General features: G+C 45.2%; 1 long non-coding RNA gene and 1 pseudogene across 1 annotated transcript; both read left to right on the forward strand.

The window, feature by feature from the left end:
- Nucleotides 1-19,903: 19,903 nt before the first annotated feature.
- On the forward strand, nt 19,904-119,674 carry LOC147456851 (uncharacterized). Its single transcript, XR_015188273.1, has 2 exons — nt 19,904-20,227; nt 119,248-119,674. It is a non-coding gene; the product is annotated as an uncharacterized LOC147456851 (long non-coding RNA).
- LOC147456852 (diacylglycerol O-acyltransferase 2D-like) lies at nt 29,425-89,976 on the forward strand (annotated as a pseudogene).
- Nucleotides 119,675-144,179: the final 24,505 nt, after the last annotated feature.

The raw sequence follows: 144,179 nt of genomic DNA on the forward strand, positions 1-144,179 counted from the left end.
TTGCTAATTGCTCTTGCTCTTTTTTTTTTTCTTTTTTTTTTTGTGAGTATAAAGCTTTATATGTACATTCCCTAAGATTGGAATTGAGAGGTCAGGGAAAAAGGTTGAGAGGGAAACAAGTGAATAATGAATGTCAGCAAACACTCCCCCCTTCCTTGGGTAGATCATACCGTTTGAAATGAGCTTGTCACCCTTTGAAACCAATTGTTCCAGTTGGTAATAGGTGAGGATTTTTGCCAGTAGTTTTCTATTACCCTAGGTGCCTCGTCAAGTTGCAAGGGTGGTAAGGTACTCTCCCAGGATCGAACTTGAAGTGGTTCATCAGGTGATTCTTGAACACTGGGAGGTGTGGATTCTTTTGTAGCTTCATGGAGGTCCACTACTATAGATGGAGGCTGTGTAGAAGCTTTTACCTCTATGGATGTATTACATGAGGAGCTAGAATCTTCATGGGACTCCCCCCTTCCTGAGCTAGGTGGAACAAATCGTTCTTTCTTTGGTACCCAAACTAGCTCTAGAACGGGTGTGTAACATTCCATGATGTTTTTCTTTCCACGATCATTGATTCGTTTTGGAGCTACGGGATTGGGTTTACATGGGCCAGGTGACAGGTAAGAGTACACTTTACGTTTGGGCACCCAGATTTGATCATTTCCTTGATAGTAGCCTTGGGCTTCCAATAGTCGTTTAGGGATCCATCGCAACATTTTCTTACTTTTCTTGGAGCGAGTGGTACGGTTCTTGCTAGGTTTCCGTTTTTTTGCATCAACCATGCTCACTACAGAGGTTTTAGGGACCCAATTATATGTTTTCTCTGTTATATTAGGATGGTTCTTGTGTGTCTCAAGCTTTCTTTCAACTACATTAGTTGAAGCTCTAGAGAGTTGGGCTATGGGGACGTATGGTTCAACCTCCTGGACATGCAATGTCTTGGGTTTTATTTCCTTGGGCAATATCTGAGGGACTATGGATTGAGTGGTAGGGCTAAGAGTTGGTTTTTGCGTTGTAACACCCCCAGTCCCCCAATCAATAGTGCATTTGGTGGCTATCATCCACGTGCGGCCTAGGTTTATATTACCCTCCATAGTTCCAGTAGGCATGACCAAAAAGTCTTGAGCTACCACCCCATTGTCATAACTGACAGAAGTGTGCCAGATTCCAAAAACCGCAGTTTTTTTCTTGTTGACACCCTTGACTTGGATAATACTCTCAGATAGAGGTGGCTTCCCTAACTGACACCACACCCCATAGGATAGCAGATTGTATTTAGCACCCGTGTCCAATAAGGCGTTATATAGCACTTTTCCATAGGCACTATTTAACTCAATGGGGTATCGTAGAGGTGTGTCAGAGTCCAACCCATCCTCTTCGTGTGCTTCATTTGCATCAGGTTCCGAGCGAGTAGCTCTACCTAATGTTTCCATGAAACGGCTAAACATACTAGTACTAGGCTGTGGAGCTTCGGGAGGTGCATGGCCTTCTCTCTCAGTGTTTTGGGTAGGGTATGCTTCCATGATTTCTGAGTCGGAGGAGGAATCACTAGCGGCTATTTTAGGGTCTTGGGTGGTGCTACCTTGTGTCCCCGCTGAGGGTCTAGAGCTTATCGTGGATGGGTAATGGGTGTCCGTATGAACAGAGGCACTCTCAATATGCTCGTGTTCTAGCACCCGCCCAGAGCGTAAGTGCATGTGCTTTTGATACCCTAAGGTGTCAAAAAGCTGCTCTAGGAGGCCTTGTGACTAGTTTTTAGCGTGTTTTTTGTTTGTTTTTTTGCTAGATTTTTTTGAGCGTGTCGTGGAATGGGCCGTGTGATAGCTCGAAACGAGCGTATCGGTCAGAGGGTCGTGCCGTGCTTTACAGCCCTTCGTTTGGTCACTCTATGCCCTCAGAATCCCTAAAACTGTCAATTTCCAGTAGGGAACTAGGCCCAAACTAGAAAGTCTAAGGGTGCAAGTGGGAAGAGAAAGGAGGAGAGTGGAGGACTTGTCCCACATGCTCTCATTCTCTTTTGAGGGAGTAGGGTATATATATAAGAGTGAGTCTAGTATATATCAGAGGACTGAGGACTGAGGCCTGGGCCTGGGCCTGGGCTTGGGCCTGGGCCTGGGCTTGGGCTTGGGAAAATGATCCCGATCCCGATCTACCTTTTATACAAACCAACCCGTACGTTTTAAGAGTCGTGTTTTTTATTTTCGAAAAATATCGCCGTCCACTCGCTCGCGTTTTTAATTTCCGAAATTTTTAACTTTTTTTTTTTTTTTTTCCAAAAATTTTTTTTTTCCTTTTTTTTTTTCTACAGAAAAACGCAGAAATTGAAAAACGCAGAAAATGCAGAAATGCAGAAAAAACGCAGAAAATACAGAAATTGCAGAAAAAACACAGAAATTGCAGAAAAAGCACAGAAATTGCTGAAAATGCAGAAAATGCAGGAAAAACGCAGAAAATGCAGAAAAAACGCGGAAATTGCAGAACTTGACAGAAATTGAAAACGCCGAACTTGAAATTGCAGAAATTGAAAAACGCAGACAATAGCAGAAATTGAAACTTGACAGCAAATGTAGAAAACGCAAAAAACAGAAATCTCCACACACCCCTTCCCTGCCTTTCCTATGATACAAATTGCACCACAAGGAAGCGTAAAGTGCTAACCGAGCTTAGTGTAGGGCATATCCCCGGCAGCGGCGCCAAAAATGTGCGCTCCTTGCCGCACTGTCGAAGCAAGGGACTTGCCAATACACCGTATGCGAGCCACAAACGGCTCCAAGCACACAACAAGCCTAAACTAGCAAGCTCAAGAAAACAAAGGGTGTGTCACTCACCGCTCTACGCTCGCCTTCGTGGTGGATTCCTCGCCGCGATGAAGAAGAAGCTGCAGTCATGCCGCGCTCAACCGCTTCGCCGCCGTCGTGCCTTCGTAATGCTCGATCGCACACACACTCTCCCTCTCTCTCTCTCTCTCACACACACACACACAAGGAGGTGAAGAAGAAGAAGAAGATGGAGATGGAGCAAGAGCACTCTTCAATTGCACAAATGAGAGAATGAGTAAAAATTAGGTTTAGTTGGCTTTTATAGGAGCTCACCCCATTCACACTTGGGCGCCCATGCTTAACCAACTAATCCCTTGAATGTCCAAGTTAAAGTGCGCCTCTCATCGACGATCACTCTACCTTTCCCTATTGGTCCGACAAGCCCGGTACCTGACTCTACCAAATACATAATACGCGTCCATCGTAGGTGATGGGGTGTCCGTGTGCCGTGAGGGTTAACACTCTCTCTCTCTCTCTCTCTCTCTAAATATTTATGAAACCCCACCTAAATCTAAAGCGACATTTAGGCGCAGGTTTAGGAGAGCACACTATCGCCAAGTTATGTGAGAGCAGAGAAAATTTCTAGAGTGAAAGATGACTTAATTTATGATAAGGTACATGTGATGATTAAGGCAAAGCTGAGCCTTTTGAGGTGTGACATTGAGAAAGAGATGTATGCAAATGTGGAGACTTACAAAAAGGCTCTATGTAGGAAAGAGTTGGACAAAGAGATGCTTGGTAAACGTGATGAGATATACGCATCATTGAAGGTTGAAATGCAGACTATAGTGAGAGCAAAAGTGAATGTAATGGAATGTGTGATGCAATAAGATTAGAGGATGCGCTTGCTACTTTTAAATCCTAGAAATAAAAAATGAAAGAACGGATGAATGAAAAGGATGCATTGATCAATGCACTCAAGGGAATATACCCCTGCAAAGGAGGGAGAAAACCAACCTACAATGATAAAGGAGTTCAAAAGCATGAAGAAGTAGGTGAAAACTCTACATGAAGAGGAAGAGAAAAAGGCACGAATGACCTCTTCGTGGGTAGAGCACTTATTCCAAACACAAGAGAAGGTGGATAAAGCTGAAAAGTGGATCGAGGATGCAAAAAAGGGAAAAGATAAGATGCCTAAAGCCACAACGACATCCACTATCATCAATATGACAATTGAGCAAGAGAAAAAGAGAAAGACTAGAGCCCTTCATGTGTATGCTATAAGCCTCAAAGACACTGGAAAAGTAGAAGAAGAGGTGCAAGAGCTCTTGAAGCGCATGGGTAGTTTTGAACCCACACACACAGGTGCTTGGAGAGTTGGCAAGAAGGGAAGTGATGAGAAGAAAAATACCAAGGAAAGAGAACTCATTAAACATTTCCCTATGTTGGAAGCTAGGAAGGAATTCCTGAAGAAGAGACCAACACTCAAGCAAACCGGGATATTTTTGGGTGATGACCTCACTCTTAACACATGTAGCACATATGCAAGATCTGATGCCAGATATCAAAGCACCTGTGGATATCCATTTTTCCATGGAATTTTGTTTCCCAAACAGAATGAGGACCCAGATAGTAGGTGTCATGTTTTCAAAATGTCAACCACTGAGCCGAGCTCTTGAATTGAGCTAGTGAATAGAATGTCCCAACATGGATGTGGTGATCTTTGAAGGAGTTGGGTTTGCTTTGATCATGTTCAACATGTGTCTAGTTGGACAACCATGGCATCACGTGTATGATTCAACATAAATCAGTGTTCATACAAGATGTTACGTCATAGCTACACGAAATAAATTTACTTTCATGTGTGTTACAAGGTTCAAGAAATGCAAACTAGCGATATGCGAGATGAAAGAGGAGGATACAAAGACCTCGGTCATGTTTTGGAAGATGACAAATGTAGTCATGTTAAATAATTTCCATCCTCTAGCATACTTTTGAGGGTTCATCAAATCTACTACAAACGAGAGAGCAATTTGAACCATTTCTAATGAGGGCTGTTAAATGTTATGGATGGAAGAGAGCGTTCATGTTTGTTTTTATTGGGAACAAAACCTTAATATTCATAATAACCAATTTGTAACCAAAAAATTTCAAGAAGAACAAATGGCTCTATGCAATGTGGCATTTTGTTCAAAAGAAGCCACAACCATATATGGATGTGTTCGTAAACGAATATTGGCCACTGGAAAGGTGTTAGATGCAAATATTCCACAAATGGACTATCGGATGAGTTGGTGACATGTCCGCTATCCACACTAGCGAAAGCATCTTGTAGCAGTTAGTAGATGTTAAGTTTATATTATCAGTGGCCAATTTTCAAAACCTTATATACATGATGGTAAAGTAGAGATATTATCAAAAGATCTAGATGAAATGTAACTTAAATTTTGTAAAGGAATAGAAAATATACATCTGAGGCATCACCAATAATCCTGGAGGAAGACAAAAACTATCATATTGTTACTAAAGAATCTGAGATTCACAAAACAAAGAGTCCCTAGAGGTCGTAGAGGATGATGTCAAAGATGGTTGGGTAGCCAAGCTGAAAAGGAAAAAAGAATATTATAAATTACAGGAATGGGAAATGTAGCACCATCATTTTTTGGAATTAGAACTTGGGGTAATGGAAATGAGGGAGGGTAGGGACAAGGGACAAATCTTAATACATGTGGCTTTGCAATGACAACATGGACCACATATGAAAAATCTACAATACAATTATCCAATGTTTGAAGAGAGTGCCAAACACATGGCCCGTGGAGAAAGGGACAAATTTTATTCCAACTGAAATAAAGATGTTGGAGAAAGGACGATTTAAGGTTCAAAAAGCAGTTGGTGAGTGAGCCGACAAGCATGTGGTATCATCCAAGTATCTCTGCCAATGTTGCTAAACAAATTAACTTTGCAATATCTATGGAGGTTAGGATTGAGGTACATGTTGTGATAAATGAATGTGTACTTGCAAAGATTTTGGTGATCAAGCAACACAAAGACAACCATATCTTGCATGCAAACACATCTACTACATCTTTTCGTATATCTTTGGACCACAACATGTTTATCCATCAATATAAGCTAACAAACAATAATGCTGCATGAATGTTCAATGTTCTTTATACATTATAGGTTGTAGAAAAATCGGGAAATTAAAAAGGACATATCAAGAGAGATGAATGCTCTTTGAAAATTGCAACTAAATTGATTATTGTAAGTGTTTTGGGATTTCTCGTTGGTATATAGAGATATTCATACACACAGCCACTGAAATGCGCTTCCTACTTTCTTGCCTTTGAGAGTGTGAAGAAAATGGATTCCCTCCTGATTTTTGAGAGTTATGCAAGAAATTGTGGTACCAGTAAATTGGTTGTTAAAATCATCTAAATTCCTTGTAGCATTTAGTCAAGTTCATATTGTAATGCTTTGTAGAAATGTTAAGAAAGTAACGGAAATTGTTTGTAGAGTGAAGTTGTGGCAATGATTGCCACAATGTTCATATTATTTCCATGTAATGATTTTCATAAATGATATCTTGTAGAGGCTAGTATGTAACCCATCCTTTGGATGGAGAAGAGAAACATTTAAAGATGTGTTTTTCCTTCATGTGAAACTCATGGGAATTCTCTACTAGCGCTGTGTTGTTGAGTACTCCAGTGGATTCTTGGAAACATAAGCCTTTTTCATGATTTTTCACCATTCCAGCGGTAGTATGTTGATGTTCTTGGCTCTTAGACCCCTCTTAGAGTAGCGAGATCATTTCTTTTGTGTGTGTGTGTGTGTGTATGTGTGGTTTGTCTTGATGTTCTCTAGCCCTTAAAGAGCCTCAAAACACGTGATTTGGTTCTAGTTCCTAGCTTTCACTCACAAAAGTGTCTCAATCGGATTCTATCCAAACCCTTTGAGTCCAAAAGAGCCCTTGTAGCCTAGTCATGGAGCTTAAGGGATTGTGTGTAGTCAAAAGGCAAAACTATATCCAAAATCGTGAGTATCGTCCCAATACTTCCAAGGAAGCAATTTTAGACACCCCTAACTCCATTGCCTTTTTAAAACCTTGGTCTTAAGCCCTAGCCTAGCTAAAGAAATATTTATCCCTAAAGCTTGTGGGATTGCTCGCGCTCTTTGTTTAGTTTTTGTATTGTGCAATCATAATGTTGCTACAAACACTCATCCTGGTGGGTAGTGAGGATGTCTAAGAAGCCTATGAGTACAAAGACTAGTGGTCTATGACTCCAATGAATTATAACCTAGATAATTATTAAAAAATTTGCCATTTTTTACCAAGTTTGAAATGGCAGTGCCAATGAGGGTTGAAGGTGCTTCTTGGAATTGAAAATGAGCTAAAATCGCTCTTGGTTTAGAAACAACCTATGCTAAAAAAAAAGTTAATAAAATGTTCTTGGTTTTTATTAGTTGTTCTAGAGCATCCTTGAGGCTCCCGGACAAAAAAAACCAATGAGAAATTTAAGGTTTTTCTCCCTAAAATGTCTTTTCAATTTTACATGACCCCTGAATCCAAGTGGTCTTAGAATTTCTAATTTCCTCTCCACTCATCTAATGTGGGCTCAAGTCTCTAAATGATTAGTCATTTTGCAGATATATTTGCAAAGCTATGTGTTCCTAGATCCTCTAGGAGTCCTTGACCCACCATAGATTGAAAATTGAGGTTTTTTTTTGTAAATTGATTGAGCTTAGATCATTTTTCTGTCGCTCTCTTCGTCTCTCTCTCAAAAATTCAAAAATAAAGGTCAAAGTCTGTCATAATAACTAATATCTAATTCTCCTAAATGATTTTCTCATGTTAAACTGATCATTTAATATGGAGAAGTACCAGGGGAGAAAAATCTAGAATATTGGTTAAGCTGGGACCGGCCACAATAGGGATCCAAAGGGAGGGCCATCTGCAAAAGAGCAATGTGAAACAATGGGCTTCAAAGACCCTAAGGTTCAGCCCAAGACTTCCAAAATGGTAAGGTTCCAAAATTCAAAGGCTATGTCCAATGGTCAAACTCTCGGTAAAATTGGATGCTTTGTAATTGTACACAAAGTATTCTAGATCCCTACATGGGAGGGGGCAAGCCCTAAAGGTAGGGGATGAGAGAGAAACACACACACACACACACACACACACACACTCATAGGCTCTCTTTACACAAAGGGAATAGGGGACACATGTCAGCTCCCTAGCCCAGTTGCTCACAAGGTGCATTAATTCAAATCCTATTGGATGGCCATAGAGGTGGACCAATGAGAATTAGGCTAAAGTAAATCTAGTTTAGTTCATTTAAAAACACTTAATAAAAGAACCAATAAAAATTAAGCTCTCTAGAAGACTATTGGCTAGTCTCCCAAGGGGTCCAATGAGCATTCAGCAGCCCAATGGCTTGCCTGATTCCTATTGGCCAGAAGACTAAGGGGTCCAATGAGAGTTTAATAGCATTAATTAATTACCTAAAGCTCTCACAAAAGGGGAAAGGGGGACACATGTCACAAGGCTTTCACTTATGCTTCTTAATTATCATTGGCTAGGCTTTGCAGGGTCCAATGGGGTGTCAGCATGAGTAAAAAGCATGAGGGGTCGACCAAGACAGAGAGAGGGCTGATTTTGTCAAGGCATTATCACACACACACTCACACAATCTCATGTGTGAAGCAAAGAAGACTCTCTCTCCTTCAAGCTTTAATGGAAAGCTCATCACTTACTCCAAGCTTGTGAGAAGGGAGGCCTACACCAACACCTCTTGGCTTTGTGATGCAAATCCAACCAAGAGCCAAGCTCCAATGCATGCTCATCTCCTCTAGCATGCTAATTACTAGGCTAGTCTAGGTTATTATGAGTGATTAGGTGAGGAGATATACTTCTTTCTCAAAAGACTACTCCTTCTTCCTCTCAATCTACTCTCATACCCCGCTAGCTCTCACCATCTTCGAAGGTGTGTGAGGTCTTGGGTCTGAGACCGTGAGGGAATTGATGTTGTGTTTTATAAGTGTGTGCATGGTGCTTGAAGCTTCCATGTTCATTGCACTAGCAAGTTATTGAAGGAACACAAAGTATTGTATTGTAAAATGTCTCCTTTGATGGGGGAAACCTATAATACAAATCCTTTTGAAGGGGGGACCGGCTCCATGTAAATCCGGTTCTCAACTGTTGTCAATAGCTTAATTTCTCTCTCTTTTGAAGTATTGTTCATACCTATCTAACTAGGTGTTATGATTTTTATTGCTCTCTCCATCCAAGCACTCTTGGTATGCTCATTAGGAATCTATTCTAATGAAATGCTCACTATGTTTATGCTATTTTCCACTACACACAAGTTACTAGGCCATTAAATGTTACAAAGTCAATTATGACATACTCAACACGCAAATAAAATTCCTCTTCTTATGTCAAACATAGGAAGAACAAAAGAGCCACCTCAAGGAGGTGGCGACCATGAGGAGGAGCGAGATTTTGGAGTGAGATTTTTTGGGGAGAACATGCCACATGGCATAAAAAAGTAAAATCACACTCCAAATCTCACTTGCTATACTCGCTCCAAACCTACACTCCAGACACGAACTAGTTCTTCAATAGAATTTATTGCCATGTTTGGATTCTGTCCATGAATTTTGCCCAAAAAAGGGGACCTTGAGCCCATGACCTTGTCTCCAAGGCTAAATATAGTCAACTAAGGTAGCCAAGTGCCCCAATAGGCTTCCACATGTAGGAGAGGTTAAAAAAGTGTTTTTTTGCTTAGGTTAGTGGTGAATTCGCATACAAACTCATGCATACACCTAAACAAAAGGAAACATTTTGGAGCATGAGATGAGGAATCTAATGAAACTCACAAAGTGCAGGCTTAGAGTCTTGTTGGAAAGCTCTAAAGAGAATTATCATCACACACTAATAGTGTATTAAGATGAAGAACAAGGAAGGATTAACTGGGCAAAAAGGAAAAAAATAACACTATTTACACACAAAGGTAGGTGCTAATTACCCAATGATGCAACCAATTAATCAAGCCATCGATTGATCACTTCAAAGTGATTTGGATGGGATCAATTGAGTTTAAATCATGATATTAATCAAGGGAATTTTATTGGCAAATAGAATCATGCAAAATACACTCACTAGCTAGGCCTAGTTCCTAATTCATCAAAAGTTTGGATTTTTGTGAAGATTAGTCTCAATGAAAGTTAAATGCAAGAGCATAATCAAGCATAGATTCTATTCAATTGATCAATATGAACTCTAAATTAATAGGCTCGAGAAGGCTAGCAAAGCACTAATCCTCTATGGCTCTAATGCCAGTTGTTGAAGTTAGAGTGGATTAGCGAGTGTAGCATTCATAGTGATAATCAGAGCAAGAATCAATGGCATAATACACACAATGTATCAAGATGAAAATGAATCAAATCATTGACCATAAAATTGACATTAGAAGTGTGTACAAGTTAGGCTACTTAAGTAGAAGTAGCAAGTTCTAGTACCAATATATCTAGCCCTAGGAGGCACCAAGAGCCACCCCGAATCAACAATACAAAAGTGGATTTGACCCATGAATCTAGAAGAGTGTTTTGGACCTTTGCACAACTCATTTAAATGATATTAAGCCTAATACACCTCACATGGAAGTCACATAACAAGTGCCACACATGCTAGTGGCTGGACTACAGAAGATACATACTGTATGTTGGTGCATAAGCCAAAGTCCATATACCCAACATGGAATTCTAGCTCGGGGAAATATGCAATGCTAATGAATAGTGATACAAAGGTACTACTAGTAAGAGGACCCTAGACATGTAATTACTCTAAACTACATTTAATCTACTTAACCACAATTTGGGTACTTTAAGGGAGGGTGAAATTTCTCATCACTAACTTGTATTAGTGATGTTACTAAAATTTAAGGGAGGGTGAAAATTCTGATCACTAACTTATATTAGTAGTGTTAGTAAAATTTGGAAATCATCCATAAAGTTGATCAGGTATTTAAATAATCCATAGAGCTCTTGATCGCGTAGAGTTGTATCTCATCCATAGCTGTTTGTTGGTTCCTCTCTTGTATCATCACAAGGGATGGAGTTTTGCTTGCCATGCATAAACTTAAGACGAAATGTTAAGTGATCGTCTTTAGCCATCCCCATATATCTAATCCGTAGTAATTAAGTCCTTATGTGTCTATTTACTTTGATTAAGTCCCTGAAGTTATAGCCATAGAGCATGTACTAGAGTGTTTGTTGATTTCTTAGTCGTCAATTATAGTCAAGTAGAGATTGCCACCGAGGGAGCTAAGTAAGTAGTTTCTGCCACTATAATAAGAACAACAAATTACATATCATGGCTACATTTCATGGGTTTAAGTAGGGGAACTTCGTATTAGAGGCCCTTGTAAGGTAATATGGTGAGACCATTTCATACTGAATGAATGTGGCTACTATAGGCATTATATGTATTTGATTACTATTAATTCTTTAAAAAAACTTGTAGCTTTGGTGATAATCCATCTCAAAACTAGAGATTTGAAGCAAGCTAACTTACTATCTTAGGGTGAATCTAATGAGTTGTGGTCAGTAATTGGGATACTCATTGTGAGTACGCACCAACTTTTGATGGCAAATTCATGTGTAGCTACATATAGATGCAAAACCACAAATATGATGCTCAAACTAACTATGAATATCTACCAAAAATAGTTTGTGGACATTTGTAACTTCTCATTGTGAGAGATCAAGGTTCTTGAAGGATACTTGAAATTGACACGCTCTTATGTTAGCTTGGTTGAAGATTTTAATCATGGACACATGACACTAGCCCATAGATCGCTAGGGTCAAGGGTGTTTGTGGAACAAAAATCTTCTTGAAAGAGAGGAAAAACACATAAAGATACCTTGTTAACTCATCTATACACCTACAATGGTGTAAGCATCTTTATCCATAGTGGTGGCAGATCTTCATTAAGCATCTCTATATGCCACATGGTCTAATAATAGATGTAGCAGATGATATCAAGGTATTGCATAATTTCATACGATGCTTTTAAAGATCATCGTAGTATGATGGTCAGTGTTGAGTTATGATGCTTTGATACCATGTAGTACTTTGGCATGAATATGTAAAATAGAATTTCTTCATAGCCATAGAGCTAAACAAAAAGGTGAAAGGAAAGATGAAAGGTGCACAAGCTCATGCAAGAAAAAATAAATTTCCGCTACAAAAGTTACATTATTTCTCCAAGCTCCTTTGTAGTCTAGATATGCAAGGTAGAATATGCCTAAATATAGGACCCCTTACAATCTAAGTAGCCAAAGAGCCCTCAAGTACATCATAATGTTTTGTATTAATAAGTTGAGAAATGTCTTCTTCATGAGAAGAACATAGTTTTTTCATTGGTAGAGCTCGTTGCCCACCCATGGTCCACATAAAATCATAAAAGACCCTTGAGTATAGGGGCCATCATACTAAGCATTAGGCACTAGGTACCATCATGTTATTGCCAAGAAGTGTCACTATATGTTTGCGAGAACGAAAACTTCTTTTGGAGTGGGGGGAGGTGGGGATTTCATGTAGCCCACGAAGGCTTCTCGTGGACCACTTGTTGTGGCAGTAGAGTTTGATTGAGATTCGAGAGCAAGCTATCAAAGAGCTGATGCTAAGTGTGTCTGAGGTTCATAGATGAGGGCATCCAAGGTCAAAGTGACTGTGGGTTGGGCTAGTGTGAACTGGTAGGCCACCTCTTTATAGCGTGGCCTTCCTCATATTGCATTATGCATACAGTGTGTAGCACTTTCTTAGAGCACTCTCTAGCTAGGTAAACCCAAGCTCCTTACCTCCTCCTCCATCAAACATGTCTTAGACCTTGGTGGCATTATAGGCACATAATAACAGGTCCCCAATTACTCATCTTCATGTGGGGTTTCCCTCATTGTGAGTTTTCTTGCTAAGAGCATTTGTCCATGCAAGCGCTCAAGGTGCATGCTACTAAGTAGCCCTCTAGAACTAGAGGGCCCTTCAAAGGTGACATCGTAATCCATACACAAGATCCCTTTGCTTCCACTCCATGCATTGTTCAAGTTGGCACATTTGACGTTGTTGCAGAGGCCTAGTTGAAGGAGATACGGAGTCAAGAGGCAAATCTTCCTCTTTGGTGGGTGGTTCAATTGCCGCTAGTTCAAGGACAAAACAATTTCCTAAACATTTGAGGAGGCTTTTTCACATCAATATGGAAAGACATCTTGGTTTTGGAGGGCTCTCAAAAGCCATTGTTAACATGCGCATGTACATTAAGGCTTTGTTCATGTGAGTAGACAATAGAGTTCACAAGACAATTATGCATTGTGCTTGGAGCACACTTATTCAGCCTCAAAGAATATGCCTCCTTGAGAGAAAGGATGAGCAACAACCCCCCCAGAATGGAGAGATTTCCATTGGTGTGTTAACTAGAAGTGTGGACAAAATAGCAAGAGTTGTCCCAATCCCTCACAAATTGTCTCCAACGTGATTTTTCAAATTGGAGAGTACATTGTACGTCTTAGAGAGCCTTGCCACAGTACTACAAATGTGTTTTAAATTATGAAAGCCATCTTGATGGATGTTCTTGATTGTATTGAAAAGCAAGGAGCAGGTTTTGTGTGTGTGTGTGTGAGTGAGAGAGAGAGAGAGAGAGAGAGAGAGAGAGAGTGATAGACTCAGGGAAAGTTTGCCAAAATTGATCGACTTGGATTGATGGCCATTGGGGCCATCGTTGTCGGGGCTTGTGAAAAACAATTCTCCAAAGTGAAGAAATAAGTTCATACTCAAAACTCTTTTGATTTGAAGGTCAAAATTTGAAGCATTTGCCCTTGGGAATTACACTAAAACATGTAAAATTTTGCAGGGCAAGCTTGGAATTTAGCTGGGATTTTGTAATTCTAGTCGGTTAAGAATACAATAAGGCTAGGTTTAGACCCATACAACAACCATCCATCTCTCATCTGCCTTGATGCCTCAAAGCGATACCATATGGGCTATGCTGAGTGGTTGTTGAGAGGCTGGGCAAGTAAGCCTGATGTGTGCAACCAAGTAGGTCTATAAGGGAAGTATGTGCCACTTCCCCCAACTTGCGAGCCCCGTTTTCATGTGATTACTTGCGTCCCTTGTATTCGGCACTTTCTTATGATATTGATCATTCGTTCGCGTCCCTCACTCTCGTGTTCCTCTTGCGTTCAGTTTTCAAGTTGCGTTCTTGTGTATGCGTTTGCTTGCCTGCAGGTCCCGTTTGCATCGCAGGTGAGCCGGCGCAGCCCCTTTTCCGCGACGCCCCGAACGAGGGCGTCACACTTGGTATCAGAGCTTCGGCTCGAGTCCCCGCCGACTCGACGTCGGCCCGTGGCCCATGGTTGTCACCACGTTTTCGTCCCGTCTGCCTCGTTTTCCCACGTTTTCTCCGCGTTCTCGGCCCGTGTTGCCCCGTTTCACCACGTCCCTTGCGTGATTGCCCCATTCCTTGCGTTTTCTCCACGTTCCCCACAGTTTTTCACCGTTTTGCCTCGTTTGACCCGCGTTTCGTCCCGTTTTGACGCGTTTCTCCACGTTCCCCATCGTTTTTCAACGTTTTGCCTCGTTTTTGCCCCGCCTTACAACGTTTGGGACCGGTTTTCACCGTTTTTGAGCCGTTTTTCGCGGTTTTCATCGTTTTGGACCCCGTTTTGCGCTGTTTCACAGTTTTCCAACGTTTTCAAGCCGTTTTCGCGCAATTTTCTAGTTTTTCGATATTTTTGAATTTCCCTCGGCTCCGGCCACCAAGAGCACCCCAAAGGCGGGAAATCAAGAAGATGAAGAAGGATACAGGACTGAACCGGAACCGCATAGAGCCCCCAAGAAGAACAAAGAGAAGAAGTCGCGACAAGACCACCAAGACTCAATGGAAGAAAGACTGGAGGCACGCATCCTGGCCTCCGTAGAACACCAAATCAATGTGATGTCCACTAATCTGAGCGATCTACTGCAAACACAGCTAGGCCAGCGACACGAAGACAGCCCGGGGCCTAGTAATGTCAACGCGCAGCGAAACAAACAAAGAGGACCGCGGCCCAGAAGATTAGAGACAGTCGACGAAGATGAAGACTACCGAGATGACCGAAGTGAAGGGCGCTACTACAGCCCTGAGAGAATTCTAGAAGATGAAAACAGACTGGGAAAATTCAAACCCATTCCCCCAGAGAAATACAAAGGCCATCGCACCTCACTGGAACTCAACAAGTGGTTCAGAGAGGTAGAAGACTACATGCAGTGGAACAACATAGGCAGACGTAGATGGGTGCAAGTGGCCAAAACCTTCCTGGCCGACGACTCCTATGTATGGTTCCTCACTGAACAGCCATCAAAGCACTGGGAAGACTTACAAAGAGACATGCTCAGCTATTTTGTCCCAGAGAATGAAGGCAACAAAGTCAAGGATTCGTGGCGCGATCTACGCCAAGATGGCCACATATCAGATTACGTTGTCAAGTACCGGCGACTGACGTTTCAACTTTCACTGATGCACACAACAGACAGGCTACATGGCTTCCTATACGGCCTTAAGCCCTGGGCCCGTCGCGAGGTAGAGAAGCAGAACCCCAACACTTGGGAAGTGGCCGCCAATATGGCCGAAAAACTATGTGATACAAACTCAACCCCAGGTTTTCCCCCGAATAACCCTCGCCCCAACAATTTTGCCCCCAACAACTGGACTAACCCAACCGCCAGGCGAGGGCGCGGATTTGTACCCAATAACAAAAGCAACGAACCCCGCTCACCACCGCGCAGCTCTTTTGCGAGCAATTCCTATAGCACCACGTCCAGCAGTTCTGTCCCCAATACTTACAAGGGCAACAATAACAACCCGCACCCCGATCGCATCTGGTGCAGTGACTGCAGGATTTCTCATGGCCCCTACTACGCGTGTGTACGCAAGCGCAATCAAGCAGCTTCCTCATCTAGCAGGGTCAACACCCTCCAAATAGAAGAACCACCCTCCCCCCCCCCCGAATAAGAGTCAAAGGACTCGCTAGCCCTGTTGCTAACCAGCAACCCCGGATTGGAGCAGTATCCCTCCACCCGCAATGCATGGCAGCAGCGATAACGGACATTCAGAACTTATATGTCCAGGCAACAATTGGATCCGAGCAGCAATGGATCATGGTAGACTCAGGCGCCACACACAATTTTCTATCACCACAATGCGTTGCGCGCCTGGGCCTACGTCTCACCACCGTCAATGAAACGACAATCAAGTTTGCCCAAGGAAAGGATAACAATGTCAAGGCAGCTCGTCAAGTCAGGATTGAGATGGGCGAATTCACATGCCGACTTGATTTCATAGTGGTCCCAATGGACGACTTCGAGGCAATTATCGGTCTCTACTTCAACGATAAGTATCTCATTGCACTCCTAGACATGAAGGTGGATCAATTACTGTTGAATAATCAAGGCAAAGCAGTGACAGTACAAGGCTCCAGACTCACAACAAAGCAAGCTGTCACCCGTCAGGCGCATCTTCGAACCAACCCCCCTCCCATCAACTGCCAAGACCCTGCTCAGTTAGCAGCGATGAAAGGCAAACAGAAAGTCCCAGAGCACTCGCCCACCAAACTCAATCTCATGAGTGCAAAGCAAGCAGAGCGGGCTCTCAAGAAAGGAGCTCAGGTTCACCTCTGCATCATGCAAGCAAAGGAACAGCCCACAGCAAGGCTCAACTCCATCACCATCGAGCAGGCCAAAGTGGGTGACCCCTCCCTTACCCCCATCCTCCAGAAGTACAAGGATGTCATGCCTCCAGAACTTCCCCCCGGCCTACCCCCTCCCCGTCAAATTCAACATGAAATTGACCTCATCCCAGGAAGCACACCCCGGCGAAGGCCCCCTACCGCATGAACGACACCGAGCTCAAAGAGCTCAAGAAGCAACTCCAAGAATTAGAGGATCAAGGTTTCATCCGGCCCAGCAGCTCTCCTTTTGGGGCCCCAGTCCTGTTTGTCAAGAAGAAAGACGGGTCGATGCGACTATGCGTGGATTATCGGGCCCTCAACAAGATAACTATCAAGAACAGGTACCCAGTCCCCCTCATGGAAGATCTTCTGGACAGACTACAGGGTGCCCAATACTTCACTCGCATCGACCTCCGCTCAGGCTATCACCAAGTCCGCATCGCCTCTAAAGACATCCCGAAGACCGCCTTCCGCACACGCTACGGCTCCTGGGAATGGATGGTCCTGGGGTTCGGTCTCACCGACGATCCGGGCACTTTCTGCAGAATAATCCATGACAGTTTCCGCGACATGATTGACGACTACCTAATCACCTACATCGATGATTTGCTCATTTACAACAAAACCTTAGAAGAGCACTAGAAGCATGTCGCCGCAGTACTCTAGCGCCTCCGGGAACACCAGCTGTATGCCAAGCTGGAGAAGTGTGAGTTTGCTGTCCAGAAAATTGAGTTCCTGGGCTTCATCATCACGTCAGAAGGTATTATGGTGGATCCCAAGAAAGTCGACGCTGTCATCAAGTGGGCTCCACCGACATCCATCAAAGAAGTCTGAGAGTTTGTGGGCTTCTGTCAGTACACATGTCGCTTCATCCACGACTTCAGCAAGATCGCTGCACCACTCACAGAGATAACAAAAGGCCACAAACCCTTTCAGTGGACCCATAAAGAAGAAGAAGCCTTTGAGAACCTGAAGATAGCCATGTGTAGCACCCCCGTCCTCCGACTACCTGACTTCAACAAACCCTTTGAAGTCCACACTGATGCCTCCGATGGTGCTTTTGGTGGAGTCCTCCTGCAAGAGAATCAACCCATCGCCTACGAGTCCCACAAGTTCACAGATGTTGAGACCAGATGGACCACCCATGAGAAGGAAATGCTCGCTGTCGTTCACTGCCTCCGAAAGTGGCGACACTATGTCCAAGACAAACACACCAAGGTATACACAGACAACATATCCCTCAAGTACTTCCAAACACAGCCCAAAATAACCCCCGAGCAAGCCCGGTGGCAGGATACACTGGCAGAATATGATATCGAGATCATCCACAAACCGGGCACCGCAAATGTCATGCCCGATGCCCTCAGCCGAATGCCCACCCTCACTGCTATCTCCACAGCAACCAACACTCTACGCCAACGCATCCTCGACGCTCAAAAAGCTGATCCTGCTGTCCTCCGCATGCTCAACGACCACATCTCTGGTAAAGCTGCAGTGGGTCTCTTTGAAGTCAAAGATAACCTCTTCTACGCGCATGGGAAAATCTACATCCCCAATGATCCAGAGCTAAAGAAAGACCTCATGTGGGAGGCTCATGACTGCAAGCTAGCTGGACATGGTGGCCAGAAGAGATCTTATGACAAACTCCATCAACACTACATGTGGCCCAAAATGAGGAAGACGTAATCGACTACGTGCGCACCTGCCCAACCTGTCAAATGTTCAAAGCTCAAAGAGTCAAGCTTGCTGGCCTCCTCCACCCCATGCCAACACCCTCCCTGCCTTGGGACATGGTAAGTATGGACTTCATCATCGACTTCCCCCCCTCCCACGGCCACACTACCATCATGGTGGTCATCGACTACTTCACCAAACAAGCCCACTTCATACCAGCAAAGCCTCCCGTCACCGACTACCAAGTCGCCAAACACTTCTTCGCCAAAGTCTTCAAATACCACGGCCTCCCCTTAGCCATAGTTTCAGATCGCGACACCTGTTTCCTCAGTGACCTCTGGCGCGAGCTCTTTAAGCTACTAGGCACCCAACTCCGCTTCTCCTCCGTCTACCACCCTGAAATCGACGGCCAAACTGAAAGAGTCAAACAAGGCATCGAAGACTACATCCGCAGCTACGTCAAGGCCGATCAGAAGGACTGGTCCGAATACATGGACGTCGTGGAATTCCACTACAACAACTCCATCCACAGCAGCACTGGCTACACCCCCTTCGAGCTCTCCACAGGTAAAGAAGTCATCACACCTCTTGCATTGGCAACCGGCGATGTGCATGCCCAGGATCTTGAATGTGAAGAGTTTCTTCAACAATGGCAAACCCGCATGCAAAGTGCAAAGAAGAGTCTCGAGCAAAGCAAGGTACGCATCGCCAAATACGCCAACCAAAAGCGAAGGCTTGCCGAACTCTTCCAAGAAGGTGACTTAGTCCTCATCAGCTCTCAGAATATCACCCTCCCGCAAGGGCCTCTCCCCGAAGTTCAACCACCGCTACTACAAAGTGCTCAAGTCCTACAACGACATCACCTACAAGCTGGACCTCCCATCACACATCAACATCCACAACGCCTTCCATGTAAGTCTACTCAAAAGATTTGTGCCGGATAACACCTATGGTAGAAGCCTCCCCGAATATGTAAAGGATGGCCCGCCACATGAGCCGGAGGCCATCCTAAAGTCACGTTTTGGACGCCGGGGACAACTTTTCTATGTCAAATGGCGCAATCGCCCCATGACGGAATGCACTTGGGTACCTGAAGAAATCATGCTTCGACTTGGAAGACCCCTTGTGCTGCGCTTCTACAACATGCCCACTGAAGAGGAGGACAACACACTACATGACAACAACATAGAGTAGTCCTCCCCCCCACTTGTAACTAGCATCACCCTAGGTAGCTAGACATTTTTGGCAACACTTCACTCCCCCCCTTGTAAATATCCGCCCCAAAACCTCGGCATCAACTTTTGTATCGGCACCTCTCAAAACCCCGGCTTGACGTGGGCGTCAAGCTCTCTCAACCCGGGGGTGTATATAAGGGAAGTATGTGCCACTTTCCCCAACTTGCGAGCCTCGTTTTCATGTGATTACTCGCGTCCCTTGTATTCGGCAGTTTCTTATGATATTGATCATTCGTTCGTGTCCCTCACTCTCGTGTTCCTCTTGCGTTCACTTTTCAAATTGCGTTCTTGTGTATGCGTTTGCTTGCCTGCAGGTCCCGTTTGCATCGCAGGTGAGCCGACGCGGCCCCTTTTCCACGACGCCCCGAACGAGGACGTCACAAGGTCTTTTCTTACCTCGTCCGGCGACCTCATGTGTGCATAAGTGAGGTCAGGATGGCGTTATAAAATGCAATTACAAAGTTGGAAACTTCTAGCCCCCCCCTCTCTCTCTCTCTTTGGCGACTTGCATGCAACGATTTCTTGCTTGCTTGCTTGCGTTGAGCTCAGTGTAGTAAGCTTCATTCTACGGACACGCGCGCACTGAGATAGCGGCAACTTACACAGAATAGGATTGAAGAGCGATGCAACAGCTGGGTTCGTCGGGGTGTGCAAGGTGATTGACTGTCATGATTTATAATTTTGGTTTTGAAGGCCTTTCAGCTGCTGCCTAAACTCTTCATCCGCCATTAGCAAGCTGTAGCGATCAAATCCTTGATGGATGCATCACAATGGCACCCATAGCTCAAACATGCATGAAAGGTGAGGTCTCTCCCCTCACTCACTCAGGATTGACTACATTTTGCATTGGCTACTATGATTGCATTTTGCTTTAATCTCTGTAAAGTGGGTTGAACTGGATCATTTTGCATGGGCATCTCTTTTACTTAGATCCTATGTTGGGGAAAAAAGTGTTTCAGCTTGACATTGAGAGAGAGTTAGAAATTCAAAACAGCTGGTTAAGAGGAGCGAGGGAAGTAAATTATCTACTTTGAATTTGAGTGAAACTGGTGCAAATATGTAAAATTATATAGCCTATTTGCAAAAGTTCTTGTTGGGTTTGCCTTGAAGTGATTTGTATATGTCTCAAAAAAAGGTTTTCCCCACAGATGGCTTCAATGTATGATCACTTGCCATTCATGATGAAATTCTGTCCTAAGATAATTTTAACTCAAACCGATTATTGCAACCCAACTTAAGTGTGTCTCAATTTAATTTGAAAGCTAAAATTGCTACAAAAGGGCATAAGAGACTCCCATCCCTTCAAAATAGTTTAAAACAATCTTAGGCTAAGAAAGTAAATTGGAGCGAAGGTGGAATTTCTTAGTTTTAAACCAGAGAAGAGAAAATAAAGCCGCGTGTGGAAATTTAAAGAATAGCGACCTTCATTGGAAGGTTGAAATGCCATTAAAAGGTTGAAATGGGCTCGAAGCCTTTCACACTAGTTTGGTGCCAAGGACACTTCGGTGCTTTATTTTTCACGAATTTAAATAAATGGTACACAAAAAATATAGAAAACATCTCAAAAAATGCTTTTTCAAACTTCAAACTTTCTCAAACTTATTTGTGAATTCAATTATAGACCACATAAAACATTTAGTTCATCTAAATTTGCATTGTCTTATATGACATATATACTAGATCTATATACTAAATCATTTAGTTCATCTAAATTTGCATTACTTAGGGTGATACTATTTGATGGGTATGCAAGCCATATTTGGTGATTTATGTTATATCCTAAACATTGCGTATATTGAATTTATTTAATTTATCAAAGATTAGTCTTAAAATAATGTCTACTTTCACTGATGCCTCTACCGGTGTCTTGGGGTGGCACCCCGATTAGCCGATGTATGTGGACAGCTAGGAGAAATCATGGCTCGCTGACTAGAATTTGTAATTTATTGGTTTCGATAATATAATCCACTCACCATTGTGAGTTTTGCAATAACTAAATAAATAAATAAAGTCCACTTTTGGATTTGTTCATCATCTCATTTATTTGTATAAAAATACCTCATATTTGTACAATTGGAAAATCTATAAGCACACTTTCATTGGTTTTTCGTAGCAATTTGTTTTGTAAGAACTTTCTTAAATGAGCTTAAATTACGAGATGCTTTCTATTATGAATAGAGAAAGTATGCAAATAAACCATGAAGTTGTCAAGATCATTGGTAATTACCGTGCTGTTCAAAGACTTAGAACATCACTAAACGGAAAATTAAAAGCTTTGTTTTGTCCCTATAATATTGGCCTCCCTCTCATAAGAACCCGGTTACGCAAATTGGGTAATCCTTTGGAGAGGGAGAGAGGCAAGAATTGGAAAATAAATAACTAATTATGCTTTCTATTATGAATAGAGAAAGTATGCAAATAAACCATGAATTTGTCAAGATCATTGGTAATTACCGTGCTGTTCAAAGACTTAGAACATCACTAAACGGAAAATTAAAAGCTTTGTTTTGCCCCTATAATATTGGCCTCCCTCTCATAAGAACCCGGTTACGCAAATTGGGTAATCCTTTGGAGAGGGAGAGAGGCAAGAATTGGAAAATAAATAACTAATTATGCTTACACCTCTTACACGAGAAGCTTCTAGTATTAAGAGAATCCCTTCCCTACCATGCCGTAATAGATCACTTGGTAAATACTGATAGAGAAGAGAAGAAAAGGCGGCTCAAGAAAAGATTTTTGATGAGCCTAAGCAATCTTCATAGCTCCCACCAGGCTTTGTCTACACTGTACACACAAACTCCCATACAAAGAGAGGGCACCTATAAAGGTAAGGTTTGTGCTATTTTTAGCTGATGGCTTTTTTTTTCTTCCGAGAAAGAGATCCTTCTATTAGTTAATGAAAGCTGCCCATAGGGCTACATCCACCTCTGCAAGAGAGGGCTACAACAAACATGATGGGGAGACTCTCCCAATGAAAAAACAGCATATATACAATGGGGCTAAATCAAGAGATGGGAGGAGGGAAAAGCCACACAGGTGGACAGTAGTGCCATCTGAGCACCCCCTGGACCATGGAGTAAAATGGCCCAGGGCGCCAGAGACGAAGGAAAGCCTCGCGGCGCTCCCGCATGCGGTCGGAGCTGCCCTGTAGTCCCTCAAGCTGTCCTCTGAGAGTATGGATCAGCTCTAGCCAAAAGTCACGAACAGTCTCTGCTGGTGGTACAAGGCGAGCCTCAAAGATGCGGAAACAACGGGCCCGCCAGATGAACCAGAGAGCAAGGCCGCTGATGAGCTCCCAACACTCCGCTCTCTCATAGCTGATGGCTTATCCACCAAGCTTTTGCACTTGCTTTTAGCTGTCGCCTCTACTTATTTGGGTCGACCCCTCTTTCCCATGCTGATTTGGAGGTGATCAACCTATCGTAGGCAACGGGTGCATATATCACAAGCCCATTTCAACGTGTTGCATTCCTGTGTAGTTCTCGTACTGTTCACGAAATACTGAAACCGACGTTCGGAGGCCATTTTAAATCCGATTTGCTCTCAAAAAATTATGCTAGATTCCTTTTATAATTTCCCACAGCATAGTGGCCATTCCTTGACATTTTGACATCCTCATGTCTATTCCTTTATTTACCAGGGGCTTTTCGAACATTAAAATTACTGTCTCGAGATTAATTTTATATTGTTATGTTCTCTCAAAATCCTTTAGCCAAATCTTAGTGGCTTGTGAATGTTTTAACACTATTTTATCACTTTAGCTTTGGACTTGTCATTCTTGCACACTTCGTAACCTGTTTTAAGTCGAACTCTACAAATATTTTCTAATTCAAGCTTGTCAAGATTTAAATTTGATGATATATCATAATCCTGCATAATGTTCCAAATGCCTTTTGCAACAAGGACATGTTGCATCACGTATGTCCTACGTGGGTGATTGTTCCGATCCACTTTGTCCTTGGTAGTCATTTTGCGGAAAACATCACTGTTGCCAGTGACTGTACTTGATGCAGAAACTGCTCGTTTTGAAGAAACATTGCACAAAATCAACGTGTGCTATATAGTATATTCCAGAAAAGACTACAAAGTGCCTTTTTAGCAGAAATTTGCACGACTAGAAAATTTGCATCAAAGAACTAAATTGCATACGCAGTATTGCCAATAGTGGAAAGGGGAATCAAAATTGTAATAGCCCAAAGATCAAAGAATTGACTCAAAGGTTATGTTGCCCTATGAGTGTTCGCTCACCAAAAATCACCTCAATTGGAGATTGTGATATGAATTGTTACAGGTGCACAAATGTACACAAAGATGGAGAAGATGAAGGAGAGCTCAAGAGCACACAACATAGGAAGTTTTAGTATCAATTATCAACAATACAAACATAAGGCTTGACCCTATTCAGTATGCAAGGGCAAGCTTTATCATCCGAGAGATATCAACAAGATGGCTAATAAGATCCATCTTGAGCCCAAGCTAGCATCACCAACAACCCTCCGGCTCGAGATATGTGGCTTGTGTGAGTCCAGGTGGAATGCATACTACTTTGCACTTCATGCGGCGGCTTATGTGCTTGACCTCCAGTTTCAGGGAAGGCGTCAAGAGACCGACAAGGAGGTGAGCAACGGATGGCGGCTTGCATTGGAGTGTCTTGAGCCTAGCAGTGACATTAGGCGCAAGATTAGAGATGAGCTACTCAACTATAGGCAAAAGAAGGGCTCCTATGGATGTGTAGATGCACAGGTTGATCGCAACAAGATTGGCTCGGTTTTGTGGTGGGAGGACTATGGAGGTGTCACGTGACACATCCAACCCTATGTGTCCGTGGACAAGATACAGCATGACCAGGGTTGAGTCAGTCAAGTCAGTCTAGAATAGGAAGTGATCTGGCACTTTTGTGAGTCTATTCGCAGACCGTGCATGACGAGTCATTTAGATTAGATGCATATCCTCCGGTTGCACAGCATGATCATCGGCATTCCCATCAGAATTCATCAGGGGAATTTTCCAGCGCATTAAACCTATTTTCCCTATTTTTGACATTTTTCACTTATTTATTAAGTGACTTTTGTTGGGAACCAGGTAGGGCAATTTTGCTAAGAGAATATATAAGCAAACCAGAGTTAGCACTTTCTGGCAGAAGAGGCAGCAGAAACAGTTTGTTCAACAGGCAACTTCGCAGCAAGACTCCCCCCGTGACAACTCTGGCGTTTTCTCTCACCAGAAGGCCTAGCGTTTTTGCATCAGATAAGCCAACGTTTTTGCACTTGCAGATTCCCGGCGATAGTAGACAGCAGATCAACCCTAGCGTTAGTAGATTCCCAAGAAGACAACAGATTCCCAGTGTTAGCAGATTTCCACCGCAGGAGATGGCCCACATTTGCAACACTTGGCTCTTCGTGTCCTTAGCCAAGCATGCACCACTAGTTGCTTGGAGTAACTGTGGAGTGTGCACAACCACATTGCCTCTTAAGAAGAGGAATTGCCTTGGGGTCAAGAGGGCCAATGATTTGGTGTTTGTGAGCGCTAACTTGCGCATGCTTTGCAAGAGCGTCACACACAAGGCAGATCCCTTGAATGAGTGGGAGATGGCACAAGAGAATCCATCTACGGCCGAGACACTTTTGGAGGGGCTAGAGGAGGACCACGAGGCCTCATATGTCGCTGATGCCCTCGACTATGACGATGATGTGGAGATTCAGCAAGCGAGCACTTCCGGAGTTTGATGATCGTTGATCACTCTAGAGTCTAGAGTCTACTCCTCTACCTAGCCCTTTACACTTTTTGTGCTGAAGAAAGAAAGAAAGAAAGAAAGAAAGAAAGAAAGAAAGAAAGAGAGAGAGAGAGAGAGAGAGAGAGAGAGAGAGAGAGAGAGAGAGAGAGAGAGAGAGAGAGAGAGAGAGAGAGAGAGAGATCAAAACGCCATGTGTAGGAAGAGGGGGCGATCAGCCCCCCATGACTACCATGAGCAGAAGATCCTCAGTACAATCAGTATGATCTCTGTGAGATGGGGTACCCCCTTGGCCCTATAAATAGGTGCCCAAGGAGAGGTAGGGCAAAGGCCTTATAAAAATCCCCATGACCCAACAGAAAAATGATATATGGAAATATATGAGGGCGCCCGAACAAAGTGGGCGGCCGGTCCCATACTCGGGCGGCCGGACCAGGAGCAACCTAGACTATGGGTGGCCAGCCGGAGGCATACTAGCCGTACAAGTATGCCCTACACCTGTGAAGCAGCAAAGTGGTGTAAATCTAACACCCCCTCTCAGCACCGAATGCTGAACAAACTGCATGAAGCCGAAGATGTGAGGCAAATGATGAAGATGTCTAGCGATGTCCACTGAAGGACAATACTCCGGCGAACTTTGCGAGTGTAGCAACGATCTGAGGTGTCTGGACCACCAAGAAATCTCCATGGTAAAGTGTCGTCACGAGCAGTGTAGTAAACTGTTGTACTCCGTTGATACAGGGTAAAGATCCTGCATGAAGGTCCCGAACTGAGTGTAAAAACAACTCCTTGTCGTAAAAGAAGTGCCAATAGACCTTCAAGTGTCCTGCCCAATAGCATCTGGGGTGTCTGTAGTCAAACCAGTTTGGAGAAAAGGGGGAAGCCCAGGAACCATCGTGAGAATGACCGGAAGCCTCTCAATACATGAACCTGTAACCCAGTGTGGCCAGGTGGCTAAGCTGTGTAAAAGTCCAGGAAGGCCAGATGTAGCAATCTGCGTCGTAAACATCCTCCAAAACAAGGAAAGCCAGACTAAGCAGTCTGCACTGTAGAAACTACCATAAGCTGCAGCAGTCACGATAGACTGCACGGACCACCACCAGATGGTGTCTTGTCAGTAGGTAGGGTAATCCAAGATGAGGGGAAAGCCAAATTCAACAGTCTGCGCTGCGAAGAGCCTCTGAGAAGAGGTGTGGTCAGACCAAGTTTGCACCGTAATCATCGTGTAGAAGTAGGGAAGCCAGATTGAGCAGTTTGCGTTGTGAAGATCCTCTGAGGAGAGGAAAGGTCAGACCAATCTGTCTGCGCCGTCTTGCCTGTATCTCCTGCCTCCAATCCTCTGGTGTCAACCAAAACAAAATCCGCGCCAACAACGCCACCAAACAGCAACTCGGTGTGGCTCTCAATGTAAATGAGTTGGGAGTGACCTACTGCCCAGGTCGGGGGATAAGTCTGGTATAAGGTTAGTGAGGGTGTGTAAGCAACTTTGAAGTATAGAAGAGCAACTGCACTACCATCCAAGCCAAGCTCCAAGTGACTCCGGATGTAGTCGCAGGATGCCTGATCTCCTGCATCTTGCGGGTAAACTCTCCAAGAGAGTCCAAAGCACTAAAGTCCCACTCTAGTCTGTAGATCCAAGCAATGAACCTGTGTAAGCAAGTGATCTGACATGTCGAGGTCAAGTGGTGTCTGTCCACCCAAGATGGTGTTGTCCTCTTTGGGAATGTCAAAATCCCGTATGCCATGAGCATGGCCATATCTCGTGTGAACTCCTCTGATGAGTGCATAGGTGTGTCCATAGCAAATCACAAGTCACCACCCGTCTGGAGTGCGCAACCGTCGAATGATGGTTGGAACGGATGGATCTCCCAAGGATCGTACGCCCATAGATGATCAAGCCGATGTTGAAGATACTGTGTACTGCATGTAGTCACTGAGAGACCACACGGACCACCACCGGATGGTGTCGTGGCAGGAGGTAACTTCATCCTCTGTTAAAAACACAAGCCAGGTGGCTGCTATCCACCCAAAAACACAATGGCGAGGTGATGAAAACGCTGCTGTCCAGCGGTCGTGCTCGTACGCTCCAAGCATGGCTCGAGAGCGGTGCAGAGGCTCTGGGGAGTGTCACAAACTGCTGACGTCTCAAAGCCCTGAAGAATGGAGCCAAATTGCAGATGCTGGCCGAGGGGCCTAAACCCTAATAAGAAGAGCAAGTAACAGAAGAAGGCGTCCTACCAACTTATGGGGACCCCATCTGATGGGGCCTCAAGTGACAAAGTATTAAAATAAAGCAGGACCCGCACACATACGTAGCAGCTGATGATGTGGTAGTTTTCGGATTTTTCGCTGACAGTACTGACGTGGTAGTTGTACGGAATTCCGTGATTTACGCTTGCAGCTTTTTGGCATTGCTTTTGGACCAAAAGCTTTTGAGTTTGAAGGCTTTTCATGTAAAGTGCTTTTCATAGGCCAAGGGCCTTTAAATATGTGCAAAGGGCTCATTCTCTGGCATGCTTCCTCGAGAAGGTGCAGAGTCTACAGTACCGGCTTGTACTGTGTTGATGCAATATAAAGAAATACCGAAAGGGGCGCCAAGGTTTGGGGCCAATACTCTCTGGGGTGGAATTCCGCCACTCCGTGTCGCATGTCATCTCTCTCTCTCTCTCTCTCTCTCTCTCATAGTTCCGTTGTTATTGAAGTGCTAAAAGTTTGTTCAGTCTGTTCTTTTCCTGTTGGCAGGTGGTCCCCTTCTTGGGACAGGGAGGGTGTGTAATCAAAGTCACAACCCGAGGTGGGCTGAAAACAGAGAAAAAACAGCAGCTGTATGGCAAAAATCTGGTGGAAACGGAGAGGATACAAGGAACCGGATGTAAGCTCTCAATGTGAATGAGCTGGGAGTGACCTACTGCCCAGGTCGGGGGATAAGTTTGCTGTAAGGTTACCGAGGGTGAGTGTAAGCAACTCTGAAGGTAGCAATCCAAATGATCAGGAGTGTAGCAGAGCAACTGCACTACCATCCAAGCCAAGCTCTGGGTGACTCCGGATGTAGGTGCATAATGATGCCGGATCTCCCGCATCTCACGGGTAAGCTCTCCAAGAGAGTCCAAAGTAGTGAAGTCCCACTCCAGCCTGTAGATCCAAGCAATGAACCTATCCAAGAAAGATCCAAGATCCTCTCTCTAAGTCCATGTAGATGCTGTTGTGTAAGCAAGTGATATGACGTGTCGAGGTCAAGTGGTAAGTGTCTGCCCACCAAAGATGGTGGTGTCTTCTCTGGGAATGTCGGAATCCCATATGCCATGAGCATATGGCCATATCTCGTGTGAACTCCTCTGATGAGTGCATAGGTGTATCTATAGCTAATCACAAGTCACCACCCCTTTGGAATGCTGTTGTGTAAGCAAGTGATCTGACGTGTCGAGGTCAAGTGGTAAGTGTATGACCACCAAAGATGGTGGTGTCTTCTCTGGGAATGTCGGAATCCCATATGCCATGAGCATGGCCATATCTTGTGTGAACTCCTTTGATGAGTGCATAGGTTTGTCCATAGCAAACCACAAGTCACCACCCCCTCTGGAGTGTGCAACTGCCGAATGATGGCTGGAATGAATGGATCTCCCAAGGATCATACGCCCGCAGATGATCAAGCTGATGTCCAAGATACCGTGTACTGCAGAAGTCACTGAGAGACCGCATGGACCACCACCGGATGGTGTCCTGGTAGGGGGTAACTTCATCTACTGTGAAAAACACAAGCCAAGAGGCTGCTGTCCACCCAAAAAACGCAACTGCGAGGTGATGAAAACGCTGCTGTCCAGTGATTTTCAGCGTGCTCGTACGCTCCCCGCAGGGTCCGGAGCGGTGCAGGGGGTTTGGGGAGGGTGAATCCCTGGCACAACCCCAAGTGGGCTGAAAACAGAGAAAGAAACAGCAGGTATGTATGGCTGAAATCTGAATATCTGAAGAGGAACTTCGCCGGCAAGGCACCGGATGCCAAGGCCGGGTGGGAGGCTAGATCTAGGGTGTCCTTCGTGCCACAAGCAGCTCCATGCCCCGAAAATGCAGCTTCGTCCAAAAAAGCAGGCCCCCCCAAAAACGCAGGTGGCTGCCTTGAAAAATGCAGATGGAGGAAGTGTTGTTCCGGCGAGGGAAAAAGGCTAGAGGCCAGCGCTGGCAGCCTGCAGCAAAAACGCAAACCATGGTGATGAGATCTTGCAAAACGCAAGTAGCAGGGCATTCCTTCGCGAGAAACGTTGTCCATATGATGGCGCCACCCCCTCTTGCAGAGATCGTTGGCTGTTTTGCAGAAACGCTGGCTGTTGTGATCGCTTGGGAAGAGGAACCTCATGCTGAAATGCGCCTTGGAACACGGCAAAGCCTGAAGTTGCTGATACCCTGTGAGAGTGCGCGTGGGCAGAGAGAGAGAGAGAGAGAGAGAGAGAGAGACCAAAACGCTATGTGTAGGAAGAGGGGGCGATCAGCCCCCCATGACTACCATGAGCAGAAGATCCTCAGTACAATCAATATGATCTGTGTGACGTGGAAGTGGGTACCCCCCTACCCTATAAATTACCCAAGGAGAGGTAGGGCAAGGCCTGATACAAATCCCCACGACCCAACAGAAAAATGATATATGGAAATATATGAGGGCGCCCGGACAAAGTGGGCGGTCAGCCCCAAGCTCGGGCGGCCAAGAGCAACCTAGACTATGGGTGGCTAGCCCAGAGACATACTAGCCGTACAAGTATGCCCTAGACTTGTGAAGCAGCAAAGTGGTGTAAATCTAACATTGAGACTTGTCCTTTTTGAGCCCTTGTGGCATGTACTTTTCATTTTGTATCCATCGATGTTTTATTAGCACATTTACGTCTATATGACTCATATTTAGTGTAAATTTGTGGTCAAAGTGATGCTCTATGTGTGTGGCATGTGTGTAGGTCAAAAAATGCCAAAAAAACATTTTGATTTTTGCCGTTCCGACCCCTGTCCTGGTTCCCTAACTTTTGCTGTCCCGTCCCCGTTCCTGACCCCGACCCCGACCCCGACCCGCCGTTCCATGTAACTATGCTTTTCGGACTAGCGAGAGAAAGGGTAAGTTGGAATGAAGAGATTTCTGTCGGTAGAAGCGCGGAAAAAAATTGTAAGAGCTTGCAAGAATCTCTCAAGAAATTGTCTCGAATGTGAACTTGAGAGTGGAATTATGGAAGCACATTATATCATACATATTAGAGAGCTTTTTCAAATTGCTACAAAAGTGTTTTGAATGACAAAATCCATCTTAACGGATGTTCTTGATTATAGTGACAGCAAGGAGCAAGATGAGAGAGAGAGAGAGAGAGAGAGAGAGAGAGAGAGAGAGAGAGAGAGAGAGAGAGAGAAACTTTTTCCAATTTGACCAACTTGGATTGCTCGGCATCGGGGATCGCGGCAGTGTCGATAGGGCTTGCAAAAAAACGAAAAAGCAAAGCAAATAAGGGCATACTTAAAACTCTTCCAATTTTTAGGTAAAAAATGCGAAGCATTTGCTGGTAGTTACACTAGAACTTGTAATTGCGGGCAGGGCGACCTTTCGGGGTTGAACAAGGAGGAACTAAAAGGACGCAAGGCGTAGATAGAGAAAGAATTGGCCGAGATTTTTGGCGCTCTATCCTTGAATAAAAGAACTCTGGAGGAAGTAGAGGCTCCTCCAGGCCTATGGATGTTGCCAAGGGAGATAGAGCCTATCAACATTTTAAAAAAACGCTCTTGTTGAAGGGGATCGGGGAGCACCACAGACGGAGAGTGAGAGAGAGAGAAGGAGACACACACAATGTGGGTGGGGAGACTCAAAAGAGTGAGCAGCCCCCTATACACTTATGCTATGTATAAGGTATACAAGTCAGTGGGCGCCCAGACTCTGGGCGGCCGGGCAAGGCACAGACGCCTATACCCCAACAACCTCCCACTTAAAGGCGATTGTGCCTTTAAGCAAGGGAACCTAGTCTAAAGACTACAAAAGGTGAGAGAAAACCGCTCTCAACCGATGCCCACTGGTTGGCTGTGATCGTGTGCATCCGACTGTCCTGCTCCCGTGTAAGTCCATACACCACTAGACGTACCGCACACGTACTGCAAGTATGTATGCAATACCTGCATATCTCCCTCATGCACTATGCCATCATCAGTCAACAAACGACTGACAACCCCAACTGCAAATGCTCCCACTGCAGCTGCGATCCGGTCTCAAGATCAGCATCTCATACATGAGACCACCGAATGCCGATGCAATGCTAGCGGGCCCTGCTAGCTCTACGGAGCATGCATCAACATATATATCCCTGGAAATAGGCATCTCTGACTGACAAGGCGTGTCAGCCACATGCATCTCCTGACTGTCCGCAAAAGACGCATCAACATGTCGTGCAACCTCAGAGCAAACTAGTTGCTCTAGGTGTCTGCTGGAAGACATATCCTGCACAACTATATCCCCATGCTCACTGTCGAGCATAGAAAGGAATGACTGCATAATCGCTGACATCTCAGCCTCCTCTGCAATCATCCACTGCAAACATGACCACTCAATCTGTTGTGACTCACTAGAGCTCTCATGCTCTAACTCCGTATGCATAGACTCTTGCACAACGTCCTCCTGTCGTGACTCACTAGAGCAAGACCGCTCTACCTGTCTATCCTGCATAGAAGTATCTTGCACAACTGACTCTCTGCTTTGCTCAGTCACTAGCAAAGCATGCATGTCTGACTCTGTCACCTCTCTGTGTGACTGCTCAAGTCGTGCCCCAACTGTGTGCACAACGAGCTCACTACTCTGCACTCCATGCAAAGCATCCTGCAACCCACAAGCAAAAGAGACTCGCTTGCTCTCTCGCTCTCTACCTGGCTGCGTAATCACAGAGACAGCACCGTCTCTCGCGTGATCCACATGCAATGGGTAACCTGTACCACTCCCGGCACCTCTCGCAATCACTAGCGAATCCAAATGCATCACAAAATCTCGCTCTCGTAGCGAAATCTGACATCCACAATCTCTAAGCTGACCAATCGAGATCAAACTCACTGTCAAATCTGGTACATAGCGCACATGTCGTAACAAGTAAGATGCACCACTCGGTAATGACAGTCTCACATCTCCTGCACCTGCTATCGCATGCACCGATCCATCGGTCAAACGTACACTGCCAAGCATCCCGTTAGAATAGCTACAAAACCATGCACGATGCGGCGTGACATGAAACATAGCATCTGCGTCTAGCAACCACTGCGAAGGGAGTGCACTATCCACATGTATAGCATCTCGTGCATAGCTCGAGGTAAAAGTGACATCCCCGTCACTAGTATACTTCGACACTACATCTGCCTCAACTGTCAAAGCAACTGAGTCCATGGCATCACTACATACATCTCTGAGACTGCCATGTCTCCTACGATGTCGCATACGACGAAAACAACGCCGTCTAACGTGTCCAGAATGACCACAATACCAACATGTCACCTGTCGGCGTGCTCGTGAATGTACATGTCTCACACGAGTCCGTGATGACTCAGATCTATCATACATATCATGTAATCTGCGCCAAAGTGCTCTCGAAGTAGTCTCATACATAACAAGAGCATATACAGATTCCGCAAGGTGCAAAGAGAGCGTAGATAGTGCTATCTCCTCTAGCTCCTTTCGCTGATCGTCAGACATGTTTGAAGGTCTACCTACATCACCACTCAATGGTCAATGCAACCCTCGCTGTGTCAATGCATCAAGCATACACTCTCTCCATGCCGCAAAGTCTGACCCATCAAACACGCGCATCTGTGAGTGGTCACAATCTGATCGATCACCTGTCTTTGCCATGAGCACAAGTAGCAAGCTAGATAGCAAAACCACCTCACCAACAACACCTGGAAATTGTCTACCAATATGGCCAGAAACACAATGTAAAACCTTTGAGACACACTCCAAAATAGAGCTCGCGCAATGTCAATACAAGCCTCGCATACTCTAGTATCACACTGTAATCTGTGAGCTAATCACGAAGCCCACACTGTGCGGTATCGATGCATACACACGCACAAATCTCCCACCTGCAGAGAACACCGCACGCAAATGCTGAGTGCAACCTGCAATCTCTACCTAGATCGCATAAATGATACGCATAAAACTCCTGGGAAAATTTCGCCAGAGTTTCGACGCACAATGGCTATCAACACAAAATAACCATTGTCCTGCAAGCTCAATACAATGAGCAATCAATGCGCATCAAACTACACTCAACATACATGGATAAGCTCTGCAAAACTATGGCAAACAATGCTCGAGATCACAAGACTCTCCCACCTGAGAGCAAACCACTGTCTCAAGCAAAGAAAGATACACAACTCCTCACTCTTGTGAGAGTGGATACAAAACACAAAACTGTGTCCAAACTGACAAAACCTATCAAAGTGAGAGTAAACACTCGATCACAAACTATGGCGAGAATCTGGGAAAAATCCGACAGAATTTTCCCTAAAAACTGAGCAAAAAACTCAAGTACAATCTCTACCATAAACCATAACACTACTCAATGCCAATGAGTAGAAATGCCAAAATGGCTCCACATTTTCACATACAATGGCAATCCGCACTCAACGTACATCAACGGAGTGACAGCGCATAAGCAAGCGCCAAAAGATTTGCAATCCGGAAACTTGATCAATGCGAAAACAATGCTCTCAAGAGAGCTCACCGGCACTTGAAAGTGCTCGCCAAAATGCATGTATGATGGGCATCAACCATGCGCCATAACCATATGCAAACCATTCGCATAGACCATGAATCCAAGCACAAAATCACTGCCAAAGTATTTTGTGAAAACCAGTGAAAGAAGCTCCACCTGTGTGCTCCAAAAACCTGCGTCTCTCAAGAGACCGCTTCGGTGGTGTGTAAACGCCTCCGTACTTCGTTGCCCAAGTCTACCAAAAAACCCTCAAACCACAAGCTTAACACAAGCTGCAATTGCATCTTTAGCTCAGAATTTATGCACTCAACTTCAAGCATCTCCCGTGCTTCCAAAAGTGCATCAAACTCGCACACAATGCGACAACAGAAAATCTGGAATTTCTGTATAGAGTCAGTCTGAGCTGAATATCAGCAAAACGGTGAGGAATTTGCAAAAAGTTTCTTCTGCAAAGTTGTAGACCACGTCGAAACGGATGGGCATCGTAGACAGAATTCTCAGATCTGCATTCTACAAGGAGAAAAACGAATCTGAAAACTGTGCTGCTGCGCACACAGTTTTAGGGCAGCACGTTCACTTACACACAATCTTCCACACTCCTTACTGAGCTTCCACAAGAGCATACATCACTCTCAACTGAGCTCACAAGCTCCCATTGCATTCTCACAGCAAGTCTTCTGCTTTCTTAATCTCTCTACCGTCGAGAGAGAGCGAGCTATCGCCTCGAAGCTCTCAAAGCCGTCGTGCTCTCCGCGGTCACCATAGCTCTGATACCAATTGAAGGGGATCGGGGAGCACCACAGACGGAGAGTGAGAGAGAGAGAAGGAGACACACACACAATGTGGGTGGGGAGACTCAAAAGAGTGAGCAGCCCCCTATACACTTATGCTATGTATAAGGTATACAAGTCAAGTGGGCGCCCAGACTCTGGGCGGCTGGGCAAGGCACAGACGCCTATACCCCAACACCTGCAAAGAGTCAAAGATGAGGACGCTATCACCATTGCAGTCCCGCTTGCTCTGATCAATAGACAACTTGCTGAGCTTGCTAAATCTATGCTAGTCTTCGGTTTTATGGGTATGGTGCTTGCCAAAGCTGAACTGGTTAATTCGCTTCAGAGCTCCAACATCCTGAATCAGGTAGGTTCTGTATCTAACGCTCAATACCTTGCAAAAGGCTTTTTCTCAGTGTAATTTAGCGACGAGGCGACAATGTCCTAAGTCTTGGCCAAAGGCCCGTTGTTCATCAACCGGTCGCCTATGTGCATGCTCCCATGGGATCACACATTTGAATCCCCTCTGGTATTCCAGGATATGTGTCCGGTATGGGTTGAATAATAGAATTTGTTAACCTCCCGTTGCGGTTGAGAAGCAACTTGAAAGACCTAGCAATATCCCTTTATTTGTACCGTCAAGCAAAGCAGCAGGCACCGCCGCCAATAAGGTGTGTATTTGGTGGGATCTCAGAAAGCCCCAGCCCAAGAATATAGTCGTAAATGTGGGGGCCGGTCTGAAGGTAATTCCTCTAAACTTTGGCACCTTCTCTGGTGCGTGCTTTAAGTGTAACAAATTTGGGCACTTTGCCAGGTCGTGCCGAACTGCATTACCCACGGCCCTAGGCCCTACCCCCCTTGAGGAAGGAGTTAGAGGACTGGTTTCCGGTGAAAAATTTATACCTGCTACACTCCAGATGGACTTTGAAACGGAGACTCCTACACCGAATACTAATGAAAAGGTAAGAGATGACGGTCAGCCTAATACAAGCAAGGGAACCCTAGAGAATTCGGAGAAACCCGTCAAAGCCCACCATTGCATTGAAAAGGCCACCCCTATATACCGCTTTACATCGTCGCCCAGAGGAAAACAACATCCCCTGTCACCCGTGTTCAGAAAGAAAGATGAAGGATGGCAGCAAATCTCCAACATCTCATACAAGCGGTTTAAATCCTAGGCACGGGTGGCTGGGCGGATGAAAGAAGACCTACCAAAATTCCCAACACCCCCTTCCTCTATGATAATATCTTTGAGGCTCTTTGGGTGGCCAACCCGGAAAACCTCATGGTAACTTAGGAAAATAGGAAAGTTCCAAGGAGGACAACAAGAAAGACAGCACGGAAGAAGAGGTATTGGTCCAAATAGGTGCTCGCAATGTAGAACGGCCAGTGAGGAGTGCCTGGCTATCTGTGGCCTGGCAGGTTCAAAAGTCCTGGAAGATAAAAGTTCTCTAAGAATGATCTCTTCGTGGGTGGGAAGATTTTTAAGAGTCCGGTGTTATTTATTGGAATGCAAATTGTTAGATATTGCTACTTCAAACACGTGTGGAAGGCCAAAAACTGTCGGATCTTCGAGAACGCCATGAACATAGCTAGATTCCCAGAGATTATACAAGAAATTAGGGAAGCGATCGTGGCCATTGGGAAACAAATAAACTCGATGAATGGAACAGGATGATTGGTGCAACAACGACTGGTTAGTTGACTAGTCCTTGTTCAGGTCGAGGTGTGGGTAGCTAAGACTCTCTATGAAGCCCTTATGAGTGTCTTGGGGTGGCCCCCTGGTCAGCCGATGTATCTGTGGTTGCTGGGAGACGTCATGGCTCGTCACAAGCATGACTAGAATTTGTAATTTTTTGGATTTGCTAATATATTTCACTCACCATTGTGAGTTTTGGGGAAAAAAAAAAAGGTTTTCTGAAAGGCAAGCTTGGAATCTAGCCAAGATATTGTAATTTTCGGTTAAAAGTACACTAAACCTTGATTTTTAACGAACTATGAGCAACAAGGAGGTGATGGATGGTGGCATTTTGCTGACATAGCCATGTGTGAAACCTACCTTGTGCAAAAAAGAAATAAAGTGAGCTCAACACAAGCCTTAGTACTATATCACATGGGGTCTTTAATGAAGATTGAGTGGTGGGATCGACGACAAAGAAATAGGGCACGTTTCTCGTGACGTTCATGATCCGTTTGATGGGTTCAAGTTTACTTTTGCCTGTGCCGGTTTACCTTATTTGAAAGTGAAATGGCTATGCACATGGGTGCGTGGTTAAGGCATTTGGCTCTCAATGTGGAGGTCTTTCGAAACTCAATCCCGATAGGGGGGCGCGGGAGCGGGGTGTCCATGCCTTGCCTTTTTGTGCACCCTCCAGTTACCTCAAGATTCAGGTGAGCCTTTGATTGCTGATCACACTGCCCATGGTCATTAAAGACCCCATGCCACTTAGTGGTCCTCGACACTAGGTCCCACGGGGTTTTTAATGAAGACCTCGTCATGGGATCGATGGTGGAGAGCTAAGCGTGCGGATCTCAAGGAGATCAAATGGCAAACAAAAAATCTGCATGGAAGGTTCCTTAGACTTGAACCCAGACGGACGCTGTGATAGCCCAATGTCTTCACCGAGCGCGTTCATATAGTTCTCTGAAATGCATGTGTGTTTACTTATGCTTATGCTCGTCTGAGTTTACTCTCTCAATGTCCGAGTTTACTTTTTCCAGAGGGGACGCGATACGTGTCTCTGCTTTTGTGCCTAGACCTCCCCTTCGTGGATCCCTTCACATGGGGTTCATTTGAGACTGCGTGCTCTTTAGTGCAGAGGGTTAGTGGAGAGGTAGCGCACGTGCATGTTAAATTAGATGTTATAAATTCAGGTGATCATTGCAATGCATGCAATGTGGGGAAACTTCTAGCCTGACTTGTATACCACATGGAGTTGCAGAAGGAGGGGGGAGTACAGTCGACTATATTCTGGGACCCAGGGAGGCTACACACCTTATCACATCCTTCACCATTCCACCCATACCCATCGGAGCCGACCACACATACCTCTCTTTCTCCATCACCGGAGATACCATCACACACAGCCCCACTACACACACTCCACACACCACCATCCATTTCACACATGAGCTAGCCTCTATTTACTCGGCCAAGGTCGAACATGGCCTATGTCTCCTCCACCCATCCACACCACTCTCAGTTCTCACATCACATATCTCTTCCGTTCTCCACACTTCAGCTATTAGCTCTTTTCCACACACCACTCACACAGGACGCACTCCCCCCCCCGGGGCTATGCCTCAGAACCGCTAGTATGATGATGAGTGCAGAGAGCTATACCGACGCCTCCATGCACGGCGAGCCTTAGGAGAGATCACAGAGAGAGAGGCCAGACGGCATATGAAGACGCTGACACGCCAAAAGCGGCGAGCATTCGAAGAGGCACAGGAGCTTGAGCTATACCGCCTATTCATGAGCATGGATAGCGCGACGGCATGGCGCACCCTGCGCAAGCCACGTCCGACTACAGCTATTGAGGATCCACAGATATGGCATGATTATGCAGAGCGACTTTATGAAGTGCCAGGGCAGCCTCCTATTCCACAACCACACGAGCCTCGCCCCACGTGCTCCTCCTTCTTTACAGCAGAGATGGTAGAGAGGGCCATACGCCGCATGCAGCACAGACGATCAGTTGACCATACTGGATTACAGAGTGAGCACATCATTTATGCGGCCTCCACTATAGCCCCGTTGATTGCACATGTCTTCAACCGGGCTATAGGGGAGGGCTTCCCAGAGGAGTGGACACAGCACACCATAGTGCCTATCCACAAATCTGGCGACACCCTGGACCCAGGGAACTACAGGACTATCATGATTGGCCACACGATGGCCAAGCTATATGGAGCAGTACTTGAGGCACAGCTCAGCTGCTACGCAGAGATCGAGGGCTTACGAGCTCCAAGCCAGGCAGGTTTCAGACGAGCTTTCTCCACCATTGACCACATCTTCGTTCTGCGTTGCCTCATTGATGGGGCAAAGGCGCGGAAGAAGAGGCTTTACTGCTGCTTTGTGGACTTCCGCAAGGCCTTTGACACAGTCCCACGCGAGAGACTCTTCCAGCGCCTTCACAGCATTGGGGTACCAACAGAGATGATTTGGGCCATATATGCTCTCTATGAGAGGGTGACGGGTCGGGTTCGTTGCCCAGGCGGTTTTTCAGAGACCATTGCTAGCACCATTGGTGTTAAGCAAGGATGCCCACTCTCCTCGACACTCTTTGGGCTATACATCGACGAGATCTCCGATTACATACTGCGAGCAGGGGGAGAGGGGAGCGACTTGGCAGGTACTCCGGTCCACATCATGTTATATGCTGATGATATTGTGTTGATTTCAGAGTCACCCGAGGGCTTGCAACGCCATCTTGAGGCCTTGGACGAATTCAACACACACAGGGGGTTGACTGTGAACCTTGGCAAAACCAAGGTTATGATCTTTCACACATCCAGTGCAGTGAGGAGCGTCGCCACCTTCACAGCAGCAGGAGGACAGGTTGATGTAGTCACCTCCTATGTCTACCTTGGCATCACATTCACCAGCCTACCAGGACCCTTCACTATGAGGCAGGCTGCTGTTGACAGGCTCACCCGAGGATATGCAGCTCTGGCCATGCTAGAGCGGAGGTGCCACCAGGCACACTTTCGGGAGCCCCGCACGAAGGGGTGGCTTTTCGACACCTTAGTCACCCCGGCCTTGATGTACTCGGCAGCAGTATGGGCACCAGGATTGACGGCTGACCAGTGGACACAACTTGAGAGACCACAGGTATATATGATCTCACGCTTGCTCCGCAGCAAGAAGACAGTGCCACATGACATTATTAGAGCCGAGCTCGCCACACCACCTATGGTTGTAGAGGCACTATTCCAGACAGTTTGCTTCATCCAGAGGATGAGAGAGCTACCTCCTGACAGACTTACCCGTAGAGCATTTGAGGCAGCTATACAGCTATCAGAGAGTGGGCATGAGAGAGCATGGTACTCACAGGTCAGAGCATGGTTTGAGGGACACGGTCTTGACATGGAGAGCCTACCACCATTCCAGTACGACCCCCACTCACCATATGTTCACCTCTCTCGCAGTGAGAGGAACTTGGTATTGAGACAGGATCTGTGGCAGCTATACACTAGGAGAGTCTGGGAGGCACCTAGCTTGGGGACGAGGATGTCAGATTACAGAGACCAGTTTCTCACCATACTGTCTGGGGGGTTCATACAGAGACCACGCTACATGGACACATATATGCCACATAGCTCACGGGTGGCGATTGGTCAGCTGAGAGTGGCTTCACACAGGTTAGAGATTGAGATCGGGAGACATACTGGTGTTCCCAGGGAGGAGCGAATCTGCAGAGCCTGCACAGAGGAGGTGGAGAGTGAGGAGCACTTTGTATGTAGATGCAGAGCATACACTGAGATCAAAGGCAGGTATGAGGCCCTATTTAGTGGCAGGTATGAGGCCCTATTGTATGTAGATGCAGAGCATACACTGAGATCAGAGGCAGGTATGAGGCCCTATTTAGAGGACAGCCCACTCTCCGAGAGATCATGGAATCTCGAGATCAGAGACAGCTCGGACGTTTCTTACTAGAGATACAGAGCCACCGGGACACACTACTACAGCCACACACAGGTACACAGACAGAGGGGAGACAGTCGCAGCTCACAGACTTCTTTCAGAGGATTTCCGCCCCCCCCTCACCAGACACTCAGAGGGGAGTGACACTCCCACAGGCGGAGGTGAACCGAGCTAGACGACGACCACGAGTCACAGGCTACAGGGGCGCGAGCTCCCACCACCGACAGATCGAGGAGATCCGAGCCCGGGAGCGCCGTGCCATTGAGGAGCGAGTGGCTCAGATGAGGGCTGACCCGACAGCTTTCATCCGGGTAGCCTTGGCACCAGACCCACCCATGTACCACATCTTACATCCCCCCATTAGTACAGGATGGAGCTAGATAGCTTGATGCATTCTCATGATTGTATTACCTTGAGCATACAGACATGCATATACCCCTAGAGATAGAGCTCCATCCCTCCTCAAATACTCCACTACCTACATTCAGTTCGGTTTTGTATCAATTTTGTTTCATTTGTCTTTCCGATAGACGGATGACATACACACAATGTACATTTGATTTGTCTCATAGGCCGATTTCGGCCTGACATAGACGTTAAAAATCTTTCTTTCTTTCTTTCTTTTCTCTCTCTCTCTCTCTCTCTCTCTCTTTGGCCACTCGCGGTTTAGTAAGCTCAATGTCTCACTCGTAGACAGGCGCACGTGTACACACACACATCAAAGTCTTGTACCTTTTTTGTTTTCTTTCATTTCACAAAGGTAGCGGCAACTTACATTGACTAGGATTGAAGAGGGACGCGTTAGCTGGGTCCGGAGTCTTTTAACATGCATGGAATGTGCTGCTTAAGCTCTTGATTTGCCAATGGCAAGCGGTAGCTGTCAATTCTGTGATGTATCGCAACAACATCATAGTTCAAAACATTCATCAAAGGTGAGGAATCTCTTTCACCACTCAGGATTGACTACATTTTGCATTGGCTACTATGAATAAATTTTGCATTAATCATGTAATGTAAGTTGGACGGGATCGCTAAAATTTCTACATCAGAGCAAAGGGAGACTCCCATCCCTTGAAAATAGCAATAAGAAATCTTAGGCTAAGAGCTTCAATTGAAACAAAGGTAGGATTTCTTAGTTTTAAACAAGAGTACATAATATAATGGTGCGTATGGAAATTGAAATAATAGTGACTCTCATTGGAAGGTTGAATGGCATTAAAAGGGACTTGAAGCCTTTAACACCAGTATGGTGCCAAGAAGGACATTTCCCTGCTTTCTTTTCATGAATATAAATAAAATGGTACACAAAATTGAGAAAACATCTCAAAGAATGCCTTTGCAAACTTTTAAAAAGTTAGCCACAGTATTGATAAACATTATAATTCCTCACTTTTGTACGCACCCTCAATAGTAACTAAACTCATGAAAAGAACCTATGCAAAAGAAGAGTTGATGTTTCACTAAAACTCATACCCTAGTCTAAGAAAAAAATGTGTAGGGTATTAGATGCAGCGGAATGATTGTTGCGCTTTGCTCAAGATGAAAAACGCCAGGGTTCAGAGGGAGGTGTGGGCGATGAGGGAAATCTGCAAACGCTAGGGTCAGGGGGAGGTAGTGACGAAGTCCAAAAACGCTAGCTTGAAGGTTTATTGGAAAAACGCCAAGTCTGATGGGTCCTTGATGGTTCTTGCTGAGAAGGTGCCTGTTGAGCGGGGAGCTCCTGTTGCCTCTTCTGCCATTGAGTGCTAACTTGGGTTTGCTTATATATTAACTTAGCAAAATTGCCCTACCTACTTTTGTTGGAAAGTCACTTAAAAATAATAAGTGAAAATGTCAAAAATAGGGAAAATAGGCTAAATGCATTGAAAAATTCCCCTGACTGAATCTGATGGATTCTGAAGGGAATACTGATGATCATGCTGTGTGCAGCCAGAGGATATGCATCTATACTAAGTGATTGGGCATGCACGGTCTATGAATAGACTCACAAAAAGTGCTAGATCACTTCTAATTCTAGACTGACTGGACTGGGTGAACCCTGATCATGCTGTAGCTTGTCCACGGACACATAGGGTTGGATGTGTCATGTGATATCCCCTCCTTTTCAACGTGAGGTACTGGTACAAACTGTGTGGCGTCGAGAGAGATCGCCAATAGCATCCGGAATCTTGGAAGGGACTCTTCGCGGTCCCACTCTGATGTGTGGGTCGTGCGGTACTTGAACTTCATAAACGCTTGCTTCTTTGGGCCGCGCCGAAAGCGACGCAAAGTCTTCTGTGGCTCCTTCGATGCTTCAACTTCGTCTAGAGTCGTGCGTCTGTCTTCTTCAAGAATCTCCATGGCTGAAAATTCTTGAAACCATTTCCAACACAAAACCATGAACATACCCATTCCATGTAAAGTGAAGGGAAAAAATCTTGTCTTTCTCAAAGACTGTGCATGCAATGTAGATGAACCAATAGACGGAGTGCCAAACCGTTCACCACATACACACAAACAATGAGATTGAATCTTTCTCTTTTGATCTAGAGCAATCAACTGTGGTTTTTCACAACGGAAATGCCCATGCTTGGTGCTCATACTTTCATGTGCTCTTTCTACAACTATGTCGTGCCAAGGAAGAGACATGGAATGTGACTTCCTTACATACATACTTTTCAGCTTTTCATGAACAATCCGCATACATTCGTGCTCATCCATGAGAGAAACGTGCTCAACGTACAATATGTCATGCCTAGGAAAAGGGATCACATAATGATGTTGACTAAAATACAGGAAACGATCACGAATGAAACATTCGAACAATGCGTGCGTGTCAATCATGCGAACACATAATACTTCCTGTGAGGGTTCTTTAGACCTAGGCTCGAGAGCCAAGGTCGATCCTTCGTGATTGATTGAATCTGCAACGAGGTTAGCTTCACTAGAGAAAGCATCCACTAACACATCATCCTGGTGAACAATCACAGCTTCTTCATGCAACTCATCATGCTTGTGAGAAATCACATCTTGATCATGCAAATCATCATGCTTATCTTTGTCATCCAAACCATCATGTAAATCATTATCATTCAAACCATCATACTTCTCATAATCATGCAAATTCTGTGTGTCATGCTGTGGAGAAAAAGAGACTGAGAGAGTCTCCTTCTCCTGAATCCTTTCAATCTTGTCCTGCATATTAGCAATGAGAGATGGAGAATGAACAATGTCCTCTCCATGAATGACAATAGGAGAATCACTTTCGGCATCGAGAGTTAAAGTGTTAGCCGCAAAATCAATGAGAGCGTTAGTATCACGAAACCATCGAATGCCCAAAATCATATCACATCCTGAGAGAAGAGAAACAACAAATCGTCGAGTGAAGGCAGCTTGTCGAATTCCAAACAACACATCAAGGCACTCCTCCGTGAGGAGAGCTTCCATTCCGGGAACAAAGCCAGAGACCTCGATAGGAGATCTCAGACTAACTTCGAGGCGGGCTCTCTCAACAAGAGAGGGACTGATCACATCATGCATACTACCTGGGTCAAACAATATGACAATACGCTGCTCCGACGTACGACCATAACATTTAATGAGAGAATCATCATCGGGAGGGTCAGGAGAAACATGGGGCACACTCGTGTTATCATTAATTGCATTGATAGAGGAAGTGGGTTCTGTGGATTCTTTAGATTCATTCGATTCAAGCTTCGGACATGTTCTTTTTATATGACCCTTAATGTGACAATGAAAACAACGACCTTCGATAGAATAAATGCTTTGCTCTTCCGACGTGATGTATCCTCCTACAATTCCTTGTGCTACCTTTTCATCTGGAGTAAGCTTAGGTTTAGAAATTGTGTTAGCCTTACCCTTAGATTCATTGGAAGAATTCTTTTCTGAGAGACTGTTGGAAGATTGGTTAGAAGAGTTACCATTCTTACCGTTCTTACTGTTCTTACCGTTCTGAGAAGTCTGCGAGGTACTTGTGGAAGTCTTGTTCTCCTTAGGCTTTCCCTTGTTGTGCTTCATCTCCTGTGCGAGAGCAATCGCTACCGCCTTGTTGAGATCGATTGGATCGAAGACTTCTACATCAAACTTGATATGGTTGTCTAATCCAAAAAGGAATGCCTCTTTGCGTTCATCATCCGACTTGCGTAATTGGGTACCTAGTTGCAAAACACGATTAGAAAAAGACATGACTGGCATACCATTTTGCTTGAGAGCGCGCCAATCGTCCTTCAATCGTGCGAGGTACTGAGGTGGCATAAACCGTGCCTTGAGCTTGTCTTGGAAATCAACCCAATCGAAGGAAAGGGGCGTGAATTCGCCGGCTTCCTCTAGGTGCGCGGCTAGCTGTGCCTCTTGCCATGCGTGGTACCAATTGATGGCATGACCGGCAAGGTTCATTGCTGCAGTCAAAACTTTGCTATTTCCTGTCTTCTTAGTTATCGCAAAATAAGCATTAAATTGATGCAACCAAGAATGAATAACTGTAGCATCCATCTTACCATCATACTTAATGAAAGTCAACTTCTTTGTGATTGGATGGTTGGAATCCGCGTCGTGGCTTGCGCCGCTTGATGAACTCCCACGATCTTTGGGTGGTTCGGTCTTCGAGGCTAGCACTTGTCGAAGCAATCCTTGAGTGCGTAGCTCTCTTTGAGCTTCACGCTCGATCTCCAAAGCCACTCTTTGAGCTGCACGCTCGGCCTCAAGGAATGCGCTTCTTGCTGCCTCTTCCGTCTTTCTTTGTTGTTTTCGTTCTTTGCGTTCGTTGTGCTCGCGTTCTAAAGCAAGGCGATTGTCTTCTTGTTGAGCGGCAAGTCTTGCGTTTCTTTCATCGCGCTCACGGTCCTTAGCTGCTTGCTCACGGTCCTTAGCTTCTTGTTGTTCTGCTTTGCTTGCGAGTTGTGCCAACGCAACTCGATTCGTTTCTTGTTGTTGTGCCATCATGTCCAACATCGACTTGACCATCATCTCCATAGGAGTTAGTACAACTCGTGGCGTAGATGGCGAAGGGGGAGGGTCGAAAAAATCTCCTGGTGGGGAAAAATCTTCACTGCCTCTCTCATGCTCATCACTTGTATGCGAAGTATCCATTCCGCTTCAGGTGACGACCATGCACTATGATCTTTGGTTCTTAAGTTCACGAGGAACTTGGGTTCTTGAGGGTCTTGGGTTCTTGAGTTCTTGAGGGTCTTGAGGTTCTTGAGGTTTTCTTTTGCGTGCAAATCGCGTTTGAGAAGGATCTTCTCTTCACCCGAGTTCTACTCTTTTCCGCGGGCGCACCTCTTGGCGGCCTTGCGCTCACACCAAGGTTGCTTTTTCCCACCTCACGTCGATTGGCCGGCCGCTAAGTGCACGGTCCGCTCTCAATGAGTGAAAAGAGACACAAGGGGAGGTTGGACAAGTCCTTTCTTGGGATTCCCGTCACTTTTCAACAAAATACGATTAGGAATCGACACGCCCAAGCAAACTTGGGTTCGTGCGACCTCAACAAGCAAAAAAAATCTTGTGATTCTTGTGGTTCTTTCCTTGAGTGATACATAACACTGTCAAAGTTCTGATACCAATGTTAGGTGCACCGGAATGATTGTTGCGCTTTGCTCAAGATGAAAAACGCCAGGGTTCAGGGGGAGGTGTGGGCGATGAGGGAAATCTACAAACGCTAGGGTCAAGGGGAGGTAGTGACGAAGTCCAAAAACGCTAGCTTGAAGGTTTGTTGGAAAAACTCCAAGTCTGATGGGTCCTTGATGGTTCTTGCTGAGAAGGTGCCTGTTGAGCGGGGACCTCCTGCTGCCTATTCTGCCATTGAGTGCTAACTTGGATTTGCTTATATATTAACTTAGCAAAATTGCCCTACCTACTTTTGTTGGAAAGTCACTTAAAAATAATAAGTGAAAATGTCAAAAATAGGGAAAATAGGCTAAATGCATTGGAAAATTCCCCTGACTGAATCTGATGGATTCTGAAGGGAATACTGATGATCAAGCTGTGTCTAACCAGAGGATATGCATCTACACTAAGTGACTGGGCATGCACGGTCTACGAATAGACTCACAACAAGTGCCAGATCACTTCTAATTCTAGACTGATTGGACTGATTGAACCCTGATCATGCTGTAGCTTGTCCACGGACACATAGGGTTGGATGTGTCACGTGACATAGGGTGCATGCAATAATCCATGGTAACTATTTATATATGTGCTTGATATTTTTGCAACTCTCATGTGAAAAAAAATTTCATTGTGACTACAATTAAATATAGAAAGTCATTTGGGTCAAATATGCAACATTTGTAAATTGAAATAACGACCACATACAATATTTAGCTCATCAAAATTTGCATTGTTGTATGCAACATATATAATAGATTGAACACCTCACTAGGATCTCGTCGAGAAAGTGTGTTGCAAGCAAATAGACTCAAGTAGTTGGAAACATCTGGAAGGCCAAATGCGAAGAGAGAGACGAAGTTTTTCTTTGAAAAGGTCTTTTTGGATTTGTGCCAACCGTAGATAAGGCAAAAGCAAGAGGTCTAGCCGAAGGTACCTGTGTCAGATGCAAGCACCCGAATAAAACCCTCACGCACCTATTCTGGGGATGTCCTGAAATCAAAGTCTTCACGGGCACACTTTGCAGGTCGGTGTGCACATATCCGGAAACTCCCTTATTTAGACGCGATCTTGCTATGGGCTCTAGACCCATTGACAATGAGGATCTTTTGACTGACATATGCATAGTAAGAGCTACAGTATTGACAGCAGTTTGGCAATCTAGAAATGCGTACATCTTTCAAAAGAAGTGTGAGCCCCTGGACACAAATTTTGTTCAAGAAACATGCTGGTGGAAACTCCTTTGTAGAAGAAGTAAGAATTGCAAGCTTCACAAGAAAGAGTAGTTGTGGAGGTCTGTCCCCTTTGATGTATTTTTTTATGGAGATCCTTGTGCAAAGAATATGCAAGGGTTGTTTGTAACCTTCTGTGATTGATGCAATTCAAGCTCAATTGAGCACTTTTTATAAAAAAAAATTGCATTGTCTTATGCAACATATATAATAGATCTATCACTCCATTACTGAGGGTGATACTATTTGATGGGTATGTAAGTCACAATTGGTGATTTATATTATATCCTACAAATTGTGCGTGTTGAAATTCTTATTATTTAGATAAGTTTATTCATCTCATGTATAAGGATACCTCATATGGGAACAATTGGGAAATCTATAAGCACACTTTCATTGGTTTTTCATATCCATGTTTGTTTTGTAAGAATTACTATAAATTTTCTTAAATGAGCTTAAATTACGAGATGCCTGTGATGTTGAAACCTTGAAAAATGCTTAGTTGATGGATGCTTGCCTATAGATACATTATAGACCTTAAGGTCGAATTCTTGTTATAGTAAGTTTTTACAATCCATAAACTTTGAAATCTATGCAAATTCTTATTTTGACGAGAAGTTATATTCAATTTATGGAGATTTTGTTAGAATTGCACTCGATTGTTTTGATTTTTTTATCTTAAATCTTATCATTATTATCTTAATGTGGTATTATTTTGTCATGATTTATGCTGCTATAATTTTGGTTTTCCCTTGGAATTATTCGTTGAAGGCCTTTCAGTTTTTGCTTAAACTCTTGTTCAGCTGCCAATAGCAAGCAATAGTGGTCAAATTTGCGATGAATGCATCGCAACAGTACCCATAGCTCAAACATGCATGAAACATGAGGAATCTCTTTCCTCACTCAGGACTGACTACATTTTGCATTGGCTACTATGACTACATTTGCATTAATCTTTGTAAAGTAAGTTGGACTGGATCATTTTGATATATATATATATATATATATATAATCGTTGGTCAATGATGTTGCTTATAAGCTTCTCTTTCACTTTGATGCAATGTTGGGGAAAAAGGTGTCCGAGCTTAACCTTGAGCTAGTCAGAAATTCAAAGCAGCTGGTTGAGAGGAGCGAGAGAAGGAAAATATCCAAAGCTTTCCTTGAGCTAGTCAAAAATTCAAAGCTGTTGGCTGAGAGGAGCGAGAGAAGGAAAATATCCAAAGCTTTCCTTGAGCTATTCAGAAATTCAAAGCCGTTGGTTGAGAGGAGCGCGAGAAGGAAAATATCCAAAGCTTTCCTTGGCTAGCCCTTGCTTGCGTATCTATTTGTTAGTGCAGTCCAAAAGAACATTTCTCCAGAGAAGTCTAGGCCCTAGAGCTTTTTGGTCCCATCCTATTGGACCTATCTTGTGATGATGGTCACAAACTTAAGTACCCCACATATTAATCAAAGCATTGCCAAGCATGAGTTTTTTTTCTCCGAGAGTCCTTGATTAACAATCTCATAGTGAATTTATTTGCTCACGTGCATAACGCCACATGCCCAAAAAGTGCACGCATAGGTGATTGTGTTTTGGGGTAGCCCTTAGTACTCATTGATTGAAAACAAACCAGAGCTTCTTGGCACTACCCGACATCAATTCATTTTAGAAGAGTACATTAGGAGTGGAAAGTTCATCAAACATTCTTCGTGCTTTCAAATGAAAACCACAGTTAATATTACTGTTAACCAAATTTGTGCAAAGCACGGCTTGCTTCAACATCTTTTGACTTTCAATCTCATCATGAACCTCTTGGCTTTAATCAAAATCTTGCATAATGCTACATGCCTTCAAAATGCAAGCATAAGTGATTGCAGTTGGAGAGAAGTCCGGTGCTTCTTGTTACTTTGTTAGCGATAGGGCCGTTCGAATCCTCAAGCTCTCAAGTGTCCATGTGGATATGAACGCTTGTTGATTTTTAAACATGCTGATTTTTAAACATGCTGGGTTTTCAGCCTTTTTTTTTCTATGCTGTGATCTTGGCTGCACATCAATTTTTGTGCTCGGTGAAGATTGTGTAACCCGGTTTTGTGTTCATGAAGCAGCAGCAAATCCTCTGTCAAATTGAGGGAAGATGCAACGTTTGCTACACAAGTCTAGCGTAAACGAGAAGAGTATGATGAGTCAAAAGCAATTAGTTTTTCTTTTTTGACCTGACTAGTAGGTGTGACAAATTTTGGGCTCAATTGTATCAGACGGAATCTTGGGAGATCCCTTGGAAGGGAAAAGGAAAGTTAGGTTTTGGTTGGACCAGGGCTCGGGAAACATTTTTGTGGACCCAACTTTGGAACCTTTTCACACGCATATAAGTAGGCTAACTCTAAATTTGAGAGGGATAATCACACTAAAATCTCATATTTTAACTAAAAATTCCATAATTTGAACCGGCTTGAGAACCTTCTTGTCCAAATTTGAGCCGACCATTTTTCATTTTGAACAGGCTTTGTATAAAGCGAACCTATCTTTTCTCGAGCCCTAGGTTGGACATCGAATTGAGAGAGAAAGGGGAAGGTGATATAAAATGGGTTTCAAAGGAAAATGTAGGTCTTGCTTATTTTGAAATGGGTCCAGTTAGTTGGGATGAAGGAAGATCACAAGGAAAATGAAAGGAGCTAACTTGGTTGGTTGAGTTTTCGACCTCTGTGACCTCGGCCAGGCGACCCGGTAGCGCTCACGACGTGTTTGTGATACCTCTCAAGGTAATGTGCGATCTGCAACATGAAGATCACAAGGAAAATGAAAGGGTAAAAGCGAAGGGATTTTTGATGCACTTTTTACTAAGGAGTCGTTGATGGGCTTTTTTCTTGCAATCTCATCACTTGGAACTCCTTGATTGCAGGATATGCTCAGCATGGCTGTGGCAAGTATACCAGATGCGAAGGGACGGAGTATCTTTTAGTCTCCATGCTTTCCAGACAGAGTGGCCTTTAGTCTCTATGATTTCTCGATTGATTCAAGCTAAGGCTTTAATGCCACATGAGATTATTCAATCCGAGCTAGCTGCCCCTCCCCTTGTCGTCGAGGCAATTACTAGATCAATCTCCTTTATGCACAGCTTATGAGATCTCCCAAGAGACAGATATGCTCTGCTAGCCCTTGAGTGCTCTTGAGAGCTAACGTTGCAGGGTGATACAACATGTTGGTATGGGAAGATGACATCATGGTTTCAGCATGGACAAATTGCTTCATTCAAGTACTCCCTCGATGCACCCTCCCTATCTCTCATATGGACAAAGATCACCAGACTAATACGTCAAGATTTGATTCAACTAGATACCAAGAGGACATCGATACAACCACGAAGATGGCCTTCTATAGAGAGCATCTTCTCCATCTCGCGGAGGACGGCTTTGTGACCAGGCCCAAATACATGGATACACACTTATCTCATGGGATACGGTGTGCTATTGGACATATACGCACATCCTCAGATCGAGTGGCAAATTTTGAGGAGTACTTGTCACCAGCGTGTGACTACTATCTATCCTTTTTGTTGATTTCTTTCTTATTATCTATTTACTTTCACTTTTTGGAAACACCCCTCGGGAAATCTAACTGCCCTGCATTGCATAGCTAGTGTGGAATTGTCCAGAGGGAGTCCAGGCCTGAGGGCAAGAGAGCACTAAGGTTGGACAAGGACTATGGTTAGCCAAGTGGGGTCATTGACTAGCCAAAGTGGAATCCTTTGCTACAGAGGCTACATTTCAGTTCTGGATGTGGCTGCAGTGTACAAAGAGGGTCGGATGACCTAGAAAGATACAATGGCAGCATCTCCTAAAATTTAGGGAACTGCTATTTTGGGACCTGAAAATGTGTTGACGTCATTACCTCTGGAATGACAAGGAGAACATTTTCTTACTCTGCCGTGAAGTCAACTGGGCAACCGGTTGGGAGATTTTTAGGCGGCAACCCCGAAACGGGAAAATGCTTATAAATGTGCCAAGTGGCACCTTCTGGTGCACTTTCCTCATGCAACAAGAAGTGGCGCTGAATTTGAAGGAGGGAGAGGCTCATTTTCAGATTTGGTCACAGGTTAAGAGCTATGGAGTGCTTGCTTTCCCTCTTATGCACAGTGCGGTGCCAGGAGTGATGCCCTGCACGCTACGCACTGCCCTCTCTCTCCCCTTTGGCAGTATGTTATGCCCCTCTAGTGGGCTCTTCATTTGACCAATGTACAGTTGTGTGGGTTCATGCGCGATTGCTGAGGCAAGAGCTTCTTGCACAGGTACTGAATTAGCTAGCGGCTAATCCCCCCGTAGGTACAGGTGAATTCGGAGAGGTTTCACGCCAGAAATCTCGTCCGATTCAAAGGGCAAGTAGCCCTACAGGTGCGGGAGCTCGAGGACTTGCTACGGATGCGACCGGCATGCGAAACGGAGCCCGAAACAGTAAATTACAGCCTGCTGTGTATTTTTGCAGGTTTAGGGTTTTGGCCCTAAACGGACCCTAATACCCCCAGGAGGTTCGGGGATGCAAGGGGACCGCTGTACATGTGATCTGGTGCATTTTCAGGGCTGAAAACAGAGAATTCAGCGTGCTGCAGATTCTCGCCAGGTTTTGCAAAGTGCCCGTATGCGTCGGGAAAGTCAGTCAATGCGTGGGAATACTGATTGTGAAGGGTCCTAGTACAGTTATGCTACCGAAATCAGGCCGGAACAGTTGAAATTCAGCCGAGTTTGTGCGGGGCAGCTTGTAGGGATCCACAGCATTTATTCCCTCTCTTAAAGAATAAAGAAATACCGAAAGGGGCGCCTAAGTTAGGGGCCAATCTGGTGTCGGTCTTCTCATACAGGTGCATTCTAGCATCTGTATCCCATTCCCCTCTCTTGTGTCACTATAGCGCAGGTAAAATAGACGACTAATAATGGGTGAAAGCTAAATCAAGGTTTGAAGTAAAGTCTACCGCCCTTTTTGGATTGAACAGGCCGGTTTCATGGTTCCATCGACGGGATTAAATCACTTTTTCCCATAGAAGTGAGCCTTGGTCAGATTGGGCTTGAAGACATAGGGGATCATAGACCAGACACAGGGAATTGCAATTATGGCTGACAGACCAGATGATGTGACTGAAGAGGTTTGCTCTTCACAGGGTCAACAGACACATGAAGTGGGTGAGTCCTCAAGACCACCTAGACAGATGACGATATATTCAGGACCCAGTTGGCTACTGCTGTGGCTATGTTCACACAAGTAATGCAAAACCCAAGGTTTTTAGCCTTTCTGCAACCTCCTGTTCCGTCTCAGCAAGTTGGGTCACTGGATCATATTCAAAAGCCTGTTAAGGCTCGAACACAGGTGATTCATACCGCACAGTCAATGGAAACACGTGTACACTTGACGGAGAACATGCAGTCTCCACAACCTATGCCTAAGGTGCAAGAACAGGTGGTCGAGATGCAGTCTTTCAAGCTGTACCAGTTCAGCCCGCCACCTTTCAAGAGCCTATAGCTGGTTTTAATGGGCAGGGAAGCAACTTACAGGCTATGCAACAAGTCTTCCCACCACCTTCAGTACACCCTGGCTATTTTGGAGGTGGATCGGTATTCCTGAGCATGGCTGGTCATGCACCTGGAAATCAGTTTTATACGCCAGGAATAGTGTTTGGGGGTGCTCAAACGATGATGCCTAACCCCATGTACAGTGTCATGGGTATGCAACCAGGTTTCAGAGCACTCAAGGCCAATTTGGGATGCCACAGGCAAATTTTGGTATGGCTGGAATTACAAATCAGCAGCTAAATATGGCATTTCCAGGTCAAGTTAATAGCGGCCAAGGAACACAGATGAACCCTAATAGTGTTCCCATGTTTCAGTCACTTCCATATGACAATTTAACGCCGCTGGAGAGGCCAACTCCGTACAAAGAAGGTGGCAAAGGTGTGTCTTTCACGACCTTTACAGGGTTTGATGACAGGAAGAAGGCTCTCTCATTCCTCCAGCAGTTTGACAAGGCCTATGCAGGGGGAAACTTTACAGAGGCTTCAAAGGTCCGCAAGGCAGCCACTTTCTTGACAGGGAATGCGGGACAATGGTGGACAACTTTATTGCTTCAAGGGCAAGCTCCGTCCACATGGATTTACTTCAAGCAGATTTTTGCAGCAGCATGGTTATCTGATGACTTTGAAGCAGATGTCATGACAGAATGGCACCGGCTTAATGATGCCACTTGCAGAAATCTGGATGATTACAATCGGAAGTTTTGGAAAGCTCTACTTCCAGTAACTTCCTATAGGTTTGTGCCATTGACAGAGTAGATTGAAAAATACTGTTGTGGCCTACCGAAAGGATTGAGAAAGTACTGCACGAAGACAAAAGTCACTACTTTGACGCAGCTCATTGAGGTAGCAAACACTGGCAATGGTTTGCTCAAGGGAGAAGATTGTGAATTTTACACTGGCGTCAAGGTAGGATCAAGCAAGAAAAATTCAGCCAAGAAGCACGTTCCCAATGAGGCTCCTAAAGGGACTCAGGAGTCAGCCAACGCAGGGAAAGACAAAGCTACGGCTGAATCAGAAAAGGGGCCAGCAAAGAAATGGAAAAGACGTTTTCCTCGCAAGTCAGAAGTGCAAAAGGTCCTGAGGACAGAGAACAAATGCTTTATATGTGAGCAGCCTGGCCACATTGCTTACAATTGTCCTACAAAGAAAAGGCCAGCTGATTCTGATGACAAGGAAGACAAGAAAGGAAAGAAGCCCATGGCTGGTCTAGTGCCAGATATGGTGGGCGACAAGCCAAATTCAGATGCAAGTGAGCTTTGCAGAGCATGGGGAAAGGTCAGGGATCAAACAGTGCTTATCTTCTTTGATCCAGGTGCCAAAGCCAACTTCATTTCCCCAGAATTGGCTTCAAAGTTGGGAATCAGACCTGAAGAGATGGGGTATACAGCAGAGGCAGGTTTGGCATGTCCTGGCCATACAGAGGCTGTGACACCCATCATCGGAAAGTTGCGCCTACATATCCAGTCCTATGTAGATGCTGAAGAATTTTACATCATGCCACTGGACGGATGTGATGTGTTGTTAGGTATTCCTTGGTTGTTTCGTGTACAGAGAATCATGGATGCCTACAACAAAAAGATCACTGTACAGAGCAGGGGAAAGACTCACATTCTGGATGTAAAGCTTAAAGGGGAGTCTATTCCTACTGTATCAGCTTCTGCTATTACTTCTGTAATGAAATCTCTGCCGTGAAGTCAACTGGGCAACCGGTTGGGAGATTTTTAGGCGGCAACCCCGAAACGGGAAAATGCTTATAAATGTGCCAAGTGGCACCTTCTGGTGCACTTTCCTCATGCAACAAGAAGTGGCGCTGAATTTGAAGGAGGGAGAGGCTCATTTTCAGATTTGGTCACAGGTTAAGAGCTATGGAGTGCTTGCTTTCCCTCTTATGCACAGTGCGGTGCCAGGAGTGATGCCTTGCACGCTACGCACTGCCCTCTCTCTCCCCTTTGGCAGTATGTTATGCCCCTCTAGTGGGCTCTTCATTTGACCAATGTACAGTTGTGTGGGTTCATGCGCGATTGCCGAGGCAAGAGCCTCTTGCACAGGTACTGAATTAGCTAGCGGCTAATCCCCCCGTAGGTACAGGTGAATTCGGAGAGGTTTCACGCCAGAAATCTCGTCCGATTCAAAGGGCAAGTAGCCCTACAGGTGCGGGAGCTCGAGGACTTGCTACGGATGCGACCGGCATGCGAAACGGATCCCGAAACAGTAAATTACAGCCTGCTGTGTATTTTTGCAGGTTTAGGGTTTTGGCCCTAAACGGACCCTAATACCCCCAGGAGGTTCGGGGACGCAAGGGGACCGCTGTACAGGTGATCTGGCGCATTTTCAGGGCTGAAAACAGAGAATTCAGCGTGCTGCAGATTCTCGCCAGGTTTTGCAAAGTGCCCGTATGCGTCGGGAAAGTCAGTCAATGCCTGGGAATACTGATTGTGAAGGGTCCTAGTACAGTTATGCTGCCGAAATCAGGCCGGAACAGTTGAAATTCAGCCGAGTTTGTGCGGGGCAGCTTGTAGGGATCCACAGCATTTATTCCCTCTCTTAAAGAATAAAGAAATACCGAAAGGGGCGCCTAAGTTAGGGGCCAATCTGGTGTCGGTCTTCTCATACAGGTGCATTCTAGCATCTGTATCCCATTCCCCTCTCTTGTGTCACTATAGCGCAGGTAAAATAGACGACTAATAATGGGTGAAAGCTAAATCAAGGTTTGAAGTAAAGTCTACCGCCCTTTTTGGATTGAACAGGCCGGTTTCAGTACCAGCAGAGGCCAGGATATGTCACGCCATATAGAGCCAAAGACATATCCTGATCATGTAGCTCGACATGTGAGATGCCCAGTTAGAGTATTGACCATGCAGGATGTTTATGAGATTCGCCAATGAGACCGATGAGGGATCTATTTGATTTTTGATCCACTTACCTATGCTGATTTGTATCACTAATTGTATCAGCTCACCCATTGTATTAGCAGTGACCTCCCCCCCCCCCGCCCCCCACCCACCAAAGTCCTTTTGTACTCTTTTTGGTACTTAGACATTGTATCTGATTCACCACTTATAACTTTTTGGTCTCATAGGTCACTTTGGCCTTCTGAAGACGTCAATATATCATTTCATCTCTCTCTCTCTCTCTCTCTCTCTCTCTCTCTCTCTCATCATGGAGATTTGTATCAGCTTTATCAATCAGTTTTTTTCAGCACTTTTGTCTTTTCGATTGATGGAAGACACACCCATGTACATTGATTTGTGTCATAGGTCGATTTCGGCCTTCTAATAGACGTAAAAAATATCTCTCTCTCTCTCTCTCTCTCTCTCTCTCTCTCTCTCAGCTAGACACCAGGAGGACATGGATACAGCTAGCACAGGAGTTGGGCACGAAGATGGCTTTCTACAGAGAGCATCTTCTCTAGCTTACGGAGGACGGTTTTGTGACGAGGCCCAGATACATGGACACCCACTTTTCTCATGGGATACGATGTGCTATTGGCCAGATACGCACATCTTCACACCAGTTGCGGATCGAGACCGGGAGATACAGTGGAGTACTAGCAGAGGCCAGGACATGCCCCGCCCCCTATGTGACATGGAGACTGAGACAAAGTTGCACTACACATGCCACTGTCCCGTCTACTACGAGATACGAGGCTGCTTCCATTGCTTGTTGAGAGATGGCTTTGGACCACTCTCCAAAGTCATGAGGTACGAGGATCAGAGATGCCTGGGTTTGTTTTTGCCATAGTTACCCAGAATGGGAAATTGGAACGGGGAATAGGGAATGGCAACATGCATGAAATGCCATTTCTTGTTTCAGATACTCACGTTTGAAATACACAACAGGGATCCGAAACGCGAAATTGGGATGGAAACGGGGAACGGGGACCTGAAAATGGCCATTCCTTGTAACTATGGTTTCTGCTCGAGCTGCGCAGACACAAAGAGAGCCTGATGAGAGGAGAGGCTAGCCAATCTCAGAGACACATCACAGACTTCTTTAGAGAAGACATTGGACACCCGGAGGTGCTACTACCATAGCAGAGCTTGTCGCTCACACCAGAGGCATACTGATCGACCGAGCGATTGAGCTGGGGAGATCCAGACACCCACGAATGCGGAGGACTACCCAGCATCGATGAAGGCTACATCAGAGGATTTGGATCACTTTGGCTTGACATGCATGACGCCCGGTCAGACTGCTGACCATGGAGGAGATTGATGAGATCCGCCAACGATCGATGTTGGATCTCTTATGATTTACCTATCCCAGCTAGCTGCTTAATTCACACCTACTGGTTTAGGATTCCATAGTATTTTTATGTTGTCATTTTGTCATTTTGTTACTCTAACTTGGTATCAGATCCACCACATTGTAACGTTCTCGTCTCATAGGTCACTTTGGCCTTTTGAAGACGTTAATATAACATTTCATTTCTCTCTCTCTCTCTCTCTCTCTCTCTCTCAAAGTGATGATGAGGCATGGCCAACTGGAAGAGAAGTATACCTAGATGAATCCAATATAAGCCCAGATTCACCCTTGAAGGAAAGTGCAAGGTATAGACCCATGGTAGTCACCCACAAGACAATATAACCATCAGCTCCATCATGCATAGTATTGACTAAATACCACGACATCCCCACTAACGTCGTCAGTGCCCAATAGTGGGTGTAGAACTAGGTACTAACATATGCTCCTTAACACAACACACGCCACACGCGCACACACACATGAGCATACATCAACACAAAGTTCAACGTACTGAGTTTCTGTCATGACTCCGGAGATCAAGGGCAGACTCAGCCATACTGAAGCCTAGCACTAAAAGAAGCATTAAATCGAAAAAATTAGCACAAAATGAGGTAGTTGATAGGGCATCGCACCACAAAAGATAGAAATAATTAGCAGAATATCAACTGGTCGTAACTCGGACGAAAACTTCACAATGTGAAGTCTGCATGTCCGCTATACGACTAAACTGGAAGAGAAGTGGCCGAGTGGACGAGAAACACTAAACGGACCAACTTAAAGAACTTATGGAGCACCGGTTGAGAGGCCTAAACCCTAAAGACCAAAAGCTTGAACTTTGGGAGAGAATTCTGTAAAATGCACTGACATGCTGATGTGGTAGATTGGAGACTCTAATTATTGCCGGATTGGGACTCCACCTATGAGCCGATGCCCAAGTTGGGTATCACAATTTCTTTGGAAAACCCGCTGGGGTAATTCAAGGTTTTGGCGGGTGAGGGAAACTAAGTCCAGCAGTCTCTGGGGCCCTACGGGACTCTTGGGCACTGTCACGTCCCCAACGGGGTCCGCTAGGGATCACTTGGATAAACTAACAAGGGTGCAAATTCAACCAGATTGAACGGGCTCTCCATCCCCAAGGCGGTGTCTAAGGTCTCAGCTTGGGACTGAAATCAATGACAAAAGCTTCACCTTGCGAGAGTAGGCTGTAGCAAGCTACAGTGTCACTTTCACTTGGACACACAGTTAGTACTGTTGGTCTGGTCTGGTCTGGTTCACATTGGACGGACTCTCTGGGTTGGGCAGTGACACGTGGCAAGAATATGGACGATGGTCTAGTGGACATGGTGGCCCCGTCAGCACCACCACTCAGTTTGGAGATAGACTTAGATGGCTGACATTTATGAGCCGTTGGTGGCCCTTTATGCTTGGACATATGAGTAGTAGCTGTTGGGTTATCATGATCATCTTCTTCATATATGGTCCAACGTCGTCGTGTAGAGAGAGAGTCTATACACACAGCATGTTTGCACCATCCCTGCACATCTGAGCCTCGACACCCCCATTGTACCCGTGAGTTCTGGGCTGGAGTTGAGTGTGCTGCTACGCTAGAGTTTGTACTGGTTCCTTTGAGATAGTCGAGTCCATATGTTCTGGTTTGCTGCTGTGTCTCTGTGTTGATTTGCTGTTATCTATTGTTTCTTGTGTTTTCATTCTGTTTTGAGTGAGATGTCATGCACATTGCACTGAGGAGCACCCACTGTAGAGAGCATGACACACTATCCGCGCTACAGGTTCTCTCATTTTGGGATGCCCGGTGGGACCTCAATTGAAGTCTCACTCTCTGTTGAGGTACAAATCGAGGAGCTAGCTGGTTTTTACCTAGCCTTGCCTACTTCGCCTTGCACAGTGCAGCCTGCTGGTCTGGTCCACTTTCACCCTAGACAGCTTAGTCTAGCTGACCTAGTCCCTCGCCCTGTTTGTCTGGTCCTCTCTCGCCTTGGTCCAACCAGCTCTTGTCATGGTCTAGTCCTTGCTCGTCCCTGGTCTAGTCCTTCCTCGTCCCTGGTCCAGCCATGTGGTCTAGTCACTCGCCCCGGTCTAGTAGAGTCTAGACCGGTGTTCGGCTAGTTAAAGGTCTTCTTGCCCAAAGCTTTGTTGGGTTTGTGGTTACTGCACGACACATACAACGCGGTCATTAGAGTGTCAAAGCGCACTATTGAGTCCTTTGAAGTACTACCACAGAAGGCGTCGACCCTTGGTACCTAGTAGAAGTCCACCAACCCTATCACCCATACCTCCACATACGGCATCATCCATTCCTCCATCTGGTTCTACGCTTTCCAGGTCACCTTCCCCAGTAAAACTCTCTCATTTTGTTACAGCAAGCTACTGAGCAACAGGCTCCAGAGCAAGAGGCCATGGAGGAGTTGACCAATGTTTTGGCCAAGGTAAACATCAAGTTTCCTACTTTCAAGGGACTCTCCTCAGAAGATGCAGATGACCATGCAAGGAGGTTTGTATTTCTCTGTAGAGGTCGTGGTCTTAATAGAGAATTTGCTTATTTGGTTTTGTTTCCATTAACCTTGGATGGTTTAGCAGACAAGTGGTACAATTAGTTTGCAGAGAATCACTTTCCCAACTTGGGCAGCTTTAAGACAACAGTTTTGTGTAGTATTCAGGCCAGGTGACTTCCAGGAAAAGGTTTTGGATGAGTTGGCCAACATGGTGCTCCAGCCAGAGGAGACTTTTGTTGGGGTATAAAGCCCAATGTGGTCGCCCAGGTAAGTGGGCGGGCCGCCAGGTATGTACACATATTCTTTTGTAAAAATCTAATAAGAACTCACTATGCTCTACACATTACAGTAGAGCGAGTTCACCATATCGTCGTGCTCTTCTTCTCGTACTCTCTCTCGCGTCACACTTCCGTTCGTACTCCTTGAACTGGTATCAGAGCTCAGATCGAGGCTCGGGGCAGCATTTGCAGGTAGCTAGAGTCACCTGCTTAGATTGGAGTGAGATTTGATAGGCGAAGACACGGCTCCAAATCTTGTGGGAGAACTCGAAGGGCTTGGTGTTCTCAGAATTTCATTCTGAGGTCATCTCGACCACCGTTCGGCTTCGACAAAGTTCTGCGCAGGCCATTTTCGACTACGTGGTCTCAGCGGGTGCAGATCCGACTCTGCAAATTTGGGGTTTCGGCCTACGACTGCAGGTGCTGAGGATATCGGCACTCCCAGAGTGTTGATTTGTGGCTGTCTACACATCGAAGGACGGCTCACAGTTCTTGGAGGCGTGTCACATACGACACGGGCGCATCTACACACAGACTGTAGGCGACATCCACTAGTTCATCAGGTAGCTTGTGTTTGCTGCTTGATATTCCAGATTTCATCCTGACATTGCAGGTGCTTCCACATGGGATGTATTGTCAGAGATGATGTATGTTTGTTGAGGGTTTGCTAGCTCTGAGTCACGCAGCAAACAACCGCCGCAGCGGTTACAGCATATAGTGGGAAATTTGTGGATGTATGACTTTGTGGGAAGTCTATGTACTGTCAGATTTACTGCAGCCTTTGTTGAGGGTCGAGTGAGGTTTTATTGAGCTAGGGGATTCTCGAATGTTGAGATCCTTTCGGTGATACAGGTCTTGGAGCGATCCCTCGAGCACCCTTAGATAGGCAGCTAGGATGTATTGACTGTGAGTTAGACAATTGGGATTGCATCTTTGCTTTACTGCCGTTGAGGCATTGTCACAGTTTATGCTTACAGGACAGTGAGAGACAGTACAGGTGCAGGACAGGTTTACCCGCAGCTTACAGTGTTAAAGAGACAGTGTTCTTTGAGCTGTTTTTGGTCTGTTTTTTGAGTACACCAGAGCCATTTTACAAAGGAGACTCTGCCGAAATTTATGCAGAATCTGAAGCTTTCTTGGCTCATTTGACAGGTTGATATTGGTTCAGAGGTCAGTTTACAGGGGAAACTCTGCCGAATTTTTCCCAGGAAAGTAAACCACTGTGAAGCGTAGCTATGGTTGGATCACAGGACACTGCTCTTTACAATATCAAGAAGCTGGATGGAACCAATTTCCCATTGTGGAAGAAGCAGATTTGGCACGTGTTGGTACAAAAGAAGCAGATAAAACCTATAAAGCTCAAGGGGATAAAACCAGAAGATATGAACGAAGATGAATGGAGCGAAATGGATGAATTGGCACTTTCTACCATTATGCTGAGTTTGGCAGAAAGCGTTTACTTCAATGTAGCAGACGAGATGTCGGCTTATCAAGCATGGTTAAAGCTGAGTGATCTTTATGAGAAGCAGAGTGCAGCTTCACAATTATATTGGCTTAAGAAGCTTGTTGACTTGAATATGAAAGAAGGGACACCTATGTCCAATCATCTGAATGAATTCAACACAATCTATAGTCAGTTGTCAGCTCAAGGTGTCAAGTTTGATGAACCTGTTAGAGCTATGTTCCTGTTGATCACATTGCTAGAAAGTTGAGACACTTTTCGCACAGCATTGAGTAATTCTGCACCTCCAGATGGTTTGAACATAGCAGGTGTAGAAGGAAGTCTGCTTATTGAAGAAACCAATAGAAAGACAATGGACAAAGGCAAAAGAACAGCCTTAGTTGTCAGGGGAAGGACCAAAGAAAAGTACAAAGGTGGAAAGAGGAATCAGTCTCGTAGCAAGTCCCGCAGTGCTAAAGGCAAGAGTGACATAGAATGCTACCATTGTGGCAAGAAGGGTCACATGAAAAGAGACTGCAGAGAATGGAAAGCAGAAAAAGGCAAAGAGAAAGCTGAAGACCATGGTGAGAAGAACAAGTCCTCAGTGAAGATTCAAGAAATAAATGTGACAAACACTGTTGCAGAGGATGACAGTCTAGTGTCAGGAGATATCTACTTCTTGAAAAATACAATGGACTCAACTCTTCTTACAACATCTGATGGAAATGCACTGAGTGACTGGATTATAGACTCAGGGGCATCACTTCATGTGTCTCCAAACAAGGAGTGATTTACCTCTTATGTGACCACTAAAGATCATGTTCGGCTAGGCAATGGGCAGACATGTGAGATCTTAGGTGTTGGAGATGTTCAATTGAAGTTTCAGAATGGATCTTCTTTCACGTTGAAGAATGTGAAACATGTTCCTGCAATTACAAAAAGCTTGATCAGCACAGGTTTACTTGATGATGCTGGCTACGTCACCACTTTTGGACAGAACATGTGGAAGATATCCAAGGGTTCTATGACAGTAGCACATGGAGTAAAGCCTGGAGGACTTTACATGATTTATGTATCAAATGTCTCTAATAATGTAATCAATGTAACCGAGTAGCCGAACGTTTCTTTGTGGCATAGCCGGTTAGGACATATGTCCAAGAAGGGAATGGAAATCTTGTCTCGTTCTGGTTATTTGCCTTGCTTTTCATTTAATGATTTTGAATTCTGTGAACATTGTCTGTATGGTAAGCAAACACAGCAGCCACATAAGCATAGAAGCAGTAGAAGAGATACACAGTTGGCACTTGTTCATAGTGATTTGTGTGGACCTATGCCTAACCTATCTCTAGGGGGAGCTTCTTACTTTATGACATTTATAGATGATTACTCGAGGAAAGTATGGGTTTACTTTCTCAAGCACAAGGATGAAGCGTTTAGTGTTTTCAAAACGTTTGTGACACTTGTGGAGAATCAGAGTGGCAAGAAGCTTAAATGTGCTTACGCACTGACAATGGTGGAGAGTATGTTTCAAAGGCCTTTCAGGACTTTTGTGAGTCAAAAGGTATAAAACGTGAACTAACTGCTCCTTACAATCCTCCTCAAAATGGTGTTGCTGAGAGGATGAATAGGACCATACAAGAGAAGGTCAGAAGTATGTTGTCTAATGCACAGTTGCCAAATGGGTTTTGGGCTGAAGCTGTATCAACAGGTGTTCATCTTGTAAATAGATCTCCTAGCAAGGTTTTGCAGAAGGATTCAGTGCCAGAGATGGTATGGTCAGGAAAAATGCCGTCATACAAGCATCTCAAAGTCTTTGGCTGTGAGGCATATACTCACGTTCCAAAGGAATTTAGGAACAAATTTGAGCCAAAGAGTAGAAAGTGCATCTTTGTAGGTTATGGTAATTATGGTGAGATGGGGTACAGACTTTGGGATCCCGAATCCAGAAAGGTTGTCCGCAGCAATGATGTTGACTTTAATGAATCCAAATATCATTCTAAACCAGAGAGGGTTGAGGAGATTAGAAGAGTTGTCTTCCAAGAAGATGGACCTGCACGTGCAAGACAAAATGTCAGGGCTCAAGAGGAGCAAGGACAGGATAGATTGGAACCACAAGCGTAGATCTAGACGTATCACGCGACCTTCTGATAGGTTTGTTCCATCTATGAACTATGTCATGTTGACTGATTGCAATGAGCCTTCATGTTACAAGGAAGCAATGCAAATGAAGGACTCCGGGAATTGGCAATTGGCCATGCAGTCAGAGATGACAGCTCTGCATAAAAACCAGACATGGAAGCTAGTTAAATTACCACAGGGCAAAAAGGCTCTACCTTGTAAATGGGTTTACAGGTATAAGATCACCGCTCATGATAGTCAGCCAAAGTACAAAGCAAGGCTTGTTGCCAAGGGCTTTAAGCAAGAACAAGGCATTGATTTTGATGAAGTCTTCTCTCCGGTGGTCAAGATGACTACATTGAGATGCTTTCTTGCATTGGTTGCCATATTAGATTTGGTGTTGCACCAAATGGATGGCAAGACAGCGTTCTTGCATGGTGATTTAGATGTGGAAATTTACATGCAGCAGCCATAAGGGTTTGTTGAGAAAGGCAAGGAAGATTTGGTATGCCAGTTGTTAAAGAGTCTTTATGGCTTAAAACAATCACCGAGGGCATGGTACCATAAGTTCCACAAGTTTATCCTTTCTCAAGGCTACAAACGTAGTGAGTTCGATCACTGTCTATATACAAAGAAGGCTAAGGATGGTAGTTGGCTGATCCTTATTTTGTATGTGGATGACATGTTTATTGCTGGCAAGCACTTGGAAGAAATTTTAGCTTTGAAGTCAAAGATGGAAAAATCGTTTGACATGAAAGACATGGGTGAGGCAAGTCATATACTTGGTATGCGCATTGAGAGAGACAGATCAAAGAAGTTGATTTGGTTATCTCAAACAGAGTATATTGACAAGGTTTTGCAACGTTTCAATATGGAGAAGGAAAAGGCATTGAGTGTTCCATTGCCACCATATGTGAAACTTAGCAAACAAGATTGTCCTGTGTCTGAGGAAGAACAGGCTGAAATGTATAAGATTCCATATGCGTCTGCAGTGGGTAGTTTAATGTATGCAATGATTGCTACTCGCCCAGACATTGCATTTGCAGTGGGAGTAGTAAGTCGATACATGTCAAACCGAGGCAAGAAACATTGGGAGGCAGTGAAAGGAATATTGAGATACCTGAAAGCTACAAAGAGTATGCGTATATGCTATGGGAGTCAGGAGCTAAGTGTAAAGGGTTTTACAGACTCAGATTATGCAGGTGACTTAGACAACCGAAGGTCTACGTCAGGGTATGTCTTTACATTGGCTGGTGGAGCAGTATCATGGCGTTCTAGATTACAAGATTGTGTTACTCAGTCTACTACAGAGGCTGAATATGTTGCAGCATCATAGGCATGCAAAAAATCAATTTGGCTTAATCGACTAGTAACAGATTTGGGAATCAAAGAAGAGATGCCTGTGTTATATTGTGATAGTCAAAGTGCTATACAATTGGCTCGCAATCCAGTTTATCACTCAAAGACAAAGCATGTGGATGTGAAGTATCATTTCATCAGGGAAATGCTCGAGGATAAGCAACTTTAGCTTGTCAAAGTTCACACCACAGAAAATCCTGCTGATCTACTTACAAAAGGACTTCCCTCAGAGAGCTTTGCGCATTTTCGCAAGCAGTTAGGTGTAGGGTAGTACATCACTTCTCTACATCTCTTGTATATTAGCTTGTATAGTAGCTTCTCTCACACTTAAAGTACCACATTGGACTTTAAGTGGGAGGTTGTTGGGGTATAAAGCCCAATGTGGTTGCCCAGGTAAGTGGACGGGCCGTCAGGTATGTACACATATTCTTTTGTAAAAACCTAATAAGAACTCACTATGCTCTACACATTACAGTAGAGCGAGTTCACCATATCGTCGTGCTCTTCTTCTCGCACTCTCTCTCGCGTCACACTTCCGCTCGTACTCCTTCAACTTTTGCAGAACTCATGACTAAAACCAAGTCTCTGGTTGCCAAGCTTCCTCAGCAACCAGGGGAATTCATGGTCAAGAAGTGGGCAGAGAAAGCTCTTCGAAAGACGTCTCAGCAGAAACTACGCGAAAGTCTTCGACCTGAAGCATCTCTGGAGGAGTTTATAGCAACCGCTACAAGGATAGAAGGAGCAAGGAGGCTATTCAAGGACCCCCTTTAGGTGGAGATTGCCCCAGCACTCACGAAAAATCCCTCTGACCCCTTACTTTCTTTACGCAGGGAGTTAAAGAGTACTTCAAGAGCAGAGGTCCTCTCTTAGACCGGGAAAATCTCCACAGCAAGAGGCTTTAGAACAAATCAAGCGGGAGCTAGAAGAGCTCCGGGCACAGCAGGACACTAAGCCGTCGATGGTGTGGTTTTCCTCTTGTCGCTCTCCAAGGCATCCTCCTCAGGACTGCCCACTTCCAGCTTACTGCTATTTCTGCAAGAAACCTGTCTGTCACAAACGGGAGCGCATAACAATATAAAATACATTCGGATAAATAGTATTTATCACTTATTACTGAAGCCAGAGGATATAGAGAGAAATAAATAGAGAGAGAGAGAGAGAGAGAGAGAGAGAGAGAGAGAGAGAGAGAGAGAGAGAGAGAAGATCGACCCAGTACTGGGGACCAGAAGATGGGCTGGTCCCCCCCCGTAATAGTATCTTTATTACTGAGGAGAAGTCTATACAAGCACTTGAACCGAACGTATTACCACGTTCGTTCTAGAATAAGACTTGATGGTTCCCGAAAGCCTCAGCTTCCGATTCCTAGGGAAAAACCCTATTCCAAAGAACTTCCGTTCCTTATTCCAATTCCTCGAGAGTCAAGGTTCTCGCCTCTGGATCTCACCTTCCAGACTCAGGGCATGTGTGCGCTCCTTGCCGCACTGTCGAAGCAAGGGACTTGCCGTTACACCGTGTGCGAGCCATAGACGGCTCCAAGCACACAACTAGCTTAACTAGTAAGCTCAAAAGAGGGCAATGGTGTGTCACTCACCGCTCTATGCTCCTGCCGTGGAGGATTCCTCGCCGCGAAGAAGAAGGAGACGCCGCTACGTCGCACTCAACCGCTTCACCGCCGTCGTGCCGCCGCAATGCTCGATCGCACTCTCTCTCTCTCTCTCTCTCACACACACACACACACACATACACACACACACACAAGGAGGTGAAGAAGAAGAAGATGGAGATGGAGATGGTGCAAGAGCACTCTTCTATTGCACAAATGAGAGAATGAGTGAATTTTAGGTTTAGTTGGCTTTTATATGAGCTCACCCCATTCACACTTGGGTGCCCATGCTTAGCCAACTAATCCCTTGAATGTCCCGGTTAGAGTGCGCCTCTCATCGGCGATCACTCTTACCCTTTTCCTATTGGTCCGACAAGCCCGGTACCTGACTCTACCAAATACATAATACACGTCCGTCGTAGGTGATGGGGTGTCCGTGAGCCGAGAGGGTTAACATGCCCCCCTTCCTGATGTAGATTCCGTCCTCGGAAGCTATTGAGTTGAAGCTCGTTCGTCGAGGTGGAAGAGCATTTGAGATGAATGTAGTCTTCTTCAATCACTGCAAAATCAAACAACATTGGCACAGTAATTGCATTCTCATAAGTGATTAAAAAGCATATGCAGTTTTAGGTAGACAAATTGATTGGTAAAAGAATTTCAAACAATTTGTCAGCAATGAACATTAAATTGCAATGTAATCAAATGCATAAACAGATGTAAAGGTAAAAATTAAACAAGTATGGGGTCGCTAATTTGACGGTCGAAAGGCACTAGAGATCGAATATTAATACCATGGATAAGCTTCTTAATTTTCTGTGGTCAATTAAGTTGTTTAATCGCGAGAGTGAAGTATTCATGTTCGAGGGCTGACTAGAGGCTATATCTAGAAGACCTTGTAGTTAAGCTACCATAAAAGGAATTTCTCATGAAATCATCGCCTGACTGATTACGTTTTCTTTGACCCCCCAAAGTCTTTTTCACAGTGATTCAATTTTGATGTGTGTGCTTATTTTGTATGCCTTGGGTTTTTTGCTTTTCAAGTAAAAGCGCCCATACTGGGAACCTCTAGGGCTCTAGTACCATAGGCAATACATGTGAGTGAAGTACCAAATCAAGCTGAGATTTCTCTTCCAGCTTAAGATTTTACAGTGTGGCACTTTGATTTTTTGTTTGTTCATTTTCAGCATTTTAATTTTGTAACTTTGGGGGGTTATATAACACTGATACACCTCCCCAGGCTCATCACACTAGTAAACTCCCTTTATAATACTTAAGCTAAAGGTCAATAGGGTCAAGCCCACTAGAAAGCCCTAGTACATTTCACACAATGCTGCCTAAATCGGATTAAGAACCTAAGTAACCATTAATTATTAGGAAGACATTCCCCATGGTATTAAGAGAAGACTCTAACACCTAACTTGGTCAAACTAGTTTGTCGGACTGCTTGATTTTTAAACTTAGACAAGTGATTATGACAAAAAATTACATTGAATTAAATGTTTGATACTAAGCAAATGCGGTGAATATTAGGCTACTAATCACAATTAAAGCTGACAATCATAGATGCAAAAAAGATAAGGGGCAATGCTAATGGACAAGAAACACCTGTTTGTGTCGATGGTCGCGCTTGATTTGAAGAGTGAGTTGAGATAAATATTCCATGAAGGTTTAAATCCTACCAATAGCAACACGCTCCTGTACACACTAGGAAACAAAAGGAATACCTCCAAGAGGCACATTAGTGGGAAAAGGTACCAACACTTATTGAACACAACAAAAAACATAAGGAACCCTAACCTAATTATTTGTACTCCCCTAGAGAGTCAAGGGAATAGGATATTGTAGAGGTTGGGGGGAAACCCTAAGGCTAAACCCCTATCCTCGTTGTCGAGATAAACAAAGTCATCATCCATGAGACCATATGTGCCATCCGTGTAGTCGTGTAAATTTTCTTCTTCATCATAGGTGCCCATGTTTACTATGAAGGTCACTAGACGCCTATAGTCATCTTGGTCAAAAGGGTAGGCTTGTGTAATGGGAGAAACGCTCTCTACTAAGTATGGATCAGACGTGGTCAAGAGACGTATCAGACATTCTAACTCCTCAAAATTTCTCCACATGCTAGCGTACCTATCAAATCCCATTCACATGCAAGCATTGGAAAGAGCATGTGAAATATTTGTGAAAAGTAACGAGGGTACTTCTCACCCAAGGCAGGAGTGGATGACTCTAGCGTACTAGCCATATCTGTACACGCAAATAGATGATGGTTAGAGTGCAAATATTACAAGGGTCGTGTTCTTGTGCATAATTTGTTTTTATGATTTGTGTTATGGCTCTTGCTCTTTTACTTTTTTATCTTGTTTTTGTAAGTATAAGGCTTTATATATACATTCCCTAAGATTGGAGATTAAGAGGTCAGGGAGAAAGGTTGAGAGGGAAGCAAGTGAATGATGGATGTCCACAAACACTCCCCCCTTCCTTGGGTAGATCATACCGTTTGAAATGATGTCGTCACCCTTTGAAACCAATTGTTCCAGTTGGTAATAGGTGAGGATTTTTGCCAGTAGTTTTCTATTACCCTAGGTGCCTCGTCAAGTTGTAAGGGTGGTAAGGTACTCTCCCAGGATCGAACTTGAAGTGGTTCATCAGGTGATTCTTGAACAGTGGGAGGTGTGGATTCTTTTGTAGCTTCATGGAGGTCCACTACTATAAATGGAGGCTGTGTAGAAGCTTTTACCTCTATGGATGTATTACATGAGGAGCTAGAAGCTTCAGGGAACTCCCCCCTTCTTGAGCTAGGTGGAATAAATTGGTTTTGCCTTGGAGCCCAAACTAGCTCTGGACTAGGTGTGTAGCATTCTGTGATCTTTCCCTTCCCACGGTCTGCCATTGGCTTTAGCGTTACACTGTTTGACTCATATGGGTTTGTTGTCGATAGGGAAGGACACATTTTACGTTTAGGTACCCAAATTTGCTCATTTCCATCACAGTAGCCTTGGGCTTGTAATAGTCGTTTTGGAATCCATCGTAATTTGGTCTTGAATCTCCTAGAGCGCGCTCTTGGTTCTCCAGGGAAATTTTTTCTTGAAATGGATGGGAGGGTTGAGGTAGTTGGAAGTAAGGCCTTGGGGACCCATTGATATTTACTCTTAGGTCGTGCAGGTTGAGTACTTGCACTATTACTGCTTGCTGCAACTACAAGTGTTGAAGTGCTAGGTTCATGGGTAGCCGGCAAAGACGAGTTAACCACCTTGGCTTGTGAATGTTGGCTATCCTTCAACTTTGCTAGAGTTTGCAACGTAGGTGACTTTGCTTGAATGATAGGGGTAAGAGTCGATGGTCGCGTCGTGACACTACCAGTATCCCAATCAATAGTACATTTGGTTGCCAACATCCACGTGCGTCCCAGGTTTACGTTGCCTTTCATAGCTCCCGCGGGCATGACTAGAAACCTCTGCACTATGCTTCCATTGTCATAGACAATAGGGGTCTGAAGGACTCCAAGAATAGCAGTTTTCTTTTTATTAATGCCCTTGACTTGCATCGTACTCGGGGATAGGGTCGGTTTCCCTAATTGACACCAAACTCCATAGGATAACAAATTGTGTTTAGCTCCTGTATCTAATAAGGCATTGTATAGTACTTTCCCATAGGGGCTATTTAGCTCAATTGGGTATCGTAGGGGTGGCTCAGATTCTAATGAGTCGTCATCTGTGTCCTAGAAAAATGCTTGCGTGATTCCCAGATTAGCCTCTCGTTGGCGTCTAAGACGTTGTTGTCGTTCTCGAGCCTCAACTCTTGCTTGGATTTTTTTAAGCTCTGCTTGTTCCTTGGCAGCCTTCTTTTGATGGATGGCTTGCAACTCTTCCTGGCTTAGAGGATCATAATATCTTTTGAATTTACTCCCATTAAGGAATCCAATGGTTTCAACTCCATCTAGAGTCTCCACACAAATGGTACCTTGCGGGGTAATTTCACACACTCGATATGGTCCCTTACCAGCGTATTTCAATTTCTTCTTTTCATTACGTACCCCGTACATAAGAACTTTATCACCAACCTTGATGTCTTTATGCTTTAAATGGCTATCAAACCACTTCTTTCTCCTATCCTTCTCCACTAGAGCATTTCGCACAGCTAATTGCCTCTCTTCATCTAGCCTTTTCAGGATATATAATCGCTCCACTAAGGGGTTACCATCCCAACCTTCTTGAGAAGCTACTCGAAGACTAGGAATGACAAACTCCCATGGCATAACTACTTCTTGGCCGTACACCATCTTAAACGGCGTGCAATTAATAGCAACTTTATACGCAGTACGATAAGCCCATAAAGCTGATGTAAGCTTTAGGTCCCAATCAGTGCGATGAGCCTCGACTGTCTTTGTCAAAATGGAGATGAGAGTTTTGTTGGTACTCTCAGCTTGGCCATTTGCTTGGGGATAATAGGGTGTAGACTTGTGGTGAGATATCATGAAGTTTGATGTGAGTTCTTTTATTACTTCATTTATAAAATGAGTTTCATTGTCACTCACAAGTTCAAAGGGGCATCCAAAACGTGCGATAATGTTCTCAAAGAGGAACTTAGCTGTTGTTTTTGCATCCACCTTACGTGTTGCTTTTGCTTCAGCCCATTTGGTTACATAGTCGGTAGCCACAATGATATATCGTGATTGCGTGTTACGTGCAGTCGGACTAATCGGTCCTACAAAGTCTAAGCCCCACTTTTCAAATGGTTGGGTTACCTTGATGGGATGTAGAGGCATCCTATCCCTTCTTTGTGGCTTGTTGAAGCGTTGGCATTCATCACATCCCTTTGCAAAAAGTGATGCATCCTTAAACAAAGTGGGCCACCAATAGCCTGAGTGTAAGATCTTTCGGGCAGTCAACTTTCCTGAAAAGTGACCACCAGCTACGTCCATGTGTGCCTCTTGTAGAATATATAAATACTCATCCTCGCGGGCACAGCGTCTAAGAACATCATCTTTTCCTCTCTTATAGAGTTCCAGCCAGTAAGCAATAGGGTTCGCATTCCTTGATTAATTTTCGAGCTATATCTTTTCGCAGTTCTTTGGGTGGAAAACCATTAACAAAGAAGTTAACAATCTTTTCACTCCATTCAGGCATTGTCTCAACAATGAACAAAGGAGTATCAGGCAATTCATCATCAACCCCCATAGGAGCTTCGCCATTAGGGATACGAGATAAATGATCCGCCATGACGTGTTTCCTCCCAGGCCTTACAACAATGGTGAAGTCAAACTCAAGAAGAATTAACAACCATCGTGTAATTCGACCTGTGGAACACGGCTTGTTTACCAAATATAGCAATGCTTGATGATCAACATAAAACACAAACTTGGTAGCAAGAAGGTAATAGCGAAATTTCTTTACTGCGTAAATCATAGCTAGACCTTCGTGCTCTGTAGTAGTGTAGTTCATCTCGGCATCATTTAATTGGCGACTTGCAAAGCTAATAGGGTAGTCCAATTTATGTTCTCCTGGTTGAGTTAGAACACACCCAATAGCAAAATTTGATGCATCAATATGCACATGAAAAGGTACATTCCAATCAGGTGTTCGCAGGATTGGAGCACTTGTTAGGGCCTTCTTTAATAACTCATAAGATTGATGACATTCTTCCGTCCAGTGAAACTCGATAAGAAGCTTGTACAATGGACGCGCTATCTCGGCAAAGTTTAAAATAAATCTTCGATAATAACCAACATGGCCCATAAATCTTTGAACTCCTATATAGTTCGTAGGTGGTGGCAAATCGGCAATGGCTTTAATCTTACTCTCATCTGTGGATATCCCGTTCTTGGACACTATATGCCCTAGAATGACTCCATGCTTAACCCAAAATTGGCATTGGAAAGGGTTCAATGAGATGCGATAAAATCTGCACCTTTCAAATATTTTTCGTAGATATAACAAATGCTTCTCCCAAGAAGAATAAACACAAAGGTCGTCTAGGACAGCTTCACAAAACTCCCTTAGAAATTCTTTAAACGCAGTGTTTATTAATTGTTGGAATGTAGCAGGGGCATTCGTTAAGCCAAAAGCCATAACACGAAATGCAAACACTCCAAACTCTGTGATAAAAGCAGTTTTAGCTTGGTCCTCTAATGCAATTGTGATTTGATTGTAACCAGAGTATCCATCTAAAAAGCTATAAGCTTCCTTGCCCGCAACTCTTTCAAGCACATGTTTTGAATATGGCAAGGGATAATGATCTCTCCGTAGCTGCATTAACTTTCTTGAGGTCCACGCACACTCTTAGTTTCCCATTTTTTTTTGGCACAATGACTATTGGAGAAACCCATTCTGAGTGCTCAATAGGGTATATGAATCCACATTGGATAAGTTTTTCAATCTCCTCTTGTACAATTTTGGCATACTTAGGATTCATTGGATAGGGTCGTTGCTGGACGGGTTTAGCAGTGTTGATCATGGGAATTGTATGTTGCACCACAGAAGGTGGAACGCCCTTCATGTCATGATATGTCCAAGCAAAGATATCCTTGTATTTCTTGAGGAGCTCCTTAAGTACAGCCTCTTCAGTTTCGGTAAGGTCTTGAGCAATAAAGTATGGTTTAGACTCCTCACCTGGTTCTGCTAATTTTATCTCTTTAACTACCGCTGGACCATCATAGAGTCCACTGCTTTCATTGGTAGGTATTCGTTGGGCCTTGGCATACACAACCTTTCGCTCCCCCGTGGTATAAGATTTAAAATGTTCAGGAGCCGTATGTAAGTCAGCAGGCTCTTGTCCTGACGGAGACCTTTCTTTTAGTTCTGCCTCCTTTTGTTGTTGTGCTAACTCTCGGTTTTGACGTCTTCTTATAGTTCGACTCAATTTCGGCTCTGTAACCTCCAATTGAGCGAGGTCAATGGGTCGCGGGCTGCACCACATGACACTCTGGAGATGTTCACCCCAATTGTCTACTAGCTTTCGATGAGCATCACATGCCCCTAGATAGCTAAGCCATTCTGCAGTAGATCTTTCCTTGTTTATCCTAGCTCTCACATTTGCTCGATATCGTCGTCTCTTATATGACCTTTGTTTCTTCTTAAGGTTTTGATTTTGGTAAATGTTTGAACTCGACTTGCTTGATAGGTCTTTGCTTGTATCTTCTTCACTCTCATATAAATTACCATAGATGGTCGTACTAGACCTTGAGTGTTCAGTTTCTACACTTGGCTCACTCGATGTTTCCTCAGGTTCTGAATCCATTTCTTCCTGAGATTCCGTTTCCGATGTGTATTGGCCTGAAGCCTTTGAGGAATCATCAGTTTCACTCTCAGGTAGGTGTGCCTCTTTCTTATCATCGGATGTTACCTGCGCTACACCTAACATGTTTACTGGTGCAATGTGTGGTATCTCTTCCCCATCTGGTGTTACCCAGGTTGTTCCTCTAGCTCCCCATGTATCTATAGTTGCCGCTAGGTGTACTCAATCGACATTGTCTGACTCAGCCATTCCGGGTAGGATATCCATATAAGGAGAGTTCTCCCCAATATCCGTGTCTTCGTTACACGTGTAACAATACTGTAATGGAGCTGAGTGAATTGTTGTGTCTGATCGATTATCAATGATGAATTTATTTCCTAGAGGATGCGTTCGACCACTTAAAAGATCAACTCGAATGACAGAGTCTTGGAACTGTAAGTAGACGTGGTTTTTGGACCAATCATGCACCATTTTTGCTTCCCTCATGAATGGACGCCCTAAGATCATCTCAAATGACATAGGATGCTTGGAAAAATCCATAACAATGAAAGTTTGCCTTACCTTGTGTCCCAAGACCTTGATTCTGAGATCCTTTAGCATTCCAATAGGCGTAACAATAGATCCATTAGCCATTTTTACCACTACGCTTGTGGCTTCAAGGTGAGGTCGCCCCATAGACTCCCAACAACTCTTTGTCACCATGCTGACTCCCGCACCACCGTCAAGGACTCCCTTTACAGTTAATCCTTTAGTAGTGATTGGCAGAGTAGCATTAGATTCATCACCTTCAAAGTATTGCCCCAACTTGTTAACGGGTACTTCAGTTACAGATTCATGTCCCACTAGGTCAGATGGTGGTGCTAAATGTTCCTCATCATTCATTACTGAGTCAAGTTTGTTCATATGTGCAAACTGTGGTAATCCGGCCTGTAATTCTCCATTGAGGAAGGCCCGAAGAGCTGAGACTAGCTCGGGGTCTTTATATAGTTTGGACATGATGGTGGTTCTAACTTCTGAAGACATGAAATCTATCAATTTGGCAACATTTAATGGCATCTTGTGGGACGTAGGACCCTGACAAGAGAATGGTGAAGATGGAATCTCTACTTCCTCAAGGGGGTCGGGCATTCCCTCACCAAACATTCTCTCTAGTAGGAAAGGTGTGTTTCCACTTTCAGATGTCCTACCCTCACTCTCTTCCCGAATGATATTGGGTATAGCTAACGGCCTGTAGTTCTTGTGAGGTTGAACTTGTGTGGGAAACACTGTGTCCGACATCTGCATATGTTTGGGTTCAGGTTCTAATGTTCGTTGAGTTTCTTCCACCAAACCCCTCAGTTGTTGGACTCGTTCAATTTCCACTGTTGGGTTTGGATAGCTTCCAATCTTTCTCTTGCAATCCTCATTTTTCGTCTCTCGTGGCTTATCTTGGGGGTTCGCAACTGGGTGATTTAACTTTGAATACTCTTTTGGTGTTCGTCGTAATTCCCTCTCGTGATCCTCCTCACTGGCTTTTTCCTTTGTAGTAATAGTTTTGGTCTCTGTGGTCTCTATCGAATTTGAGTCATCCTCAGGGTCATTCATATACACGGGATCCTCTCCTGTCCCTATGTTAGTCTTTGAACTAGGTTTTGAGCTGGAAGCATTAAAGGATTTCTTTCTTCGTGTTTTCTTCTTTCTCGCTCGGCCAATGGATGCAGCATCTCTCTCTTCGAGGATGTAATTTTGCTTTTGGAGCATCGACCGTGTGAGTGCATTCACTGGTGCTATGTTTATAGTTGGTGGTGTCCCATCAACAATCTCTATTATGTTCAATGGTGTGATTTTCGGTGCGTTTGGATTGTTAGGACACTGTGCGATCAAATGATCTATGCCATAACGATTACAAGTGAGTATTGGCATTGCCAATGCATTCCCTTGACTTGTTTGCATTAGTGCAGCATTCTTTTGCATTCTAATGGGGCACTCAGCTACTCGATGTGGTCCACCACATTCGTAGCACTGAAGAGGTGGTCTCCTGGCAAAACTATTAATGTTTTGGCCTCTTGCTGCTAGCGTAGTAGCTTGATATACCGGTTTGATTTGTCCCCAATGGTCTTCCATATAGTACATGGGACACTCCTCAAGCATGTCGACTCCATAGGTGATACTAGAGTCTATGTCCTCTTCGCAATCTACATAAGTATTAGATGACTCGCAACCTATTTGGTTCATAGGTGTAACTCTTGGATGAGGGGGTTGCGGTCCTAGCACTGGAGGTGGCAACGGTGTGGTTTGGACCACATTTTGGGTTCTAGGGACCATGTGCCGTAATGGCAACTGTTGCTCCATGGGTGGGGTAGGCATCAATGCAGGAACTCGAGGTGAGTCTGCCCAAGCTATAAGCGGTCTATTTTCCATGATGCATTTAAGCATTAGGCAATCCTTCGCTTGATGGCCATACCTACCACACGCGTTACAAGTCCCGTTAAACTTTACTCTCAAAGTAGGGCATTCACTCGTAGTATGTGGGCCCAAGCAAAATGAGCACCATTGTTGCTCCCTTCTTGGATACATATGAGTGTTTTGTGGAGCACGATTACCTTTAAGGCTTTTTTGGATGGCCTTTGTGAGATCTGCCAAAGTCATCTCAGATATCGTTTGCTCTTTCACGATTGGCTTTATCTTCATTGGCTCATGCCCTGATGCTTGCGAGCTACTTGACTTCGGCTCGGCAGACACTCTTTCTCCTGCAATCATTAAATTATCCTCCAATTGGATTGCATTCATGGTGACTGCTTCCCAAGTAGTGATACCTCTAATGACTAGGCCATTATAGATACTTTCATGTCGTAGTCCCCTAATGAATCTATCGAGCAATTGGTTGTTGTTGAATCGCTCGTTTGGATTGCATCGAGAATTCAAATTCTTTAGGCGACTAATGAAGTCTCTCACGGATTCACCTTCTTCTCGTTGGGCTTTCTGGAGCTGAGAGGCTACACCCCAAAGTACTCCCTCTCGTATGTATTCTTTTAAGAACAGTCTCCTAAGAGTAGAGTAGATCGTTTTCTCTTCTACTCTTAAGGTTCTATACCAATCTCCAGCCTTTCCGCTTAGGGTCAAACTCAAAGCCTTACACTTATGTAGCTCATTGTGCTCTTCCAAGGAATCGCACACATGTTAAAAGACTTCCATATGCTTTCTAGCATCTCCGTCTCCACTGAATTTCTGTGTGAGCTTAGCTACTTGAATTGCCTTGCTCCTAGGCTCTCTATCAGGTGCACTACGCATGTTTTCCGCAATAGAGCGACCGATAGTTTGAGCAAATGCTGCCAAATCTCCTATTTGAGCAGGTATAATGGGTGTATGTGCTCCTGGAACTGCATGTGAGATGGGAGTTGGCCTTGGCCTTGGCATACGCGCGGCTCTTGGGTCCCAAATTTCGTATGGTGGTGTACCAAACGGTGGTCCAAAGTTTACAGGCGTGGCCCTAGGCATAGGGGGTGCCTGATATGGCATGTTATTATTAAATGGCATGGCTCCACTTGTATAAGAGCTTGGATAATTCCATTGTGGATTGTAAGCTCTTGGAATAATCGGAGGTGTAGGAGCTACATGAGGCTGAGGTACGACAGGTGCACATGATTAATACATACATGTAGGTATAGTTGGGGGCACTGTGCTACTAGGCATCGGCGCCGTGTTAACAAATGAACTCCATGGTGTACTTCTTGTCATGCTCACCATTGGGATATGCATGGTAGCCGTAGTGTCATTAAGAGAAAGATGAGCTAGATCTGGGAAGGTAAAGCTGCCACTTGTGGGCTCAGATTGTACTGAGGCTCCTGGCGAAACAACATATGGAGGATCAATGGGGCTCATTGAGGGAGTCTCCATTTGTGACAGGGTTGGTTGGTTGGCCTTTCCCGTATCCAAGAATCTCATTAGGCCTGTTGAAGGCATGTTGATCCCTGTGTTCTGTCTTTCTAACTCGACAATCCTATGGAGGACATCACAGACTTTCTGTTGTTGCTCATCTATGCTAGTAGCATCCGATGTGGATTGTAGAACATCTAACTAACCCACATGATAGGTGTGTCCTGTGTACCGATCAGTTAAAGCTTCTGCTTGTAGGTCATACTCCCAATTTTCGTTTAGGAATATCCCATCTAGGCCTGGCGTGTTGGAGGTTTTCCTTGAAGTGGAAGCATTATTGCTCCCCATAGCTTGCCCCTCCGTGACTGCTACCTTGGGAGCACTCGGTTGCTCGGCTGGCATGATTGTTGTCATAGGAGCCTTTGCTTTCAGGGCTCAACTTTGTTCTAGCCCTCGTAGGTTCTCAATTTCCCTCTCCCTTGTTGCTTGCATATAGCGTTCGATCTCTTGCACTTCGGCAAGACTCCTACCATCGGGTAGTAAAACCTCAGAGGGAGATAGTCCTAAAGGATCAGGAGGTGCAGTGGATGGAACATTCACATGCACACTCTCAAGAATCATAGGGTCCATTTTAGGCATGAATGACGAATTTACTTCCCCACTCCCCTTCATTTATTTCATTAACCGCATGTTCTGAGCGAGTAGCTCTACTAAGGGTCTCTTTTAAGCGGCTAAACACGCTGGACCCGGGCCCGGCCCATGGCATGCATGTCTTGACTTGAACTATCAGGGTTTGGTGTAGGATACCCCTCCATGACTTCGTAGTCAGAGGAAGAATCACTAGACGCGATATGAGGATCTTGGGTCGCGCTACCTTGAGTCCCGGCCGAAGGTCCAGAACCTAGGGTGGAGGAATAATGGGTGCCCGCGTAAATGGAGGCACTACCAATATGCTCGTGCTCTAACACTCGTCCAGAGCGTAGGTTCATATGACTTGGATCCCCTAGAAGTGTTAGTGAGGGCCCGTGAAGGCTGCTCACCTAGTAATTTTGGGTGTTTTGCAACCCAAGTCTTTTTTTATTTATTTATTTTTTGATTTTTTGGTCCTTTTTTTCTGACCCAGCTATAGAATAGAACGTATGACAGGTCAAAACGAGCGTCTCGGTTAGAGGGACATGTCGTGCTTTACAGCCCTCCGTTTGGTCACTTTATGCCCTCGGAATCCCTAAAACCGTCAATTTCTAGTAGCGAACTAGACCCAAATTAGAAAGTCTAAGGGTGCAAGTGGGAAGAGAAGGGAGGAGAGTGGAGGACTTGCCCCACATGCTCTCATTCCCTCTTGAGGGGGTAGGGTATATATATAAGAGTGAGTCTAGTATATATCATAAGACTGAGGACTGAGGCCTGGGCTTGGGCTTGGGCTTGGGGAAATGATCCTTCAAAATTTTAGTGTAGCCCCCTAGTCACTCACGCTTAAATATTTTCGGTTTTTTTTTTTGGGCGACGACCGCGCGCGGTTTTGGTGACCCTTTCTTGGCCACACACTGTCACCTACCTAACCTCCCAGTCAACACACACACTGTCACCTACCTAACCTCCCAGTCAACAACTCACAGCTCCCAAACAGCTCACTACCTTATCTACTTACTAACAGTGCTGCTAACCACTAACTAATCTACTAACTAATCTGTTAACTGCTTACTGACAGTGAGCTAACTATCCACCTACTTCCTCTCTCACTACCTTACTGTGCAAAGACTGTGTGCAGGCAAACCTTGACAGAAAATTGTGTACAGACTGTGTGCAAGCAGAAATTGCTAACTGCCTTCCTACTTATTCATTCACTGCAAACAAGCTAACGACTACTAATTGTGCAAAGACTGTGTGCAAACAGAAAACACAACATTATGCAGAAATCACAGAACTTGCAGTCAATACAGAAATTAACAACTTGCAGAAAAACAACTCATTCCTCTTCCTCTTCCTCTTCTTTCCTACTACAAACAACTCATAGGAGAAGCACAAAGTGCCTCTTGGGCTTAGTGCAAGGCGATTCCCCGGCAACGGTGCCAAAAATGTGCGCTCCTTGCCGCACTGTCGAAGCAAGGGACTTGCCGTTACACCGTGTGCGAGCCATAGATGGCTCCAAGCACACAACTAGCTTAACTAGTAAGCTCAAAAGAGGGCAATGGTGTGTCACTCACCGCTCTATGCTCCTGCCGTGGAGGATTCCTCGCCGCGAAGAAGAAGGAGACGCCGCTACGTCGCGCTCAACCGCTTCACCGCCGTCGTGCAATGCTCGATCGCTCTCTCTCTCTCTCACACACACATACACACACACACACACACACACATACACACACACAAGGAGGTGAAGAAGAAGAAGATGGAGATGGAGATGGAGCAATAGCACTCTTCTATTGCACAAATGAGAGAATGAGTGAATTTTAGGTTTAGTTGGCTTTTATATGAGCTCACCCCTTCCACACTTGGGCGCCCATGCTTAGCCAACTAATCCCTTGAATGTCCCGGTTAGAGTGCGCCTCTCATCGGCGATCACTCTTACCCTTTTCCTATTCATCCGACAAGCCCGGTACCTGACTCTACCAAATACATAATACACGTCCGTCGTAGGTGATGGGGTGTCCGTGAGCCGTGAGGGTTAACAGCATGGCATCCCTGCAACTCTTTTCCAACTCTCTTTTCTCGCAGAACAACTCTGCTTTCCCGGACACGAAGTGCTTACTTCGGAATCCCAACTTCCGGATCACAACTTGAGAGACAACCTCTCTCCGATCCGTGGATCTACTTCCCAAACTCGGGTACGAAACCCTTGGGCTGATCTGGCTCTAGTTCCTCAGAGCGCTTTTCTCCTGCAGAGGCTCATACCTTCCTCTGCTCCTACTCCCTCACTAAGAGGAAGTACACATTCATAACATGAAATCGTTACCTTCAAAGTCTCGACGCTCGAAACGCAACTCCGTTCTCGAAAAGCAATTCCCCGGAAGAGATCTTTGCATAGAAAATCCTCTCTTCCAATCCTACACACAAAAGAGGTGTGTTCTCGGGTTCCTTCTCGTAAATCAGTCCCGTCTACGACGTTTATGGGCTAAAAACAGAGAAAAACAGAAGCTTGTCGCGATGGAAACACGCTCCGTAGGCACTTCTTCGTGAGGGAACTCGCGCATTGGGTCTTGGCGACATCTGGTACACTTGGGGCAGCCATGGGCATCACCGGCAAACGTCTTCTTTGCGGTTGAACTCTGTAGTAGCATCTCCTTCTTGCAAAAACTGATCCTCCCCTCTGAGTGAGGGCATGTGATGCTTTTATAGCTCCTAGCCACGGGCACGAATAGCTGCTCACATAGAGATCGCGGCCGGTTTTTTTTTAAATTTTATTTTTTTTTCCATTTTTGTTTTCGCTGTTCTGCCAAAAAAAGAGAGAGAGAAAACGCTGGCTGATATGTTGCCTTATTTATCAGATGGCTGCCCACTTATTTAAGTGGGCGGTCGGCGTATTTTAAAAAATAGTCTGAACCTGCTCAAAAACTCAATAAAACCTTATAAGTTAAAAACAATGCTTTCACAGCACTTCCCAGGCGTCCCTGGATGCAATCACATGCAGAATTGCAATGCAGACATAGACTTCCTCGCGAGAAAGCATCTGCTTTCCTGAAAGGCATTCCCGCTTTCTCAAAAAGCATCTGTTTTTCCTCAAAGTTTCCGCTGAACCCATCTTCATTCAAGTGCTTGCTTTTCCTTGCACAATTCTAACACAGTTCGGAATTTCCTCTCGACTATGGATATCCCCTTGCTGATGCACCCGTCACCCACCTTGTGACGCATCAGGAATATCCATCACCTAGTCCTTTCCTACCGAACTTACGGTACAATCTCCTCCACGATCCTCTATGTCACCCATCCTATGACGCATCAGAGATGTCCGTTCCCGGATGGTCGGATACTTCTTCTCGATGCTCCGTGTCACCCATCCGATGTGACGCGTTAGAAGTACCCGTTCTTGGTGGCCTTACAGATATTCCCGTTCTCAGTGTTCCCGTCATTACTTTGAACGACACACTAGGAATACTTTGTACTCGGATGTCTCCAGTGAGAAAAAATCTTTCACTTAAAATTCCAATAATTCATTTACAATTATTTTTCTTTTTGTTCCAAGCGAGAAAACCCTCTCACTTATAGATCCAATAATTCATTTAGAATTATTTTCTTGTCAAATAAAGCCAGTTTAGCAACATCCCTCTCACTTATAAACAAATGTCCTCAACTGTGGAGGTCCAACTCAATTGCCGGGGAGAAACCGGAAAGTTTCCAAATCTTGCTCAATAGTGAGTTGAGCTAGTCCTTTCTCAAAAGAGAACTTAAAAATTTAATTAAACAATAATTCAATACTTACCTTACTGGTTCATGTCTTTCCTCTAGGACCTCGAGGATATCCTTCAGCTTTCATTAAACTTACGAACCGTGTAAGAACTCGTCATTCGCGTCTTTCCAACAGATCGAACGTTTCCTCATTCGAGAGTCTGTTAACTCAATTCCACCTTCTCAATCCGAGAAGAATAATCCTCCTAGAAATCAATCTAGGTATCTGTCCTTGCGCATAATCCTACGCTGTTAGTCTAGAGGGTATTAAACCTCTTGTGTCCTCCCACATAGGGAATGCTGAAGTCATAGAGCATTCAGCTCGATGTCTTTCTTTCACAAACAAAGTTTGCGATCACCTTAAAGAAGGTTCTTGTTTCGGGCCGTCGCTCAACGTAGGCGGATGGTTCCAATCCGAAGATTCCTTGTGCACGGCGGCACTTCCTTCCAATCTTATTCTCCTGCGAGTTATTACCACTAGCAGTGTTTTCTCGACGCCCATTAGCGTCTCTTTCTTGAAAAATCATAAAAAATGATTCACCTTGCAAGCATCAATGACAACTTGCAAAATCTCAGGCAGATAGGATTCTAGCCATAGCATTTTCTGAACGTATGTTCAAACCCAGTTCACAATAGAGCGAACCCTCTTTGATTCTCAGGGATGTTCTCCCATATGTAATTCTTACCATTTTGAAACGGTTGGCGAATTATATTCTTACGAACAGAATAGTTCGAATTTATTCCAGCAACGTGCAAATGCTACTTGACCTGCTCATGGAGAAACATATACTGCAACCAAAAGTTGCTATTGTAATGGTAAAAGCACATAGCGTACTCAATGATCAACGATCATCAGAAAACCTCTTCTCCGTAGAGAAACTCAAATTCCTTCTACCGAACACATCTCAAATAGAGATTCTCGTGTCGGAGTATCCTTGCGCACAAAAAGGCGCTCAAGAGAGTATAACAAACTCTCGTCCAGTTCCTTGGCATAGGTCTGCATCTTCGTGTGTTATCCATGTACCCAAAGGTGTACATAAGGTTCAGTGAGCCTGGGAAGTTACCTTCCCTTCGTAAGATCCTTAGAGCGAAGACGCTCACCCTGACGATCCCTTGGCTCAATCTTAGAGCAAAACCTGCTCATCAAATAAACTAGGATTTCAATCCTTGGAGTCCTCGAACACAGGCCGTAGCCGTCACTTGTTCCTTCCCTTGTTAAGAGAGTGTTCATTCACTTGTGTGAAAAACACTACCATGTCTTCCCTGACCGGGTAGGGGGTGTGGGCTTAAAGAGTATTCAAGCTTAATGAAAGCTTTTCTTTGCTTGGAAAGCTCAGAATGGTTCCTTCATAATTTTCCTACCCGCAGTAGCAGGTAATCTGTTCGAGAATTACCGGATACCAGATCAATAGTTGACCTTCCGGCTAGTTAAGCAAGCCAATTCATCTCAGAAAACAATGTTTCAGTTTGATCCTGCTCTCATAAACACTCGAGAGTGGTAGTCCCGGTTAGACATAACCATATCTTGTGCAAAAGAGCAAACAAGCACAATGCACTTTATGATTTCCTCAAAGATGTAACTTTGATTGAAAACCTGCCCTCTCACTTAAAGGTCGAGGGTCTTCTATTCAAGAACTCAGGAGTTAGATTGAATTCCCTTACTCCAAACTTTCTGTGTTCAATGATTCCTGTCCCACTACGGGGATTGGATTCTATGTACACTTTCAACTTTTATTGCTGACTCTACCATCTGCTGCAAAGTATTTTGCAGATGCGTCTACAAAATTTGGGCAAAAGTCCTTTGTTGAATTTCTTCATCTTTCCTTCCTCAGAGAGGATCAAGAGTGGAGCTACCTTGGCAAGAGTGAACCACTACTTGCTTTGACTCACTCGTGTTCCTATTGGGCAAACCCATCCCAATCTTCTTGGATGCCTTCCTCAAAGTGTAGAGGAAAAAAAAATTTGTCCAAAAATTCAGCCTTGAATTGAATCCAAGTCTTGTTGTAAGTTCCTTGCAGAGCTTTGGTATACCACCAAGTACTTGCAATCCCCTTGAGGTGTTTGGTCACAATACCTCACCTTCGACGCTTCTCAAAAATTGCCGTTTGCAAAGGCAACTTCAAACTGTCGAATGAAAGCAGTAGCTTTCAGGACATCTTCCCTTCCGTCAAAAGTATCAAACTTGATTGGAAGTGTTCCTAGGTCTAGAGACCTTCTTCATATCCTTCCCAGAATGACTGGATTTCATGTAAGGATTCTAGGTACTAATCCTTAATTAAGTACTTAAACTCATGATTAAGACTAAAGAAACTTGAACTGTACTCGAGACAAGACTTAGAAGACTCTGTGTTTGATTGATTGACTTGTTCAAAACTGAGTACAATAGGCTCCTTATAGGAGACGAAGAGACATAAATGAAGAGACACGTCTCTTGGTGAAGAGACACGACTTTAGACGTAAAGACACATCCTTTCGGCGAAGAGCTGCAACCATTGGGCGAAGAGTCGCACCCGTAGAGCGAAGGGGTGTGACCAGTCGTCGAAGGAGTGTGGCTTTTGGCGAAGAGACACGTCCTTTGGGCGAAGGGGTGTGACCATCCAAGCGCAGGGGTCCTCCTTGGCATGGCACTTCGCGTATCTGCAACTAGGAAGAGATGTAGTATTGCAACATAGTCACAATCGTGACATTTCATGGCTATAGTTCTGGATTGACGTTCATCGATATTTTCTGGATTCTGAAGAATCTCGAGCATTCCGCTCCTTGGATTCTCTAGGTTCTTGAGCATCATGCTCTTGTCGCCTTCTCATAGAATCCCAAGCCTTGTGTCGACTTCTTGCAGAGAGAAAAAAAAATTTCCAACTCTGCGAGCTTTTCCTTGTAGGACTTAGGGTTCCGCCTGCTTACTTCTCTCTTGGCTTGTCATGGCTTCTTCCCGTATCTTCCCAGAGTCGTCCTCCTTTACAGAGAAAGAGAGGAGACCATGCTCTGATACCACTGTCACAAACGGGAGCGCATAACAATATAAAATACATTCATATAAATAGGATTTATCACTTATTACTGAAGCCAGAGGATATAGAGAGAAATAAATAGAGAGAGAGATAGAGAGTGAGAAGATCGACCCAGTACTGGGGACCAGAAGATTGGCTGGTCCCCCCTCGTAATAGTATCTTTATTACTGAGGAGAAGTCTATACAAGCACTTGAACCGAACGTATTACCACGTTCGTTCTAGAATAAGACTTGATGGTTCCCGGAAGCCTCAGCTTCCGATTCCTAGGGCAAAACCCTATTCCAAAGAACTTCCGTTCCTTATTCCAATTCCTCGAGAATCAAGGTTCTCGCCTCTTGATCTCACCTTCCAGACTCAGGGCATGGCATCCCTGCAACTCTTTTCCAACTCTCTTTCCAGAGTCCTCTTCCCGCAGAACAACTCTGCTTTCCCGGACACGAAGTCCTTCCTTGGGAATCCCAACTTCCGGATCACAACTTGAGAGACTACCTCTCTCCGATCCGTGGATCTACTTCCCAAACTCGGGTACGAAACCCTTGGGCTGATCTGGCTCTAATTCCTCAGAGCGCTTTTCTCCTGCAGAGGCTCATACCTTCCTCTGCTCCTACTCCCTCACTAAGAGGAAGTACACCTGCAAACAAATAGTCAGAGTTCATAACATGAAAATCGTTACCTTCAAAGTCTCGACGCTCGAAACGCAACTCCGTTCTCGAAAAGCAATTCCCCGGAAGAGATCTCTGCATAGAAAATCCTCTCTTCCAATCCTACACACAAAAGAGGTGTGTTCTCGGGTTCCTTCTTGTAAATCAGCCCCGTCTACGATGTTTATGGGCTGAAAACAGAGAAAAACAGCAGCTTGTCGCGATGGAAACACGCTCCGTAGGCACTTCTTCGCGAGGGAACTCGCGCATTGGGTCTTGGCGACATCTGGTACACTTGGGGCAGCCATGGGCATCACCGGCAAACGTCTTCTTTGCGGTTGAACTCTGTAGCAGCATCTCCTTCTTGCAAAAACTGATCCTCCCCTCTGAGTGAGGGCATGTGATGCTTTTATAGCTCCTAGCCACGGGCACGAATAGCTGCTCGCGTAGAGATCGCGGCCGGTTTTTTTTAAAATTTTAAATTTTTTTTTTTTGCCATTTTTTTTTCCGCTGTTCTGCTAGAAAAAGAGAGAGAGAAAACGTTGGTTGATCTGTTGCCTTATTTATCAGATGGCTGCCCACTTATTTAAGTGGGCGGCCGGCGTATTTTAAAAAATAGTCTGAACCTGCCCAAAAACTCAATAAAACCTTATAAGTTAAAAACAATGCTTGCACAGCACTTCCCAGGCGTCCCTGGATGCAATCACATGCACAATTGCAATGCAGACATAGACTTCCTCACGAGAAAGCATCTGCTTTCCCGAAAGGCATTCCCGCTTTCTCAAAAAGCATCTGTTTTTCCTCAAAGTTTCCTTTGAACCCATCTTCATTCAAGTGATTGCTTTTCCTTGTGCACAATTCTAACACAGTTCGGAATTTCCTCTCGACTATGGATATCCCCTTTCCGATGCACCCGTCACCCACCTTGTGACGCATCAGGAATACCCATCACCTAGTCCTTTCCTACCGAACTTACGGTACAATCTCCTTCACGATGCTCTATGTCACCCATCCTATGACGCATCAGAGATGTCCGTTCCCGGATGGTCGGATACTTCTTCCCGATGCTCCCTATGACCCATCCGATGTGACGCATGAGAAGTACCAGTTCCTGGTGGCCTTACAGATATTCCCGTTCTCAGTGTTCTCGTCATTACTTTGAACGACGCACTAGGAATACTCTGTACTCGGATGTCTCCAGTGAGAAAAACCCTCTCACTTAAAATTCCAATAATTCATTTACAATTATTTTTCTTGTTGTTCCAAGCGAGAAAACCCTCTCACTTATAAATCCAAAATAATTCATTTAGAATTATTTTCTTGTCAAATAAAGCCAGTTTAGCAACACTGGCCATGATGACAAAGAGTGCTATTATCTGAAGGGAATGCGGCAACTACAACAGAGCCTCACCCCCAACCTTCAGCAAGGGTTGACACATGCATCCAACATGGTTTCACCCTATGGCCATCAAAACCCTATGCCACCTCTGCTGACAACACCTCCTATGCAAGGTATGCACAACAACTTTGCATCTCCCAGCTTTTATCATGCTAATGCTCCTTCAGTTCCCCAAAGCTTATACACATCAGCATCCGTCCCCATGCAGCAAGGGCCGAGACCACCTTGCCCCTCCAATAGGCCAATTTTGTACTACAGGTGCGAGGAGTATGGACATTATCAAAGCAAATCCTTGCCGACACTGCCCTGAAGCTAAGGATCACTATAGTAAGGACTGCCCAAAACAACGCGCATCCACATCTGCAAGCACAAGCCATAATCAGCAGGAGTTTACATTGCCAAAGATTAACCTAACCACAGTAAGCACCATTTCACATGTCGTGCCTTCTACTCTTGTAGTTATCTCTCAAAATGGGTTGAAACAGGTGGAAGAGCCTGCTGGTGTGCTCACAGGAGCACAGATATCTGCTCTTGGTCTGAGCCTCCCTGACGGTCCAACTTTTTTATCTCCAGTCACACAGATGAGTCAACCTTACCTAGTAGCTGACAAACCAGCAGGTAGTGCCAAGAGCCAACCTACCTCTCTTCTCTCAGATATTGATGGTGCCTTCATGGAAGCAGTAGAGGACTTGCAGAAGTTCAAGATACCAGAGCAAGCACTGATCAAAAGAGAGAAGCCTACAACTGAGACTATCTTGAAAAACACCTTTCAGCAAGTGTCATTGTACGACATGCTTCGGCTTGATGCAAATTTTCGAAGAGACACCCTTTCCATCATTCAATCTCTGTATCCTAGTGCAGGGTCTAGTGGTGGGCACCTACCAATGCAACCCTTAGAGTCCTAGATGATTTCATTTCCCGCTGCTCCGCTCACTGATTACAGGAGTCCTCGTCTCACCGCGTCTATTCTAGGGCGCGACTTCTCCGGTGTCATAGTGGATGGTGGGTCGGGTATCAACTTGATGCCCGAATTCACTATGTTGGCATTGGGTCTCCAGCCTACCCGGCCCGCTCCCTTCACAGTTACACTGGCCGACCAACGGACAGTCTACCCAGTGGGCATAGTAGACAATGTGCCTCTCCAGGTACAAGACTTTACTTTCAACTTGGATTTTGTTGTGGTTCTTCTCCCCCAGGTTGAGGGCGGATTTTCCTTGCTCATTGGTAGACCATGGCTGCGACACACTAAAGTACTTCATGATTGGGGAAACGATGCCATGTGGATACATACTTCTGGCTCCCCGTGCCAACCCATTGGCTTAGAAGGAGGCATGGATCCCGTTGTGTAGCAAGTTTCTTTGTCAATGGAAACCAACCCTGAACAAGAACAACCTACTACACCTGAAGGGTCAGACGAAGATCTGCTAGAGTGGTTGGACGCTACCAAATCTATGCCTTGTTATGGAGTCTCTATTTACTCTTTGCCTGAAGGTACACCCTCTTCCAATGTTTCCACAATAACTAAACCTAATGAGCCACCTGAGACAGCTCAAGGGTGGAAGGTCACGGAAGGTACTCCCCGTGCACCCTTGGTGGAAGCCTTTGGAATTGGTGAGCCTATGAAGAATCATAAAAGCGGAAAGAAACCTCCCCCTACAGGAGTTCACCCCGCCTAAACTTCAGCCCCATTGGTGTCTGCTTCTCCGACCAGAACAAAGCTCTCCTCTGTGTCTAGCTAACTCCCTTCACAGAGCTTCCTCAAGACGGGATACAACCAAAAAGATGTTGATTTCAAGTTTGATGAATTCTCTGCTCATGCTCATAATATCTCTTTGCTCCTTGTCATTCCAACCTCTTCACCTACAAGAACCTACGAACTTTGGAGTGCCATCTCCAGCCTCACGCCTCACTACCCCTCTCTCCCTGCTCGTCCCTACCACCCCTCCCCTTCTACTCGCCCCTACCTCCCCCTCTCGCCCCTACCCACCCTACCTCCCCCTCTCGCCCCTATCTAGCCTAGCCACCCCTCGCCCCTATCTTCTCCCCCTTGCCCCCCTCGCCCCTACACACCTCAACCCACTCGTCCCTATCTAGCCCCTAGCTACCCTCTCTCCCCTCGCCCCCTCCCTTGCCTTCGCCCCTACCTAGAGGCTAGTTCCCCTTACCTCCCCCCTCCCCCCTCGCCCCCACCCCTCACCAGCCCTCGCCCCCTACCCACCCCTCAACCCCCCCCCGCCCAGGCCTCGCCCCTTACCCACCCCTGGCACCCCCTGCCCCAATCATACCATCCTCCCCAAGCCCACTAGCGCTTTGCGATCTCTTGCGCAGCCGCAAGCTTTGAAGCGAGATCTCCATAGCCACCCACATTTCTGGGCATTCCTTGCAATCATAAGCTAGATGGTGGTGATGATGATGGGTGCGGCCAACGCACAAGCACCGGCGCTCGGTCCCATGGTTCCAGAGAGCGCAGCCTCTGTTACAACATTGTCAGGCTTCTTAAGCATCATTGCCATGCTAGCAGTCGGTGGGTTCACCCTCTGCCTTGTGTAGGAGTTCATCACAAAGGATTGCGGCGGCTATGGAGATGGCCACGACACAAAGGGGGAGAGCAAGTTTTTTGTAATCCGAGCGTAGCAGAAGAGCAAGCTCAAGAGCCTTTTGGGTGTTTCCTTGTGGCTTTGAAGCATTCACTTGGTTGCCATCCTGTTGCTGTTAATGCTTTTCGTTCTGCCATCACGATGGAGCTTAACCTTATTTGCCGTGTTACTCGGGCTTATGGTCATCCTTCTTTTCGAGAAGAGTGCTGTTGCAGAAAGTGTTGCAAGGTTCATCTGCAAGCATGGACCATGTCATTTTCTCTCACTATGGTTATGGAGGATAAAGAGGCGTTGGACCCAAACCGAGCATATCTCTTTGCTGTGGAGCCTCAATCTGTTTTGTCAATTGGGATTCTTGGACTATGCAATCATAGTAAGTTCCTGCCTATTCAAAGGCTTAAGGCGTTTGCAAGCAGTGCAATGTTTTTAACTCCACTTTTGAGGCATGTGTGGTCATTGTTGGGCCTAGCACCTACTTCAAGAAAGATCATAGTAGATACATTAAGCAGGAACTACAGTTGTATCCTGATCCCTGGAGGGTCAGGGAGATGTGTTACATGGAATAGGATTGCGAGGTTGTATATCTGAAACAAAGGCTCGGCTTCATATATATAGCCATTGAGTTGGGTGCTCCGTAGAATCAGGAGCTCACCATTGTACAGATGCAGTCCTTGGTGGTTTTCCTTCACAGCTTTGCAGTATTCCCCTTACCGAGACGGTGAGCAGTCTTGTGGCGGGCAACCTGTAGCAGGCTATATTGTCACTTTCACAGGACACACAGTTAGTACAGTTGGTATTGTCGGGTTCACACTGGACGACTCTCTGGGCTGGGCAGTGACACGTGGCAGGATACGGACGGTGATCTAGTGGACATCGTGGCCAGGTCACCACCACCACTTAGTTTGGAGATAGACTTAGATGGCTAGCATTTATGAGCCGTTGGTGGCTCTTTATAGTTGGACATATGAGTAGTAGCTGTTGGGTCATCATGATCATCTTTTTTTTTTTTTCCGAGAAAAAGATCCGTCTATTAGTTAATGAAAATTGCCCATAGGGCTACAACCTCCTCTGCAAGAGAGGGCAACAACAAGCATGATGGGGAGACTCTCCCAATGAAAAAACAACATCTATACAATGAGGCTAAATCAAGAGATGGGAGGAGGGAAGAGCCACACAGGTGGACAGTAGTGCCATCTGAGCACCCCCTGGACTATGGTGTAGAAAGGCCCAGGGCGCCAAAGTCGAAGGAAAGCCTCGCGGCGCTCCCGCATGTGGTCGGAGCTGCCCTGTAGTCCCTCAAGCTGTCCTCTGAGAGTATGGATCAGCTCTAGCCAAAAGTCACGAACAATCTTAGCTGGTGGCACAGGGCGAGCCTCAAAGATGCGGAAACAGCGGGCTCACCAGATGAACCAAAGTGTCAGGCTACTGATGAGCTTCCAACACTCCTCTCTCTCACTGCACCACTCCTGTGGAGTAATCTCTGTAGCAGGCTGGAGTGTAGGACGTCCCCCCTGCATCACTATCATCTTGCTGGTGGACGATATCTCAAACTGAAGTGCCGGGCCCGTGAGGCTGGACCAAGCCGCTGCCCCCCAAGTGTACTGTCGAGCCGTGGAGAGAGCAGGCATCAGCCGAAGAACTCGTAGCCACAGCTGTTGGGCCGAGGGACAGTCCCAAAGACAGTGACGCTGACTCTCCACCAAATGGTCGCAAGCTGCACATGTGGCTGAGAGACCACTATGCACTAGCCAGCTCCCTACTGCTGTGGCTCTGTGTGCGACCAGCCACTGAAACAAGGTGACTCGCCTCGGCTGTCTGGAGTCCCACAACCTCTCCCAAAAGTCTGCCAAGAACTCGACGGTGAGACCCTCCTCTTGCCAATGACGTGCTTCAGCGGGGAGGGCCTCTCTCTGTGCTGCTAGTATGTGCCGTCCAAGCCGAACAGTGTACTGAAAGAAGGGGACTCCTGGGTGGTCTGCAGAAGAGAAGGGGTCCCTCGATAGCCACTCACCAGGATCCCACTGTACTCGTGCCAGTGGACAGCACTCCCAAGCCCAAAGCCTCCAGTGGCCAGACTCAAGAGCTGCTGGGTCAGGGTCTATGACGCAAGTCCTCCCATAGATGCCCACAACTCGGATCCTCTGAAAACAACACTCTGCTACCTGCGGGGCCTCTACTGCAACTCGCTGTAGTCGTCCCCCACCCTGAAGCTCGAAGAACAGGGCTGGGACAGTCTCTGAGCAGGCCCTGACTGAAATGAGAACCTCCAGTCGTGTGAAGGCTCCCATCCACCGGGGTGCTACTGGCTCGAGAGGCGTGAGCCACTCAGCTCGAACTGACTCTGAGATGTCCTGACACATGCTCTGCACCCCTCTCATGCCCTGCAGCTGGAAACCCTGTACCTCCTCTGACAAACCTGTGAACTCTAGCCAGTCACCTAGAGAGCGTGCTGGACCTGTTGCCATGGGGCCCCAGGAAGCATGAGGTCGACTACCAACCAAGTGGCCTCTCTGAGTGCTAACCATGGGGTTCCAAACGAGGGGCTGCCGTAGGCGCTCCTCCGTGCACATCGGTTGTCGCTGCTCCAGGCCACGCCGTAAGAGTCCCAAGAACGAAGCAAACTCACAGCGAAACGGTCCTCTAGTCTCCTGCTCAAACCAACTCGGCGCATCTCTGTAAAGATCCATCTGGTCGAAGGTTGCCAAGGGCCTCTTGACTGAGGCACCCTGGCACGAAGCCTCTGCAACAAGAACTTCTTCCAGGGCTCCTCACCTGGAAGAAGTCCTTTGACTATGAACTTCCCTAGAAGGGCTCTGCTGTGCTGTGCTGGATCAATGATCCCAAGCCCTCCCTGAGAACAAGGAAGCGTGATGACCGACCAAGCCACCTTGGCTCGGGCCATCTGAGTGTCACGTCCTGACCAAAGGAAGTTCTTGATCAGCCTCTCTACCTGGCTGATACAAGAACTTGAGAAGATCCAGCAGGACGTGATGTACCACATAGTCGCCAACAGCACCTTTTTGGAAACTACTACTCTACCAGCCAGTGACAGACGTGTTGAGCTCCAATGTAACAGCTTTCTCCTGATGGACAGGAGAAGAGGAGCAATCTGCTGCTCGGGAGACAAGTCCAAACCAACCTGACAACCCAAGTATCGAACTGCAGCCCCTTGGGGAATCCACCTGAAACCCTCTCCTGGCATCCAATCTGGCATAGGAGCACTACCAACCGAGAAAGCCATTGTCTTTCTCCAGTTGATCAGTGCGCCCGATGCACAACAGAAGGTCTCCAAAGCCTGCTCACATCTGTGAAGATTGGCCTCCTGGCCATCTAAGTACAAGGCTGAGTCATCGGCAAACTCAGCGTCCAGTAACTCCTCTCCCCGAATAGGGAGTGCTAAGCCCCGAAGACCAACCTGCTGTGACACCAAAAATCTGCTCATCGCCTCCGCATAGAACAGAAAGAGAAAGGGGGCAAGAGGGCAGCCCTCTCTGACCGAGCGTGTGAGCATGAAGCGCGCACCTGTCCCCCCTGCCAAAAGCACCTGACTGTGACCCTGTCTGTACAAAGTTGACACCCCTCTGATCCAATCATCTGAGAAGCCCATCCTGCGAAGAGTGCCCTCTAGAAAGTCCCAGTCAACTCGGTTGTAGGCCTTCTCAAAATCAAGAAGAAGAATCACAAGGTCCTCACCACGGAGCCGTGCCAAGGCAGAAGCCTCCCAGAAAGTAAAGATGTTGTCAAGGATACTGCGTTCCTTGATAAAACCTGTCTGAGTCCCATGTATAAGGCTCTCTAGAAGTTGCTGAATCCTCAAACTCAGAGCCTTGGCAAGAATTTTGTAGGCTGAGTTGAGGATGGTGATGGGGCGCCACTGACGAATCTCATCCAAGGAGCCACCCTCCTTGGGAATGAGGTAGATCAGGCCCTCACTCATGCTGTCAGGCATCACTCCTGTGTGCAAAATGTACTGAAAAGCACTACAAAGATCTGAGCTAAGCAGGTCCCAGTAATCCAAGAAAAAGCTGGGAGTGAACCCATCCTCACCTGGACAGCTACCACGAGGAAGGGCCCTCAGAGCTGTGTGCAGCTCCTCAAGTTGAAGTGGCATCTCTAGCCTCTGGCGCATCTCCTCTGTCACAAGACATGGCATCTCTGCCCAAACCTGCTCCCTGCATGCATCCTGCCGCTCTGACTGAGGCTCAGCCGACAGTAACTCATGGTAGAAGTCAGTAGCGACTGCACGCATATCCTCGGGCTCACAAGCAACTGACCCATCGGGCCTCCTCAACTGATTGACCTTGGCATGCGAATGCCGAGGCCCCACTGTCTCAAAAAAAGCACCAGTCACTCTGTCACCCACCTGAGTCCACTGAGATGCCTGTCGCGGTGGAAGGAAAACTCATGATGCCTCTCCTCTATGCTAGCAAGCTCCTGTCGAGCCTGCTGTAACTGGTCCTTCAACCATGGATTGTCTGGATGTTGCTCCTGCATCCTTTGCAGTGAAGCAATGCCCCGTCTGAGACGCTGCTCCGCCTCTCTCGCTGCAGCCCGGCGAGCCAGAGACTCCTGAACAAAAAAGTGGCTAAGCTGAGCTAGGCCTGCGGCCACTCTGTCTGCAAGTGAATCCTGTCTGTCCATACCCTCTGTCCAGAGAGCCTCTACCCTCTCTTTGAGTGTTGAGTCCAACAAGACCCTCTCTGGGATGCGGAGCATCGTGCTCCCACTCCTCTGCCTGTCTGCCACTGTGAGGATTACTGGTGCATGGTCCGAGAAGGAAGTCCCTGCCAGGATGCCCACTGAACCCCCCAAGTCACTGAAGTGGTCACTAGTGTAGAAGCGATCTATCCGCGATAGATTCACTCCTCCCACTCTGCGGTCCGATCTAGAGAAGGCAAAACTGTCTGGGGGCCTCACAAAACCTGAGTGCTGCCATGTATCCGAGACCCTCAAAGTCATACAAAACCCCTCCCAAGCAGCCAACTCGACTCCATGCACAGTAGCATGGCTGCCACCAATCCTGTCAGAAGGTTCCTCCAACATGGTGAAGTCCCCTCCTATACACCAATGATCGGCCTGCGGCAAAGACTCAACAATCTGTGACCAAAACTCTGCACGAGCACTCGCCACATTGGGCGCATAGATGTTTAGGAAGCCCACAAGGCCACCCTAAACCTGCATAGTAATCCATTGAGCCCTGCCTGGCACAATAATCCCTCTGACTACAATGGTCTGTTGCAATGAGTCCGCAATAGTCATACATACCCCTCCCTGGATGCCTCCAGGTCCAAAAGCAGCTGACCAAAAGGTATCATACCGTCCACGCAAAATCTGACCACAACGCCAAATGCGGCTCTCACACAGATGGTGCTCCTGAAGCATAAGGAGATCAATCTCTCCTCCCACAAGGCAACGTTGAAGCTCCTGATGCAATCGGCCCCGCTGTCGCTGAAACTGGGGCCCACCTAGTTCGTGCACGTTCCATGAGACGATCCTCATGGGGAGCGAGAGAACAGATGCTGCCGCAGCAGCAAGACGGGCTATCTTCGAGGCAGGCTTGGATGGGGAGTAATCCGCATCCGAGTGGCCTCTAGATAGGCGTGACTGCAGTGAGTGCCTAGCCCAAGCCCAAGCAGAGCGAGCCGTACGCAACGCAACCTCCTCTGTCCAGGAGTCCTCATGAATGTATACATAGCAAGGTAAACACTGCGTATCAGCAAAGAAGTACACCACAATGTGCCTACATCCTGCGGAGTCTGGGGGTGTCACCGCAAACTTGGCCAATGGCCACAAAGTCTGGAGCATATATGTAACTCCAAGTTCTCCCATGTGGTGAGAGAACTCTAAAACCTGTGTATGCAACCATGCCACCACTGAGTCAAGGGACCACTCTGTCTCGGTCCTACCACAGAGGGGGAAGGAGAAACCAACTGCTGAGTCCAGGGCCTCTGTCCCCCTAGCGGCGAGGAACAAAACATGGACCCTGAAACAGGCTGCCTCATGGTCTGCTGCGGAGTCGCCGAGAAAACGAGTGACCCCGTAGTCGAAGAAGTCCCAGCGGCGTCTGATGTCAATGCTCGTCAGCCCACGAGGGATGGCTGCAAGGGAGGATGTCTGAATCTGCAGAGGGGGCCGCAAGAAGGGCTGACCCTCTCGCGCTAGGCGACTCGTGGCAAAAGCGCTGCCAAGAGATCTCCTAGCTGTCGGAGAGGGACTAGTCGCCTGAGCCGACTGAGGAATTGGAGCAGGAGGAGGAGAGGGAGCTGGGGCGAGAGGAGGAGAAGAGGGGCGGGATGGGGCGACAGAGGTAGAGGGGCGGGGTGGAGAGGCGACGGGAGCAGAAGGCGGGGAGGATGCGGGAGGGAACTCTGGGGGGGGGTGCGGCTGTCGAGGGAGAAGCGTCCTAAACAACCCAAAAACTGCCCCCAAACGTGTCTCAAACTGCACCAAATATGTTCTTCAAACAACCCTAAATCTGCCCCTAAAAGCCTACTTTTTTGCCCCCAAATGCCTACTTTTGCCGTTTCGTCTCGTGTTTCGCCGTTCCGCCTTATGTTCCCCCCGTTCTGGAACACCATTTCGGTTACACCCCGCTCCGGAACGGTGTTCTATTCTCGACTCCGTTTTGGGAACGGGACTCGTACGGAACGCTGTTTTGGAACATTTGGGTTGTGTTCCGCCCGTTCCCTGTAACACTGGCATTACCGCTTGGTAGATGCCCTGCTATGAGGTTTAAAGGTTTGGCTACTCATGGGCCATTTTCAAGCTTTCCACTCAGAAGTAGATCACCAGATTGGCATCAGAAATTGTCCAGGCCTTCTACAACTCTGTTGATGTCACAAATTGCTGACGTGTCAAGCCACTGAAGAACGGAGGCGACTTGCAGATCTCGGCCGAGGGGTCGAAACCTAGAAGAAGCAGAAGAAGAATTGCGTGGGGAATTGATGACGGGAAAAGCTGTACCGAATCTCGGATTTCACACTAGCATGCTGACGTGGCAGTTGTACGGATTTCCGCAATTTTCGTTGACAGTGCCGACGTGACAGTTGTACGGATTTTCGCGTTTTACGTTGATGACGTGGCAAATGTACAGATTTCCGCAAAAGGTGCTGGCAGCTTTTTGCACTTTTTGACCAGTTGCTTTTGAGTTTAAAGCTTTTCATGTAAACTGCTTTTAATGATCAAGGGCCTTTAAATATGAGGCTAGGGCTCATTCTCCAACACACTTCTGGGAGAAGGTGCAAAGCATGGAGTACCGGCTTGTACTGTGTTGATGCAATATAGAGAAATACCGAAAGGGGCGCCAAGGTTTGGGGTCAATACTCTTTGGGGTGGAATTCCACCACTCCGTGTCGTGTTGTCTCTCTCTTTCAGTTCAGTTGTTATTGAAGTGCTAAAAGTCTGTTTAGTCTGTTCTTTTCTATTAGCACGTGGTGCCTTGTCTTGTGACATTGGTATCAGAGCACCAGGCGTGTGCTTTTCTGAAAGCATACCGGTCCTACAAAAGAGCAGACAAGGCAAACTAGAAGTATCTTCGGAATTTTATTTGAGGTATCTTCGATTCTCGACCCCGGACTTATTAGCCACTTCCACCCTTACTTCATCGCGCATCGGGCGCGCTCCTGTCTTCACCGCTCTGTCTTACACGGCATAAGCCATAAAGAACCCAAGACATGGCTTTCATGGATTCAAAAGAATATTTGTAGTTTCTTCTCTACGAGCTTCACGACATTCTTTCACGACATCCTAAATAGAATCTTTCGATGCTGCCAAGTTTTCAACAATTTTTGAACTACATGTTACCCCCTTTGATGCCCTAGAGGCTAGATCGTACGTCCTTCTCCAGCACCAGAAAGTACGAGAGCTTCCAACCGGCAACCTTCTCAGTCGTCTATTCCGATCGGGGGAGTCTTCAAGAATATGGTGCAGCCATCTGACCCTAATCCAGTGCAACCGCCTTTGCCACTGCCACTGCCTCCACCTCCCTCACCACCGCCGCCACCAGGCTACAATGGTTGAAGCCCATATGGATACCCTTATTATCCGTACTCGGGATACTCGCCTAACCAACCCAAAGATTTCAAAGATGGCAACATGATAGTCCAATTTTTCACTTTTTTCGGGGTGAAAGATTGCAAGAAAGCATTGCAGTTCCTACAACAATTCGACAACCTCTATGCTTTGGGGAACTATACAGAAGAATCCAAGATTTCTCGAGCAGCGGGATTTCTTAGAGATAATGCTATGTAATGGTGGAGTTCAATCGCGACACAACTGCATGCTCCAAGGACTTGGCAAGCTTTCAAGACAAGTTTTGCATGTAGTTACATGACTTCTATGTTTGAAGTCCGGATTTTGGCATACTGGTGCAGTTTGAAAATGCTTGCCACCAAAACCATGGATGACTATAACAAAAGGTTTCTCGACATGTACCTTCCGGTGTCCTTTAGATCTGTTCCCTTGGAGGCCCAATGCGAGCGATACACCCTTGGACTACCATCACCGAATATTGTCTCTCCAAGCAAGTCTCCACCATGCAAGAGCTTATGAACCATGCCGTGGTCAACTACAAACTCATGAAGGGAAAGTTGGAGTTTACCACAGAAGAACCTCCGGCCACTAACCACAACTCTCGACAACAATGAACAAATTCTCGGGAGTCTCGTGACACCCAACCTAAAAGGCCTCGTCTGACACAACGTCAACAAGAAACCCTTTTACAAGAAGGCCAATGCTTTGGATGTTTTCAAATAGGACATCGATCCTGAGGGCCATCGCCAACCAAGAGAGCTAGACCCGCTATTGGACTAGTTCCTGATATCTATGGCATACGCCTTGAAAGTACAAATGAATTGTGTGGAGCATATGGCAAAGTCAACGGCTTCAATGCCCTTATTTTCTTTGATCTCGGAGCTGCAGAGAACTTCATCCATCCAGAATTCTTGAAGCAGATGCACTTTGATTATGATGCAGAGGGTGGAGAAATTGAAGTTGAGCCAGAGGATTTCGAGCACTTGTTGTTTCCATCCCAGAAGTGGATCAACCGTTGGAGTCTTTATTGTTTATCCTTCTGGAAATTTCTCTCCAATATAAGGGTTCATAAGTACACCAACTTTAGACAGCCAAGGGGATCAATGCGAGATGGAGTCTAGAAGTATCTGGTTAATTCTTCTATATGGCAGGCTATAGTGTCACTTTCACAGGACACACTGTTAGTACAGTTGGTCTGGTCTGGTTCACATGGGACGGACTCTCTGGGTTGGGCAGTGACATGTGGCAGGGATACGGATAGTGGTCTAGTAGACATCATGGCCAGGTCATCACCACTACTCAGTTTGGAGATAGACTTAGATGGTTGACATTTATGAGCCGTTGGTGGCTCTTTATGGTGGCACATATGAGTGGTATCTATTGGGTCATCATTATTTTCTTTTTCATATATGGTCCAACGTCATCGTCTAGAGCAGCGAGTCTATATACACAGCACGTCTGCACCATCCCTGCACATCTGAGCCTCGACACCCCCATTGTACTCGTGAGTTCTGGGCTGGAGCTGAGTGTGCTGCACGCCATAGTCTGTATTGATTCTTTGAGATAGTCGAGTCCATATGTTCCGGTCTGCTGCTGTGTCTCTTGTGTTGATCAACTGTTATCTATTGTTTCCTTTGTTTTCATTCTGTTTTGAGTGAGATGTCACGCACATTGCACTGAGGAGCACCCTCTGTAGAGAGCACGACACACTATTCGCGCTACAGGTGCTCTCATTTTTGGCACGCTCGGTGGGACCTCAACTGAAGTCTCACTCTGTTGAGGTACAAATCTAGAAATCGAAGAGCTAGCTGGGTTTACCTAGCCTCGCCTACTTCACCTTGCACAGTGCAGCCTACTGGTCTGGTCCAGTTTCACACTAGACAGCTTAGTCTAGCTGACCTAGTCTCTCGCCCTGTTGGTCTGGTCCTCTCTCACCCTGGTCCCCCAACCAGCTCTCGTCTTGGTCTAGTCCTTCCTCGTCCCTGGTCTAGTCCTTCCTCCTCCCTGGTCCAGCCAGGTGGTCTAGTCACTCGCCCTGGTCTAGTACAGTCTAGACCTGTGTTTAGCCAGCTCAAGGTCTTCTTGCCCAAATCTTGGTTGGGTTTGTGGTCACTACATGACACATACAAGGCGGTCATTAGAGCGTCAAAGCGCACTACTAAGTCCTCTGAAGTACTACAACAGAAGACGTCAACCCTTGGTACCTAGTAGAAGTCCACCAACCTCATCACCCATACCTTCACATACGGTATCATCCATTCCTCCATCCGGTTCTACATCTTCCAGGTCACCTTCCCCAGTAAAGCTCTCTCCCATTTTGTTACAGCAAGCTATTGAGCAACATGCCCCTGAGCAAGAGGCCATGGAGGTGTTGACCAGTGTTTTGGCCAAGGTAAACATCGAGTTTCCTACTTTCAAGGGACTCTCCTCAGAAGATGTAGACGATTATGCAAGGAGGTTTTGTATCTCTCTGTAGAGGTCGTGGTCTTAATAGAGAAGATGCTTATTTAGTACTCTTTCCATCTACCTTGGATGGCTTAGCAGACAAGTGGTGCAGTCAGTTTGATGAGAACCACTTTGCAACTTGGGCTACTTTACGACAACAGTTTTGTGCAGCATTCAGGCCAAGTGACTTCCAGGAAAAGGTTTTGGATGAGTTGGCCAACATGGTGCTCCAGCCAGAGGAGACTTTTGCAGAACTCATGACTAAAACCAAGTCTCTGGTTGCCAAGCTTCCTTAGTAACCAGGGGAATTTATGGTTAAGAAGTGGGTGGAGAAGGCTCTTCTCAAAAATTCCCAGCAAAAACTCTGAGAGTCTCTATGACCTGACGCCACTCTGGAGGAGTTTGTCGCGACTGTTACTAGGATAGAGTTAGCTAGGAAGCTGTTCACCAACTCTCCTCAGGTAGAGACCCCTCAGTGTTTTTGAAAAGTCCTTCTGATCCTTTAACTTCTTTACGCAGGGAACTGGAAGCCCTAAAGTTACAGCGAGCTCTTCAAGAGGAGAGGTCCTTCTCTCTTAGACAGGAGAAGCCTCCACATCACGAGGCATCGGAACCGATAAAGCGCGAGCTAGAAGAGCTCAATTCTCAGCAGTAGACTAAGGCTATGGTTTGGTGTAGCTCATGATGCTCTTCAAGGCACCCTCCACATGAATGCCCCCTTCGGGTTTACTGCCACTTCTTTGAAAAGTTTGGACATGAGGACAAGGGCTGCTACTACCTCAAGGGATTGCGACAAATACAGCAGAGTGTTGGTCCTACTCTTCAACAAGGGCCAACACCTGCATCCAACATGGTTTCTCCTTGTGGCCATCCACACCACATGCCACCTTTATTGACAGCCCCTCCTATGCAAGGTATGCAAAGTACTTTTCCCTCTCAGAGCTTTTATCATGCCCATGCTCCCTCATCCCTTCAAAGCTTCTATGCCTCCACCTGCAACTCCATGTACCGGGAGCAAGGACCACCTCGCCCTTCAATTCGCCCATTGAATCAGCCCATTTTATGCTACAGATGCGAGGAATATGGGCATTACCAAAGCAAATGCCCCCTGCCAGAAGGGTCCCCTCCCTGTCGTCATTGCCCTGAAACAAAGGATTACTACAGTAAAGATTGCCCTAAACTTCGTGCATCCACGGCTGCGAACCCAAGTCAAAGCCAAAATGAGTTTACCTTTCCCAAGCTCAATTTGATAGCAGTTAGCACCACCCCTCAACCACCCCCTTCCGCCCATGTGGTTACCACTCAAGAGAAGTTGTAGTTGGTAGAGGAGCGAGCGGGCGTCCTCATCTGGGCCCAGAGAGCCGCTCTCGGTCTTAGTATTCCAACACGTTCAACTCCCCTAAACATTCTCCCAACTGTGGATACCTTGCCTCAAATGGCGCCAAGCCCTCACTCAGTGACAAGCAAGAATCCAAATCTTTGCTCTCCGATAGTGATGAAGCCTTCTTGGAAGCAGTGGTTGATCTATAGCAGATCAAGGTACCAATAAAGCCACTGGAAGAAAAAGAAAAGCCTACAGCAGAGACAATCTTGAAGAACACTTTTCAACAAGTGTCGCTCTGGCACTTATATGAAGCAACATGTTCTCGTTGTGGAACAAGAGAACTCACTGCTGCCCTTGCTCATCCCCCCGCGCACGCTTTGCACCCCCTCTCTTGCGCCATCGCTTCCCCCCCCCCCCCCCCCCCCCCCCACCCTCTAGCGCGCACTGCCCTGCCCTGCTTGCCTGCTGTCTACACTCGGCCCCAGCGCGCAGCGAACCTGCCCCAGCCTGCCTTGTCGCAGCGCCTCAGCCCGGCCGCTCGCTCGCCCCAGCCTCAGCCCGCGCTGCCCCAGCTTCGCACTCCCAATTTCTTCCGCTTCGCTATCCCCACCCTCTCCCCCCGGGTCTTGTTCTGCTGAAGTCGTCAACAATTTCGGCGTGCTCATTCAGTAGAGAGCAATATCTCGTCATCGCAATTTTGTCCTTCTCCATGGCAGCAGACACAGATGGAGGCTCATGCTCCGCCCCAGAGGGACTCCTCAGAAGCCCCCTTGCCCGACCCTGCAAAGCCCACTATCCGACTTGCTCTTTCACCGACAGAGCAAACGAGCCTCGCAGCAGAGGTGGAGCGCCTCCAAGCGACCTCCGTCATCTGCAAGATTCTCGGCACTAGACCTAGCAGAGGAGAGCTGCGTGACCTTCTCCAGGCCCGCCTTCTTGCAGAGGTGGGCAAGATCCTGGACGTTCAGTTCCTCGGACGAGGTTACTATCAGATCGAGTTTGAGACCTCCGAGATGGCGTCCAAGGTCATTGTCATGAGCCCCTTGACCATCCGAGCAGTTGGAGCCCACTTTCGAGAGTGGAGACATGGTTTTGACCCTGCTTCAGATGTTTTGATAGAGGAGGCAGACCTTCCCATCTTCGTCTGCTTTGCTGGTTTGCGGAGGGAGTACCTACCACTTTTGTCCAGGATAGGCTCAGCGATTGAGACTGTCCTGGAGACACCTCGCACGGGAGCCGGCATTCCCTCAGTTCGCGTTCTGGTTAGGGACACCTACACTCTCCCGAAGATCATCCTACTTCCTCAGGTGAGTGGGGGTTGGTTTAGAAAAAGCGTGAAGTATTCGGTTCTCCCGAATCAATGCTTCATTTATTGACAGATGGGCCATCTTGCGAAGGCCTGTCCATAGAGGAGGCCCCGACCTACACCACAGGCCCAGCGCCAGCCTTCAAGGGTTGGCCAACAGCAGCAGGAAGAGACACATAGCACACAGGCAGAGCCACCCTCCGAGCTTGGGGCTCGAGCGGAGGAGGGATGGCAGCAGGTTCATGGTCGAAGACGGCAGGGGCCACAACGACAGCCTGGCACTCAGAGTGGTCCTAAGGCGCCTGCCCAGCAGCAGTGAGTTCCTACGGGGAACCGATTCGGTCCTCTTCAGCAGGATGAGGTCCTTGCCCCAGCCTCCACCTCAGCTTCACCCTCGACAGCCCCCCCTCCCCCGGAGTTCCCCCCCTCATCTTCAGCTCCCCCCCCCCCCCCCCCCCCCCCTCCTGCTCACTCCGCCTCTCCTCCTTGCCCCCCTACCCTTGCCGATCCCCCTCGCCCATCTCCCCCCCCCCCCCTCCCCCTGCTCCTACACTCCCCCCTCCGCTCCAGTCCCACAATCAACCCCGGGGGTAGGGCCATCCTCGGCTGCTAGGAGATCTCTTGGCAGCGCCTTTGCCACGAGTCGCTTGGCTAGAGAGGGACAACCTTTCTTGCGACCCCCTCTTTAGGTACAGACGTCTCCCTTTGCAGCAGTCCCTCGTGGTTTGACGAGCTTCGACATTCGACGTCGATGGGGCTTCTTTGCCTACGACTTTACACGCTTTCTGGGCGACTCCTCACTAGACCTTGAGGCAGCCTGCTTCAGGGTTCATGTTCTGTTCCTTGCATCTAGGGGGATAGAGGCCTTGGACTCGGCGGTTGGCTTCTCTTTTCCCCTTTGCAACAAGGACCAGACTGAGTGGACTCTCGACTCATTTTCTGGAGTGGCTACAAACACAGGCCCTAGACTTCTCTCATCACATGGGAGACCTAGGAGTTACAGACATGCTTCAGACTCTTTGGCCATTGGCCAAGTTTGCTGTGACACCTCCAGATGCAGCAGGATGTAGACACATTGTGGTTCACTTCTTTGCTGATACGCAGTTCCCGCCATGCTATGTACACATTCATGAGGATTCCTGGACAGAGGAGGTTGCTTTACGCATGGCTCGGTCTACTTGGGCTTGGTCAGGCACTCTTTGCAGTCACGCCTATCTAGAGGACGCTCGGATGCGGATTACTTCCCATCCAAGCCAGGCTCAAAGATAGCACGTTTAGCTGCTACGGCAACATCTGTTCTCTCTCGCTCCCCATGAGAATCGTCTCATGGAACGTACAGGGATTAGGTGGGCCCCAGTTTTAGCGTCAAAGGGGCCGATTGCGTGAGGAGCTTCAGCGATGCCTTGTGGGAGGAGAGATTGACCTCCTTATGCTTCAGGAGCATCATCTGTGTGAGAGCTGCATCAGACGTTATGGTCAGCTTTTGTGTGGACGATATGATACTTTTTGTTAAGCTGCTTTTGGACCTGGAGGCATCCAGGGTGGGGTATGTATGACTATTGCGGATTCTTTGCAGCAGGCCATTGTGGGCAGAGGGGTTATTGTGCCAGGCAGGGCTCAGTGGATCACTATGTAGGTTCAGGGTTGTCTTGTGGGCTTCCTGAACATCTATGCGTCCAATGTGGCCAGTGCCCGAGCAAAGTTTTGGTCACAGATTGTTGAGTCTTTGCCGCAGGCAGAGCAGTGGTGCATAGGGGGTGACTTCAACATGTTGGAGGACCCCGCTGACAGGATTGGTGGTAGCCACGCTACTGTGCATGGAGTTGGGCTGGCAGCTTGGGAGAGGTTTTGTATGACTCTGAGGGTTTCGGATGTGTGGCAGCATTCTAGCTTTGTGAGGCCCCAGACAGCCTGGCCTTCTCTCATTCGCACCGCAGAGTGGGAGGAGTAAATCTATCGTCGATAGATCGCTTCTACACTGGTAACCACTTCTGTGACTTGGGTGGGACAATTGGCATTCTCGCAGGGACTTTCTTCTCGGACCATGCACCAGTGATCCTCACAGTGAGACAGATAGGCAGAGGAGGGGGAACACGATGCTTCGCAGCCCTGAGAGGGTCTTGCTGGACTCTACACTCAGAGAGTGAGTGGAGGCTCTTTGGACAGAGAGCTTAGACATGCAGGATTCTCCTGCTGACAGAGTGGCATCAAGACTAGCTCAACTTACTCGTTTCTTTCTCCAGGAGTCTTTGTCTCGCCTGGCTGCAATGAGAGAGGAGCAATGTCTCCGATGGGGCGTTGCTTCCTTGCAAAGGATGTAGGAGCAGCATCCAGTCCTTGGTTGGAGGAGCAGTTACAACAGGCTCGCCAGGAGCTTGTTAGCACAGAGGAGCGGCGCCATGAGTTTGCTTTCCATCGACATGCATCTCAGTGGACACAGGTGGGTGACAGAGTGACTAGTGCTTTCTTTGAGGCAGTGGGACCTCGGCATATGCATACCAAGGTCAATCAGTTGAGGAGGCCCGACGGGTCAGTTGCTTCAGAGCCAGAGGACATGCATGCAGTTGCTACTGACTTTTACCGTGAGTTACTTTCTGCAGAGCCTCAGTCAGAGCGTCCGGATGCATGCAGAGAGCAGGTGTGGGCACAGATGCCTTGTCTTGTGACTGAGGAGATGCGTCAGAGGCTTGAGCTACCACTGGAGCTTGAGGAGTTGCACATTCTCTTAGTGCACTCACCCGTGGTAGCTATCCAGGTGAGGATGGCTTGACTCCCAGTTTTCTCTTAGAGTACTGGGACTTGCTTGGCCCAGATCTCTGTAGTGCTTTTCAGTACATCTTGCACATAGGAGAGATACCTGACAGCATGAGTGAGGGCCTGATCTACCTCATTCCCAAGGAGGGTGGCTCCTTGGATGAGATTCGACAGTGGCGCCCCATCACCATTCTCAACTCAGCCTACAAAATTCTTGCCAAGGCTCTGAGTTTGAGGATTTAGCCACTTCTAGAAAGCCTTATACATGGGACTCAGATATGTTTTGTCAAGGAGCGTAGTATCCTTGACAACATCTTTACTTTTTGGGAGGATTCTACCCTAGCGCGGCTCCGTGGTGAGTTGATTCTTCTTCTCGATTTAGAAGGCCTACGACAGAGTTGACTAGCACTTTCTGCAAGGCACTCTACGCAGGATGGGCTTCTCATATGCTTGGATCAGAGGGGTGTCAGCTTTGTACAGACGGGCACACAGTCAGGTACTTTTGTTAGGAGGTAGAGGTGATCGTTTCATGCTCACACGTTCGGTCAGACAGGGCTGTTCTCTTGCCCCCTTCCTCTTTTTGTTCTATGCTAAGGCGATGAGCAGGTTTTTGGTGTCGCAACAGGTTGGTTTACGGGGCTTAACACTTCCTATTCGGGGAGACGAGCTTCTGGACGCTGAGTTTGCAGACGACTCAGCCTTGTACTTGGATGGCCAGGAGGCCAACCTTCACAGGTGTGAGCAGGCTCTAGAGACCTTCTGTTGTGCATCTGGCGCATTGATCAACTGGAGAATGACAGTGGCTTTCTCGGTTGGTAGTGCTCCTATGCCCGATTGGATGCCAGGTGAGGGTTTCAGGTGGATTCCCCCAGGGACTGCAACTCGGTACTTGGGCTGTCAGGTTGGTTTGGACTTGGTCTCCCGAGCAGCAGATTGCTCCCTTTCTCCTGTCTATCAGGAGGAAGTTGTTACATTGGAGCTCCGCACAACTTTCTTTGGTAGGCAGAGTTGTAGTGGCCAACCAGGTGCTATTGGCTACTATGTGGTACATTACTTCTTGTTGCTAGATCTTCTCGAGTTCTTGTATCAGTCAGGTAGAGAGGCTGATCAGGAACTTCCTTTGGTCAAGGTATGACACTCAGATAGCTCGGGCCAAAGTGGCTTGGCAGGTCATCACTCTTCCTTGTTCTCAGGGAGAGCTTGGGATCATAGACCCAGCAGAGCAGAGCAGAGCCCTCCTTGGGAAGTTCATCGTCAGAGGACTTCTTCCAGGTGAGGAGCGCTGGAAGGAGGCTGCAACGACTTCGTGCTAGGGTGCCTCAGGCTGGAGGCCCATGGCGACCTTCGACCAGATGGATTTTCACAGAGATACACAGAGTTGGCTTGAGCAAGGACCGCTTCGCTGTGAGTTTGCTTCGATCTTGGGAGCATCTACGGAGAGGCGTGGAGCAGCGTCAGCCTATTTGCATGGAGGAGCGCTTGAGACAGCCCCTTGTTTGGAACCCCATGGTTAGCACTCTGAGAGGCCACTTGGTTGGTAGTCGGCCTCATGTTTTCTGGGTCCCATGGCAGAGGGTCCAACACGCTCTTTAGGTGATTGGTTACAGTTTTCAGGCTTGTCAGAGGAGCTTCAGGGCATGAGAGGGGTGCAGAGCATGTGTTAGGACATCTCAACGGCAGTACCAGCTGAGTGGCTCACACCTCTCGAGTAAGCCGAGCCCAGATGGATGGGAGCCTTCACGCGACTGGAGGTTCTCATCTCAGTTCGGGCTTGCTCAGAGACTGTTCCCTCCCTGTTTTTCGAGATACAAGGTGAGGGACGCTTACTCTGAGTTGCAGTAGAGGCCCCGCAGGTGGCGGAGTGCTAATTTCAGAGGATCCGAGTGGTGGGCATCTGTGGGAGGACTTGTGTCATCGATCCTGACCCAACAGCTCTTGAGACTGGATACTGGAGACTGTGGGCTTGGGAGAGCTGTCCATTGGCACGAGTACAGTGGGATCCTGGAGAGGAGGGACCCTTTCTCCTCTGCAGACCACCCAGGTGTCCCTTTCTTTTCGTACACTGTTCGACTGGGACGTCACATACTGGCAGCACAGAAAGAGGCTCGCCTTGCTGCAACACCTCATTGGCAGGAGGAGGGTCTCACAACTGAGTTCTTGACAACTTTTTGGGAGAGGTCGTGGGACTCCAGACAGTCGAGGCGAGTCACTTTGTTCCAGTGGCTGGTCGCACACAGAGCTACAGCAGTTGGGAGCTGACTTGTAAATAGTGGTCTCTCGGCCGTATGTGCAGCTTGTGACCATCTGGTGGAGAGTCAGTGTCATTGTCTTTGGAACTGTCCTTTGGCACAGTAGGTGTGGCTTCGTGTTCTTCGGTTGATGCCAGCTCTTTCCATGGCTCGGCAGTACACTTGGGGGGCAGCTGCTTGGTCCACTCTCACGGGCCCGGCACTTCAGTTTGAGCTATCTTCCACCAGCAGGATGATAGTGATGTAGGGGGGGTGACCACTCCAGCCTGCCACAGAGCTTACTCCATAGGAGTGGTGCAGTGAGAGAGAGGAGTGCTGGGAGCTCATCGGTGGCCTGACAGTCTGGTTCATTTGGCAGGCCCGCTGCTTCCACATCTTCGAGGCTTGCCCTGTACCACCAGCAGAGACTGTTCGGGATCTTTGGCTTGAGCTGATCCATACTCTCAGAGGACAGCTCGAGAGACTTCAAGGCAGCTCCGACCGCATGGGGGAGCGCAGAGAGGCGTTCCTTCAACTCTGGCGTCCTGGGCCTTTTTTCACCATGGTCCAGGTTGTACTCAGATGGCATTACCGTCCACCTGTGTGGCATTTCCCCCCTCCCATTTCTTTATTTAGCCTCATTGTACATATGCTGTTTTTTCATTGGGAGAGTCTCCCCATCATGATTGTTGTAGCCCTCTCTTGTAGAGGTGGTTGTAGTTCTATGGGCCACTTCATTAACTAATAGAAGGATCTTTTTCTCGGGAAAAAAAACAAGTGTTGCTCTATGACATGCTGCGGATAGATGCGAGTTTTCGAAGTGACACCCTTACAATTATTCAATCACTTTACCCCGGAGCAGGTCCTAGTGGCGGGCACCTCCCAGGGCAACCATCAGAGTCCTATATGATATCCCATCACGTTGCTCCCCTAACAGATTATAGAAGCCCTCGTCTCATGGTGTCCGTCTTGGAGCAGCAATTTTCAGGAGTAATTGTGGATGGTGGAGCTGGCATCAATATGATGCCTGAGTTCACTATGATGGCTTTAGGCCTGCAGCCTACTCAACCTGCCCCTTTCACAGTAACATTGGCCGACCAGAGGATAGTATACCGTGTGGGCATAGTGGAAAAGGTGCCTCTGCAGGTACATGATTTCACTTTTAGTTTGGATTTTGTTGTGGTTCGTCTTCCACAGGTGGAGGGCGGAGTTCCCTTGCTCGTCGGTAGACCATGGCTGCGACACACTAAAGCACTTCATGATTGGGGAAACGATGCCATGTGGATACATACTCCTGGCTCCCAGATGCAACCCATTCTCCTAGAAGGAGGCATGGATCTCGTCGTTCAACATAGTTCTTTGTTCTTAGCAACCAGCCTTGGATTGGAACAACCTACTCCACCTGACGAGTCAGATGAGATCTGTTGGAGTGGTTGGATGCTACCAAATCTATGCCCTGTTATGGAGTCTTTATTCACTCTTTGCCTAAAAGTACACCCTCTTCCAATGTTTCCACAATAACTAAACGTAAGGAGCCACCTGAGCCAGCTCAAAGGTTGAAGGTCATAGAAGCTACTCTTGATGTGCCCTTGGTGGAAGCCTTTGAATTTGGTGCGCCTATGAAGAATCACCGAAATCTCCTCTACAAGAGTTCGCCCCCCCCTCAAACATCAGCTCCATTGGTGTCTGCTTCTCCAACCAGAACAAAGCTCTCCTCTGTGTCTAGCGAACTCCCTTCACAGAGCCCGTCCTGCTTGATGGATTCCCTGCTGATGATAGCTATCTTGCTCATGATACGTCCTCATGCTCTCCATCAACTGCTGCGCTTTGTAGCATCTCCTCTTTCAGCCAGTGGACCATGGAATTCATCTATAGCGAAACACGAACTCTTCCGGCTATACCTTGCATTGAAGATGAATGTTTGCTGTCCCCTATCCCCTCGACCCTACCCTCCCCCTCACACTCACTCGCCCCTTGCCCACTCGCCCTCGCCCCCTGCCGACCCCTCGTGCCTCTCCCTCCACTGCTCTCGCCCCCCTACCCCCCCCTCGCCAGCCCTCGCCCCTACCCTCCTCCTCACTCACCCTCGCCCCTAGTTCTCCCTCACCAGCCCTCACCCCCTACCCAGCCTCCCTCTCGCCCCCTACCCAGGCCTCGCCCCCTGCCCAGGCCGCACCACCCCTCTCAGCTTCAGCCTGGTCTTCCCCCACAAATGATGTTCTATTGCAAGATCCTGGAATGCAGACTACTCATCTTAGGGACTTGGAATTGGTTCTTTCTGAGCTGATTATTGGGAAGGGCATGCTTGAGAAGCAACAAGATGATGCCATGCATTCGTTGTCTGAGTTAGAAAGCGCAAGCAATGCGGATCAGCGGGGTATTTACATGGCCAGATCCCCTCTGCAACAGCAGATCTTTGTCTAAGGAGAAGGCATTTAGGTGCAAGTGGAGTTCTTCCATCTCTGAATTAGCCTGGGTCAGCAGGCTCTGCGCAGTTGCCCTTTCTTCATGCAAATGATCAGTCTCTACCAACAACAAAGTAAGTTTTTCTTGGTGGTGCGTTTCAGTATCTTCAAAAAGCTTGCATTGTGACTCAAGACGCTGGAAATCAGCAAGATAATCATCTCCCTCTTTCTGCAATTCTTGAAATCTGACCTCTAATACTTGCATTCGGATCCCCAATTCATCTCTGTCTGTTTCAAGCTTTGCTTTGTGTGCCTGAACAACCCTTACAATCTCCTCTAACACCAAAACCTTCCCATTTTTTTTGAGCCATCTGCTCAATTAACTGCCGCATTGCTGCCTTCTGTAGCCTCAAGCTCCCTTTGCAACCCAAGAATTCTCGACAAGAAGTGCTTGCTGTTCAATCTCTTGAACTTTCAAAGTCTGCGTTTCAATCTGCTTCTTGAGCCCTTCATTCTCTTCCTCAACAACTATGACTCGCCTCTGCAACTCCTCCATCATATGCCTCCTTCAGAGCAACTACACTTCTTTGGTTTTCAGCTCGAGGAAGTGCCAAGAATTTGCTGCAGCTCTTCACACTCTACTTGGAACTTCCTAGAATTCTCCTGAACTGTCATCATCTCTGCATGAGAATCCGTCATTGTGTGTTCGAGCAGAGAAACCTCCTCCTCCAAATGTTGAATTCTCTTGCCAGCTGCAATCATTTCTTGCATGGTTGGGCCTAGCACCTGCTTCAAGATAGATGTACAGATGCTTTTTTTAATGAGAAATTGAGTTCATGTGGGGAGCAACAAGAGTGCTCAATCTTTATTCTCTTTACTCTCTTCACTCAATAAGGCATTATTCAGCCATGCTTTGAATCAATCTCTGTTGTACTTACCTTCTCTCTCATTCTAGCCCATGAGCCTTGATTACATGGCATCCCTTGAACCTCCTCATCTCAGTTGGAACTTGGATATAGAAGCTCTCAGCCAGCAACTGGTCGACGAGAGACTCGAGATTCAAGATTTTTCATTGGAGTAGCATGCTACTCCTGCCAAAAAACTCATGAGCGATTGAACTTTTGAGTTCGAACTTCAAACTTCAGTCTTTGTGCTTTGCTCCCTCTACAATCTACCCGACGCGCTAAAAATTCCATATAATAAAAAGCATACCTTAAATTCCTATATTAAAAAGCATAACTTAACTTTTAACTTCTAAGGTGATGGCACTGCATGCTTGAACAACCTTCAAAATCAAATTCCATACTTATTAGTGACTCTCAAAGTCCATAGAACATCCTCTAGGCACAACTTCAAAAGTCCCAATTCCAAGCATTGGCATGATTAATCTTTGTAGGGCACTTTGAGAGGTTGCCCTTCCCTAGGAAGGGCTTCCTTGGGGCAAGGCCACTCGAACAACATGTCCTTCCTTAGGAAGGGCTACTATAAATTTGCCCGGTGTGTGTACGGCTAGCAGCAAAGGAAGGACGGGAAGGGTTGCAATTTTCGGCCCTGGTTCCAAGTCACGCATGAATACTTGATCAAAAGTTCCGATTCACTCAATAACATTGTAGTTCCATCAGATTTTTGACCATATCCTGTTCATTTATAATCTGAGGCAGACAACCCAATGCTAAAATATTTGAACCAAAGATCTTCAAAACAAAAGGCCAGGTTCCAAACCGCCACAATATGACCTAATCCAATTTGACCATGAAAAGAAAAATCTTAGATCAAGTAAATATTGGTTATTGATCAAAAGTGTATTTGCCTTGACAATTATATATGCCAGTACTACATGCACACAGGCATATATAACCAATGTCCTTTTTAAACTAAATTCATATGTGCATATATATGGCATGATGCACCCTCATTCGGTATGTGCATTCTTTTATATATGTGTACCCAAGTAAATATTGTAGATTGCCACAGGTACTTGGGTATCTTGGATAGTCAAATATCTCTCTATAAAGTGCGATTTCATTACAAGTGTTAGGAAAGATAATTGGGCTACTAGGAAAAACTTGCACACAAAAAAAAGGGGTCATGGTGATATACATTGTCTCTACTGAACCTTGCTATAAATGCTACTAACATAGACGTGGGGCAAGTGTAATGAAAAGCAACACCCAAAAAGCTACAAATTTCCATGTTAGAGCCATTGAAAGGGGCCAGGGCCACAAACACATCCTCAAAACAAAGCAGAGAGCCGCTTGTGAGAAAAGGGTGTGGGGCTCTAGGCAAGCTATTGTGGGGTCCAGCACAGTACTTAGCGTAGGTACTGCACGTATATATATAAAAGCCCCCTCTAGCTAAGACAACGATATCAACACTTAAAACTTGCTGTCACAAGCATAATCCCAATATAATCAATGGAGCTTCATATAGTTGCACCATCGCTTCACCATTAGTCATGGCATCTCCACCGCTAGCTACCATAGCCAAGCTCCTGATGGTGATGTTGTCGTGCTAAGGTACTTAAAGGCTCTTTTGCTGGGTCTCTTTGTGGCATGTTTGCAATTTCCCTATCGTCTGTTTTCTAATTGATTGGCATTAAATTTACGTGCAGACTTTAAAGTATGATCCTGAGGATGTTTGATGATTGTCCTTGCATTTTGTGTTACATGCTTTCGATGCCATTTTCTATTTAGTTTCTTGCTGAGGTCATCTCATTGCTTGGTGATGATACTCATTATAATGGTATTATGTTTCTTTTCTTGATCTCTTACGACGAGAACCCTTGGGATTTTATCTGACTTTTTTACTACTTTTTTTTGTGTGGAATACATCAAGGAAATTTTTGTCTGCGTTACCAAATCATTGAATGTTTTTGTATTTCCTATTTTTGTGAGAGAGAGAGAGAGAGAGAGAGAGAGAGAGAGAGAGAGAGAGAGAGAGAGAGAGAGAGAGAGAGAGAGTTTTATCCGAGAGAAAATGAAGCACAGAGAGAGATTTCATCAAAGCGTGTTAGATTTTTTTACCTGAGAGTGTTTGGATACCGATTGTTGTGGTTCAGAGGCGTTCTTTGCAAAAATGGGATACTGATCGTAGTGCTTCAAAGGGGTACCTCGCAAAAAACCACAAGGAGGGTTAGAATTTTGTCAAGCTCAATGTTCGTGATCATACAAGATGTCAATGTTATTAATTGTTTGTTGTTCCATTTTCATGTTTCAAAAAAAAAGAAAACATGCAAGTCTCCTTACATGGGGGAGTTTTCACAATCCTCCCCAATTTTTATAATACGAAGGAACGTGCCATTCCCACGGCGGCGTGCAATTTTCAATGCATTCATTAACTGCGTTCTCAGTGTCAAAAATAAAAAATGATAATGCTTACTCACTGCGGGATTGAATGGCTCTTGTTGATGCACTTCCTTTCATCAATGATGTGGGCATCATGCGTAGAGCCACATGTCTTCAAGATGCATGCATAGGTGATTGCATCTGGAGAGAGGCCCTCGCTTCGCATCTGTTGAAAGAGAATTAGAGCTTTCTGGCCCTGCCCTCGCGGGACAAATCTTACATCCACACTCCAGATCATAGGAAGCACGATAATTTTTTGCAACTAACCCGTGACTAGTAATCTCAATATCATTAATTCTCTCACCCATGTCAACATCTTTCATAAGACCACACACCTTCAATGTGCAAGCGTAAGTGATTGCATTGGGACAATTGGAAAGAGGCCTTTGCTATCCCATGAGAACAACAAAGTACTTCTTTGAAACAGCCACGTTGGGCTTATCTGTAATAGTGATGACAATTCGGACATGAGAACTTCTCATGCTTTTATGAGTCTGCTTGATGTGTTTCACGAGTATTGCTTCTTCTCTAGAGTTGTTAGTGGATTTGTTGCCTTTTTGTGGACATTGTAAGGGCACCACCTTTGCCATACATATAAAGAAAATCCCTGCTAAGAACAACCTGTTTCTGAATAGCTTGTGACTGACTAGCACTCTCATCATAAATTCTCTCACCCATGTCAGCATATTACGAAGTCTTTCAAGATGCTAGCATAGGTGCTTGCTTCCATAGATGATTGCATTGGAGAAAGGCCTTCTGCTTGCATATGCTTAGAACAGCCTTGACGAGCTTCCTTGCCAACATCTTGTGTTGATTCAAAGTGATTACCCATCTTGTGGTTTTTTTGTGAAGGTACCAAGAAAGAACAAAGGAAGCCAATCCTGTTTTCACTGAAAGGCTGTAATTCTGACGATTTCTTAGTTTGCGATGAGAAAGACGTCAGAGGGCCGAAATTGTAGTTTAGAGCAGGAATAGCTAAATAGTTGCACGTCTTGACAAGTCGACTGATGAAGGCCTTAAAAAAAGCGAGCAAGCACTTGCCGTCGGATGGTCGATGCCACGTGGATGAAGGATTCTTGCGTAGAGCTACATGCCTTCAAGATGCATGCATAGGTGATTGCATCGAAACAGAGGCCCTCGCTTTGCATCTGCTGACATTGCAAACAGAGCACCTGATAGGGAGCATGATAGATTTGAAAATCGTCAATGCCTGTGATCGACGTGTGATTAAAAAATCTTGCAACATGTGATGCTTGTGTAGGTGATTGCATCTATGCCTGCGTAGGTGATTGCATCTAGAGAGACATTCCGAACAGGAAGCTCCTCAAGCACTTTTTGTGCTTTCTCAAGCATACCACATTTAGCATACATATCGACCAAGACAGTGCAAAGCACGACATCTTTTTTCTTGCATAGAGCCACATGCCTTCAAGATGCATGCATAGGTGATTGCATCTAAACAGAGGCCCTCGCTTCGCATCTGCTGACATTGCAAACAGAACACCTGATAGAGAGCATGATAGATTTGAAAGTTGTCAACGCTTGTGATCGACGTGTGATTAAAAAATCTTGCGACATGTGATGCTTGTGTAGGTGATTGCATCTATGCCTGCGTAGGTGATTGCATCATGAGAGAGGCCCTCACTTCGCATCTCGATTTTGATTGCAACGATTAAAAAAGCGCAATAGAGCCACATGCCTTCCAGATGCCTGCGTGTAGGTGATTGCAGTTGGAGAGAGGCCCTCACTTTGCATCTGGATTTTGACTTCCATGCCATATCAGCCCACAACTTCCTTGCTACAGCCATGAGGGGCATATCTTGCACTTAATGTGCCCCACGAGATGGCAGCCGAGTCCTACGTAGTGCCACATGCCTTCAAGATGCAGTAGATGTGATTCCATGCCCTCGCTTTCATCTGGTGAAAACAGCCCAAGAATTCTTGGCCCTTTGCTTGTTGGGGATGTCCCACGATCAATGTGTTCCAAGAGACAACATTTCGGACACGAATCTCATCAGGAATCTTGGCATTGAGGGTCCAGGAAGGTCTGGATTGTTTTCAACATTCCCTGACTAACAATATCATCGTGAATTTTGTTGCCCATATCAGTATCTTGCGTAGTGCCACCTACCTTCAAAACAAAAGCATACTCAAGCACTTTTTGGTGCTTTCTCAAGTACACATCTCGCATACATGATCATTGCTCCTATGTAGTGCCACATGCTTTCAAGATGCAAGCATAAGTGATTACATCAGGAGAAATGTCCTTGCTTTGCATCCTGAAAATAGCCAGCAAGAGCTTCCTGGCAGAGATGACATTCCGGACATCAAGGCATTGCTACATGCCTTCAAGACAAAAGCATAGGTGATTGCATCTAGAGAGATGCCCTCACTTTGCATCTATTGGAAACAGCCCAGCCCAGGGCTCCCTGGCCCTGTCACATTTGGCATAGATGTCGACCAAGGCAGTGCCAAGCATTACGTTTCATAAAAGGGAACCACAATATTGATCAATCCACCGCCAAGCATGTCATCGTACTCCCAACAGCCCCCGACTAGCAATCACATTGTGGATTCTGATACCCTTGCGATAGGCATATTGGGCATATCTTGCAACCAACATGTTGCAGGTGATGACATTCTGGAGAGAAAGCCCATCACGAACTTTTCATGCTTTCGTGACAGTACCACATTGGCATACATGTCAACCAAAGAATTGCCAAGTATGACATCCTTCACCAAGCGTGCTGGATCAGGTATCTTCTCGTTAATACGCTCACCCATGTCAACGGCTCGTGTAAGGCCACTGGCCTTCAAGGTGCAAGTATTTGCATTCAGACTGAATTTTAAGAGATGCATCCGTGAAAACGGCATAGAGCTTTCTGGCCCTGCTCCTATCGCGTGTATCCCACAATCAATGCATTCCAAGACTCGACATTTTGGATAGGAAGCGCCTCAAGCACTTTTTGTGCTTTCTTAAACGCACCACATTTGGCATACGTATCGACCAAGGCAGTGCTAAGCACGACATCTTTTTTCAACATCAGCATCGTTATAAATTTTTGTGCTCACATCAGCATCTTGGCGTAGATCCACATGCCTTGAAGATGCATGCATAGGTGATTGCCAACTGGAGAGATACACTCGCTTTGCATCCGCTGAAAACGGCCTAGAGTTTTTTGGCCCCGCTCTTGTTAATCATGTCCAGCAATCAGTGTACTCCAAGAGGCGACATTTTGGACAGGAACTTCCTCAAGGACTTTTTGTGCTTTCTCAACCGCATCACATTTGGCATACATATCGACCAAGACAGTTCCAAGCACGACATCTTTTTTCAACATCAGCATCTTTGTGAATTTTTGTGTCCATATCAGCATCTTGTGTAGAGCCACATGCCTTCAAGATGCATGTGTAGGTGATTGTAACTGGAGAGACACCCTCGTTTTGCATCTGCTGAAAACAAACTAGAGCTTTTTGGCCCTGTCCCTATGCGGCATATCTTGCAATCAATGCATTCCAAGAGTCCACACTCTGGATAAGAAGCTCCTCGAGCACTTGCGTAGAGCCACATGCCTTCAAGATGTAAGCATAGCCTTCAAGACCAAAGTATAGGGACTAATCTTGCTTTGCATCCACTAAAAATGGCCTAGAGCTTTCTGGCCTTGCTGTTGTTGTGCACATCCTGCAATCAGTGTATTCCGAGGAGGCGGCATTCTGGATAGGAAGCTCCTCAAGCACTTTTTGTTCTTTCTCAATCGCACCACATCTGGCATACATATTGACCAAGACAGTTCCAAGCACGACATCTTTTTTCAACAGATTCAGAATCTTTGTGAATTTTTGTGCCCATATCAGCATCTTGCATAGAGCCACATTCCTTCAAGATGCACGGCATTGTGGCAAGGCAGGTTTGGTCTATTACAGAAGGTTCTTGATGGGTATATCATGCAATCAATGCGCTCCAATATTTTGGACAAAGAGCTTTTTGTGCTTTCATGAGGACATCGAGCAAAGCACTGCCAAGCACTCTCCAATAGCCCTTGACTAGTACTCTTATCGTGAACTCTCTCACCCATGTCAACGTCTTGATAAGACCACACACCTTCAAGGTGCAAGCATAAGTGATTGCATTTGAACAATTGGAAAGAGGCCTTCATTTCTCATGCGGTGAGAACAACATAGTGCTTTCTTGCAACAACCATATTGGGCTTATCTGTAATAGTGAAGACAGTTCGGACATGAAGCCGATCAAGAACTCCTTATGCTTTCGTGAGTATACCTTGGCTGGGGTGCTCATGAGCTTGACAAGCTTGAAAGTTTGTGATGTGTCCAAGATGTGTGCTTGAGGAATTGAGGCTGCAAGAGGATTTAGAAGTAGATTGTTGTTCAATGCTGCATACCAGCACTTGTACTCTCACTGGTTTGCTTCGCTTGGAAGATCTCAGTACATGTATGCCAAATGTGGTAGGCCAGGAAAACCTGGGCTGTTCTCAGGAGATGCAAAGCGAGGAATCGCTCCAGATGGAATCGCCCATGCTTTCATCTTTAAGGCATGTTGCACTACGCAAGAAGCTGATAGGGGCAAAAAAATTCACGAGAATATTGTTAGTTAGGGACTGCTGACAAAAGGAGTTGTGCATCCATCGGCCTCTGCCGTCTGCATCGCCAACAGCCTAATAGCATCAGCTAAAAAATGTGTTGAACGGTCCGTGCTCATTACGTCGGCAAGCATCCGAAGTACCCTCCAGCTTGATGATCTGCAGAATATAACCAGGGTTTAAAAGGTCTCCGGTACTCCTTTGCGGTTCTGCCCGGATTGCTACTGCAAGGGCGAACTATGCGGAAAAGACTTAATCCCGACCTGCTTGTTGCATCGCGTTTCCCTGCGCGTCGTCTGAGGTTGTCTCTCGCTCTTTAAATTGCTCCATCATCTGCTTTTCTACGAACGACCTAGATTCCAGCTTGATGATCTGCAGAATATAACCAGGGTTTGAAAGGTCTCCGGTACTCCTTTGCAGTTCTGACCGGCTTGCTGCTGCAAGGGCGAACTACGCGGAAAAGACTTAATCCTGACCTGCTTGCTACATCGCGTTTCCCTGTGCGTCTGAGGATGTCTCTCGCTCTTTAAATTGCTCCATCATCTGCTTCTCTATGAACGACCCAGATTTTGATTATCGGATGGTTGAGCTTGATGCCACGTGGACGAACGGGGAGCCAGAATTGAGATTTTGCCTTCTACACTAACGAAGTAATAACTGGACCGTTGCTTGCGAAGTCATGGAACATAGCAGAAGGAACCATAATATTAGCCAATGCATAATGTTTTCGTTGTGGAAACCTGAAGGCAACTTGAGAAAGCTGGAGTAGGGAAAGGTCATCAACTGACCTTTCCCCGTAATGTGGGTGAGCGCATGCGCGACTGGCTTAGCCAGTCGCGTGCATGCGTGAACCCACCATTACGGGAAAGGTCAGTCGATGACCTTTCCCTTCCGTCAAAGGTCGGGGGGAGGTGGGCCAGGTCACCATTACGGCAGCTGTCGGTCATGCACACAGAGGCAGACGAGCAGTGCAGCAGGCAAGAAATTCCGCTGACTGATGTGGCAGCCGCTCATTGAGCTAGGGCAAGTATCAAAATTTATCAAGACAGATCGTTATTGTAGTGACTATTGTATGGCCAAACTGCAGAAAATGTGCAATCTTTGAAGGATTTGTAATTTCACACCTGGTTCACTACTGCTCGCAAAAAACTTTTTTCAAAAAACTTGACAAAACCTGTGTAGGAGAATCTTAAAGATACGTCGACTATATCTGAAGGTGTTTTCTGACCTTCATATTTAAATTTTAGAGGGACAAATTTTGTAGACCTCCATATTTTTGAATTTAGAGGGACAAATTTTGTAGACCTGGGATTACACTTTTTTCCAGCACAGCCTTGGTCCTTAGAAAAATACCATATAATTTTTGAAGCTTATCATGTACAGAAAAGAGAACCTTGAAGCTTAAATTTTGTTTGATTCAATGTCGCTGACGGACACGCATTGTCAATCCTGACAGGGTTCTTTGTCTTTGCAGGTAGCTTTGAGTGTATGTTGTCACTAGCACGACAGACACCTATCACATCCTTGGCTTATGAATATCTAGCCAAGCGGCATTTCATCGGGTTGTCCTAGTTCTGAGAGTATGTTCTTGTGGCTCGGAAATTTTCAAATCCCCTTTTATGATTTATTCCTTGGAATTTCTCAATTCTGTTCACTCAAAGAACTACAACAATTGTTCAATGGTTGTGTGATTTGTGTTACTTCTCTTGCTAAGAAGATTTGCTTTATTAAGTAATTGCGTAGTGGTTTTTCTGATTAGTAATCCATAATGATTATCTGTACTCTAATTTTGTCAATCAACGAACTGTTGCGACGCAACATCCTATTCTTGTAGTTAAATGTTGCATTGAGTGCAACATTCTGTTTCGGTGCTCAAAGCTTTAACAAATTCTTTTCATCTAGCACCGTTTTTATTTCTTTTGCTTTTTGCGATAAAGAAAAAAATCACTTATCTTTTTTCATTTCAAATATTGTTTTGTTGTCGACGGAATGGTACGTCCTTCAATGCAGGAGATGATTGGCATGAACAATAGATTGGCAAACAAGGTAGGGCTCTTTTCTCTATTATTTGCCTAGAACTCCAACACCATTGGAACAATGTTTTGAAATTAAAAGGAATTCTTAATGGCATCAAAAAAATAAAAAGGTATGCTTAATTCAAAGATTTCCTCAATAACAACAAAAACGATGTGCTAGTCTATAGCATGCATCAACGGGCAATGACGAAGCACGTGAATTTGCAACAGTTTCAAAGGACGTATACACCTTTGAGAGAGAAATGAAATGATATATTAACGTCTTCAAAAGGCCAAAATGACCTATGAGACCATTAGATACAAAGTGGTGAATCTAATACAATGTCTGAAGTACAAGTACAAAAAGTATTGAAAGTAAAAATGAAAACTGAAATGAAGTGTGAAATGTGAGATGTGAAAATGTAGAATAGGCCCTCAATGACAATCTGGGTGTCGTGCTAGAATGCCTTTGATCCTTTGTCGGAGTCTCCGTCGATGTAGTGTGCTCTTGTGTCTCGGTCATGGTCGTCTCAATCTCCCGAGCTCAATCGCCTTGTCAATGAGGGTGTCTCTGGTATGAATGCGGGTACAACTCTGTGCTGGTGGTTGGTCTCTTGGCTCCCTCGATCCAAAGAAATCTGTGATCTGTCTCTGCGACTGTCGTACTCCATGTCTCCCCAACAGACTGTCTCTATGTCGGTGTAGCTCAAGTAGATATAAGCCAAGGCATCTCTGGTCCTGATACCTCATGACTCTATCTAGGGGTCCAAAACCCTCCCTGAATAAGCAATGGAAGCGCCCTTGTATCTCATAATACACAGTGCAGTGGCATATGTAGTGTAGCTCTGTCTCTGGCTCTCTACCACATAGTTGACATATCCTAGCCTCTGGTGGTATCCCTCTGAATCTACCCGTCTCAATCTCCAGCTGGTGTGAGGATGTGCGAATTTGACCAATAGCACATCGCAGACCATGAGATAAATGAGTGTCCATGTAGTTCGGACGAGTCACAAACCCATCCCTTGAAAGTTGGAGAAGGTGCTCTTTGTAGAAAGCCATCTTCGTGCCCAACTCCTGTATCGGCTCTACCCATGTCCTCCTGGTGTCCAACTGTATAAGATCCTGACGAATGAGTCTAGTGATCTCCGTCCGTGTGATTGGCAGGGAGGGTGCATCCAGGGAATACTGAAAGGGAGGCAATCTATCCATGCTGAGACCATGCCTTTGAAACCATGAGGTCATCTGTGCATACCAACATGATGCATCTCCTTGCATCGCTAACTGTCTAGAGGACGCAAGAGCCAGTCTAGTATATCTGCCTCTATGTGTATCCCATAGACTGTGCATAAAGGACACTGATCTGGTAAGAGCCTCAATCTCTATAGGAGGGGCGGCTACCTCCGCTCGAATAATCGCATGTGGTACCGAGGCCTTGGCTCTAATCATCCGGGATATCAAAAATACCAAGGGTCTCTCCATGTTCCTCCAACTGTCATGATTCACAGATGGTCCCCAAACTTGGACCCCATAAAGCATAGCTGAAGCAACCAAAGTATCAAAGAGCCATAGTTTTTGTTCGTGGTTCTTGAAACTGAACCTGCGAACACATCCTCTCTAGCCCTCCTAATGCCGCATAGGCTCTGGATAGTCTAGTCTTTGCTGCTCTCCTCAGGGTAAACCTCGGTCCCGTGAATGCCACCCCCAGATATGTATATTCATCTGTGTACTCCACAGTGTCCTGGCCATATACGAGTGTAGGTGCCGATCTCTTGACCCACTGTGGTGTGGTGTTAAACACCATAACCTTGGTTTTACCAAGGTTCACAGACAGTCCACTATCCTCTGCAATGTTGTGCAATGCATCCAAATGTCTTTGCATGCCCTCTGGCGACTCTGACATTAACACAATATCATCAGCGTATAATAATAAAGGGATCCATGTCCCTGCCAGCTGAGCGCCTCTGTCACCCTCTCTGTCAATGTAGTCAGAGACCTCATCTACATACATACCAAAAAGTATAGGGGACAAAGGACACCCCTGTTTCACTCCAATAGTGGAATGAACAATGTCATAAATCCCCTCAGGAGTGCGTACCTGCCAGTCATTGAGCCGTATAAATCCATGATCCCCCATATGATCTCTGTGGGTACTCCCAACTTCAGTAGCCTGTGCATCAATCTGGCCCTCGGCACTGTGTCAAATGCCTTGTGGAAGTCCAAAAAGCAACAATACATCCGTCCCACATGTGCCCGACCCTCTTCAATAATGGCTCTGAGTGTAAGAATATGGTCCAAAGTGGAGAAACCCCTCTTGAATCCAGCCTGTCCTGCTGCTCGTATGCCCTCATTTTTTGCCCATTTACTCAGTTCCTGTTCAAGAATGGATGCATACAACCGTGCCAATGTGTGCCCTATCATAATAGTACGGTAGTTCCGTGGTACCGTGGGGTCCCCTGCCTTGAAAAGAGGTACAATAGTAGATAATCTCCAGGACTCGGGTAGTCCTTCACACATGACATGGTTAAACAACCGTGCAAGAACCTCTGACAGTAAATCTCTAGCGTGTATCAAGTGCTCTGCCACCAAACCATCATGATCATATGCTCTCCTAGTCCTCATCCTGTCAATGGCGTTCTTCACCATCTCAGTGGTAAAGAAGGTACTAGTGGCTGGACATGGCTCTAGAGGGTCTGGTAATGGTGGTTGCCTAGGTACTGTATGTAATGATGCTGCATATTGACCCCAAATCTCGGGAGAGGTAATCACTGGAGGAGGTGAGTGCTCATGGAAGAGACGCCAGGCCTCACCTGAATCTCGGCTCAAAAAGAGCTGATACAAATCACGTTCCATCTGGGCTAAAAAGGCCCGCTTCTTCCGTCGCACTAAACGCCGAAGGGCAATCCGAGACTGTCTATATGTAATGACTCCAAGTATAAGCTCGCTCTGAATCTGAACTCTCATCTCTCTGTACTCCTCATCATACCAACTATTCTAAGGCATGTTCCCAGAACGTCTTCTCTGATCTGGTTGAGTGTGTGGGTATGCCTCTGCTGCTGCCCCATACAAGATCTCTGTCAATTAAGTGGTGATCTCCTCCACTGTATATATAGGCTCGGCTGCCCCCATCCGTCTGTAAATCTCTTCCACATAGACTGAATCCGTCTCTGGTGTAAAAGTATACCGTGTGTGTGCAATCCTCCGTGGTGTCTGAGAGACACTATATTGGAAAGAGACTGAAAAAGTCAGGAGAGCATGGTTCACTGCTACTCCAACAAGCCTAGGGCCCACACTGAGATCTTGAATATGAGAGATGAAGCTCGGTGAAGTCATGACATAGTCCACTGTACTGGCCCCATGTCTGTGTGGAAAGCATGCGAATCCCCCAGACGAAGGAAAAATCTCTAGACCATTAAGTATGGCCAGACCATGCGTAGTTGTCATCTCCATGAGATATCTCCCATACTCTGTGTGCTCTTTATCCTGTGATGAGTGTCTGTCAAGTCCCATCTCCGATATATCCATCTCTCTAACCATCGATGTCCTCCGAGGTATCATAAAATACCGTTTGGGAGTTGGCCGTCCTGTCATTAAAGTCTCCCAAGCGAATGATATCTCCATCTCTAGAGAACTCCCATATGTCAACATCAAGTATAGAGAAAGGGGATTGCCCTCTAGGTGAGGTATAGACTGATGTGCTAGGGGGAAAGTAACATATAGCAATGTATAAGAATCTGCCTGTCTCAGCTCTCAGTCTCATCCACATGTATCTCGCCTGGTCATCTCTCCGAACAATCTGTAATAGCGGCTGCAACTCTTCCTTGAATAAGATTGCTACCCCTCCTGAACCTCGACTTCCATGCTGGGATCTAGCGTGGGATTTGGGATCTTCCATAGAGAGAGAGAGAGAGAGAGAGAGAGAGAGAGAGAGAGAGAGAGAGAGCGAGACAAGGACGCTTTAAAGATTAAAAAACGTTAAAGGAAAAATAAAAGAGAAGAAAAACATAAATATACAATGTGAGGTTGGCCACCTCTTTAAATGGACACAAAAGAGCTTTTGAGTTTTCACATTCACGTGTTCCTCAAAACCTTCCTTCTCCAGTATCCCCTCCATGTTGCAAGCACAATAGGTGAACATCTCCTAGTCGTCCTCGAGGTCGTTCTCCATCTTGCAAGCACGGCATGTTTCTTCAACGCCCCCCTAGTCCTCCTACACTTCGGCTCCCTGCTTGGTTGCTTCCCCAAGTCTCCGAAGTGTTGCAGTGCCGAGTCACCTCGTCTTCCCTCACCACGCACATGACCTCCTTTTCCCATGTCGACTTGTTGCAATAGGTCATGCAGGAAGAGCCAAGTTATGGATAGCCCATAGTGTGGCATGGCCTCGTTCTCCTTTCTCGTTCTTCATCAAGGCTTTTGAACCTGCTTGTAGAGTCAGGAAGCTGAGAAGCACATTTGTCTTTTTGGGTGGCCTCAAAGCTTAGTGATGGATGGAGATGGAGAGAGAGAGAGATTTGTTGCCGACGCATCATCGCATTGATCTTCTGACACTCCACACACTCGTTACCCTCGCCCGTCCCTCTTTCTTTGCCTTCGCGCTCGGAGATGGCGTCTGTCGTCAAAGCACAGAGAAAATATCTTTCTCACATCTCTCTCCCCATCCCTGTCTCCACGTGCCAAGCCACCCTTTTTTTCCCTCAATCACAAAAGAATCCTAAAAAAATTCCCAAAGTATGAGATTCCTCGAATTTTTGAAAAAATCGCAAAATACCCCCAATATTTTGTTGAAAACTTCCAAAATGCCCCTCAAATTTTCCAAAATTCCCAAAGTACTGTGAGATAAAATTTATGGAAAGAAAACAAAATTGTATGTTTTTACAAGAAGACTGATTGTATATCAACACACGATGTCAAAACTAAAATTTGAGTTGGTTACGTAGGCTTTGGAGATGAACCGCTTCATTAATGTTAGACATAATTGCCTTTTATTGCAAGGTAATTTGTGACAAATTACAAGCTAAGCACTCAAAAAGGAATCTCGATTGTCAAAAAGGGATAAAGATTAGAAAATCTTGAACAATCCAACCAAAATAGGTACAATGGTATTTTGGGAATTTTGAAAATATGAGGGGTATTTTGGAAAATTTTTGAGTTGTATTTTGGTATATTTTCCTATATATTTTTAAAAATAAAAAAAGTTGTATGTCTTCGTTTCCCTTCCACTCTAATCGTTTTGCTTTAGTTTTCCAAATGGCATCTTCCTATGATTCCCTCAAAACTAATGAATCCAAAATTGGCACGTGTCATGCTCATGCGAACCATCCCCCCAAACACCTCCCCCCGCCCCCCCCTTAACTATATGGCACAGCTCTAGCCAGGGGGGATCTAAGACCCAAATTTAGCGGCGCGAGGCGGCTTTAATCTCGAGCGTCCGATCATGTAGTGAATTGGGGGTGAACTAGGGGCAAAAATGGCGCCCCAAGTTCTCTCTTAGTTCACCCCCCCCTCCCCTTTTCTTTTTCTACTTTCATCCAAACTTTTACAGAAGCATCTTCTCTGATTCCTATAAAAGCTATGAAGAAAACGTTTGTGAGACCTAGCATATATGCTTGATTGACAAAAGAATGCATTGTGAAAATCTTGATATTGATATGATGATTCTACATCAGGCTTTTGATTCTAGTAGGGATGGGTCTATGGGGATGTACGAACACAATATTTGTGTTTCTTGAGTACTGTGTTTGGCACATTGTAATAATCAGGTCTTCACACAATCACTACTAGCCTGTTGTGGTTAACCTTTATATGTAATGCAATCTATAATGTATTAGATACTATGTGCCTTTCCCACCCGCAATTTTTTGTTGATTAAACTTCATGCCTCCCCCACTAATTAGCATCCCAGGCCTGGGGTATTCACCAAGGGTTTCGTAAGGTGTACGTGACAATAGGGGTGTTTTGTAAGTCAAGAAAGGTCGACTTTACAAAGGAGGGTCTTGTTTTTAGGGTACGTAAAGCAGTTGTGGTGCACAAAGCTAACGTTTTTCTAGTACTACTAGTGAATCCCCCGGGTCTAGCATGTCCACACAAGTTTTGGTTGCTTAAGCTGCATGCCTTTTGCATCTTACCATTGCTGTGTTTGAAAGCTTAAATATACTAATTAGGATTACATTTATGCCAAAAAGTATCAATATAGTGCCCTTTAAATGAGAGCGATATGTACACATGGTTGTCTAATGCTTGGAGTTCTCAACTTAGGATGGTTCGACATTGAGTTGACACATGGATGGGATCTTTAGGTGAAGATTGAAGGTTCCCATTTTTGAAGGTTGATGTCGAGTGTGTTTTGTCTTTCTTCTTTTGTAGTTACTTGTGTTTTACCTTTCTTCTTTTGTAGTTATTCCCGGTCCAATAAATGAGAACAGTGATACATGTAACTTCACCTTCTGTGTTCTATGTTATGGCATCGACAATGCATGTTGCACCGTTTGCCACACCGATTGTCAAGTCGATGTTTTCAATGATCATGTAGCGCATGCCAATTGCGATCGAATCCAGCACATTGAACTTAGAGTCTAGGATCCATCGTTGAAGGACATTTATGTTACCCGTATTTGTCTTCATTTCAACTTTTGTAATGTCAGTTTGATTGTACAACTTATTCAAGGCAAGGTTGTTATAGTGTTGAACGTCTGATTTGTGAATACAGATTATCGTAGTAGAGTTGTTGATGTAGTCATATACATGCGCTTCATCGAGGCTTCATCTATAATATATGCACCCAAGGTACAATTGATCTCATCTAGGACTGATTTTCTTTCAAGAATAATGATCAAGAACTGAAGCAATTCAAGGTTCGTTGCATGTCTTACAGAGAAGGACATCTTGTACAAAGTTGCATGTAGCCAGTGGACCGACCTTGTGATATGGCATGTGTTACAAAGCTCCAGTGCGTAATTACAAACTGAGGATAGCTGGGCAAGATCACCGAGCAAGAGAACACATTTGATGTTGAATCACCCAAAGAGGGGTGGGATATGTGCATTTGTGACATGTTTGAGGGTTGATAGTTGATACATTTTTGTGATGGTTTATGATCATGTAGCGCATGCCAATTGCGATCGAATCCAGCACATTGAACTTAGAGTCTAGGATCCATCGTTGAAGGACATTTATGTTACCCGTATTTGTCTTCATTTCAACTTTTGTAATGTCAGTTTGATTGTACAACTTATTCAAGGCAAGGTTGTTATAGTGTTGAACGTCTGATTTGTGAATACAGATTATCGTAGTAGAGTTGTTGATGTAGTCATATACATGCGCTTCATCGAGGCTTCATCTATAATATATGCACCCAAGGTACAATTGATCTCATCTAGGACTGATTTTCTTTCAAGAATAATGATCAAGAACTGAAGCAATTCAAGGTTCGTTGCATGTCTTACAGAGAAGGACATCTTGTACAAAGTTGCATGTAGCCAGTGGACCGACCTTGTGATATGGCATGTGTTACAAAGCTCCAGTGCGTAATTACAAACTGAGGATAGCTGGGCAAGATCACCGAGCAAGAGAACACATTTGATGTTGAATCACCCAAAGAGGGGTGGGATATGTGCATTTGTGACATGTTTGAGGGTTGATAGTTGATACATTTTTGTGATGGTTTATGATCATGTAGCGCATGCCAATTGCGATCGAATCCAGCACATTGAACTTAGAGTCTAGGATCCATCGTTGAAGGACATTTATGTTACCCGTATTTGTCTTCATTTCAACTTTTGTAATGTCAGTTTGATTGTACAACTTATTCAAGGCAAGGTTGTTATAGTGTTGAACGTCTGATTTGTGAATACAGATTATCGTAGTAGAGTTGTTGATGTAGTCATATACATGCGCTTCATCGAGGCTTCATCTATAATATATGCACCCAAGGTACAATTGATCTCATCTAGGACTGATTTTCTTTCAAGAATAATGATCAAGAACTGAAGCAATTCAAGGTTCGTTGCATGTCTTACAGAGCAGGACATCTTGTACAAAGTTGCATGTAGCCAGTGGACCGACCTTGTGATATGGCATGTGTTACAAAGCTCCAGTGCGTAATTACAAACTGAGGGTAGCTGGGCAAGATCACCGAGCAAGAGAACACATTTGATGTTGAATCACCCAAAGAGGGGTGGGATATGTGCATTTGTGACATGTTTGAGGGTTGATAGTTGATACATTTTTGTGATGGTTTATGATCATTGTCTCTTGGCTATAGCCAAGAGGTATTTGATGCTATAAGTTGTGAGAGCCATACATGTAGTTTATAGTGCATGATTGAGGATAAAGATCCAATGTTATTGATTACCTCGGAAAGAACTGTTCGATGCATATGGTTGTTGCATAAAGAGGACTCATGCTTATGTTGATATGCATCATCATCCTACATTGCACAACAATGAAAGGATAGGCCTATGAGGATCTACTCCATTGTCTTCATGTAGAAGAGATTGACTATGGTAGGAATTAGGTGAACCTACATTGCTAAGTCGGTCTAAACTATTTGTGGTAGATCCTATGAATCATTCATGTTTGAGGGGTTTGATTTGACACCGGGTTGTCATGCAAATTTTTGGAATCTTTACCCACTATCCCAATGAAATTTAGATGGTGTAGCATCGAAAAAGCGTGGCACTTAAACTTGTCTAGTTGGTATATATTTCCTTCCATTAATCGGTATTTGGGAATCCTTTTAGAGTTTGGACTCATGAAAGGAGACAAAGTGGTGTCATTCACAATGTGACATGGAGGTGTTTTGGCTCACTCATACTGACTCACCCGTGACAAGTGAGATTCTCTTTATCTCTAGTGGGATAGGTTGGATAGGTTGACCACCTGATCCCACATAGGGTCACAGACTCTAATGATATTATTTTTAGTCTTAAGTTATGATGTATTTATTTTTCATGGTATAATACATGGTTCATGCTTATTTCATTTTAGTTGGGCATTGAAAATTCTCTTGTATGTTCTCTTGTGTCCATTTGTGTACTTGGGGTGGTCAGTCATTAATATCTCACTTGCATTTCAAGAGGTTATTAATAATCAAAACCTTGGGTAAAGATCTCAACATGAGCTCTAACACCACAGTAAAAAATGAAAAGCTATTGCTAGATTTCCAATCTCATGAATCTAGTCCCTTCTCAATGTATTTTCAAGCCCTTGTGGCGGCATACACTTGATCCCCTTTATGATCACAAATTGTCTCTATCTCGAAGCATTAGCATCCATCCTCTTGCACTCAAGCTCATGCTTCCTTCCCTATTAACACACCCAAATAATTCCTATCCAAAGGCAAGAAATCATGGCGGCATACACTTGATCCCCTTTGGCTCTATCTTGAAGCATTAGCATCCATCCTCTTGCACTCAAGCTCGTGCTTCCTTCCCTATTAACACACCCAAATAATTCCTCTCCAAAGGCAAGAAATCATATGAATGAGAATGAGAGAGAGAGAGAGAGAGAGAGAGAGAGAGAGAGAGAGAGAGAGAGAGAGAGAGAGAGAGAGAGAGAGAGAGAGAGAGAGAACCAACTTCCCCTTCACCTTGTTCATCCTGTGAGAAAAAGAGAGCACAAAAAGAAAAACCTTCCTATCTTTTTCCAACGTCTTATTCAAGAACACCAAGCTTCATCTCCCCTTCTTCATGAGAGAGAGAGAGAGAGAGAGAGAGAGAGAGAGAGAGAGAGAGAGAGAGAGAGAGAGAGAGAGAGAGAGAGAACTAGTCGCTTCTTCCTTCCTTCGTTGGACCCAATAAAAAATGTACCTTCTTCTTCTCCAAAAACGAATACCTCTACTCTTTCCCACCCCTCCTTCTTTCTCCCGAGAGCGTGAGCCCATGAGAAAGCACCCAATTCCTTCTTTTCCTTCTTCCTCTCCCTGTAAGCTCCTCAAAAATAGTGCCACCCCAAAATTTTGGATCCTCCCAACCATCGACGTGCATATTCCCCACTTGAGGCGTGATAACCTCTCCAAATTTCCCATTATGTGTGTACCTTGCCTTGCATAAAGGCCACCTGCATGTAAACACACACAAACCATAGTCAATGGCTCACCACCACGTAATGCCGCAATGTCATCACCGGCTTGCACCACCCAACACCGCTGAGACAAAAGCCACTTGCAAGCAGGGCCGACTGCCATAACCACCATAAGGGATCTCACTTAACTATTTATGCATGTGGAATCAAACCCCACAATGTGGCGTTCCCCCCCCCCCAAATGAACTTCAAAAACGTCCAAGCCTTTAAGCATGGCCACAAAAAAATTAAATATTAACCACCATTAATACTTCATTTTGTACCGAAATGGTGCTTAAAAAAATCCCATATAGCTCGAACTCACCAGCCCTTATCCAAAGCCCAATCTTGACTTGCAAAACTCAAATTTTACCAATCATTACATCAAGTGGCATGCACCCAAAGTACCCAAGAAGCTATAAATAGCGCAAATTGAATCATATCGACGAATCCAGTTATCCACACAATCACGGCCAAAAGTTCCAGACAATTAGCACTATATTCAACATAAAAACCATTAGAATCAGGAGTTCTAGTCACATCTGGCAAACACATCAAGCATTGACCTGCAACAATTTCGTCACAGTCCAGGGGAGGGGGGCTGCACATCTGGACCGTACATCTACTGGCGGTTAAAACCCAAAATATGCTGCTGCGGATTGTCAACCTGCACTGCACTGACACATTGTATTGTAGTGCAAGCCTGCAATTCGTCCTCCTGCTGACACATCAGCAAATAGAACCCCCCTACACTCTGATGACGACACGTCAACACTCGTAATTAAGAGGCTTTTGGCAAATCATGGATTGCTTGACAAGTCAACATCCAGAACGTCAAATTTTACGAAATCTGGCCCCCCTCGCCTTGGACTGTGACGGCTGGGAATGGCCCTGCAATGGCCATTCCCTGAAATAACAAGCTCCCACCATGGCTCCCGGCCTCCACCGGTCGCCCATTATTTCAGGGAAAGGCCATTGTAGGGCCATTCCCTACACCGTGAAACTCCACTCTAATTTTTCATTTTCTCATTGTTCCCACAAAATGGCATGAAAATACAACACACATTCCAATCATTACTTAAGGAAATATTCTACCATCTGTATGCTTGTAACACATACAAAGTCTATAATGGCTATAAAAAGCCACAATGTATGATTGACTTTCCCCATTTTTCAATCACTTAATGGTTGGGAAGGTCAATTTCTTTTTAATCACCTTTTTTCAAAGTTGTCCTTGAATGAGGAAAAGCCATGGTCCTTGATCATCTAAAAATGACACCTAACACATGACGCACTGGCATAGGAATAGTATGACAACCATAGTAAACTCTATATGTTCTCCTCTCAAGGCAAAGAACATGTATCCGCCGGGGATACACCTTAGACACTCGACGAATGCAATGAGATGAAACTAGTGATTGTGGGGTGCCACAATGGCACTGAGCAGCCCCGGAGGATTAGCAAATTTAAATTATATAGGATATAAGTTTTTTAGACATGGGATATTTTTTTAGCCCAAAGGATTAAAGCAATCCCCAGTATTTGAATTTGAATTATATAGGATACAAAAGTTTTAGACATGGGGTATATATATGTGACCTTTTTAGCCCTAGAGGATTAGAAGAGTCCCTAGTATTTGAATTTGAAACTAGTGATTGTGGGGTGCCACAATGGCACTGAGCATCAAACATCATGTATATGCTTATTTTAATGGAAAAATGCAATGCGCTCTCTCTCTCTCTCTCTCTCTCTCTCTCTCTCTCTCCCCTTCCCCTTCTCTTTTCAAGGTTAACTTTATAAGAAGTCAAGTAGGAAGAAATTAAATCTCTAATGTCAAGCTAGTAGGCCCTGCCAATCTTTTTTAGGTGCTTATTAAAGGGAATCTCATTGGATTCCCTTTTGAATCCTTTTGGGTTTAAGAGGAAAAAGAGAAAAGGTGGCAAGTGGACAGAGGAGAGTAAAAGATTTTTTTTTTTGGAGAGATTTAGTCTCACAACTAGCGGTATTTTGGGAATTTTGGAAATTTTCAAGGGCATTTTGGTGCATGCAGAGGGGAGAGAGTCAGAGCGGAGAGAGAGAGAGAGAGAGAGAGAGAGAGAGAGAGAGAGAGAGAGAGAGATTTTCTGTGCGCTCTGTGGTTGGGCGATAGATAGGGGAAAGAGGGAGAGACACGCGGGAGGGGGGGAGGGGGGTTGTGCCATCTGTGTGTGGCAGGCAAGTCGTCCAGACTCCAGTAAAGCTGAGGCGGCACAGAAGCTTCTCTGTCTGTTTGTCCCTCTTGTCGTCCTTTCCAGGGATCAATAGAGTCTCTCTCTCTCTCTCTCTCTCTCTGTGGTTGTGCACAAGCGCGAGAAGAGATTCTCTCTCTCAAAGTTGGACAAGCTTGGCTGTGTTGGACCAGTCTCTATTCTGGCAGCTTGTTCACAGAGACCAGAGGCTGTACAATTGTGCACAGGTTCTGAGCGATGAGAATGGACCCGGAGGGAAGCTCTGAGAAGGAGGAGCCGATCGCGGGGTGTAGGCGATGGTCTGCTCGCTTTTTCCTTGGGGGAAGGAGCGAATGTGAGAGAATCTATTTAGATTCTAGTTAATGAAAAGAATCGACCGAGTAGGTAGGAATGAGCTAAAAGTGTCATATGAGCTTGATATTGTAATAATTAATCATGTCTCATGGTAGAGTATCAATCGCTCCACCGCACAATATCCTTGAGTGTGATATGCTTCAAAAATCTCATCTTCAGATTTTTAGTGGAGGAGGGAAGATGTGGGAAAGACTCTTGCTGATTTGATTGCTCGTATGAATGACAGTTTTGGTTTGGCTCATTCAACTAAGAAGAACAAAACATGCATTCATGAATGTTGTCATACTGGGTCTATTATAGTCGACTATAGTCTCCTACTGGCTTGTCCTCTAGATATCACGAGGAATCTCCAAGAGATCCCCCTTCCTCACCTTTATTCCTAAGCTAATCGACCAGCATCAGGAGAATTCATCAGCAACTCAAAAGAGAGACTAGTGTTTGAACTCTCGCCAACCTGGATTTGCAAGTTGTGCTACTGCTCTACACCATGCAGACGAATGTTCACGATGCATGCCTTGAGCCTTGTCTGGTTTTTAGCATAGCTAACCTCTCTCTTCTTTTTCATGTACAGATTCGGCACACGTGCGCTGCTGGCCCCTTTGCCTTGTTCGCATGGAATACGCTATCGCGCATACGTCCATCATCACTGCCTCGCTTTGGTGGGTGTGTTTGTTGTCAGGGTATCGACTCAAATTCGGTTTTTTTAATGATTTTACGCCAGCTGGTGCTCCCTACTCACCTTTTCATTAATTAATTAACGTTGAAGATTCCATCGACCCTAAAAGCCTAATGCATTTTAGCAATGAGATGTAAGGTGGAGGTGATGCACACACGCCACTGCCCCTCATTCCTTGCCTGGACACTTGGAAATGTTTCGGAGCACGCCCGCTTGCTCCATGGTGTGCTATAGGACCCCAACTAGGCGGGCAGAGGAGGAGGGGCGACAGTCAGCAAACTAGGTGCGAGATGGCGTGTGCTGCATGCTTTGAACAATTCACCTCCCTCTCTTGCCTTCGTCCTACGGTTGATACTCCCATGCAGACCCTTCGTTCAATGCATCTCTGTCTATCTGCTTCCTTGGCCCTCACTCATGGCCTCCCTTGCAGATCATGAGAGAGAGAGAGAGAGAGAGAGAGAGAGAGAGAGAGAGAGAAGATTATCTCCTTCTCTCTCATCGCCTCCGTCCTTATCCACCATCGCCTACACTCGCGGCCTCATCGACAGATGAACCCGACAAAGAGAAAGGCAGGGAGAGGCAACGCGCGGTGCTATATGGCAGCCCAAGCCAATGACCAACTCCACACACAAAGATCTCCAACGTCCCATCCTATCTGTAGCTTTTCATAAAAAGAGTGAAACTATAATTTAAGTTGGTTATTTACGCTTTGGAGATGAACAACTTCATTATTTTTAAACGCAACTCACTCACACACTCTCTCTCTCTCTCTCACATCCACGTGCGATAACACCCTCAAAAGCTTAAGAGGATCTATTGAGATTCTTTTTTTTTAAAAAAAAAAGGGAGAAAAGATTAGAGGGAGTATGTTGTTTGCAAAACATTGGTGAAAGTGGTTGAAATATCTACTAAAGTATCGTGGTATAAGTGGATTGAATGAATGTTGTTTGCAAAAGAATATTGTTTGAAAGAAATATTGGTAAAAGTTAAGGTACGAAGTCTTTCTTACCAAAAATTTAAAAACATTGGAGAAAGTGGTTGAAATATCTACTAAGGATTGTGGTACAAGTGGATTGAATTATTTTATTGATTGTTTTTGTAGTGGCCAATGGCTCTTAGAATGTCATTTGATTGCTTTAGCAAAAAGTCTGATGTTTTGATGAGATTATACATCAACATGTCAATCCGGTTACCAAACAACAAAAGGAAGGTCTTTTATCACAAAATTGCAACCAAGATATTTGCAAGACCAAGAATGGAAGAGACATGGGATAATATTGTTACCATAGGAGGTTTTTCCCTCGTGCATTGTATATATGCCCATTCCTCTAGGGCTATCGATCTTTCCACTGCACACTAAGTAACACACTCTCTATTGTGTGCCTTGAGCTTCCTTTGTCTTCTCCAAAGTGTGCGCGTTTCTTTGAAGCCCTAATTCGAACACTTGATATCAGAGCAGGTTGCGTCCTCCCGGGCTTAGTCACCAACATCTCCAGCACACGCCTGCACACTTTCTCCAATCTTAGTGAGCTTTGGCGAGCGTTCGCACGTCGATAAAATTTCGAGAGAGATCGTAGAGCTCAATCTACTCAGATTTCTACTTCGGGCTCGTTTCGACCTCCGTTTTCACTACAGGCAATATTGCACAGGCTATTTTGTCATTTTGTGCAAAATTTCTCTCCGTGTCGTATTCTGCATAACAGGGTGCCTTACAGTCTTCTACGATTTGTGCTATATAGCACGTGTTGTTCCCGCTTTGTTTCTCCTCTTTTCGAGCAGTTTTCACATCAGGTGCAGCATTTACCATGGCTGACAACAACACAGATGTGTTCAAGATGTTTGTTGCTAAGGACAGGTTGGATGGGGACAATTACCCTATGTGGGCTTACATGATGCAACATGTTCTTGTGTCAAAGGGCATTTGGAATATTGTGGAGGGCATTGATGTACGTCCTAGTTCTGAGGATGTAGGTGATGTTGAGGATGTTGCAGGTCTTGCTGCAAGGATTGCTGCTATTAGAGTTGTTTTGCCTACGACAGAACAAGCTCGTTGGGATGTAAAGGATGCGCAAGCTCATGCATTGATTGCGTTGTCTGTGAAGCACACCATTGTTCCTCACATTCGTTCAGCAGAATCTACAAAACAGGCTTGGGATATTCTAGCAGGTCTTTATACAATCCGCAATGAGGCTAAAATTGCTTTGCTGCGTAAAGAGCTAGAATCGAAGATTATGCATGAGGAAGATGATATGGACACTTTCCTTGCTGGTGTCAAGGATATCAATGAGCAACTTATTTCTGCAGGTGAAGTCATTTCAGACAGTTCCCTTGTGCAGACTCTTCTTGATGCCTTACCAGATTCATACAAGACTTTTGCTAGTACTTGGAGACTAATGACCCAAGGAAATCCTAAAGTTGTCAAGTTTGATGCATTATGCACATTGTTGTTGCAAGAGTCACTTTCCATAAAAAATAGGACTAGGTAGCGTGCAATTGAACAGGCTTTTATTGCTTCTCAAAGAAAGGGTGGTAACAGCAATGCAACCACTTCTTATGGTTCTGCTGCGATTGGCAAAACTTTTGTTCCTAATGCTTCTGCTAGCAGAAATTCGTCTGGAAATTCTGGTGATAAGGGCAAAAAGAAGATGCGTTGCCAGTATTGTAGAGCTAATGATCATTTGATCAAGCAGTGTCCTAAGTTGAAGGCCAAAGAGGCTAAGAAGAAAGAGGGTGGTTCCACTGCAAATGTTGGTTCCACTACAAATGCAGCCATTGTTGAGTCTTCTATAGAAGGAGACGGTGATGCTGATGTTGATGCAGAATGGGCTTTTAGTGCAGAGTGCACTTACAATCCTGATGTCCATGATGCATGCTTGTTAGTTGCTGCAGATTCACATGTATGGTATTTCGATAGCGGTGCTACAAAGCACATTACCTCACATCGTGAATAGTTCACCTCTTTTGATTCTGTCCCTCATGGGAATTCAGTCACTTGTGCCAACAATGCCTCTTATTCAATTTAGGGGGTTGGAAAGATTGTGCTTACTGCTGCAAATGACAGTTCTTTTACACTTGTTGATGACTTTATGTATCTAGGATCAAGAAGAATCTTTTGTCTGTATCCGCACTTGCTAGACTTGGACTTTTAGTCAAATTTGTGGATGACAGATGTATAGTTCATGATCTCAGTTTTGGTGATGAAATTGTTGCATTTGGCCTTTTGTGCCGTGGGTTGTATAAGCTCACTTTGTTTGACAAGTGTGGACAAAATTTTGCAAATGCAATTGCAAATTCAAGGGCTATTTTAGATGCAAAACTTTGGCATGCACGTTTTGGTCATCTGATTTTGCCAGTTTGCTGCGTTTGCAGAAATCTGATATGGTTACTTCTTTGCCGCCTCTTGAAGCACCTATCAAATATGTTTGTGAAGGCTGTATTTTGGGTAAAATGCAGGGTTCTAAGTTTCCAAAGGATGGTTCAGTTAGGGCCATATGAAGGTTGCAGTTTGTGCATAGTGATGTTTCTGAGCCCATGTAAACTCCGTCCTTGGGCAATTACCTATACTTCGTGACTTTCATTGATGATTACTCCAGGCATGCATGAGTATTTCTGCTTAAAGTGAAGTCCGAAGTTTTTATATGCGTCAAACAATTTCTGGCTATGGCTGCAAATGTATCGAAATGTACTATGGGCACCCTCCGTTTCGATTGAGGGGGGGAGTATATGTTTCATGAATTTAATGCATTTCTGGCTAGTCGTGGAATAAAACACCAATGTACAGTGCCATATATGCCTCAGCAAAATCGTGTTCCTGAGAGGAAAAACATGTCTCTTACGGAAATGGAAAGATGTATGGTCAAGAGTCAAGCTTTACTACATTCATTTTGGCTCGAGGTTGTCATGTGTGCCACTTATGTACTCAACAGGTGTCCTACGAATTTCGCGTTGCAGTCTATGACTCCATATGAAGCATGGCATGATAAAAAGCCATCTATTGAGCACATGCGTGTTTTTGGTTGTTTGGCTTATGATTTAGTGCCACAAGTGCAGCACAGAAAATTGGATGATAAGGCTGTCAAATGTATTTTTGTTGGTTATAGTGCTAAAAGCGAAGGTTACAGGTTGTATCATCCACAAACAAAGCGTATTTTGGTTTCACGGACTGTAGAGTTTGTGGAAGATTCTATACAGGCCTTGTTGTCATGTACTATAGACAGTAATGTAAGCTCACAGGTGACACTTTGTTTCCTCTTTTCAATGGTGGAAGTTCGAATGTAAATTCCAATGAGGAAAATGTATATCCTATGGGGGTTTCCAAAAATGGTATAGATCAGCCTATTACTGATGCAGATGTACATGATGTACTTGATGAGGAAAGTGCTGAAAATGAGCAGGCTAGAGGTATGCCAAAATGGTTGGTGCACACTTTGCGTGACAATAAATTGGATGCACCTTTGTCTAGTCGTACTCGTTCAGGCTCTCGCCATGCATCTTATGCATCAGATTGTTATGCTTTGGCTGTGTCTAGCTTACATGATGTTGAGGAACCTCTGACTTTTGATGAAGCACAAAATTCAGAAAATTGGATGGCTGCCATGCAATCAGAACATGATGCACTTATAGAAAATGACACATGGACTTTATGTGATTTGCCTCCTGGCAAAAAGGCCAATGGTACGAAGTGGGTTTACTAGTTGAAACGCAAGCTGGATGGTGAGATCGATCGCCATAAGGCTCAACTTGTTGCAAACGGTTATGCATAGCAAAAAGGCATAGATTATGAAGAGACTTTTTCTCCCACTTGTCGTATGACTACTGTGCATTTTCTATGTGCATTGGCAACTCATTTTTGTTGGGATGTACATCAATCAAACATTGTTACTGCTTTCTTGAATGGTGACATATTTGAGGAAGTTTACGTAACGCAGCCTCGCGGTTTTGTCAAGAAAGGACAAGAGGACAAAGTGTGCAAATGTAACAAGGCTTTGTATGGGTTGAAGCAATCTCCTCGCGCTTGGTATGAGAAAGCTGACACTCATATGGTCAAACAAGGCTTTCGTAACAGTCCAACAAAAAGCACATTGTATGTAAAGCGTGAGGGTGATGTTTCTCACTGTTGTTCTTTATGTGGACGATTTGTTGATCACTGGTCCCAATGAGGCACATATTGCTGAATTTAAGGCTGATTTGAATGCTATTTTCAAGATGAAAGATTTGGGGCTATTGCATCATTATTTGGGTATACAGTTTAAGCAGTATGATGGTGGTATTGCCTTGTGTCAGAAAAGTTACATAGAGACATTGCTATGTAAGTTTGGACTTGAGGATTGCAAACCTATTGCCACTCCCATGGAAACACGTTTGAGTTGAGTCTACATGGTGCTGGCGATGTTGCTGATGTCACTCTTTACCAAACTGCTGTTGGTTGCCTCATTTATGTATGCAACACGAGGCCAGATATTCAGTTTGCAGTCTCACAGGTCAACAGATTTATGGATAGCCCAGGGTCTAAGCATTGGCAGGCTGTCAAGAGGATTTTTCGCTACCTTAGTGGCACTTTACATCTTGGATTGTTTTATCCCAAGGGGGGATCGTTGCCGCCAAACTTACATGCTTTTTTGGGCTCAGATTGGGCTGGTCGTTTTGACACGTGAATTTCCACAAGTGGTTTTTGTTTCATGCTTGGAAGTTCATGTATAGCATGGTTGAGCAAGAAGCAACCTACTGTGGCCACTTCTAGTTGTGAGGCTGAGTACAGTGCAGTCTTCACAACTACGGTTGAGTGTGTATGGCTCAGACGCCTTATGGCTAATTTGGTTGTTAGATAGGACACTGCCAACACTATCTACACTGACAGTCATAGCGCATTGGTAGTTGCGAGAAACCCAATTTTTCATGCTCGCACAAAGCACATTGAGGTGCATTACCACTATGTCAGGGAGAGGCGCTCAACAAGAGAGATCAGCTTGGCTTATGTGCCAACACATGAAAACCTTGCAGATCTTTTCACAAAGGCATTGTCTCGTGAGAAGCTCGAAGCTTTCAGCAAAGCTTTGTCCTCACTCCCCTTTGTGGACTGATCATGTCTCAGGGCATGGCACTTCCCTTTTCTCATGTGCCAGCTCTCGTTCACCGCATCACTCCAGGGGGGATTTGTTACCATATACATGTGGTAGTGATGTGTGTGAACACAATAGGACCACTGTGGCATTTTTTCCCTCTTTAGGAGGTTTTTCTCCCCGTGCATTGTATATACGCCCATCACTCTAGGGCTATAGATCTTTCCGCTGCACACTAAGTAACACACTCTCTATTGTGTGCCTTGATCTTCCTTCGTCTTTTCAAGCTGTGTGTTTCTCTGCAACCCTAATTCCAACAAATATTGGAAGGCCTATGACCATAGTTTTCTTACATAACATTTTTGCCAATTCTTCACTCAAATCAAGGATGACCCAAAAGACTGGCTCACAAACTTGAGGTTACTTCATTTGAGAATATCACTAGGCTTGGGAGATATATATTACTACATAGACATAACCACTAGAATTGGTAAGATTATAGAAGTTGCTAATGAATTTGTAGGATTATAGAGGTTGCTAAGAAATTTGAGATAACATAGATAACAAGAGAGAGAGAGAGAGAGAGAGAGAGAGAGAGAGAGAGAGAGAGAGAGAGAGAGAGAGAGAGAGAGATGCTACTCAAATATAAAGAACACACTTGCAACTTCCTTACTACTTATCAAACCAATACAAATGCTCCATATTTATAAGTTCTCGGCGTCCCTTCACACCTCCCTCTCACACTTCTCTCATGTCTCTTCATTCCTTCCAACCATAATGCACTTACTACCATACAATAATGTAATTCCCTAAGAAAGTGTGCTACATCTTCACCATCTACATATGAAACACCTATGGTTGATTTTTTTGAAAAATCCTACTCGTTATCTGCAATCTTGATCAAGAACTTCCGAGTGCTACCCACTAGATACAAAATTCTTAGAACTTAATCCTAGATATGCGAATAGGAATTATATGGCCACTAAACACCGTCCAATTTTCCCAAAAGATTACAAAGAATGCCATTTTGTGCATCTCCTTACAATTAAGAGTGAATTACAAGTGCAACCTTCTATGCTTACATGCCAATATTTAGAAATCATCATTTACAAAAACATCCAATCTACCTCATACAAGATAAACTTGTAGAACCAAAAATGATTAGCATACTAAATCTTCTTGAGAACAACTCGAGCTTCAAGAACATCAACTCTGAAAATTCTAAAATCTGCATCAAAATATCAAATATTTGACTTTTTGACAAATAAAAAAATCTACATATCTTTGTAAATCTATAAAATCAACTTCATATAACCTCTGCAAACAGTTAAACTGGTTCTAAGAATGGCACAAAGTTTGACTCAAATAAAAAAGACGCTCCTTTTCCTTTCTGAGACTTAATCATCTTCGTCATCAAACTCTATAAATTCATCATAATAAATATCCAAAACATAGCATCTTTCTTTGATCCAGTTGAATTTTACAAAATCAAAGTTATCAAAACGCTCTTTGCTTGATCTTTCAAAATCTGATTTAGACAATAAATGAATTACTGAGTTTGGTGACTCATTATCTTCCATCTAAAACTATCCGCTTTAGACACAAAAGTATAATCTTCAAAACCTCCAACATGAGACATATCTATAACTTCGAACTTATAGAACATGCTCATACAACTCATAAACATGTTTAAGATCAGCTTCCTCCAATTAGCAACAAACATCACTTTAAACAAATCAAAGTTGAATTCAAAGTGAAATAAAAGAGGTTCAATGCTGAAAATAAACTTTAACACTTTCAAATAATGCGTCTACAATATCTTGCACACTTGTGGACATGGATTAACAACTTCAAAACCAACTATAAAATCAACTTCTTCAAAAATCTCATTATCCCAACTTTGTGGAGCTTTAAGTGAGAAATTGACAATTTGATTTGGTTTCCTTACATTATAATTCAATTCAAGTCCACAAATAAAAAAATTACAATCAATTTCACAATCTTTTGGCAAAAACAAATAAGTTCGCTACATTGTAAAAATGTCAAGAACACTAAATACAGATTTTTCAACACTAAAATTGTCAAAAAAAAATTTACATCTTCTTGTTAATCTGCACTTAGGAAACACTCCCATTATATCATAATGATCATTGGCTAAACCAAAAGAATTAGGTTAACCATCAGGAACACCACATACTAATTTTTCAACACTAAAATTGTCAAAAATTTGTTTACATCTTCTTGTTAATCTGCACTTAGGAAACACTCCCATCATATCATATTGATCATTCCCTAAAACCAAAAGAATTAGGTTAACCGTCTGATCTTAAACTAACTTGATCAAGAAGATGATGACTCGCCTACCTGAATCTACTCAGTCTGACTGAATTTGCAGAGCTTGACTAAATCTGCACATCTTGATTGAATCAACCTAAATCTGCAATGCTTGTTGCTGCAAAAGTTGAACTTTAAATCTATAGAAACACCAAAATCTGCAACAATGCTCCATTTTGCAATATCACTTAAACTTCCTACTCCACACATGGAGACTCCACCGATGCAGGATCGCCAATGTGTAGAGGTAAACCTCTACATGCTCACACACACACACACACACACACACACACACACACACACACACACACACACACACACACACACACACACACACACACACACACACACACACACACACACAGATAGATAGATTGTTTGATTGGTAGATAGATAGATAGATAGATAGATTCCTTACTCATTACTTATCAAATCAATACAAAGGTGCTCCTTATTTGTAAGTTCTTGGTATGCCTTCACACCTCCACTTGTGCACTTCTCTCATGTCTTTTCATTCCTCCGAACCATAATGCACTTACCACCACTTACAAACAAGAATAAATTGTGTGTATATGGTAAAAGATTTACAATACCAATTATGAGACTTCATTGTATCACGAGATTTCTCAGCAACACCATTGCAAAACACATATTTAATTTTGGATATGCCTTGGAGACATCATTTTAATCCAAATATTGACTATGATAAGCATACACTCATTGTCACACATAATGCAACTTCTTTCACATTACAAGCTAACCAAAAACTAGAACTAAAACCTCTTCTTAGTCACACCTAGGCTAAAATGTCAGCTAAATAGATAACAAACAATGTTGGGTTCTAATCAATGAAATTGCAGCACAAGAAGAAAAATTATCTCCTTCTCAAGGAAATTATTACTAAAGCACCATATTGTCAAAATAAAATTGAAAAAGAGAAATTTAATATCAAATTGAGAAATTATCAAAGGGTGGTTTTCATTAAGCCAAGTAGTTCACCTTTTTGAGCACCAATTCTCTTAGTCAAAAAGAAAAATGGTACTTATCATTTGTGCAATGACTATAGAGCACTTAATAAAATAATGATTAAGAATCATTTTTCTATTCTTGATGTTGTTGAATAACTTGATAAATTAAGTGATGCATCCATTTTTAGTAAGGTAGATCTTAAATCTGGATATCATCAATTGCGTATGATGGAAAGTGATGTTCATAAAACTACATTTCGAAAATAAGTTGGTCATTATGAATTCCTTGTAATGCCTTTTGGTTTAACAAATACACCTATTACATTTTCACACACGATGAAAAAGAACACATATTTCACTCAATATGACCAACATCAAAATTTATTTTGAGATACTCAAATATACACTCACACATGTCCCTGTCTGACAAATTTCTGATTTCAAAAGACTCTTCTTTTTTGTTATGACTGATGCTAGTAGGCATGGTATTGGTGCTATATGAATGCAAGATAATCATCCCATTACATATGAAAGTAGAAATATAAAACCTAATGAGCTCAATTATAGCACTTATGACAAAGAATTTCTAGCAATTCTGCATGCTTTGAAATTGTGGAAACATTACTTGATGGGATCTGAATTCTCGATTAGAACTGATCAACTATGCATTCGTCATTTTCTTTCACAACCAACTATCTCTAATCACATCACATTAAGTGGACATCATTCATTTAAAGGTTTCATCCACTCACTCAATATCAACCAGGGCCTGAAAATGAGGTTGTAGACCTACTTAGTTGGATGCCATCGATTGATAACAATTCTATTGTGTCTGCTAAACCATTTTTGAACATGGTTGATACTTATTCTCATGACTCTGACTTTGCTGACAACTTCTGTAACCATACATATTTTGTTCATGCACAATACTCTTTTCATTAATGGGAATTTGTTCTTTGAAAAGCGATTGTGTGTAACCATTGCATTTTGTCAACTTGTCCTTAAAGAGTGCCATGAATCACCTTATATAGGCCACCGTGGGATTTCCACAACTATTCATATAATAGAATCTCAATTTTATTGGTCGTCCTTTTGAAAAGATGCTACATTTGTTACACAATGTTTTGTTTGTCAACAAATCAAGCGTCATCATGTTAAGAAATATGGTTTGTTGATTCCTTTATCTATTGCTGACTCTCTTGGCAACACATTTCTATGGATTTTATTACTAGATTGTCCCTCACTCATGCACAAAATGATATGATTTGGACCATCATACATAGATTTAGCAAGTGAGATTAGTTTCTACCTTGTAAGAAGACCCTCTAAGCTAAACAAACGGCTCTATGATTTCTTAAGCATATTTTTGTTTTGCATGGACTGTCTAGGTCTACTATATCCGATCGAGATAGACATTTTCGAAATGATTTTTGGGTGACACTTTCCACAAATTTAGGTACTCAAATAGACTTCACTTTTGCATTTCATCCGCTTGACAAACCACAACGATCAATAGCACCATTCTAGATCTTTTACGAATATACACTCATGAGAAACTAGAAACTTGGGACACATACATTCACTTGCTTCAATTTGCATACAACAATACTCCTCATTCATCCACTAGAAAATCACCACTTCAGATTGTTTATGTGTACTCATTGCCAACTTCTTTGTCTCGCATTTCTCATAAAGTACCACATTTTGATGAAATTG

This window comes from Adiantum capillus-veneris, chromosome 5, assembly GCF_014529385.1.
Source record: "Adiantum capillus-veneris isolate H3 chromosome 5, ASM1452938v2, whole genome shotgun sequence".
Lineage (NCBI taxonomy): Eukaryota > Viridiplantae > Streptophyta > Polypodiopsida > Polypodiales > Pteridaceae > Adiantum > Adiantum capillus-veneris.